The sequence below is a fragment of the Pinus tabuliformis genome, chromosome 4_1 (assembly GCF_031772625.1).
Source record: "Pinus tabuliformis cultivar Carrire ecotype Pingquan chromosome 4_1, CPIR1, whole genome shotgun sequence".
NCBI classification, from domain to species: Eukaryota; Viridiplantae; Streptophyta; class Pinopsida; order Pinales; family Pinaceae; genus Pinus; species Pinus tabuliformis.
The window spans coordinates 601,114,306-601,258,484 of record NC_142303.1 but is presented as its reverse complement, the minus strand read 5'-3'; the positions used below and the strand labels follow the sequence as shown (position 1 = coordinate 601,258,484).

At 37.9% G+C, this 144,179-nt stretch overlaps 1 protein-coding gene across 4 annotated transcripts; it reads left to right on the top strand.

Moving 5' to 3' along the window:
* The first annotated feature begins 58,770 nt into the window (after window positions 1-58,770).
* PPDK (pyruvate orthophosphate dikinase) lies at window positions 58,771-113,191 on the top strand. Of its 4 annotated transcripts, none has more exons than XM_089420129.1 (21): window positions 58,771-59,012; window positions 74,421-74,675; window positions 74,808-74,864; window positions 75,630-75,863; window positions 76,051-76,188; window positions 76,307-76,469; window positions 76,583-76,818; window positions 76,967-77,095; window positions 77,666-77,845; window positions 78,062-78,199; window positions 78,435-78,599; window positions 78,875-79,036; window positions 79,243-79,332; window positions 79,508-79,646; window positions 79,754-79,931; window positions 80,027-80,156; window positions 80,477-80,605; window positions 111,734-111,871; window positions 112,031-112,108; window positions 112,448-112,539; window positions 112,681-113,191. In XM_089420129.1, the coding sequence occupies exons 2-21, from the start codon at window positions 74,580-74,582 to the stop codon at window positions 112,721-112,723; spliced, it is 2,715 nt and encodes a 904-aa protein (XP_089276255.1). In that variant the 5' UTR covers window positions 58,771-59,012; window positions 74,421-74,579; the 3' UTR covers window positions 112,724-113,191. The 4 variants fall into 4 exon arrangements, with proteins under 4 accessions (XP_089276255.1, XP_089276254.1, XP_089276253.1 ...); XM_089420128.1 differs by having other exon boundaries at window positions 74,366-74,675; XM_089420127.1 differs by having other exon boundaries at window positions 74,363-74,675.
* The last annotated feature ends 30,988 nt before the right edge of the window (window positions 113,192-144,179 follow it).

Genomic DNA, 144,179 nt, shown 5'->3' with positions numbered 1-144,179 from the left:
CGTGAAGTTAAGCGCAAATTCCTTAGTTACCTGTGCATGTCCTCCTTGTAACTTTTTGCAAAAGTTCCAGCACCCAGCCTTTTTAAACGCTTTCTTCACCTCTTCATTTCTCAGCGTTATATCCAGGCCTTCAGGCTCAGTCCTTAGAGGTTTGCTGGATCTGTGCTCCTTTTTCTCCATTGATTCTTCCAAATCCTCGCAAGCAATAACTACCAGCTCCAGTTGGAATTGTATTTCAGCTTCTCTCTGAATTCAGCCTCGCTTGATTATCAGCCTCGCTTGAATTATCAGCCTCGCTTGAATTTTAAACTCTTCCGTTTAAAACCTTTCAAGATATAATCTTGCAGATTTTGTCATTCATGCAGGACTTACGGCCATCATTATGGTTTATGCACGGTAAAATTTCTTGGGAATAATAACTTGTGCATATCAACAGATCTAGTGGTGGTGATAGTGGCAATGAGTGGTAAAGAGAGGTACATGAGCTGACATGAGAGGACATGGCCTATGACTCACCTAACGGATTTGATATTTCGGGAAAGATTCGCTGTGAAAAGTACGAATCCATGATTTCGCAGCGCGGTCAGTTTAAATTTTGATGATGCGCTGCGAAACTGCCTAATCATGAAGCGCTGCGAAACTGCCTAGTTATGATTGCGCTGCGAAATCACGAAAAGGCACGGTGACTCATATAAGACAAGAGGTGACTAATCACGAAAAGGCACGGTGACTCATATCAGACAAGAGGTGACTATAGAGCAATGATGGGTAGAGGGGAACCAATGGGAGTTGAGTACAACTTGAGTTAAAGACTCTTTTAAAAACTCCAAATCCTATGGGAATAAAATTAAAAATGAAAGTTTGAAATTAAACTAACACAGACCTTCATCCTTGGGCTAGGATAGAAAATTACATGTATCAATTTTTAGTTCTAAGTGATAACAACTTCTACAGGTGCGCTCATCGTGGCCTACTGACCTGTAGAAATTACAGAACAACTGTTGGGAGCTCTGTGTATACTTCTGTATAGATGGTGGTTATCTGTAGGATGCTTCCCTCCTATCTGAAAAATCACGCACCATAATGCAGGTGCCACGGTTGGTCCCACTTGGGCCTCTGGTTTCGATGGAATTGGTCCTCCTACCGCCAAATAGTTCACAAATACTGGACAATGGTCCTTATCATGTCCATGTCCTTTGCACTTTACGCACCATACCTCCTTGCGCGCTTTTGGGCGAACCGTCCTGTCTTGTTTCAAACTCTGCATCTCAAGGCAGAGGTTTTTCAACTGCGCATGGATTTGTTGGACTCCCAGGTTAGGATCCTGTATTGGGGTCTTGTGCAGTCTCATTGCGATTTCCAAGGCCTCGGCTTGAGTGGATAGCTTCTGCTGTGACAACGCATTCCTTAGATGCGGCATTAGCGACGTTACAAACCATGCACAGTTTTGCCCATCCGTTAAGGTGATATTGGCTTCACAAATCATACACTTCAGTCTCTGATCTATCTCCCAGGGGGTCTCGCCTGGAAGCATTGTGATTTCCTTAAATCCAATAATAAATTGTGTCTCTGATTTTGGCATGCTAAATTCCCTGTTTAGCGCAACTTGGATATCTGCGATCCTTGCGTTTGGATTGTCATTGGAATGCTTAATGTACCACGTCAGTGCGCGATCCTACAAGACGCTGACCATCGTTGCTTTCTTTATATTGTCATTCGCGACTCCCTGCGCTTCCCATACAGCCTTTACCACGAACGAAAACTAGTCCGGATCTTCGTTCCCTACTACTTTGAACACCGATAACTTTATCGCGCTCGCCATATTGAACTGTGGTGGTGGCGAAGGTGGTGTGGGCAAAGATGGGGGTGAATATGGTGAATCTGGTGGTGGTGTAAGCGGGGGTGGTATGCGCAGAATTCGTTGCCTTATCAGACTGATCGCACTTCTTGGTGAAACTTTCGCGAGCTCTTCATCGCTTTCTCGCAGAGGTGAAATCAAGGGACTTGTTTCTAATTCTGTGATACCTTCGTTTCTGTAGATCCTCCCACTTCGGGTAGCCCCAAACATCAATTTATTCGCATAACCCTCTTTTCACGCAGTAGCATTTTAATCCAAGTATTCAAAGATTTAACGTACTTACCTCGCGGTCCTTTGAGGGAGCGTCGTTATAGCTGACTGAAGTATCTACCACGAACTCAGTGATAAACCCTCCTATAATTTGATCAAGCTAATGGTCCACAGTGCGTGAGATCTTATCTTCTGATGCTTCCAATTCGCGCACCAACTCCGGAGTCCACACAATGGGTTTGTCAAGCCTACACCTTCCTTGACTGTCTTCTAGCCTCACGATCCACTCATACAACTCAGAGGGGAAGGATGCAAAGAAAATTTCATGGATTTTCGTATATAAGTAGCAATCTAACCACTCTTCCTTTGATAACCGTGGCTTCCTATTTTCCTGCGCCGCAAACTCGTGAATCTTTCCGTCCAACCACTCTTCAATTTCTTTCTTTGTCGGATTCCAGTGACACAAAATCAGACATCTCTTATGCAGATCCCAGTCCCGGCAACAGAACCATTTGTTGGCTTATTGGGGCATGACCCAAGTTCACAGTTAATTTGGCCAAACAAATCCTAGTACTACTGGCCCTTTCGGCAACAGTCTGCGGAGCGCGGACTAAGGTCTCACTCGAAATAGTATGGGAGGGTGCTAGAACCAAGTATCCCCACCCTAGAGATGTTTGATGAGTTCAAGTGGTCCGCGGTTCGACCCCATGCGCATGGCGCTACGCGCACTTTCTCGTACCTCGTAGCCTGATATACTGCCTTCGTGTAGCCCTACTTGGGGGCCAAACGCTTTTATTACCCAAGATCTTACTGGTATTTCAATGCTAGTTGATTATTTTAGCCTACTTGCGTGCTTTAAATTATACTTAACAACATAAACCATTCACACAGGTGCGCGCAGTAAATAAATAGTGTATTTGCAATTTATATCAAACATGCATTAACCCAAGAACAAATACACAAATTGATAACAAACTTCTCTTTATTAATTCCTTCCTTGGTTACAAACTCAGCTTCGCCCTACGCACTCAGCTGCAGGGGTCCGCGCACTCAACTGCAGACTACTAGGCCTCTGCGCACTCAACTGCAGAGCCTTCTCCTACTCTACGACCCAAAGACACACTTTTCCCTCGCAACTCAATCCCTTAGACTTCTTCTTCTTCTCTTCTTAGAGCCTCACTTTATTTATACAATCCCATGGTCCATGGACCATGGGTAGGTCTATCCATTCGACATTACATTACAAAACTAGGGCGGACAACCCTGTGACTCTATCATACATTTCGCGCTCCGCGCCTGCAATTCATGGAGTATTTTCAACAATATTGGGTCAAAACTTGGTCTTTGAGCCCCAAAACACTCCTTGGGTGGGATTCCATGCCCAACATTGATTATGATGTAGGTGTTCTACCACATGAATCTTGAGGGTCATTGTTGGGAAAATGAATGGGAAATAGGATGAGTTGAGATGTGCTCCCCTATATCACCTATTGCTCGACATGGGGTTGTAGATGTTCATTTCCCCCATGAGATTTGGGTTGAGATGAGCTCCCCGCTATGTTTTTGGGTTGATATATGCTCCCCTATGTTGTTCTGGGTTGAGACTAAGCTCCTCGATGTGGCTTCAGGTTGAGATGTGCTCCCTAATATTGTTTCAGATTGATATGTGCTCGTAGACGTGTTAGAGGGTGGTAGCTTATGCTCCCATCCGATGTCAAAATATTCTTCTTTTAGATTCAAGAATGTTCAACATATAAGAAGGGAAAATAAATAGATAAGCAGGAATAATCTAGAGATGAGTAGTGATGGGATTTGATGACAAGATACTTGAGATTGGATATGATTCGATGACAAGATTCCTGCGATGACTACATGATGTAGTTGGAATTTATTTCTAGATGAGGGAGTGTTAATTTGGTAGCTCAATAAAAAAATTCCAGCCATGGGACGAGATTCCTCTTTTTGAGAGGACCAATTTTTACTATTGAAGCGCTCAATTTGGATAAGGGAAAGTGTAATTTTGAATTAAAATCCCACACATGCATATTTGATCAGGTTGGCCTCAAAGCAAATTGGACACCCTTGGAAGGCAATAAATACAATTTGCCTCAACCTCATTTGGGTATCATCATGAGACATTATCTATTATCTTTCTTGGTTTTGGCTCACACAGGCCTAAGGCACATCTGTGGTGAATTGGTTCAAACAAAGGAGAAATTATAGGGTCTGAAGCTTGCCAGTGTTTCTAGGATTTTGAGTCACAATCAAAAGCTTACCAAAGGACAATCTCAACTGCAGTCACTGGATTTTTAGGATCAAGGGAGTGACTGGAAGCTTTGAGTTTCTCACAAACCTCTTCCTCCCTATGGATGGAACCTAAACTTTAATTTTTCAGTTGACTAAAGTTTTCGATTGTTGACTGCAGACAGTGACTGTTCATCATAGACTTCAGAATCATGATTTTAAGTATGAGAATTGTTGGGTTCATTTCATGGATATTGTTTAGCTGATTTTTCTAGATAGGTTTATAGTTGAAGATATAGATCATTGTACTCTTTTTTGCTGAACCATTCAATGACAATCTAATAAGAAGAAGAATTTGAAAGGGTTTTCCCTGGTCCTCGACCAATCCTGGTGTCTCTATGTGTGAATGATTTTCTTCTATTGTTCCTTTATGTTCCACCGCATTGATGATGATATTGTTCTTTCTATATAGTTGCATATGTTGTTGAATAATAGTGTGAATATGAATAATGTTATGATGTTATGGGGTGAATTTAATGTCTAAATGAAGATATGTAATTATCAAAGAAAAGAACAATATAGCCCTAAGAAATTTTAACAGGCTTGGTTAGATTCAAGAGAAAGATATATGTGTATGATAGTAGTGAATTGAAGAAGATTATTTTGATAGAGTTTCGTGTCAAGCCATATTCAGGCCATCCAGGATACCAGAAGACTTTGAAAATTATTAAGAAGTTCTACTATTGACCTGATTTGAATAAAGAGGTGTCTAAGTTTGTTGCTAAGTGCTTGGACTATTAATAGTTGAAAGTTGAATACAAGCATCTAGTTGGTCTACTACAGCCTATTCAGATTCCGGAATGGAAATGGGAGGTTATTTCCATGGATTTGATTATGGGATTTCCAAGGACATCAAGGCAACATGACTTCATCATGATTGTGGTTGACAGGTTGAGCTGTTTCTGGGCTTATTCCTTTTCTTCAAATGAAATAACAATTGTTGTTTCTTGGCTTATTCCTTTTCTTCAAAAATCTGCATTTTTTGAAAGGCCTCTTTGGGTTTGATATTCTTTTGGGTTTGTATTTGCCATACCTTTTGGATTTCTTCTTTGCTTGGTACTCTTCATATAACAGCGTTAAGTTTTCGTTTTCAAATCAACTTGTTTTCCCAAATCATTTAGAACATCCTCTGCATGAGAGCACCAAGTAGTCAAGTAGTTTCCTACCTGATAGACCTGATCCATATCATTTGGGTCTTGAGAATTATGTTCTAACAAGGGAGCACAATCTGCTCTTGTAGGAGGCTGTCTAGTCTGAGATGAAGAAACACATAAATTTGTTTTGGGTGGCCATTTCCCGCCTCTAACAAATCTTTTGTTAGCAAACTGATATTCTTCTATAGGTGGAAAAGTATTTACATGAGTCCTAAACATTTTATTGACTGCAAAAAAAGGGTTTTTCTTCAGGAATATACAACTGATTTTCAGACGGGGGTGTACTAGTGGAAGTAGAATTTTACGGCAAGTCAAAAGAATCTTCATAGCAAATGTCTTTAAATACTGCGCCGTTCTTTGTATACACTGGGATACTCTGGTAACCTGAACCTTTCTGCACTCTCCTCTGATCTCCCAATCTGCAAAACTTTCAAAAATTTCATACTGATTGTGTAACAATTGGGATAGGACAATGTTCCTTTAAAAGTTGGCGCTTGAGTGAAGACCCGTGGAGAGAGGTCATGTGGAGACTCGCGCATGGTCGCCTGAGGGTTGGATATCTGTTTTAGATTTTTTGTCTGGAAAGCAACAATTTTAATCAGAAGTAAGTCCTGCATGCACTAAGCTTCATCATTTATATTCAGTCTCTATATTTCTGTATGTGTTGAGCCTTTGAATGGTCAGAGTCAAATTTTTTGGTACTTGACAGATTCCTTAACAAGAGATATGAATAAGATGTATATAACTTGTAAATATTCAGTTTTTGAAATTCCAGGCAAAGGCCCTGAAGATGATAGTTTTGCTACCTTTGTAGATAGATTTAGAATCCTGGAAAGTCATGCAAATTGGGTAACACATGAAATCAAGAAAGTGGTCGGTTTGAGACTGAGAAGAAATATGTAGATCCGAAAATGTCAGGCATGACAATCAAATAACGTGGGCATCTCACTAGGCTTAGATGAAAATTTGCTAAAAATATTTCCTCTACCAAATATGAAGGTAAAACTCTTCTTTAAGAGTTTATGTGATTTATGGTCTAGTGTTTATACAAAAGAAATGATCTGGACACTCAGGATTTTGAATTATTACCAGATCATAGGAGGTGTTGATTTTGTCCTCAGTCTGTTTACAGGTGCTAAATCTGTTGAAACTTCTGTAAGAATATATACATCAAAAATTTCATCATCTGACTCTACAACGGACCAGTCATCTTGAAACTCTTCAATATCTACACAAGCTTTGAGTTTACTAGATGATTTATGGGGGCACTTTCTAGCAAAGTGTCCTTCCTTTTTACAAATGAAACAACAATTGTTGTTTCTGGGCTTATTCCTTTTCTTCAAAAATCTATATTTTCTGAAAGGCCTCTTTGGGTTTGATATTCTTTTGGGTTTGTATTTTCCATACCTTTTGGATTTATTCTTTGCTTTAAAAGGTGTCCATGGCCATACTGATCTACAGACATCAGAACTTGGAGTGATATCGTGTGCTTTCTTCTGCCAACATAGATATTTTACCTTTTCTGAAACTCTGAACAGAAGATCAACCCAAAATTTCTAACGTGGATAACCATCCAAAAAAATTGACTCTGACCATTCAAAGGCTCAACACATACAGAAATATAGAGACTAAATATAAATGATGAAGCTTAGTGCATGCAAGACTTACTTATGATTAAAATTGTTGCTTTCCAGACAACAAATCTGAAACAGATATTCAACCCTCAGGTGACCATGCGTGAGTCTCCACACGACCTCTCTCCACGGGTCTTCACTCAAGCACCTTACAACTCAAACCTCTTTTGGATTACAGGAACTGTCCTCAGACAGGCGACCCAGTAGGCTTCAATATTAATAAAAGCATAATAGTAATACACACAGCTTATTACAACAGAGTGTCTCAGATTGAATGATCACAAAAGAGAAAATGACTCGAATGACGAGAATGATCACAATGGTCTGCAGACTCTTTCTTATATAGATTCTCTAAGCATCTAATCCTATCTAAGCAATGACGTCAAAAAGAAATCATTGAGGGTCCTGTCGGTATCTTTCTCCATCGACAGTGTCTACTCAACTTTTTCTTGTACAAAGGAATCTTGTCACAACATGTGATCACTATTATCACATTGCTGACAAGGGTTCTACCAAGGGCCCATTGGGCTTCTAGTCTCCCATAGATTTTCTTCAGATGATCTGGGATATGGTTCATACTCATCTATTATCTGGTGGTGGTGTCTTTTCATCAGTCGGTCATATTGTTCATCTATTCCTTCATTTGGATCTTGCGCATCTGTCATTTCATCTTTTTCTTTCAGCTGCATTATTGTTGTCCGGCGAGATGCTGCTGACGATGATTCTCCTTGGCTGATATTCGTTTTGATTTTATGGAGGCCCAGTTGTTGTGAGGTATACATCAATTCTTGCTTTTGTTCTTGCTTTTCCCATTTATTCAAAAAAGGAAGAGCACTTACTTCAATATCAAGAAACGAATCTTTAAAGGCGTTCCAGGTTGCAGGCGCTCTCTGTACTGCCAGCTCGATGCCATCTAAATATTCCCACTTAAAGATCTGGAACATGTTAGTGGAGCTTTCAATAGCGTGCTGAATCCATAATCGACAATTTTCATTCAAAATATCTCTATGCTGCCATCCAAGTTCAAAGATTATTGATGTACATATCCTTTTTGAAATCATTAAACTGACAAGATGGACGACATTATTATTCCAATTCGGAGATAAGACTGAAATGGTTACTAGTGCCTTCTGATTAATTATGAACTTCAGGGCTTTAGGCTGTCCTTGTAATCCATCTAGTTTATTTAAAATTTGCAACTTTTCTGTCAGTCTTAGATTTCCAAATTCATGGAACCATTCAGCATGCTGTTTAATTAATTCTTGGTTGTTACCGGTTTCAAAACTGCCAATCCTTTCATGACTAAAAACTTGGGCAAATGGATTTGGCTCTATATTATCTCTGATCCTTAAACTGTGAAAATCCCAGGGATAAGCAAATGTCTTTAAATACTGTGCTGTTCTTTGTATACACTGGGATACTCTGGTAACCTGAACCTTTCTGCACTCTCCTCCTCTGATCTCCCAATCTGCAAAACTTTCAAAAATTTCATACTGAGGGAATGTATCAGTAAGATGATAATTCTCATCAATTCTCTGGAGGAAAGAAGCTTCGAGCTCCTCAAAAATATCTGGGATTTTTAATGTCACCAAATATTTTATCATTTCTTCTGTCATGGGAATTTCTTCTAAATCTAAAATCTTAGCACCTGTAAACAGACTGAGGGCAAAATCAACACCTCCTATGATCTGGTAATAATTCAAAATCCTGAGTGTCCAGATCATTTCTTTTGTATAAACACTAGACCATAAATCACATAAACTCTTAAAGAAGAGTTTTACCTTCATATTTGGTAGAGGAAAGATTTTTACCAAATTTTCATCTAAGCCTAGTGAGATGCCCACATTCTTTGATTGCCATGCCTGACATTTTCTGATCCACATATTTCTTCTGAGTCTAAAACCGACCACTTTCTTGATTTCATCTGTTACCCAATTTGCATGACTTTCCAGGATTCTAAATCTATCTACAAAGGTAGCAAAACTATCATCTTCAGGGCCTTTGCTTGGAATTTCAAAAACTGAATATTTACAAGCTAAATACATCTTATTCATACCTCTTGTTAAGGAATCTGTCAAGAAATTTGAATTGCCTAGAATCCACTCTACCTCAAATTCAAACTGCTGAAACCAAATTTGCCAGGCTAGAATTCTGCCTTTTGCAATTTGCCTTGAAATCTTAGCAGACAGAAAATATTTAAAATTTCTAGAGTCTATTCTGATTAAAAACTTTACTGGGGTGAGATATACCTCAAAACGATGAATTCCATTAAAAATAGCTAACGTCTCCTTTTCAGCTATGAAGTAATTCTTTTGACTTGCCCTAAATTCCCCAGAAGCATATCCACATAAATTTTCTTCGACTTCTCCCTTGTTATTCTTCCTCTGCTTTAGAAATATAGCTGCCCAAAATTCAAGTGAAGCATCAGTTTGTAAAATAAGTAAACCATTACCTGGAGGTTGAAGCTTGGGTAAGTGCTGGCACTCTTCTTTAAGCTTCTTTACTGCTGTAATAGCTTCTTCAGACCAACCTTGGTTGATATGTATTCTGATTGGGGTTGTTTTCTCTGACAAATTCGGGATGTATTTGTGGAGATAATTTAGCACTCCAAGAAATCTTTCAATTGTCTTTTTGTCCTTCAATTCATCAGGAAATTGTGTTAATTTTGTTAGCACATGGGGCTGCATTTGAATAGCACCATTAGCAACATTAATCCCCAAAAAATCAATGCTATCCTGAAATAAGGACATCTTTCTTTCTGACAGAACAATTCCATGCTTTTTAACCTCTTCAAGAAAAATCTCTAAATGCTTTAAATGAGTCTGTACATCAGGACTATGTATCAAAATATCATCTATATAGGTGACTATAAAATCATATTTAGCAAAAATATAATCCATCCTTCTTTGAAAAAAGGCTGGAGCGTTCTTCAGACCGAACGGAACAACTTTCCATTGATAGAATCCTGCTGGGCATATGAAAGCTATTTTGTGTCTGTCTTCTGGCTGGATCTGGATTTGATAGTACCCAGACTTCATGTCAAATTTGCTAAACACCTTACTGTGCTGAATCTTTTGCATAATCACTTCGGGTCTTGGCAATGGATAATTAAAATTCTGAGTGATGGCATTAAGAGGTTTATAATTAATAACCATTCTTGGCTTACCTCTTACGATCTCAGAATGATTTCTTACTAGAAATGCAGAACATGCATAGTGAGATTCACTCGGCTCTATCAGCTGCATTTTTAGTAATTCTTGAATCTGATTCTTTATCTCTTGTTCATCAGCTGGTGTACATGGAATCAGCTTTCCCTTTACTCCATTGTCATGTAAGGTGACTATTTCCTGCATCGGACTTTCAGTTTCCCAAAATTGCTGTGGATTGTCCGAGCAACTCTTTAGAAGTCTCTGGTAGATATCTTTTTGCTCTGTAGGCCAATTAGTGTCGATGCATGCTAACCGTTTTGCTTTATTTTCTGCTCCGGCTTCATAAATTTGTAGGACTTCCTGCCAGTCATCTGAATCTTTTACCGACTTTCTAGTTCCTACTCTTTTTTGACTATTCTCATGCCTAGCTTCAGAGTTTGCAATACTCAATCTAGGTATTGATATAGCCTTTTTTTTTAAATTTATTATCAGCTTGTCCTGGTTGATAGTCACTGGTAGCACAAAGTTTATGAATGGCATTCCTAACATCAAGCTTGCTGAAGGGTCGTAATGCTGAATTGCTGAGATTTTAATAACACTCCCCCCAACTTTTAAAGGAACATTGTCTACATAATGTGTGAGCTGAACAGATCCTCCAATTGTTTCTGACACCAGTATATTTTTTAACGGTTTCCACAAGGGTTTGAACAGAGATGGCCTAGCTAGATTGTTAGAACCTCTAGTATCTACAAATGCATCTATAGAAATCCATTCGCCTTTGACTTGCACTTGTACTGGAATATAAATCAGGCTATCTGTTTTAACAATCTTTTTTAACAAATTATTCTGTTCTTCTTTAGTACCCTCTAGTTGTGGCATACTGGTTGATGGCGTTATTTTCTTTTCATACGGACAGAAAGAATTAAATTGAGATACAGGCACTGCAGGTTGCTTACCTTTATCTCTGCTGACTGATGCTATGCTCTCTGATTCATCATCTGAATCATCTTCTGTCTCGCTTGTCGATTCAAGATTTGAAGAACTCTCTATATCACTGTAATGCTGTTCACTAGAATATTCTGAACAAGATGTACATACATTCATCTTTTGTACATTATCACTTTCATCTTCAACATCTGAAACTTCTGTAAGAATATATACATCAGAAATTTCATCATCTGACTCTACAACAGACCAGTCATCTTGAAACTCTTCAATATCTACACAAGCTTTGAGTTTACTAGATGATTTATGGGGGCACTTTCTAGCAAAGTGTCCTTCCTTTTTACAAATGAAACAACAATTGTTGTTTATGGGCTTATTCCTTTTCTTCAAAAACCTGTATTTTCTAAAAGGCCTCTTTGGGTTTGATATTATTTTGGGTTTTTATTTGCCATACCTTTTGGATTTCTTCTTTGCTTTAAAAGGTGTCCATGGAAATACTGATCTACAGACATCAGAACTTGGAGTGATATCGTGTGCTTTCTTCTGCCAACATAGATATTTTACCTTTTCTGAAACTCTGAAAAAAAGATCAACCCAATAGATTTGATCTAGACTTTTTAACTGAACTTCTAGATCTTTCATTATTAGATCTCCCAAATTGCCTGGTAATTTTGATAAAAATGCAATTTTTTGAGCGAGGTCATTAAAAAGATTAGCTTTAAAGACTTTAGCCATAAAATCTTTACCAAACTGATCTAAATACTTTAGATCTTTTAATTCCATACGACTAAGGTCAGTTAAAAGCTGCTTTCTCTCATCTGCTGGTTCTGGCACAAATCGGGTCTTTAGCAAAATTTCTAACGTGGACAAACCAACTTCCATGACTGCTCTTCTCTCGGTTTCTGATCCTCCCATCCACCAATCAAAAACAATTCCTGCCATCCTTTTTTCAGCTAGAATCATAATAGATATATTATCTAATTTTGTAGTGACCTGCATCTGGTACAAGGCTCCTATCCAAATTCTGATAGACTCTCCTGGATTAGATGAGCTATCTAGGTCTAGAATATAACCGCTAGAGTTTGTAGCAAACAGGTCTTCTTCGACTCTAGGATATTTTGTAGTTTCTTTCAGAATATGAGCTTTATTCTGATTATGGATGGATGACATAATAAAAGATGGGAATTTTGTTGCAGCTTGTTCTAATGTCATGACTTCCTTTTTAGACTCAAAGGGTTTGTCTATTTTGTATGTCTTTGAAGATTTTGTGTCACTGGTTAGTTTACCAGTGCCTATGGAAGTTCCTTCTCCGGCACTAGATTGAGCTGCTTCTTTTTGATCTTCTTCATCTTCCTCTAAATCCCAATAGTTTGGAGCGGACATATCTACATGAAACTTTGGGATTTTCTTGGCCTTCTTTTTCTGTTTCCTTCTTCTCCTTTCTTCCTTTTCTGCTTGTTTCTCTTCATATAACAACTTTAAGTTTTCATTTATCAAATCAGCTTGTTTTCCCAAATCATTTAGAACATCCTCTGCATGAGAGCACCAAGTAGTCAAGTAGTTTCCTACCTGATAGACCTGATCCATATCATTTGGGTCTTGAGAATTATGTTCTAACAAGGGAGCACAATCTGCTCTTGTAGGAGGCTGTCTAGTCTGAGATGAAGAAACACAGAACTTGGTTTTGGGTGGCCATTTCCCGCCTCTAACAAATCTTTTGTTAGCAAACTGATATTCTTCTATAGGTGGAAAAGTATTTACATGAGTCCTAAACATTTTATTGACTGCAAAAAAGGGTTTTTCTTCAGGAATATACAACTGATTTTCAGACCGGGGTGTACTAGTGGAAGTAGAAGGCTGTTCTTCTGGTATAGTGAGCTGTCTATAAAAAGACCTTCTTCCACTTTGGATTGAATTTTCGACTGGTAATACATGTTTCTCTGGCAAGACTATGGGCTGTGGAATTCTAGGATGGTCTGGATTGGGTATGATTTTTACACCACCATCCATAAGAGCCATTCTCTTAATTCTTTTATTTGCATTATCTGAAGCCAAAGACTTATACTGGATATACCAGTCATTGGGTAAGGATTCCTTTTCATAATGCACACCTTCAATTTGAGCATTTCCTATCCCAACTGTTACACAATCTTTCAACACCGGTTGTTTTAACTTTGGATGAACTGTATTAGTTAGCTGAAAGGAAGTCTAGATTATGACAGACAAAAATTCGTTGTCATCTACCATAGATAACCCTTGTACTCCTATCAAGGCTTTCCAACAGTCTTTAAGATGAGAATCTGTTAGCCTGATAGCATAATCAGGAAAAATTGTCCCATGCTGACAACCAGATGATAAGTTTCCCAAAATGGTTCCTATTCTAGCATGATCATATTCATTATGCCTTGTGTCAAATAACTCTGCTATGCAAGGAGTATTCAAACCGTGTCTGAATAGAGGAGCTAGACCAATTCTAATTGCTCCAAAATGTAAGTAATAAAACCTTCCTTCCTTAGCATATTTTTTGAACTTTCTTATCTCATCTTCAGAAAATAAATTTAGCCCAACTATCTGTACAAATGGACCTTTAATTCTGAGTTTGATCTCTACTTCTTTAAAATAATTTTAATTATAGTTTTTCTACCTTTGTAGATAGATTTAGAATCCTGGAAAGTCATGCAAATTGGGTAACAGATGAAATCAAGAAAGTGGTCGGTTTGAGACTCAGAAGAAATATGTGGATCAGAAAATGTCAGGCATGGCAATCAAAGAACGTGGGCATCTCACTAGGCTTAGATGAAAATTTGGTAAAAATATTTCCTCTACCAAATATGAAGGTAAGACTCTTCTTAAGAGTTTATGTGATTTATGGTCTAGTGTTTATACAAAAGAAATGATCTGGAGACTCAGGATTTTGAATTATTACCAGATCATAGGAGGTGTTGATTTTGCCCTCAGTCTGTTTACAGGTGCTAAGATTTTAGATTTAGAAGAAATTCCCATGACAGAAGAAATGATAAAATATTTGGTGGAAATCCTTGATAGGAGTACAAGGGTTATCTATGGTAGATGACAGCTAATTTTTGTCTGTCATAGTCCAGAATTCCTTTCAGCTAACTAACATAGTTCATCCAAAGTTAAAACAGCCGGTGTTGAAAGATTGTGTAACAGTTGGGATAGGAAATGCTCAAATTGAAGGTGTGCATTATGAAAAGGAATCCTTACCCAATGACTGGTATATCCAGTATAAGTCTTTGGCTTCAGATAATGCAAATAAACGAATTAAGAGAATGGCTCTTATGGATGGTGGTGTAAAAATCATACCCAATCCAGACCATCCTAGAATTCCACAGCCCATAGTCTTGCCAGAGAAACATGTATTACCAGTCGAAAATTCAATCCAAAGTGGAAGAAGGTCTTTTTATAGACAGCTCACTATACCAGAAGAACAACCTTCTACTTCCACTAGTACACCCCGGTCTGAAAATCAGTTGTATATTCCTGAAGAAAAACCCTTTTTTGCAGTCAATAAAATGTTTAGGACTCATGTAAATTCTTTTCCACCTATAGAAGAATATCAATTTTCTAACAAAATATTTTTTAGAGGTGGGAAATGGCCACCCAAAACAAATTTTTGTGTTTCTTCATCTCAGACTAGACAACCTCCTACAAGAGTAGATTGTGCTCCCTTGTTAGAACATAATTCTCAAGACCCAAATGATATGGATCAGGTCTATCAGGTAGGAAACTACTTGACTACTTGGTGCTCTCATGCAAAGGATGTTCTAAATGATTTGGGAAAACAAGCTGATTTGATAAATGAAAACTTAAAGCTGTTATATGAAGAGCAACAAGCATAAAAGGAAGAAAGGAGAAGAAGGAAACAGAAAAAGAAGGCCAAGAAAATCCCAAAGTTTCATGTAGATATGTCTGCTCCAAACTATTGGGATTTAGAGGAAGATGAAGAAGATCAAAAAGAAGCAGCTCAATCTAGTGCCGGAGAAGGAACTTCCATAGGCACTGGTAAACTAACCAGTGACACAAAATCTTCAAAGACATACAAAATAGACAAACCCTTTGAGTCTAAAAAGGAAGTCATGACATTAGAACAAGCTGCAACAAAATTCCCATCTTTTATTATGCCGTCCATCCATAATCAGAATAAAGCTCATATTCTGAAAGAAACTACAAAATATCCTAGAGTCGAAGAAGACCTGTTTGCTACAAACTCTAGCGGTTATATTCTAGACCTAGATAGCTCATCTAATCCAGGAGAGTCTATCAGAATTTGGATAGGAGCCTTGTACCAGATGCAGGTCACTACAAAATTAGATAATATATCTATTATGATTCTAGCTGAAAAAAGGATGGCAGGAATTGTTTTTGATTGGTGGATGGGAGGATCAGAAACCGAGAGAAGAGCAGTCATGGAAGCTGGTTTGTCCACGTTAGAAATTTTGCTAAAGACCCAATTTGTGCCAGAACCAGCAGATGAGAGAAAGCAGCTTTTAACTGACCTTAGCCGTATGGAATTAAAAGATCTAAAGTATTTAGATCAGTTTGGTAAAGATTTTATGGCTAAAGTCTTTAAAGCTAATCTTTTTAATGACCTCGCTCAAAAAATTGCATTTTTATCAAAATTACCAGGCAATTTGGGAGATCTAATAATGAAAGATCTAGAAGTTCAGTTAAAAAGTCTAGATCAAATCTATTGGGTTGATCTTCTGTTCAGAGTTTCAGAAAAGGTAAAATATCTATGTTGGCAGAAGAAAGCACACGACATCACTCCAAGTTCCGATGTCTATAGATCAGTATTTCCATGGACACCTTTTAAAGCAAAGAAGAAATCCAAAAGGTATGGCAAATACAAACCCAAAAGAATATCAAACCCAAAGAGGCCTTTTAGAAAATATAGATTTTTGAAGAAAAGGAATAAGCCCAGAAACAACAATTGTTGTTTCATTTGTAAAAAGGAAGGACACTTTGCTAGAAAGTGCCCCCAGAAATCATCTAGTAAACTCAAAGCTTGTGTAGATATTGAAGAGTTTCAAGATGACTGGTCTGTTGTAGAGTCAGATGATGAAATTTCTGATGTATATATTCTTACAGAAGTTTCAGATGTTGAAGATGAAAGTGATAATGTACAAAAGATGAATGTATGTACATCTTGTTCAGAATATTCTAGTGAACAACATTATAGTGATATAGAGAGTTCTTCAAATCTTGAATCGACAAGCGAGACAGAAGATGATTCAGATGATGAATTAGAGAGCATAGCATCAGTCAACAGAGATAAAGGTAAGCAACCTGCAGTGCCTGTATCTCAATTTAATTCTTTCTATCCGTATGAAAAGAAAATAATGCCATCAACCAGTATGCCACAACTAGAGGGTACTAAAGAAGAACATAATACTTTGTTAAAAAAGATTGTTAAAACAGATAGCCTGATTTATATTCCAGTACAAGTGCAAGTCAAAGGCGAATGGATTTCTGTAGATGCATTTGTAGATACTGGAGGTTCTAACAATCTGGCTAGGCCATCTCTGTTCAAACCCTTGTGGAAACCGTTAAAAAATATACTGGTGTCAGAAACAATTGGAGGATCTGTTCAGCTCACACATTATGTAGACAATGTTCCTTTAAAAGTTGGGGGGAGTATTATTAAAATCTCAGCAATTCAGCATTACGACCCTTCAGCAAGCTTGATGTTAGGCATGCCATTCATAAACTCTGTGCTACCAGTGACTATCAGCCAGGACAAGCTGATAATAAATTTAAAGAAAAAGGCTATATCAGTACCTAGATTGAGTATTGCAAATTCTGAAGCTAGGCATGAGAATAGTCAAAAAAGAGTAGGAACTAGAAAGCCGGTAAAAGATTCAGATGACTGGCAGGAAGTCCTACAAATTTATGAAGCCAGAGCAGAAAATAAAACAAAACGGTTAGCATGCATCAACACTAATTGGCCTACAGAGCAGAAAGATATCTACCAGAGACTTCTAAAGAGTTGCTCGGACAATCCACAACAATTTTGGGAAACTGAAAGTCCGATGCAGGAAATAGTCACCTTACATGACAATGGAGTAAAGGGAAAGCTGATTCCATGTACACCAGCTGATGAACAAGAGATAAAGAATCAGATTCAAGAATTACTAAAAATGCAGTTGATAGAGCCGAGTGAATCTCACTATGCATGTTCTGCATTTCTAGTAAGAAATCATTCTGAGATCGTGAGAGGTAAGCCAAGAATGGTTATTAATTATAAACCTCTTAATGCCATTTCTCATAATTTTAATTATCCATTGCCAAGACCCGAAGTGATTATGCAAAAGATTCAACACAGTAAGGTGTTTAGAAAATTTGACATGAAGTCTGGGTACTATCAAATCCAGATCCAGCCAGAAGACAGACACAAAACAACTTTCATATGCCCAACAGGATTCTATCAATGGAAAGTTGTTCCGTTCGGTCTGAAGAACGCTCCAGCCTTTTTTCAAAGAAGGATGGATTATATTTTTGCTAAATATGATTTTATAGTCACCTATATAGATGATATTTTGATACATAGTCCTGATGTACAGACTCATTTAAAGCATTTAGATATTTTTCTTGAAGAGGTTAAAAAGCATGGAATTGTTCTGTCAGAAAGAAAGATGTCCTTATTTCAGGATAGCATTGATTTTTTGGGGATTAATGTTGTTAATAGTGCTATTCAAATGCAGCCTCACGTGCTAACAAAATTAACACAATTTCCTGATGAATTGAAGGACAAAAAGACAATTGAAAGATTTCTTGGAGTGCTAAATTATCTCCACAAATACATCCCGAATTTGTCAGAGAAAACAGCCCCAATCAGAAGACACATCAACCAAGGTTGGTCTGAAGAAGCTACTGCAGCAGTAAAGAAGCTTAAAGAAGAGTGCCAACACTTACCCAAGCTTCAACCTCCAGGTGATGGTTTACTTATTTTACAAACTGATGCTTCACTTGAATTTTGGGCAGCTGTACTTCTAGAGCAAAGGAAGAATAACGAGGGAGAAGTCGAAGAAAATTTGTGTGGATATGCTTCTGGGGAATTTACGGCAAGTCAAAAGAATTACTTCATAGCTGAAAAGGAGACGTTAGCTATTTTTAATGGAATTCAGCGTTTTGAGGTATATCTCACCCCAGTAAAGTTTTTAATCAGAACAGACTCCAGAAATTTTAAATATTTTCTGTCTGCTAAGATTTCAAGGCAAATTGCAAAAGGCAGAATTCTAGCCTGGCAAATTTGGTTTCAGCAGTTTGAATTTGAGGTAGAGTGGATTCCAGGCAATTCAAATTTCTTGACAGATTCCTTAACAAGAGATATGAATAAGATGTATATAACTTGTAAATATTCAGTTTTTGAAATTCCAGGCAAAGGCCCTGAAGATGATAGTTTTGCTACCTTTGTAGATAGATTTAGAATCCTAGAAAGTCATGCAAATTGGGTAACAGATGAAATCAAGAAAGTGGTCGGTTTGAGACTGAGAAGAAATATGTGGATCAAAAAATGTCAGGCATGGCAATCAAAGAACGTGGACATCTCACTAGGCTTAGATGAAAATTTGGTAAAAATCTTTCCTCTACCAAATATGGAGGTAAAACTCTTCTTTAAGAGTTTTACTCCAGAGAATTGATGAGAATTATCATCTTATTGATACATTCCCTCAGTATGAAATTTTTGAAAGTTTTGCAGATTGGGAGATCAGAGGAGGAGAGTGCAGAAAGGTTCAGGTTACCAGAGTATCCCAGTGTATACAAAGAACGACACAGTATTTAAAGACATTTGCTTATCCCTGGGATTTTCACAGTTTAAGGATCAGAGATAATATAGAGCCAAATCCATTTGCCCAAGTTTTTAGTCATGAAAGGATTGGCAGTTTTGAAACTGGTAACAACCAAGAATTAATTAAACAGCATGTTGAATGGTTCCATGAATTTGGAAATCTAAGACTGACAGAAAAGTTGCAAATTTTAAATAAACTAGATGGATTACAAGGACAGCCTAAAGCCCTGAAGTTCATAATTAATCAGAAGGCACTAGTAACCATTTCAGTCTTATCTCCGAATTGGAATAATAATGTCGTCCATCTTGTCAGTTTAATGATTTCAAAAAGGATATGTACATCAATAATCTTTGAACTTGGATGGCAGCATAAAGATATTTTGAATGAAAATTGTCGATTATGGATTCAGCACGCTATTGAAAGCTCCACTAACATGTTCCAGATCTTTAAGTGGGAATATTTAGATGGCATCGAGCTGGCAGTACAGAGAGCGCCTGCAACCCGGAACGCCTTTAAAGATTCGTTTCTTGATATTGAAGTAAGTGCTCTTCCTTTTTTGAATAAATGGGAAAAGCAAGAACAAAAGAAAGAATTGATGTATACCTCACAACAACCGGGCCTCCATAAAATCAAAACGAATATCAGCCAAGGAGAATCATCGTCAGCAACATCTCGCCGGACAACAATAATGCAGCCGAAAGAAAAAGATGAAATGACAGATGCGCAAGATCCAAATGAAGGAATAGATGAACAATATGACCGACTGATGAAAAGACACCACCGCCAGATAATAGATGAGTACGAACCATCTCCCAGATCATCTAAAGAAGACCTATGGGAGACTAGAAGCCCAATGGGCCCTTGGTAGAACCCTTGTCAGCAATGTGATAATACTGATCACATGTTGTGACAAGATTCCTTTGTAAAAGAAAAAGTTGAGTAGACACCGTCGGTGGAAAAAGATACCGACAGGACCCTCAATGATTTCTTTTTGACGTCATTGCTTAGATAGGATTAGATGCTTAGAGAGTCTATATAAGAAAGAGTCTGCAGACCATTGTGATCATTCTGGTCATTCGAGTCATTTGCTCTTTTGTGATCATTCAGTCTGAGACACTCTGTTGTAATAAGCTTTGTGTATTACTATTCTGCTTTTATTAATATTGAAGCCTACTGGGCCGCCTGTCTAAGGACAGTTCCTGTAATCCGAAAGAGGTTTGAGCTGTAAGGCGCTTGAGTGAAGACCCGTGGAGAGAGGTCGTGTGGAGACTCGCGCATGGTCGCCTGAGGGTTGGATATCTGTTTCAGATTTGTTGTCTGGAAACAACAATTTTAATCAGAAGTAAGTCCTGCATGCACTAAGCTTCATCATTTATATTCAGTCTCTATATTTCTGTATGTGTTGAGCCTTTGAATGGTCAGAGTCAATTTTTTGGTATCAGAGCCAAAAATTGAGATAGCATTTCAATTAGTGAAGTGGCTCATATATTTATTAAGGAAATAGTGAGGTTGCATGGAGTTCCCAAGAGGATTATATCATATAGAGATGCCAAGTTCACTTCTGACTTTTTGAAGGAACTGTTTGTAGGCTTGGGGACATAACTAGCCTTTAGTACAACTTATCATCCGTAGACAGAGAGAATCAAAAGGATCCTTGAGGATATATGTCATGTATCAACAAAGGAAGTGGGAGGAGTATCTTCCACCAATGGAGTTTTCTTATAATAATGGGTATCAAGAATCCTTGAAGATGAGTCCATTTGAGGCTCTCTATGGGAGGAGTTATAATACTCATATCAGTTGGTGTGATTAAATGAGCAGGGTGTTGATTGGACCTGATATGTTGAAAGAGATGGAGCAATAGATTTAGGTTATCAACAAGAATTTGAAGGAATCTAAGCATAGGCAGAAGAGCTATGTGGCTCAACATAGAGTATTCAAGGAGTTTCAAGCTAGAGAGCATGTGTACTTTCCTATCAAGCCCAATAAGAGATCCTTGAATATTGGATCATGTGCCAAGTTGGCACCTCATTATTGTGAACCCTTTGAAATACTTGAAAGGATTGGACCAGTGGAATATAGTCTTGCTATGCTTCCATCAGTGAAAATCCATGACATTTTTCATGTTTCTCTGCTTAAAAGATATGTATGAGATAAGCAATATGTTTGCAATGTTTTTAGCAGTTTTATCTTGTCATAAGAGTCATAGAACACTGAGGACAATTTTCCCCCAAGGGGAAGGGGTTTGTAACAACACCGAGTTAACCTTCCATGTAAATAAATAATGTATGGACATTATAAAAACAAAAATCAAACCATGGTTATGGGACATGCATTCCAAGATGAATGAGGGGAAAACATTACATTGGGATCCACTTATGGTTAATTATTTATTGGCTATGGAAATTAGCATTGGCCAAAGGAAAAAGGCAATAAATGACAAATTAATTATTACAGGCGAGGAAGGACATGAGGCAAAAATGCAAAAGAAATAAAGGAAAATGAAAGGAATTCCACTTCAATAGGCGGGGAAGAGGAAGAGACAAGAAAATGATAAAAAATAGTAAGAGAATATACACACAAGGGAAAAATGAAGAAAAATAAAAAGAAAATAAAAATAACTTGGAGAGAGAACATTCTAGCATTATTTTTGGGAAAAGAGAGGAAGAGAGGAGATATGCTACATCACAGGGGCACAAGTAAGACAAGGAGCATAGGCAAGACAGAAGAAAGAGATAAGCAAGGAGCGCAAGAGAAATTCATGTGGCAACCAAGAAGAAGGTGTGAACAACAACTAGCAAGGGAAAAAGAGGACAAAGAAAAGAGCGTCCAACAGGAGGATTTTTTTGGGTAATAGTGTGCATGTATGATTGGTTTGTTGGTTATTTTGTTGTCATTGGCATGGAGATTTGCCTAGATTGACAGTTATGCACAAACTCGCCTTATGCCATTTCTTGGATATCCATGATGAAGTGGGTTCCTTGTTTAGTTGAGCTTTGGATGTCAGTAGATTTTGGATCCTAGTTGAGGTGGTCTCAGGAAAATCCCAAGAGTTGAAGGTGGAGATGGTTTCCGCAGGGTAATACTTTGACAGGTCGGTGGAGACAGGAAAATTCCTCTGGGTATGGTGAAGAAATTTTGAGGCATCCAAGGTTGTATTAGTTTGGTGATTTTTTGACCTTGCTTTAGGTGAAATCACTATGGTATGAGGGTGGAGGTGGTTTTCCTATGGATTCCCTATTTGGTTATGTTTTGGTTTATCCCATGTAATCTCAAATTTAGACGAAATATGGAACGGGGCTGATTGGGTTGGAAGAAAGATTTGGTTCAACCCAATCTATGGTCAGGTGGTACATGGAAGTCCCTGACTTGGTTGGTACTATGCATATGTTAATATGTGTTATTCTTTAATGAGATCAATGAGCACAAGTTTTGGTTTAATGTGTTGATTATGTGGCTGGTTTGTCATGGCTTCATTTTTTGTTAAGTTGATGTTGTGTACATGGTATATTTCTTTTTATTTGAAGTGCTCTTGTTATTGATCTTGCTCATGGTTGACAGGCTCTTGGATGTTTTATATGTATTTATGAGATAACCTTTAGTTTATTGAAGCTATCATGAGAGGGCAGTAAGCCTCCATGATGAATCTCTGAAAAAACTAATGAAACAATGAACAAACTATGAGCCCAAACCTACAAGCACCTTGGTCACAACATGTTTGTAAAAATGAATAACTTGTAATGAGAAAGCTTGAACAATAGCAGAGCATATAAATAGAGCATGAAGTCTCAAGAACCTTTTTGATAGAGTTTTGTATATATTTGGGCAGTTGGCTTGAAGGTTGACCTTAAAGTTATGGAATAGAGTCTGTGGACGCACTGTTTGAACTGGGAAATTTCAGCTACAACCGCACCCAGGAAGGCTTATTTGTGTGGCTAGCCATACTAATAGGCCTATATCCATGTGGATGGAGTGTAAGATAAGACAGAGAGTGCAACGATTTAAGGGGAATGGCCACCTAGGAAAAGTAGGTTGATATCAGTGTGATCATTTATCCCTGGGTGTTTTGTAGTGAGGTTGACGAGTCAGACCCCAGTTCTGTAATTGCATATTGGAAGTTGGGTCATGCATAATAACTCTCGACTTATGTTTACCCTGGTAAGCAAGTAAAAGTGGGTAATTTTGGGGTGAGGTGTTACAAAAACATTCACTAGAAGTTTTTTTGGCAAAAGGACTTCAAAAATTTCTATGGAGCAATGGATAAATAGAGTATGGAAGCCATTTCATGTATAAGCTTCTAGCTTTCACGTTTTGACCAAAATTTGGTTAACTTTTACGTTTTGTATCATTGTAACATGTGGTAAATATTTTGAACACTCATTGGTTATGGTGTTTATTCTTTTTTACTTTAAAGTACTGGTCTCCCTACTTCAACCTATGAAGAGAGATGAACTTGATTCAAGTAATGTGGCTTAAGTTCATGGAATTGACTTTGTAACTCTGGTCATCAATTTTTTTGAAAGAAATGAGGGATAATTTAGGATCCTTTTTTATAAATAAATGATAGTTTTCAAGCAAAGCCCCTCAAGGGTGATGGCCTAGATTTTGGTTTATATGGTCTTGAAATATTTGATACCAAAACTGTTTGACACGGAGACATGGTAGTAGAAGTATACATAGACACTATATTATGTGAGGGCCATGTTTAAATGCATTCAATATCATATTTTTCGATTTAGAGCCAAGAAATGTGTCCACAAGTTATCTACATGCATGTAGAGGAAAAAAATTGCATTACCATCAATCACTTTAGAGGTGAAAGACACTACTAAATAAAATCCGATGAAGGGAAAGACCATGTTAGAAGAGGAGAGAGTTTGTTTAAAAAAGGAACAATTACAGTGATGGAATAAGCCCTAACATAAAGCACTCTACAATGATGAAAACAACCTTGACATAGTTAGGGAGAAGAAGATGTTGAAGGCTTGCTTTGGGTAAATTACAACAAACCCAATGGTTGCATTCATGAGCTCAAAGAAAGATGAAAGATGAAAAATAGAGGTCACTCTCAAGGTCTTCATGAACCAGGTAAGTCTAATATTTCATCCTTGCCTTGATATATTTGAGAAGTATTTATTTTAATATTTCCAAAGAATATTGGTTATACCTAGAGGATATCCACTATCTATCATCTATTTATGTGTCCAAAGGAGGAGGTAAATATAAAAAATGGGCTTGAATCAGTTAAACCCTCTAAGGAAGTTAAAAGAAAACATAAACATCTTCAAAAGCCCCTTAGACCTTGGCTCTATGAAATCCCCCTATCCTACCCATTGTTCTGTTACATCATCGTTGAAGGGCTTCACGAGTATTAGAAAGTAACAATATCATCTCAAACTTAGGAACAAAGCTACATGATTAGATGAGATCGAAATAGAGAGTGGTCTTGTCTATGGTGTGAGAAGATAAGGAATGACTATCAATATGGGAAGAAATTCCTTTCCCATTCTCAAGATAAAGCATGCAAATAAATTCATAAGGTGAAGCAACAAACCCACAACAAACCATAGTTAAGGGCCACAGAGCATGGCAAACCCTGACATTGTTAAACAATGACCATGTTTTCTTTAAATTATTGGGAAGTTGGGAAATGCCCATGGATAAACAACAATCCATAAACTTGACATTTTTTAATTCAATATATGAAGGGGATGGAAGGATCTTTCCATAATCATTAAAGAGTTGAAATTCTTGTATATCGGTGTTGAAAGGAGATCTAGAGGATTGATCATAGAGTAGAAAAATAGATATTTTACACTCATAATTTGTGTTTCCGTTGTCTTTGATCTAGATTATATTATATGATTTGTGATCTATCATGATGCTTTCAAAATGGAAAAAAGGGAGGAATCAACTCACAAGACCATTTTTATCAACGGGTCCCACTTTGGTGATTTGGGGTTTAAAACCTTTTGGAGATAGTTTGAGGAATTTAAAGAAGTTTTTTGCAATCCAAAAACTCTCTCTTATGTAGTACCCCCTGGATTTATTATACACTCATAAATATTTTCAATGGCATAAGAACGACTTCAAATGAATTCTATATGCAAAAGTTATGCCACCAAGAAGTTGACCTTCCTATTTTGTCCACCGCAATTCGAGACGATGTGATGCCAGCCTCATTACTCATGGAAAAGGGGCTAGCCATGTGACCATGATGAATAATACTATAAAAGATACATATTTTAACTCATATTGAGGGTTGAATGAGTCAAATTTAACCCCCAATTAGCTATTGGGATGTGTCATAACCAAGCCACTAGGAGGAAAAGGGGTTTGATTCTATTCTAGTGCATTTTGTTCCATATTTGAGAAGAGTAGTTGAGAGTGGATAAAGAGAGGGGAAAATAGAGAGGGTTTGTGTTCTGTAGCAACCTTCGTGCCATGATTTCACCTTTTTTTATTTGCACCATTTCCATTCAAAGAAAGATAGACCAAAGCGACCTCACCTTCCAGCTAGGTATTCTCTTGAAAGTGTTTCCCATATCATATCTTGGTGTTATTATTTATGAGGGCTTGCTTTTACCTGTTCTCTTTTTTTTTTTCATTTTTATATATTTGCATACTTAAGCAGAAAAGCAGTAACTTGAATAAATATAGAAATCTAAGAAATAAAAATTAACCCTCCTAGTATAGATTTTGGATTCAATAAAATTTTATCAGATATGTTGTGAGAAACTATCCAGTGAAATATCCATGGCGGTTTACAAATTAGTCTTAAGGATAGAAGTTTAACTATTTTCTTTGGAGATGAGGAAATCTTACTATGTGTTTGACATTTATGGGCCTTGTGAGAATACAATTCACTATATTATCAAAATACTTTTTGAAATATGAAAAAATTGTTAGGTGTGTGCTATATTGTTTGCACAACTTATATGCACCACAAACAAAGGGGATTCAAGGGGTTCAACAACACCCCCCCCCCCCCCCCCCCCCCCCCCCCCCCCCCCCCTTTTTGGGGGTATGCAAGGGGCTGGGAGCCTCTTTGCACAGGGTTTGGGGTAGCACCCTGAGAAATTTTTGTTGGACAATTATTTTGCGTCCATTTTTTGTAGTTTTTTCTATGGTTTTGTTGAAAGCAATTTTTTGGTGTGTGGTGGTTTTGCCCATGGTTTTGTAGTTTTAGATTATGGAACTAAGGTTCAATTAGTAGTTCATATACCACAATATTTATATTGTAGTGTAATATACTATGCACAAAATATAATGAAAAAAATGCGTTTTTTTTCCCGAGTTTGGGTTTCCAAGATAAAATCTCTATGTAAATGCATGTGTTTATTATTGTATGTTTTATGTTTATTAAGAATCTATTTGTAATAGTTAATTATACAAGGTTAAAACCTACAAAAATGATAATTGGGTGTGATCGAATTGCATTTTCCAAAAAGTTGATACTTGAGGGAGAGTAGCAATGATTGATGCTTTAGAAAATTTCTTCATTCATGAGATAGAGGAGGCATGTCTAGTAGATGTGTAACCAATATTTCCAGCATGGAGAAATAATTAAAAAACCACAAACTCGGTATCTCAAAAGGTCATATAGATTATGAGTATTAGAAGTTGTAGTGATGAATGAGTTGAGAATAAGATCATTGGTTGAAATAGGAGGTGAATCCAACCATCCCCTGATCCTTTTTCTAATTGATAAAGACAAAAGGAAACCCCTAAGTCCCTCTAAATTCAACCGCCATGGCTAGAGGATGAGGAGGTTAACGAATTATTGAAAAAAAATGGAATTTTTTTGATGATTCACTAAGGGAAACATCATGCTATCACCGACTAAGGGAAACATCATAAGGCTTAACCGATGGGGGTAGGCGTTAAGACCCAGCCCTCGGCCCTATGTGGCCTTGATTTTCGGATTAAGGGGTCCGAGGATAAATTAACTATCCAACAAAATGCACTAGCGGGTAACGAAATTGTCGATTCGTTAGCAATTTTCAGGGTGTATTTGTAGAACCGATAGATAGAAGGGCAAATTTGTAGGATGGTTAATAGTGAAATTCATGAGAGAGCTTGGAAGCTCATAACTTTTTGAGTTTTTATCCAAATTGAGCTAAGAAAAAGGCTACTTATGGGTTTTTGGATGTTCTGAATCCATTGGTAACCTCTAATTTCCAATTTGAACACATTTTCTGAGTCTTTTTTCCAGTTTGAGACAAAAGGTGTATGGATCAATCAGGGTTTGGAAGCAGTTCTGGGAGGTATTTGGGTATGGAGAAGACCTTATAGGGGTATTCTCACTTCTAGAAGGCTACTGTAGCAGCTGTAACCAACATAGTTCAACTCAGGTTCAACTTCTCTTAACATGAAGTTTTGATTATGTGCTTCAATGTGGAATTGAAGGGTTCACATGATGTTTTTATCTCATTTCAGTTGAAGTATGTCATCTTTGTAGGAGATGTTTTGGAGTGCTACTATTTGTGAGAGTTCTTTGTAGGAGAACATTACCTTGTAGGGGTAATAACCACATATTTACCTACAACAAACTTTTATGTACTTCATTTGATACTGAATATATGAGTGGTCTAGTCATGTTGACAGGCCCAAAGATGTAGCCTAGGAGGGGTGAACTCCATAAAAAATACTTTGTCTTGCTCTTAATTATGCCTGCATGGATTATGTGTTTTTATGTTCATTATGTTAAGTTACATATGAATATTAATTCATGACTTGAAGAGATATTGGAAACTTGTTTGTTTCAAGACCTATTTTTAATCTTGCAAAGCGTCGACATAATCCTAATTTTTGTTTTACTTGATTTTGGAAAAGAGGAAGAAATCATCTAATCCAATTTCAAATCATTCCATCTCCTCCCTATGATGATTTTCCATCTAGGGGGAATCAAGGATCATAGCCATATGAGGACATCCCAAATTAGCCAAAAAGTCATCCGCTTTGTTACCATTCCTTCGAACGTGTGATGAAATAATATAGTCAAAGCAAGGAATGAGCTCGCTAATTTCCTGAATCAAGCGAGCCGACCTCCATATCTGGCTAAATTTCTCCCAGTTGGTGCCATGATTCAACTTTTGATCATTTCAATAAAAGGTTGGAGTCACCTTCAACCACCAACCTTCTATACCCTTCTCGTTTCACAATGAGAAGCCCATGTTTTACTGCATTGACATTTGCCTCATTGTTGCTTGCAAAGCAGCAATCAACTGCATAGAGGTAATAAACTAGGCATTGGGAGTCCGTGAATAGCTCTTTGAAAATAGCATCTCGAGGGTTTCCTTTAGAGGCCCCATCAAAATTGAGCTTAAGAAAACCGACAGGAGGGGATGAAAAAATGGAAGGAGAGGATCTAGGGGAAACCAAGAGCTTCCAAGAGGATGGGGCAAGCATTTGCGGGGAGATATTCAAGGTAGAGGGGATCCTTGCTTCATGAGGCGTTATCTGCCAATCATCTAGATGCCACTTCTTGGCTAATATAGTTTCTCTTATGTTTTGGAGGACCCTTTCCCATATCGCTTCCTGGGAGAGTTTCTGCTCTCTAAAGATCCTTCTATTGTTTTCTTTCCATATTGCCAATTTATTTTTTTTGTTTACAAAAAAAATGTATTACTTTTGAAATTGAAGATACATTATTGATAGATTAATTATCAAAATAAACTAGTCTCAATCTGTTACAAGGGAAATAAAATCTGTTGGACGATACAAAAAGGGATATAATTTCAATAAAAAATGTCTGCAATCGATCACAACAAAACTACTAGATAAAAATAATAATTACAAAACAACATAGTCCAGAATTTGAAGATGTCAGAGAAGTAGGATCCCTTGCACTTGTGCCAACTAGTGCAAAGGGTTTGAGCTCACATTGGAAGTGACTCTCCAAGTGGGCCAAGAAAGCATCCAATCTCTTAAGAAATACCTTTGATAATGCTGCACTCTCTAGATATCATTTAGGGAGGAAAATATATCATTCATGTCTTTATGTTTCTCCTTCGGAACTCAGCCTAAGAGTGTATTCATCTGCTAATGTAAGGTGATGGAATACATGTATTGGTTCCTTCTTCCCATGGTATGACCAGGATTAGGAATCCAATTAAATATCTCCTCCATAATTTCTGTATCTAAGTAGGCATGACAATCATTAGTAGCATAGGCCTCTAGCTGATGAATCTCCTCTTGAATGTTAGGGTAAATCGTTTAGTGATAAATGGTAGTCACTTCTTGGACCATGGTTTGAGCATGTCACTAGTCTTGCTGGCCATGCTCGCCAACCCCTTTGGGGCTGTGCATCCTTTGACGAGGCATTGTAGTCAAGGAGAAAGGATATTAGACACAGAACAAAGGCCACAATCAACTCCCCTAGAAAGAGAATTTGCCAACTAATGTCCCCTCAAATGAAAACCAACAACAGAAAAAAACAATAGAGGTCCCAAAAACACCCCAAGGCAACAAAAAACCAAAATGTGGTCGATGAAAAAAAAGAGCCCAAATTGAACTCCAAATAACTAGGAATCCTCAAGGAGAATGTCATAGAACAAAGTTGAACCAAGGAGCAAGACAACAATGAAATTAAACCAAAAAACTCCCACTGGGAAAGGGACAAGACCAGAGTCAGAAAACAAATCATGAACCACTGACAATTCTACAGCTCTGAGACCAAACTGACATGGGATGCAATAAGAGAATTATAGGAAGGAAACCAAAGAATAACCAACCACAGACGAATATAAGGTAATGAAATTCAAATAGTATCCAGGGAACCATTACCCATAAAACACTACACAAAAATGCCTAGGTCAAGATAGGCCATAATGTTAATAGTTGAGTGAAGGTACCAATTAGCTCCATTATACCATGTTGATGTCCCCATGGTATCCCACCTCAAAACACTCTAAAAAAATTAGGACCTGGTGCAACATCCCCTCCCACTCCCACGAATGGACAACATATGCACTTAAAAACTAGAAGCAGGTGATATTGGATGCCTGTATGGGTCACTGCCTTTTTTGCACCATAGGAATGCGACTCCCATCCTATGAAAGGCTGAGCATCACTCCATCTTACAAGAAAAAAACCCCAAATTCAAGCTTCACTATGAAAAACATGAGGAAGTTTAATCCCACTAGCAGCAAGGGTGCACTCCAAACCAAGAATAATTACCATTCTCCGAGCAATACTAATGCAAGCTAAGGGTCCTTTGGAGCATAATCCATTACGCCAAGGGAAATAAAGTTTCACATACAACTTGCATGGGAGGTACTGGCCATGCGACCCCCCTCTTAATTGCAGTGGGAGGCGGCAGGGTGGCGGGCACCCCTCCCAATCTTCGTTAACATTTATCCTTAAGTGTAATAAGACTTAAGTGTGTATAACAATAATTCATGTTGAATTTGTGTGAGAAAAATAATAATTCCCTTTGAGATAATTTTAAGTAATGACATTATATAGATATTTGAATGAAGATTATATTATCTCAAAATTGCAACATACATCAGATAAATATATCACTATTAATGCAAAAAATAGTCTCAATCTGTCACTAGGGAAACCGTATATGTTGACCATTAATTGAAGTTCAAGTAATCTAAAGTAAAAAAAAAAAATACTTAGAAATTGCTAAAACTACCATATGCCGAACTATAAAAGGAAATAGAACAATGGCCTAATGGCATGACATGATAACAAGAGTCTGAAGAGGTGATTGAAACTGGGTCCTACGCAATAGTATTGGTTGGAGTAGGAGGTTTTATGTCACATTGAAGGTGGATTTCTAGATGAGCTAGTTGGGCATCCAAACTAGCCAGAAAATAGAGTTGGTATCATTGCACCTGTTTGATTTCATTCAAAGAGGAGATGATATCATTGATGTCTTCATGCTTTTATGTGAAGACCCTTCCCAGAAGAGTTTTCATTGCTAATGGATTAGGGTAATGGAGTTCAAGCACTAGCTTTGTCTTCCCCTGGTATTACCAAGGTTAGGAACCCAATTAGCTACCTAATCTAGGATTTCTGAATTTGAATAAGCTTGATGATCATTGGTTGTGAGGGCTTCAGGTTGATGGATTTCTTCACGAATTTAAGGGGTGTGACATAATGGAAGATGGCTACGACTTCTTGGGCATGGACATGATCTCGAGGCTTGCCCTGCGGGCCTCTGCCCCCAACCTGTAGGTGGCTACACATTCGATGTTGGAGAAAAATTCACTAGAATGAAAGTATCAAGGCTAGATAGCTAAACCCCAGTAGCTCAGAACTCAGGGAAATAAGGTTGATAAAACTCACAAGACACAAAACCAAGGGAGTCTATGAAATTAGAGTGGGGGAGGCCAATAAATAGAGAAGAATAAATTAATCAAACTGACAAATGAAATTATTTTGTTAGGGCCTGGAATATGCGAGTAGAAATCGAATTCTAGCGATAACTCGACCCAAATGGACTAGAAACCAAACCAACCAACATCCACCAGTGAGAGACAAAACCAAATAATACGATTAATGAACCATGAGTTTTCCAGTCCATCGAACCTAGACCAGCGAAGTTGCAGACTTTGAAGGATGGAGAACATCACAAGTTGCTATAGCCACCAACATTGAAGTAGGCAACGATGTCCCAAAATTTGAAACCTCTTTGTTAAAGACCGATTCTTGATCATTGCTTGACTGCCACAATCTATGATGTGGATCTCTAAGCCCAAAAACTAGTATACCAAGCATGTAAACACAGGTTCATTTTGGTCCGTTACACAAGGCCAACATCCATGCTCGGTGAAAATCCCACTAATTATGCCATGAATATGAGAATTTACCATCACACATGAACCTTCATTTGTCAACCACCCAAGGGAATTGTCCCACCCACGACTAGGGAAAGGTCTAGTGGTACTTTAAAATCTAGGGAGTAAGCTCTTCTTGCACAGAGCAAATTTATGAAGGAGGGATTGATGTTGGAATAAGCATAGTGTATGTGGTTCACATGTGTGTTGCATGGGGAGGGTTAGCCACACCATCCCCTTTTTAAACACTATGGGAGACGACTGGGTGATGAGCTCCCCCAATCTCCAATGTCTCATTGAACAACACCCCGATCAAGAATATTTATATATTAATTTAAATAAAATAATATACTTTAATTTTTTCATATCTTACTTAAATATTTAATTTTTTTTGTAAGCTTGGTAGTACCTTTCCATTAATTTTAAAAAATATAGCAGGTTGCATCGATATGTCTGAGAGTTAGGTGGCCTCAACCTGCCCAGAGGGAAGCCAAGTCTATTGACCACCTAACCGCAAAATATGCCATCCAAAAACAAAAAATAATAAGTCTAACCAAGCACGATATGTAAGTCTGAGTGTCTTTGTTCTTCCTATTTTCTAAATATCTATAAACACAACTACTAATAAGCCTAGAAATTTGACATTGTATCATGCAAAACTATAAGCAAAGATGCATTGTCGCTACTCATCATCAATTGAATCCACCGGTGCAGGATCCTTCACAATGGAACTTGGAAGCTCCTTGTAGGGTATATAGGGGATATGATGCTCTATTCGACGAAGCCAACCTTTTTGCTGGTGTAATCGAAACTGTATTTTTTGAAATTATTTGGTGTAATCCATGAGGGGCCAAATGCTTATCAGGACGAAACTGGTCTAAAAGTTTCACCATAATGCTCTTCAGCATCCAAAAAAAAAAATGGATTGTCTGCTTGTATTGAGATGATCTACCACGAGTGTGGCTTGAGTCTGGCATCACAGTTTGCCACTCGTCCATATCAAGTTCAAAATACTCCTCGGTCTGTTGAATCTTAGCCTCCCAATCTACAATAAGTTGCTTGACCAGGTTGGAGCTGCTAGCATGATATGCTTGAGCCACTTCCTGAATTTCACGAGAGGTCACCATGCATCCTCAACCCAACCCCCTGGAAGGATTGGGTTGACTACTCTGAGAAGGGGAGGCCTTCCTCTGCTTCCCATGGCCATGGCCCCCACAGCCATGCTTACCTTTACCAGCAGCCCATACCATGATTTTACTGCTACCTGACAAAGACCACCCTGTGTCTAACTCTGAAGGTCGACCCAAACAGGGTCACAACTTGGTTGCCTGACACTACCACGGGTTGCTCCAACGCTACAAACATGTTAAGGCAATTTCAAATGAAACCAACCAAGTAAGGAACCCACTCCAAATATTATTGTCAATTGGTTGCCAACACAGTTTAATGGTTCCACTTTTGCTATTTTTCTACCTTTGGTCACTGATGGGCTTGAACTGACTAACAACACCATCCACATTCAAGATCCCTGAATTATCTAGGCGTGTCCCATAATTTGTCGATTCCACCAGTAGAACATTACACAAAGAAAACAAGATTAATTTGGGCCAATAGATACCCTGAGCTCGCAACCCACAAAACCCCTTCCATTAAGACTCCATATAAAGAACCTAGGTTGCAGAAACCAAACCCGCTTTCCCATAAGCAAGCCTATGATGACAGGAATTAAGCCAAGAGCAACCCCGAGACCAGGACTGTCCCACAACCAAACAAGAGCGCCAAACCCGACATACCCTATCCAGCAGGTCCAGAATGACCCTAAAATGGTCCAACAAGGCTCTCCTAACCTCGACTCTATAACAACACAGGTCATGGCAGAGGCTACATACAACCAAGGCTCGAATTCGAGCTCGCCCAAAGCCTAAATACCTTGGAACTAAACAAAATTTACCACAGACCCAAACCCTTTCCGGTTCATTTTTACCTGAGCAGGGAATACCACCACATACAAAACCTTCTACCAACCAAACGCTGTAGGAGCCCATGCAGGACAACCAAATCCCATACACTACTAACATTGAAACATACAAAACTAAAGACTCAACCCAAACTAGAAACCATTTGAGGCCATGCTCTAGGAAATTCCAATTCCAGGCCCACCAAACCACAAACCCATGCAACTCATAGTTTGAAGGGCAAATATATTGATCCATACATGCAGAGGAAGCTAAATTAATGGTGGAAACATACCAGTGATAGAAGGAAAGACCTAGAGTAGACGACGACCATAAGCTGCCCAGAAAAACCAACTCAAACCAAATCCATAGAAGCCTAAGGTCACAGACAAACTTACCCAACAAGCTAGAGGGAAACCTCGCCTTAATGTTTGTCATAATAATGATACCACCCTCAAGGATGGTCATTAAACTAGGCATGCACACCGCCACCTCTCCAAGTGCAACATGCATACAAAGAGTGACCGAAAAATTCTGGTAAATACACATTAAACAATAAGCCAAAACAAAGTCAATAAAATCAACTCACACCCCAATTAAGAAATTACTTAAATATTTAATTATAAATTATATTTATTTTATAATTTTAAAAAATAAAAGGGCATGGACATTTGTTAATGCCTTGGGCTATGATTGCACTGGCCTTTTCTTGAAGAAACATCTTATATTTGTTTCACAATATTTATCACCTTTGGGTTTATTTGTTGCTTTCCATTTTTTGTCTTAGAGATCCTAGTTTTTGAACCCTTTTTCTCTACATGGCTTGCCTTTACACAAACTCTACTTCTAAACATTATATTTCATAACCTAACCTAATTCTAAAGTCCATCGAAAATCATCAGATTTCAGAGATTAGGTCGAAACTTTAAAAACTTACATAGAGCTCTCACATTGAATAATTATAAAAAAAATGTTGAAAGAATATATATTCCTTAAAATCCTTGGTATTCATGGGGAGTTTTGTTAGTGTGATCCATATAAAATATAATATCTTAATTATATAAGTTCAAGAATTTAAGGTTAATTTCTTATGAATACGGAATTTTGATAATGTCATCCATATATAATATAATTAAGTTCGAGGTCAAATTTTTATGAATATAGGTTTTAATGAAAACACAATATTAATATATTTGGCAAAATATTTATGTTATTAGTAAAAATTTAATTCATAAAATATTTGGCTAAATTTAATTTGGATAGAAATCGGGTAGAATCGTAATAATATATAAGAATTATCTCGCAAAAAAAATCAAAATATCACATTAATAGTGAAGAGATCAAATTATTAATAAATAAAAAATTAAGTTAAAAAAATATTTTTCAGGACGAAAAAGCATAATTGTATTTATATAAGAAATATAAACATAGCATATATGGACAATGACATGAGAGGATATATGTCTCATATAGATCAATCTAAGCAAAATGATGGCGAGATCTTGCTGCAAAAACCAAACAAAAAGCCATACAATTGGCCATCATCAAAGCCTTCCAGAGAAAAAAACATGCTGACAACCATGAGAGTATATATGGCTAATATAAATCTATCTAAGAAAAATGATGGCAAGGTCTTGCCGCAGAACCAAAAAAAAGGCCATACAATCGGCCACCATCAAAGCCTTCCAGAGAGCAAACATACTGACAACCATCAAGCCTGGAGAACCTGCGGCCACTGGAAAAAGAAACAGCATCATATAGGGAACTGAGAAACAACATTATATAGAAATCTAAGACCATCAACATCTGGAGAGACAACAGAACTGAAGGGAAACAAAACCAAAAGGTAAATGAGAAGACCAGAACCGATGCAAAGGAAAGGTTAAAAGTCGGGAGGAAAGAAGTCCTGTATGGAGAAGATTTTCCCTTCATGAGCAACCTGCAAAAACCATAAACCTGGAACCGCCTGAAGGCCCTTTTTTGATAAAACATCTGCCTGCTGATTTAGAGCCCTGTTGATGTGATGAATAGAGGCTCCCTCTGATCTATTCCATAAGAATTTGATCCTGTCTAACCACCCTACAAGCTGAGGCTTAAGAATGTTATTCTTACCAAGCACATAATCCACCATAACCTTCGAATCTCCAAAGATGGAGACATCCTGTAGATTAAGAAAGAGACAGAAATTTAGAAGGCCAGCAAGGGCCATCGCCTCAGCTTTGCTGTTGGATCCCCTCCCCCCATTCCAGTGAATGAGAAATTGGCTATTTTCATTTGCCCAGATGATAACCCCACAGCCACAATAACCTTTTTGTTCAGCTCCATCGAAAAAAGCCCTTGGCATAGATGACAACTTCTGTGGGATCTCATTATCATTCTGATTCAGCTGCTTGGAAGGTCTCTGCGGGAAAGTTTCATAGATGGAAATAGTGATGGGGTAAATTTCCAGAAAAGAGGATGTATTGTTATTGAAAATAAAACTATTGCGCCACTTCTAGATACTCCAAAAAGTGATAATGAAAACTGATCTCCATGACTCCTTTTGATTACTGCACCATAAAAATGCTTCCGAAATAGAGGCGTGGGACATATGCTGGATTCCATAGCAGTCCTCCAAAGATTTCCAAAGTTGCTGGGATTTCTTGCAATTTAGAAAAAGGTGGAAGTTGTTTTCCTCTGCTGACCTGCAAATAGGGCAAACACCAGGACCCTGCCATCCTCGTTTCCTTAAGTTTTCCCAGGAAAGATTTCTATTGTGGAAAGACAACCATGAGAAAAGAATCATTTTTGTAGGGCAGCCAGATTTCCAAAAGATGTGCGGGAATGAAGGCCTGAGTTGAGACTGCTTTAGGCCGATCAAGTCTTGATAAACATCTTTTACATGAATGGATGACATCCCTTTCGAGTTTCTCCACATGAGGCAGTCTTGTTCCGCCGAGCGAAAGATTCCACAATTTCTGAGACGAGTTCTGATATGATCCCATTGGATAGCAATATCAACCGGCATCCCCAGACTTTCTGCTTCCTTCCATAGAGGGATCGGACCCTGCCAACCTGCGATTAGGCTGTCCCAATAAAACAAACCTTTCCTGTGAAGAAAAATCAATAATGGATCAGGTACATTGATCACCTCAGCGCCACTCATAAATTGATCTCTCCCAATGAGAATCCTTTTTCCGGATTGGAATCGCCAGGTTAAATTTTTCAGGAAAAATCTTCCGATCTTTCGGAGGCTTAACCAAATTGGAGACCCTATTGAAGATCCGATCCTTTCTTTTCTGAGCCAGAATGACAGATCCTTCATGCCCAAGTATTTCTTCCGAATTATGTTGCTCCAAGGGCCATTTTCAAAAATGCCTCTCCACAGGGTTTTACAAAGCAAAGCCCTTCCGAAATTTCTCAAGTCTAAAAGCCCCCAACCTCCCCTGCTCTTCGGCATAGAGATATTGGACAATTTTGAGAGATGATATTTCTTTTTTCTCGCTTGTCCGCCTCAAATAAAATTTGCAGTAAGCTTATTCATTAACTGAATTATGCTCGCTGGGAGGAAATATAAATGAGCCCAATATACTGCAAGTTGGTTTAACACCGATTGAGCGAGGATCACTCTTCCTGCAAGCGAAAGACATCTATACTCCCAAGCCGATATCCTCTTGTAGTATCTATCTATGATCCACAGCCAATCCGCCTTTTTGTAACCAGATGCTTTTAACTGAAAGCCCAAATATTTAATTCCGAGACTGATAATTTGAGCCTTAATTCCAAAGAGAGCCGAAAACCAATCAACCTCGACCTGGCATATATCATTGTGATAGATGACTGACTTAGCATTATTTATCTGAAGACCTGTTGCCCTTTGAAAATATTTAAGAATTTCATAGAAACATAACCATGTGAGTCTGCACAGGATTCCAAACATTATAATATCATCAACAAATAGATTATGAGAGATCGAAATGCTCCTGCAAATTTTTAGCGGATGACACCTGTTTTCCTTTACGACCTTGTTGATATGGAGGCTGAGAGAATTCATCGCCAGTATGAATAATAGCGGGGATAAGGGACAGCCTTGACGGAGTCCTCTGGAGGCAGGGAAAAAGGAAGATGGGATCCCATTTATGATCACCGCATAATTCACCTTCTTGACGCATGCCATGATCTAGTTTGTCATGCTAGCTCTTAAGCCAACCTTTGCAATTAAACACCTTATGAATCCCCAGTCGAGGCAGTCGTACGCCTTGCAAAGGTCGATCTTGAGAATGATTTCATCCCTTTTTTTGGAGTGAATAGCAAAAAGAACTTCCTGTGTACTTGCCACCGCGTCCAAAATGTTTCTCCCTTGAAGAAAACCGTGCTGATCTTTAGCTAAGAATTTAGACAAAGTTTCTTTTATCCTTTCTGCTATAACTTTGCAATAATTTTGTAAGAAATATTACACAGAGAGATCGGGCGGAATTCCATGGACGACTCCGCCTTTTCTTTCTTCGGAATGAGCGCGATATTAGTGGAAGCAGTCTTTGGATTGATACTTCCCGAAATCCTGGAACCTTTTATCATTCTTAACAGATCATCTTTAATGAGATCGAAGAAGTGAATGAGGAACTCTATTGTCCAGTCGTCCGGCCCTGGACATTTATCTCTTTTAAAAGATTTCATAGTTCTTAGCAATTCCTCCCAGAGACGGGCTGAAAGATTTTACCATTTGTATCCTCATCGAACATCTGAGGAAAAACTTCAATGCCCCATAGAATGTCCTAGAACCTGCAGTCTTCAGATCTTTGGTACTATTTTTCAAAAAATTTTACTGCCTCATTTGATATTTCCTGTTGAGAATATAGGAAACGACCTCTTCCATCTCTTATCTTCCATATGGAATTTTTTTCACGCCTGGCATTTGCAAAATCGTGAAAAAAATTTGTGTTCTTATCCCCTTCTTTTAACCATATCGCCCTACTTTTCAATCTCCAAAAAGATTCCTCTTGTTCTAAGATTTTAATTTTCTTCTTTTGTACCTCCTTTATAAGACACCTCATTTTGAAGGATAGTTGATGAGCAACCATCGCTTCCGAGGCATTGTCCAAAGCCTTCTGTATTTTCCTAAGGTATTTTCTGTTGGATTGCCTTTTCTCATATTGCCACTCTTTCACCACCTTACACATATGAACCATTTTGTCTCTGAATGTCATCAAAAACGAAGAAGGATTATTGGATGCCATCTCATTCCATGTTTTTTTATAAGGTCGTTAAAAACCGGATCCTCCAGGAATGAGTTGTTAAATTTGAATGAATATCCTTTTCTGAAACTCCTTTCCTTCCAGCCTAATTAGATCGGTCTATGATCTGAAATGAAGACATTCTCAATTGATGAGAATGACATGCCCATACTGTCAATCAAACTAGCATGAAGAATAAACCTATCCAGCCTTTTTGCAATATAAGCTTTCTCGATTCTGCCATTTTCCCTGTCGGGAGCATTTGAGGAGGGAGAATGTCAACAAAATTCCTCCTCAGCAATTCATTTTTAATTCTTTCAACAAGAGGGTCCTTCTTCTTGTTGGTGCCCCAGATCTCGTCCATATTTAAAGTGACATTTAAATCCCCTACAATCAATAAATTTTCCACATCAAGAATTTCAGAGTAAAAAGATTCTCCCAGAATAGCAATCTATTCTTGTAGGGAGCATATATATTCAAGATATTATTGGAAATTTATGCCCTCTCATTTGCGTCGAGATCAGGGTCCTTGCCAAACAACTATATGTTTTTTTCTTGATCTAGATTGGATCCCATAAGACCACTAGCTCCCCCGAAAGGCCGATTGCTTCCATAGCAGAGATGTGCTAGGAAGGAAACATCTTCCTAAAGTAAGAGATTGCAACAGAAGAGGCATGCATAGTTTCCTGTACTAAAATAATTTTGGGGCTTACTGAGTAAAAGAGGTTCTTTAAGGCCAAAAACTTTGGACCTGCCCCCAAACCCCTTATGTTCATGGAGATGATGAAATTCATTTTGGAGATTTTCCGGCCATGCTTGCTCTAAGAGGCCTATCTTCTGTCATGTCTATGATTGGGACATCTATAAGAGATAAATTTCGGACTCCTCTGCCCGCGCCCTCTCCTCTCCCCCTGAAGTGCCTGCTTCCCCCTTTTGTTTTCCTCCTCACCGTGATATTTCTAGCAGACTTTGGACTAATTTGAGGGGAATTTTGGGCAGAGGTTTATGAATTGTGAGCGCCCTGAGCTGTAAAGATTTTTTACTTAGCAAGAAATCCAAGTCACTGCCTATAGAATTTGTGGGCGAGGATGTAGGAGAGTTTGCTGGGGTAGCAGTTATCAAAATCTCTTTCCCTCTTTCAATTGAAGAGCTGATTTTAATTGGAGATGGTGTTGAGGAATAGATGGTTTGGATTTCCTTACTGAGCTTTTTAAAGGGATGCGGAGTTGGAAGAGGATTTGGGACCTCGTGATCCGAGGCCGGCTCCAGAGGGGGCATGGAGGGAGATATGGGCGGAATAAGAGCCTCGTGGTCCGAGGCAGGCTCCAAAGGGGGCATAGAGGGGGATATAGGCTCCACAGGAATGTGAGTATCAATCGGATGTGGAGAACGCTGTTGGTCTTTAGAAAAAAACTCCCGGTGAGCTTCTGACCCTGAGAGAGACTGATTCTTTGAGGATGTGGATCGCTCTGAATCCTGGCATGATGATTTAACTTTGAAGGGCTTTGCTGCAAAACGATGATGACCATGATGCTTTCGGTTATTAGTAAGGCGTCTTGAACAGTTCTTTATTAGATGCCCAGTGCAGTGGCATGCTGAGCATCTAAAGGGAATCCCCCAGAAGTCGAGCCTTTGCCGGATTTTTAAATCCCTCCAGTGAATGTCTATATGGGCCGGGAATCCTCCTCTGAAAGGTTTGTCTATCAAAATCCAAGCTACTCGTTTGTCTTTCTCTCCTAAAACCCAAGGATCCACATATACACATCTTCCAATGGCATTCCCGATTTCAGCTAAAGTTTCCTTTGACCATAACTCTAATGGCAAACCGGGAAGTTTGACCCAAATCAAATTATTGGATGGGATATTCTTTAATGGATTATAGCCCATATACCATCTATGTAATGCCAGAAAACTTCTTTTATAAACCCACTGTTGTTTTAGAATGATTTCCAGGTCATTGGAACTCAGAAAGTGAAAGCAGTACCATTCTTTCAGTAATCTGGCGACAATTGGAACATATCCAATTAGCGGCTTCCATTGCTGCTCGAGCCAGCATCTCATCTTTGAGTCATCTAGTTCCGGGAAATGCCATCTCCCGACCAAGGCATTAGCTTGGAGACTTTCAATGAATAATTTCATTTTGTATTTAATTGGGAAAAAATTCAAAAAAATATAATAAACTTTTATAAATTAATGTACATTTATTTTAATACGGAGAAAATGCTTGTATTTTAAGAGATTTTATTTTATTGTTAAATCACAATAACTAAAGTGGTAATTTAGTTTAATTTTCTATTCAGTTAGTTTTATTCTCCAAAGACATGTTAGTCCACGTAACAAAAATTTGAACAAATTGAAAATTAGGATAAGTAATCTTGTGTTTTGTCCATATTTAGTGATTCACCTAAAAAATTGATTCCTTTTAACACTTAGTAGATTCAAAATTAAAATAACAAATTATTTTAATTTATATTTTGATTATTTTTTAAAATTAAGTAAATATTATATTTTATTAGATATCATTTTGGGATTTCTCATGATTTTTGAATAGTCCACTTAGCACTCATTGCATTGGGGTAGCACACTAAGTGGGCTTGATGGTGGGGAAAACTCCACAGTTAAGCGTGCTTGAGCCAGAGGCAATCTGGGATCGGTGACCTCCCGGAAGTGATGATTGATGCTATGTGATTCATTTCACTAGTTTCAATCCCACTTCTTCACCCCTGTGAGCATCACCTGATACAATGAGTGCTAAGTGAACTATTCAAAAATCATGAGAAATTAGTCAATTACGACTACCTCTCATCGAACTAATCATACGTGAATGACTTACTTAACACAACTGAATCCCAAAATAATATCTAATATAATACACTACGTAAAAACCTCATACTTAAATTAAATTTTATTATTATTTAATTTAATGTTTTATTTTAAGAATACTACATTTTTAACCAAAAACTTTCTATTTCGACTTTTGATAAAAATAACTTCTTTAACTTTGTAATATAAAAACATAAAAATAATTGAACGGACAAAATGAAATTTGAGGCTCTCTTTAAAATCGTGGAAACACCGAAGAACCATAAGGGAAAAAAGGGAGAAGTTTCTTCATGTAATGCTTCTCTTATTTTGTGAAACCATAATCAACTCACCTCACCTCACCTCAGTGATGACTAATATCCAGAGTTTTCATAATATTGTCAAGCTTGTACAAGTATACAATGCGAACTTGAGTTTGCAAGGATTTATTTGTTTGCAAGGATTTGTTTATTTGAAAGTTTATTCAGTATTTTTGTCTTGTCAATATAGTCTAATCCTGTTTTTAAATTTAAATTTAATAATTATTCAATAAATTGAAATACTAATTGATATATTTAGATATTAATTAAATAATTAATAGTCTAACCTTGTTTTTAAATTTAAATTTAATAATTATTCAATATATTTAGATATTAATTAAATAATTAATATATTAATTTATTAACAATATATATTTATATATTAATTAAATAATTAATACATTAATTTATTGACTTGTAAATTAAGTAGAATAGTTATTTAATATATAATTAATGTTTAACATTTAATATATAACATATATATATTTTTTGATTTTATAAATTTTGAGAATTACATAAATTAAATGATTAATAAATTAAATGAGAGATATACTTTGATGACAATATAAATTTAAATATTAATGACACTTTAATAATATGATATTGATTATGTTACTTTATTAATAATTTTAATATTATTATTTATATTAATATAATAATTAAATATTTTTTATTCAATTCGAATATTAATCGCACATTAATTAATTAATAATAATAAAATTTTAATTATAAATTAATCAATACATTAACATATGTTAACTATGGTTGATTATTGTTAACATGGTCAGCTATAGTTAACATGGATATCATAATCAACAATGGTCAACATGATTATCACGGTGAACAATGCCTCGAGAATCATAGTATATCAATAAGTGACATATAGTGAACTGTAGCGAAGTATATTGACGATAGTGGGTGGCCATTGTTAACTATGGAGGCTTATAGTGGATGGCTAGGGTTAACAATAGTCAAACTATGGTCAACCATTGTCAACCGTAAATGACTATTTAGCATGGTTTTCCTTCGTCAACCATGGACAATCATGTTCCACCAGAAGAAGCATAGGTCAAGCATGGTCATATTTGGACAGTGATAGTCATCATAATAAATTATTCTTAAAAGCCATGGTAACTCATGCTCAATGGTAATAAGGGTTTAATATTAATCCTAGGGCCTATAATATTAATCAGAGGATCTTCAATATTAATCATAAGGTTTGTAATATTAATCTTAAGATTTATGATATCCATCTTAAAATTTATTTTCGAAAAGTGTATAATATTAATCTTAGTTAATAATATTAATAATCTTAATTAGTGTTAATCTTAATTTATAATATTAATAATAAGATTTATAATATTTATTTTAAATGAAATATTAATTAATTAATATATCAATAATGTAGCTATTTAATACATAATACATAATTAATATTTAATATAATAATTAAATATATTTTAATGAATTTAAATATTAATGACACATTAATTATATTATATAGTACCGAAACATTAATATAATAATAATAAAAGTTATTATAGAGTTAAAAACATTAATAGAGTGGATAAGTTATTAACAATTTTAATAAATTATTTATAATTTTGATATTATTAAAATTATTGAGACATTAATATAATAATAATAAAATTACTAAAATATTTAATATATTTAATAGAATATTAATAACACATTAAAAATATATTAATCTACATATTTATAAAGTTTTGATTATAAATTTATTTATACATTAATACATGTTAATTATAGTTGATTATTGGTCAATCATGGTCTAACATCACATTGTGACAAAGATTTTCTGAATATGAAAATCAACTATGGTCTAATGTCACATTGTGATAAATATTGTGTCGATATGAAAATCAATCATGGTCAAGCATGGTTAAGCATGGTCCAACATCGCATTGTGACAAAGATTGTCTCAATACGAAAATAAACAATATTATATGAAAATGAACCATATCTAAGGGTTCATATTTCTAGGGTGTAATATTATTCATAGGGTTTATAATATTAATCCTAGGTTTTAGTATAATTTTTTTGGGTTTATAATCATCGTTAGCCATGATCAACCATGGTCCAACGTCACAATGTGAGAAAGATTGTCTCAATATGAAAATCAACCATGGTCAACTATGGTCAACTATTGTCCAATGTCACATTGTGACAAAGATTGTCTCAATACGAAAATAAACCATGGGCAACCATGGTCCAATGTCACATTATGACAAAGATTGTCTCAATATGAAAATGAACCATGGTAAACCATGCTTAACCATGTTTATTTTAGGGTTTATAATATTTATCTCAGGGTTTATATACCTTGGGTTTATAATATTAATTCCTTGGTTTTAATATTATTTCATTGGGTTTATAATCCCTTGGGTTTATTAATCTAAGGTTCATATTCCTAGGGTATAATATTATTCATAGGGTTTATAATATTATTCCTCAAGTTTAATATAAATCCCTTGGGTTTATAATTATGGTCAACCATGGTTCAATATCACATTGTAACAAATATTGTCTCAATATGAAAATCAGTCATGGTCAACCATCATATTGTGACAAAGATTGTCTCAATATAAAAATCAACCATGGTTATTTTAGGGTTTATAGTATTTATCTTAGGGTTTATATACGTTGGGTCTATAATATTAATCCCTTGGGTTTGATATTATTCACTTGGATTTATAGTCCCTTTAGTATTAATCCCTTGGGTTTATTATTCCCTTGGATTTATTAATCTAAGGGTTCATATTGCTAGGGTATAATATTATTCATAGGGTTTATAATATTAATCCTAGGTTTTTATAAAAACCATTGGGTTTATAATCATGGTCAACCATGGTCCAACCCAATGTCACATTATGACAAAAATTGTCTCAATACAAAAATCAACCTTGGTCAACCATGATCCAATGTTGTATTGTGACAAATATTGTCTCAATATGAAAATCAACCATGGTCAGTAATGGTGCAATGTCACATTGTGACAAAGATTATTTTAATATGAAAATGAACAATGATAAACCATGTTCAGCCATTGTTTATTTTAAGGTTTATACTAATTATCTTGGGTTTATATACCTTGGGTTTATAATATTAATTCATTGGGTTTATAATCCCTTGGGTTTATAATATGAATCCCTTGGGTTTATTAATCTAAGGTTCATATTCCTAGGGTATAATATTATCCATAGGGTTTATAATATTATTCATTGGCTTTAATATAAATCCATTGGGTTTATAATTAAGGTCAACCATCGTCAACCATAGTACAACGTCACGTTGTGAAAAATATTGTCTCAATATGAAAATCAGCCATGGTCAACCATCATCAACTATGGTCGAACATCACATTGTGACAAAGATTGCCTCAATATCAAAATCAACAATGGTCAACCATGGTTATTTAGGGTTTATGATATTAATCCCTTGGTACTTGGTTTTATAATCCCTGGGGGTTTTAGTATTATTCCCTTGGGTTTATTATTCCTTTTCATTTATTAATCTAAGGGTTCATATTCCTTGGGTATAATATTATTCATATGGTTTATAATATTAAGCCTAGGTTTTTATTAGGTTTATAATCATGCTCAACCATGGTCCAACCCAATGTCAAATTGTGACAAAGATTGTCTCAATACAAAAATCAACTTTGGTCAACCATGGTCCAACGTCACATTGTGACGAATATTGTCTCAACATGAAAATCAACCATGGTCAACCATGGTCCAACGTCGCATTGTGACAAAGATGATCTCAATATGAAAATAAACCATGGTAAACCATGCTTATTTAAGGGTATATAATCTTTATCTTAGGGTTTATATTATTAATTCCTTGGTTTTAATATTATTCCGTTAAGTTTAAATCCCTTGGATTTTTAGCATTAATCCCCTGGGTTTATAATAGAAATCCCTTTAGTTTATTAATCTAAGGTTCATATTCCTAGTGTATAATATTATTCATAGGGTTAATTATTAATTAATATCAATAACAATTACTAATTTAAATAAATAAATTAATTCATTTAATTATGGAATAATATTTAATTACTGAATATTATTTAAATATTTAATAATGATTTAATATATATATTTTAATTTCATTAATTATTTTTTAAAATTTTAATTATTATTTTTTATTATTAAATAATTAAAATTTCTGTATTCAAGATTGTGTGATCGATAATGAATTAAGCAAAGTCTTTCGATAGAAATCACATAAGAGAAATTTTTTGCCGACGCATTTCGAAGCAACAAATATGGTTCACCATCAGGACCAGATGAAGAGGCAGACCATGGCAAAGGCTTAAATAGAGAGCAATGTAGAGACCAAAATTTCAAGTAACGACTATACTTGAACATTAATATTTAAATTATTGAAATATTTTTATTAATATATAAAAAGCAAATGTTATTAAGTAACGACTATATTAAACGACTAGTTTTTGAAAAATAATATTTAAATTATGATATTAGTTTATTAATTTATTAAAATCAAATATTAATAAGTAATGGCTATAATAAACGACTAGTTTTTGAAAAATAACATTTAAATTAATTTATTAAAATCAAATATTAATAAAAATAATAAAAACTAACAAGAATAAAAAAATCAAAGTCAAACTCCAAACAAGGAGGGAAGTAAAAAATTATAAAAATGAGTCAAGACCCTAATCGAGACAAAATCATTTAATAAATAAAAATAATTAATGGAAATAAAATAAACTAAATTAAAAATAATTAATGGAAAATAAATAAAATAAAACAAAAATATACACAAGTAAAAAGGAATAGATATATATATATATATATATATATATATATATATATATATATATATTCAAATAAAAGTAATCAATAAATAAAAGAGGGTCAATAATAAAATATGGTGTCGGGCCCATTAAACGAATAACAAAAATACTAAAAGGATTTAAGAACCAATAGGATGATAAAACACTTAAGAAAACACGAAGGGTCAAGAAAATAAACTCTAATGAAGAATAAATCAACAACAGATACTATAAAAAGGACACCAATACCCTACATAGATAAACAAACAAACAAAATATATCCCAAAAAGAAACCTAAAAATCTAGGAGGACATGATAGGGACCCAACTTCTACTAATATTCCAACCATCGTCTCTATTCAAATTATTGTGTCTTTTTTCAATTTCTAAGGCCTCCCTCAATTTACGACGATGGAAATGACTAAACCTAGTAATGACTTGGGCCTCCTCAATGCATATGTGATGCTTAGATTTATCTGCATGCTTTTCCAAAGCAGAGAAGTGGGTCTTGCCATTCTTTATGTCAACTGCATGCTCATTAATCCTTTGATTAACCGAGCGACCAGTCTCGCCAATGTAGGGAGTCCCACAAGAGCATCAGATAACGTAAACACCCTTCATATTCTTGGGGTTCACTGGGTCTTTTACAGATCTAAGGGAGCTCCAAATGGTATTTAAAGGCCTAAAGTTTGAAGCCACCTTATGCTTCCTTAGGATCCTCACAATCTTGTCAGTGATCCTTTGGATAAAAGGAAGATGAACACCATAAAATCAATCCTTGGTATCTGTCTTAGCACTATGACCTTTTTCAGCTTTCAGGAAAGGCTTAGTATATTGGTGTCTACTATGCCCATTATTAAAGAAAACACTTAGGAGATGTGTTTTCTATTCATTGAGATGGTTGCCATCAGAAACTCTTAAAGATATGGTCGCTAAGGTGTTGAGAACACCAAACTTTTGAGCTGGGAAATGATGAGATTAACATGAAGATATTGTTTCGTATGAGTTTTCTTACGAAAAACCTAATGATAAAAAGAGTCATCATCATTCCTTGAGAGGAGGATGTCAAGGAAGGGAAGACTACCATTACTTTCAAATTCCATGGTGAACTTTATGGAACTAGATTGATTGTTAAGATGGAGGAAAAACAGTTCCAACTCTTCCTTACCATGGGACCAGATGACACAAGCGTCATCCACAAACCTCTTACACATCTTAAGCAGAATACGAGAAGAAGCTAATTTAGTCGTTACTTAATAATATTTGTTTTTAATATATTAATAAATTAATATCATAATTTAAATATTATTGTTCAAATATAGTCTTTACTTGAAATTTTGGTCTCTACATTGCTCTTTATTTAAGCCTTTGCCATGGTTTGCCTCTTCATCTGGTCCTGATGATGAACCACACTTGTTGGTTCGAAACGCGTTGGCCAAAAATTTCTCTTATGTGGTTTCTACCGAAAGACTTTGCTTAATTAAATATTATTAGTAACAAAATATTGTTACTACTATTATTTAATTTTTTAATATTTAATTTTATTGATTTTTTTTTTTTTAGGGGTGGTTCATGGATACTGAATGATCATTACATCCATGGGAAAATCCAGGTAGATCAACCCGAAGGGATCTACCCGACGGCCAAACTAGCAAGGCCTAACCCCAAGGGTGTCGAAGAGATTTGACCCCGTGATCTCCCGATAAGTGAAGTACTTAACAACATGAACTCGACCAACTGAGCTATCCCTTGGGGCCTATTTAATATTTAATTACTTATTACTATTTAATTATTTAATAGTAACATTAATTGATAATAGTAGTAATATCTCACTCTCAAGGATTTCAATCGTTATAATTATCTAATGAAGTGCATGTTGTGTTTGTGTACTTTGATTGGAGACACCATGTAGTTAGTTGTTCGACTTAGTTTAGTAGTTCAGAGCATTCACAACTCAGCTACAAGGAGAAAATTGCCTAGTGAGATAATAAAAAATCAAGCCGTAGTGGCCTTTCTAAAAGCATTCAAGCAAATAGAAACTCATGTAATAAGAAGACAAGGGCTACATAGTATCTAGTACCTGCTTAGCTTAACTATATTTTAATTAAACTAAAAAATAATAAAGATACATATTTCATCTTAAAAATAAAACAACTAATAAAATATGGTATTGTTTAGTGTCATCATAGAAAATTAAGAAATATGATTAATTAAAACTGTTTATATTAACACATATACACTTTAATATATATGTTTATATTTTTATCTATATTTATGTGTTTTATTTTTTAGTAATATATATAATTTATTAAAATAAGTTTTTAATATAATAATAAGTTATCTTAAATTGAAAATATGGAGAAAAACTATAATTTATGAAAATTGAAATAATAGGAAAATGAAAAAAAATCAAAATAAAAAATTAAATAAAAAGGAAATAAATTTAAAAACAAAAAATTGATAACTAAGAGAAATAGAAGTTACTAAAGAGTCCACAATAAGACCTCAAACAATCACTTTACAAATATTTTTTTTAAATAATGATAAAAAATAACAAAAATGATTCCTAATGTTAAACTATTGATAAGAAACATAATTTTTTGGTCAAAGACAAACTAATATGCAAGTCAAAACAAAAATGAATGTGTATACCATGCCTCCGACATGTATAATAAAAAGATCACAAACATGTAGTTAGCTAGTTTGTTATAATTGGTAAACATGGATGGATGGTTAGAATACCAAAGATCCTTGTAAGTCATTTTCTTTCCTCTGTTGGGTAATAACTAACAATAAACTTAATAATAATAGCTATTTAGTAAGAATAATAATTATTTTAAAATGATTATAATAATCTTTATTCATTGGTGGGAAAACTTATCATAACTAAGTTGTCAAACCAACACTTAGGATAACCGTCTCTAGTCGCTAACTGTGAATGCAAAATGACTTCTCACCGTTATTCAAGGAAAACCACACCACTAGGAATAACCCATCGATGATCCGTAAGGAAGCATGCTTTCAGTCTTGCCAAGTGCAGCTGGGTCTTGGGTCATTAACTTGTTTCCTTACATCTAAGGTAAACGAGCTCTTACCCAAGCATAAGCAGTTTTAGGGCATACTACAGGCCCTAATTATAATAATCCTTAATTAACATTTTTTTAATATATATATATATATATTATTAATTAAAAATTATTATAATCATTTTAAAATAATTATTGTTATTAAGATTATTATTATTTAATATCGAGTTGTCTTTAGTGAGGCTTTTTGGAAGCTTTTCCGATGTGTTTTTCCGATCTAATTTCTCTAAAATCCAGTCAGAATTTATTGAATTCACAAGCTTGATGGGTAAACCCTACACAATCGAAGTGCTCCAGAGTTTTTTTAGGGTGTTGAATCCATATATATAGTCAAAAAACCAGTTTAAATAACACAAATCAAGATTTCACCCAAATTTTTCTGCCGGATTCTAGCGCGAGAAAGTTCAAAAAGTCACACTAAAGACAACTCCATTTAATATTACTACTATTATTAATTAATATTATACAGTTTAAATAATATTAAATAATAATTAATAATTTTAATAATAATAATAATAATATTGTTATTATATATTTACTAATGGTAGATACAAATGAAGCTTTCACTATATCAACCATATTTGTAACGACCCTTTTATTATTAGCATGCATATGATAGCTACATATGCATGCATTGCATGCACTGCACTAGTATACATACCAACTAATATTGGAAAATATCTAAATTAGATTAATAAATCAATTATTGAAATAAATTCCTAACTTACTATAATATAATAAAACTATCAAGTGAGACCTTTGATACATACCGCTCGTATACACATATCTATATATGATTAAAGGAAATAATAAAATATAAATTGAGTTTATTTGATTTATGATTTAATTAAGTAAATAAAATACTTATTTAAATATTTAATAAAGTCAATTATTAAAAACTAAGAATAAAACCATGAATATATTCATAAAACATTATATTAATTAAAAAGCATAATATAAAACTTACGAAATTAAAAGAACAATAATAAAAGTGGCAAGTACAAAAGCTATGAGTCACGTAAGGTATAAATACACTTTAAACGCAAGGGAGACAGAGAGTCTAAGGCATTATAGGTGGCCAGTAGTAAGGAGAAGCCGAGAAGATAGTGTGCAGGGGCCGTGGAGAGATGGGGATTGTCAAATGAAGCATATAAGGGAGTCAAGGAGACCATAACAAGGGGGAAAGTATTTACAGAGAGGAGGAATTTTTTATTTTTTTTACAAGTTCGGTTGCTATGTATTAATCTGAAAAAAGAGGGGGGTAGCTTGCCGTACATAAAGTGCTTCTTGAGCATTGCGGATCCAAGGAATTACAAAATAGTTTTTTTCCTTGATCCTGATCCTAGTGCTTCTAGCTATGAGACATCTTTTACTACTATAGATTCTTACAAACTGAAAACACCAAAACTTACAACTGCAACACATAGCTAATCAATTTCTATGTGACTAATCTTTCGCGCTGTAGAGTCTTCCGGGTTTGGGTCTGTCTCGTTCGGTTCTGCGCTGGAGGAGGATGAAGCTTCTTTGAATTTTTTTTTCCATCATATACCTGAGGACTGTGATTGATTCTTCGGCATGGGCGCATCTGTTGCTAAGATTGCTGAACTGCTCGTGCAATGAGTGAACTCTATGAAGGAATAAGTTCATCTCGGCTCGATATTTTTCATAAAGGATTCTGCACTGCTCATCAAGCTTTGCTTCCAGATTCCGGATTTGGTCTGCGTGCCTAGCCTCCATGCTGAGAACATGATCTTCTAGGGTCCTTTGCTGCGCGTGCACTTCCTCAAATTCTGCCTGCAGATCACGGCAGTGGAAACACTGTTCAGCTCGCTCCATAGGTATTGAAGGACGCCTATTTGCTGTTATCACCTCTCTGATATAATAGCACTGGTATTGATTCTTGTCGCTGGTGGCTTCCGCTGAATCCCCAGAGGTCTGAAGACCAACGCCTCTGGCATAATAGACTGAAGCAGCTTGAACGGAAACGACTCTAAGGGGGAGTATACTATCACAGAAGGCCTCTCCAGAATGGAGGATACAGAGACTGAAGCTAGATATAAATAGTGCATCTATGCGGTTGGGGCGGAAGCCATCCCGAATGCTGTTTCCAAAATTGGTCCACACAGCCCAAAGCAAATCTGGGTTGGCACATGTGCTCTGTCTGGCGGGACGATTTCTTCCTGCAGTTCGACTGATTCCCACACTTTGGGTAGATTTCTCAATCCAAATTCTGAGCAAATTCCCATCGACCATACCTGCTCTGTCCATTGGTCTGATTGTTTGCCAGTATTCGTAGGTGCTATCAGCTGCGGTACAGTTAGGTTTGACTGTATGCATGTGATTAATGGGAGCGGATGGAAGGTGGAGGTGTCGTTGCAGTACAAGTTGCCCTTGATGCGTTCACAAGCCTTGTTGGCAAACATGTCAGCATCCTTATTCAGCCCGCGGAGGATATGGTAGTAACGGACTTCTTGCATGGAGTCGTGGAGGATTTGATTCCTGTAATTGATCTGTTGCAGGAGGATGTTCGGGGTACTTTTCCGCTGAGCCATGAACCTGATGATGATTGCAGAATCCCCGAAGACTACTGCTGTTCTTATCCCGATCTTGATCAGCTGGAGGAGCCCTTGGTACAAAGCCAATCCTTCTGCCCTGTTATTAGACAATTCTCCCAATCCCCATTCAAAGTGAAGAATTTTTTCACCATTCGCGTTGCAGATTAGGCCCCCTGCCCCTGCTTGACCGGGATTAGATTTAGAAGCACCATCAAAGAACAACAGAAACTTGTTACAGTTTCTCAGCCAAGTTGCGAACTCCTCCTCCTTTAATCTCAGCTTCCATGTCCTGTTGGTCTCTTTCACATGCGCCCTCCTTTGGCTTATCTCCTGAACACTAGTTGTGTTATCTTGTACCTGGCTAAGTAGATTTCTCTCTTCGACACTGCAATTGGTGACCTCTATCTTGCCTTTGGTATGGGCGATGATTGTTTCAACCGCTAAGATCCTCGCTTTATGGCACATAACTCTGATGTTGCAATTTTTCCCTTGAAAGATCTTACCGTTACGGGCTAACCAAATTCGCCAAAGGAGGGTGACTGCCATGGTGTTCCAAATCCGTTGGGTTAATTTACTTTGTTTTCCTTTCCAAGGACAGTTCTTCTTCCAACTAACAAGAGTGTCTGCAATAGATGCCTTTGGCTCCCATGGAGCATTCCCGAGAGAGGCCATCATCTTCCAGCATTCCTCAGCTACAGGGCAGTCTATGAACAGGTGTTGAAGTGTCTCTTCTGATCTGCAGCAATTAGGACAACGAGAGGGTCCTATTATACCTCTTTTCATTAAATTTTCTGCGGTTAGAACCTTTCCTTTTAAAAGGAGCCAAATAAAGAATTTGATTTTGGGAGGAGCTTCTGCTTTCCAGGCTAGCTTCCAATGGCTCCAGATGTCCTGAGGGAAGATGCTATTGCATAAGCAATGGTACCCAGCCTTGGTCGTGTATTGAGTTCCTGTAGGATCCCAACGATAACCATCTTGCTTGCCTTTTTGCGTTGGGGCTTTGCTATGCAGGTGGTTCTTGAGAGCAATAAAGCTGGTCTCAAGCTCTCTGGGATATTCCGGAAATTCCCAACCTATCCAAGTTTGAGTGGAGTTATCCCATTGTGATATTTGGGACAGGTATTCAATTTCTTTTCTGCTGAGCCAGTTTATTGCAGGAGTTGCCTCCGAATGTGATCCGATTGGGTGCTGTCCGAGAATTCTATCAGTGGAGAAATTGACACTGTTCCCTCCTCCAGGGACCTTTGAAATGTTTTGAGCCATGAAGGGTATGGCTTTCTTGCAGAGTTGCCATATTTTTGTGCTACCTCTGTTGGGAATGTTGGTATACAAAAGCTGCTGCCTCGTGCTGTTCAAATATTTAGCCTCTAAGACCTTCTTCCACCAAGCTGTGGGACCAGTGATCATTCTCCAAATTATTTTAGCTCCTAGAGCTAAGTTCAGGATTTTTGGAGACCTTATTCCTAGCCCGCTTTTTTCCTGTGATTGGATGACCTTCTTCCAACTGACAAGGTTGAACTTTCTTTTTTCCGTTTTGCCTCCCTGCCAGAGGAAATACCTGAGATTTTTTTCCATTTTCTGATGAAAGGATGCAGGTGCTTGACATAAGGAGAGACGGTAAATAGGCAGAGAGGTCAAGCCTGACTTCAGGAGGACAAGTCTTCCTGCTGGGTTCAGCCACATGGTGCCCCATTGTTGAATTTTTCTCTTAATTTTGTCGAGGACTTCATTCCAGATGTCAGATTTCAGAGGTCCCAAACTTACTGGCATTCCCAAGTAAGTGAAGTGACTCCAGTTGAGCTTGTAGGAGACTCCCAGAATGCTAGCAATGCTATGGATGGTATGGCTGGGAGTGTTCCAACCATAGATACAACTTTTTAATTGATTAACTTTTCCTCCTGAATAATCCATAAATTGATCTAAGATCTTCTTGAATCTCCTTGCAATGGTGGTGGACGCTCCTCCAATCAGGAGGGTATCATCTGCAAATTGGGAGTGGTTAATATTCTTTGTGCCTTGCTCATATTTGATACCAGTGATGAGGCCTATTCGTCGATTAAAGTCCGGGGATTGGCTGAGGGACTCGGCCATGAGGATAAACAAATAGGGGGACAGAGGACATCCTTGCCTAAGGCCTCGAGAGGATTTGAAGGCAGCACACGGTCTTCCGTTAATCAAAGGGGATATCCAAGGTTCCGAAATACAAGCTTTGATCATTGAGATAAAGGAGGGGTCAAAGCCCATTCTATGGAGGACAGCGAAAAGAAAGGAATGCCGAACCCTGTCAAAGGCATTGGCAAGGTCCAGCTTGAGGACAAATCCTTTCTCCTTTCTACTAAGACTGGAGTGTATGGCTTCTTGAACAAGCAGGATAGAGTCGGAGATGTGCCTATTCGGGAGAAATCCCCCTTGGTTTTCGGAGATCAGAGAAGAGAGATGAGGTTTGAGCCTGGAAGACAGAATTTTAGTGATGATTTTGTAAGATGAGTTACATAAAGAAATGGGCCGAAATCTTGAAAAGGAAGAGGGTCTGTTTTCTTTTGGGATTAAGGCAAGATGGGTTGAGTTGGTGAATCCCCCCATTTTGCCTTTCTTGAGAACCCAACGTATCATCTTTAAAAGATCTTTCTTGATCATTTGCCAATATTCTCTATAAAAACTGATTGGAAACCCATCAGGTCCAGGGGCCTTGTCTGGGTGCAGACTCCAAATTGCATTTTGTACTTCTTCCTCTTCGACTTCCTTCTTGAGTCTGTTGTTCATATCCTGAGTGACTTCCTTGTTTATGTGCTGTAAAAAATTTGAGTAATCCTCTTCACTTTTGTCCTCAGTCAAAAGATTTTTGAAGTGATTTGTGGCTGCTTCTTTTATCGCTTCCTGAGTGTGATAGCTGTTCCCCTCATTATCTTTTATTGCATTCACAGTGTTTTGGACCTTTCGAACTGTTGCCTGCTTATGAAAATATGAGGTGTTTTTATCTCCCTCCTGCAGCCAAAGCTGCCTTGACTTCAGCCTCCATTTTATTTCTTCATCCTTTGTAACTTGCTGCAGCTGAGAATATAGATTTGTTTCCCTTTCTTTGGCTTGTTGGGACAACCCAGTGGCTTCTATGTATTGCTGCACATCCTCTAAATCATGTTTGATTTTTTTCTTGCTCAACTCGGGCTCTTGGTAATTGCATTTCGCCCATTCTTTTAGGGCCTGTCTAGTTTTCCTTATTTTTGTTTCCCATATGAAGGTTGGGGAGCCCTCCACATGTTGGGACCAAGCCTGCCAAACCACTTCCTTAGCTGCTGAGATTCGATTCCAGATGGGGCAATATTTGAAGGGAATAGGGCCAAGCTGGCAGTGACTTTGCAGGGTAAGCGTGATTGGATAATGGTCAGAGGCGGAGGCGTTGAGGATATTCGACTGGCCAGTAGTGAAAGTAGATAAGTAAGCAATACTTATGAGAAATCTATCAAGACGTTCCATAATATTGCTAATTCCTATTCACCTATTGCTCCATGTGTACCTTCGGTTCTTAGGCCTGATATCAACCAGATCTTGTTCCTGCATTATGTTTTCAAGTCGACTCTTGAAAGGGTCGAGATTGAAATTTCCCCCTCTTTTTTCATTGGAATGCAATACCAAGTTTAGATCCCCGGCAAGAATGAGATTGTTGTCCTGCTCTTTTTCTATGTCTGCTGCGAGAGTGTCCCAGCACTCTTCTTTCTCTCTATAATGATTCGGGGCGTATATATTGTAAATCTTTACTGTTGTTCCATCTGTCTTGTTCTCTAGATTAACACGGATCCAATGCTGATGTATCCTGGAAGAGTGGCAGTTCCATTTGTTGCAGTCCCACATAGTTAAGATGCCACCTGAGGCTCCTCTTGCTTCACTTGCACACCCACTATATCGCTTTTGCTGGCTTATGAACTTATTAATTTCAGTTTGGTCCTGTTTTGTTTCTTGAATGAGAACTATTTCAGGATTTTCACTTTGGATTAGGTCCTTGAGGGCAACTGTCTTGGAGGGGTGCCCTAGTCCCCGACTATTCCAGGAGAGAAATTTCATCATGATTTACTGCCATGGAGAGGTGCTCGCCTCTCTTTACCTTTGTTATTATTTTCTTTGTCCGAGAGCCCAAGAATAAAGGTTTCTATAGGAGTCTGGGATCCCATGGCAATGTCTTTCTGGGTGCTTTCTTCTCTGTGCTGCTTGGCCGATTTCCTGCCCGGCCCATGCTTTTTGGGGATATCACTGGGAGCTCCATGCTCCTTTGAGGTGCTTCTAGTAACCCGAGCAGAGGGGGTATCAGGGGAGGGCTGAGAGAGATGGGGCGGGGAGGGGTGAAGGGGAGGATCCGAGAGGGGGATTTCGGGATCAGGACCTTCCTCAGATAGGGAAGCAAAGGGATTAGAAGATGGAGGAATGGGAGGATCGGAGGTCCGGAGGGGAGATGAGGGGTGAGGAGAGGGGGATTGATGGGAAGAAGAGGTGGGATGAGAGGGGAGAGATTGATCAAGGGGAGGGGGTTGCTGGGATGGACCAGGGGCATCAGAATCCAAAGGTTTGGAGGGGAGGGATGATTTTTTCCTTTTAACAGTTTCCCATTGTCCTTCTTGCTCTTCAGATTCTACATTTACTAATTTAGGGCATCTATTAGCAAAATGTCCATATTCGTGACATACCTTGCATTTGAAGGGGATCTGTTCGTAGTCCAGCTGCTGAATATGGCACCAGTCATCCACTTTTAGTTTGATTGCTTCCGGCAGTCCGCGGCCCAAATCGACCTCAACACAGATCCGCGCACAGGCTTGCATGTTGTCTTTGGGTTCACTGCGATCTATGTATTTTCCCACCGCGTTTCCTATTGCTTTAACCGAGTCATCCCCCCAGCAATGAAGAGGAAGATGGGGCAATCTGACCCAGACAGGGACTGCATTCGGAATGTCAAGCTCAGGATCGAAATCCGGGGTCCATTTGTTAAGATAGAGGCCCCTAGAATCCATAAAATAGGGCCCGTTTCTGAAAATAAGATCTTTATCTTCCTTGGATTCAAAGTGGAAGGTGAAGTATCCTCTGCCACAAAATCTTATTGATATTTTGCCTTGAATCTTGTCCGTCCAGTTTCGCTCGACCCATCGTTGCACTGTTTTTGGAGAAGGCCATAGTCCTGTAAATTGCCCGATTAACCCTTTCTCAGCAAGGGAAAGGGCAGCCATGCGAGTGATAGTCAGAGGTAGTAGAACTTCTTGTAAAACATCTAGCTTCTTGACAAACTTGGATGCTGCAGGCCTAGGTCTCTGTGGAGGGAGAGATTTGACCAAGGATGAGAAAGCCCGTTGCAGCTCCGGATCGCCTCCAGGCGGATCTGGAGGGTCCATGGCGCGGGGTCTTCAGGTGGCAGTCGGCTCGGCAGCGTTCGGCTCGCGCGCGCTCGATTGTGTAAAAGCAGAGAGGAGGAATTTTACAGAATGAATTGAGCTTTCATTGTTCTTGAAATTTTGGGCACGAGAGCCAAAGTACCTCGAATTTGAAGTAATTTGAGGTTGAGCACTGAGATTGTGCCCAGTTTGGCAAGGAGGTTTTGATCGTTTGGTAACGGGAGCAGGAGCCCCGACAAATCAGACACATCTTCGACAACAAAAACGTCAAATAAATACTCAACAATTAAATTGATAAATTCTGACATTTTAAATAGTTAAAATTTTTAATCAAAATATTAATATTTTTAATGTGATTGTGTTGATTTCAATATTTAAATTATAACATAGTGCTCTCCCACAAAATCATAAAATTTCCAAAATAAATTTTAGTTAAATTAAATAAAACCCATAAATATCATTAAATTTAGAAAATCAAAAGTAAGTCTAAAAGTCAAAGCCAATTAATATAAATAATATTAAACAAAACAAATACGTCACTATCCAACAGACGCCTGTCACATCTAAAGAATATTCTAAAACAGTGTTACAGCCACGTCATATCATGAATCGTCCCATCCCTACTGCCAACCCAGCCGGAATCTGACGTGGTGGGTCTAGAGAATCTGACGTAGTAGGGTCTAGAAACCGTTTTGGCAAGTGAGGAGCCACTCTCGGCCACTAATGCACCACACAAATTTTCGATGCAGAATTATTGGTTGATTAATATCGTTGGGAACCATAGAACCGATAATGTACTATAATTGAATTATCCTGTACGACAGAACAGAAAAGCTTGCCGCGGTCCGAAAATACTTTCATATTTTCGTGGCCTTAGTCGCTCTGGAAACTAATTTGCTACGAGATAATCTTCAAGAAATCGATTGAACATATCAAATTCCTTAAATTTGCTCCTGAAATGTGTTGCGATCGATGATTTGAAGCGGTTGTTCTGACAGTGACCAGTCGGAGCGCTTCGAAGAATTAAAGGTATGGACAATTTAAATATTTTCTAGCAGAACGATCTTTTGTTTGGTCATTTCTGTTCTTTCTGCTCCAATTTTGTCTTGTGAGAAAAAAATCTGCTGTAGGAATGGTCATTTGCTGATTCTTGCATTTGTGTGAGCTTATGAGATTTTTTTTTTTAAAAACTGATGGCGATTTGATATAGAGAATGATCTGTGAGCTGAAAATTTTGAGTGAGCGCTGGAAATTCTGTTTGATATTCCCGAGAGAGGGGCGCCGGATTTTTTAAATGCTTGAGTACTTTATCTTGAGCACTAAGCATTCTTCAGTTGTGTTTCTGGATATAGTCTTTCACGTATGTGTGAAAATTGGAATAATTTTCAATGAATTGATTGTGTTTATAAGTGTACCGTGCTTGATCGTTTTTTTTAATGTTTTGATTTTCCAATGGGATGGCTTACATAATCAAAGGATGACGGTGAAATTCTGGGAAAATTAAATTGCTAGCTTTGTTGCTACCTTTTGTTCTGGAATTACAGATGCTGACTGGCAGTGTTTGAATTACATAATGGAAACTCTTCACATTAGCTGCAGCTCTTATTATAGCGCTGCTATACCCATCGAGTCTTTGTCATTTTTCCCATCTCTTTGGTGCCTGCATTCAATGCATTGAACATTCTGCAGGAGTAACAGGGACATTAAGTGTACAAGAGCATAGAGAATAAAAACAGAGCTTGAGCCAAGGGGGTTAGTTAAACTGGTTGTCACTAGTGTGGTTGGGCATTTGGCTAGTTACATGCTAGCAGGTACCTCATTTGAATCCCCTGGGTCTTGCCTACACTGATGGGTTTACCAGGGATGGTAGCTACAAATGTGGCGAAGCGTACCTTGGGGTTCCTGTAAAGTTTTTCTTGGAAAAAAATAAAAACAAAAACAGAACTTCTAGCAGGGGTTCCTGTGAAGTTTTCCTTGGAAAAAATAAAAACGAAAACAGAGCTTCTAGCAGGGCTAGTATAACATCGATAATTAGAAATGATAGTGAATAAAGTGCAGTTTCTGTTCCTGGTCTGTCTTTTGCTGTGGGTTCATTATCACGAAGTCTGCATACACTGGTTCACCTAATAACCGTAGGCAAACCAATCCTAGTCACTATTAGGAAGCCTTTTTGTTCAGATTGGTGCTTTTTCAGTCTAAGGGTTATGTCCCTAAAAGGTGGATACTGCTATCTACTCAACAAATTTGCACAAATTCCAAGAAGATCAGCACACAAAGACCCACTCCTTAGCTGCTCGTAAACAGTCAAGAGCAAGGATAAGATTTAATGATAATTTAAAGTGGTTGAGATCAGATCTGCAAAGGTATTTGTAATAGGAGACTAGTGAAGAAGAGTGGATTGAATGTGCGCTGTAAGTGACGTTAAATCAAAATAAATATATGTTAAACCAACCACAACACTGTAACAAATTTAACCAATGAACATCCAATAGATTCAAGAAATAAACATAATTAGATCAAATCACATGTAACCCAAGAGATTGATTGCATCATAGTGGGTGACAGGTGATAGGCTGCCATAGGTCGCCTCGCATGCAATGGTAGTACCGTAGTAGTGATGTGAAGTCTGGAAGATGAAGAATCAAGACTTATGCTCTGCTACAAATTGCATTGGGATGAATGCTGTCTTTTTCTTCATTTGTTGGCTATCTTTTGCGGGGACATAATTAACTAAAACAGCCAACTATCACCACCTTGACCATGATGACAAGGAAAACTTAGGCTTTCATTCCTAAGCCAATCATTGACAAGGGTGAAAAATCTTTGAAATTTGAAACCAAGAAGAGTTAAGGTTTAGGGTCAGGAGGCTTAGGATTCTATCATTGTAATGAAGCTTGAGAAGCAGAATGTCTTCTGAGATAGCATCTCTTCTTTCCTGCATTTTGTAGTGACCTGCAGGTAGCTTAGGGAGAGGATCCAACGGAGACCCTATAAGCATAGTGACTGAAACACTAACAAATTGAAAGATCTATCTTGGGAGAGATATTCTCTAGTGAGACTGTGAAAAAATTCCCTTCGAAAACCACGTAGTACGAGCCATCTAGAGAAACAAAACAATGGCACTGGGGTAGAGCAATTTCTATCATATGGAGCCTACAAAATACCCATATAAACTCAGTGGATTCTGTATTGCCAAACACCCATTAATCATAGCTGCGAACTTTTCACACTTGTGAACCCAGAGGGATAATGTCTCCCATGGTGGATTTTTAATGCCAGTTCCATTGAAGCGACCTCCTGTACACCATAATCTAAATGCCTCCTGTGCAGACATAAGAAATGTTGGTTGCAAAACCTCCTCCCCATGAGGGAGAGAGGTCCTGCTCCACTCACCATTTGCTCCACAATTGCAGACAGACCTTCACTACAGGATTTAGTATTGGCTAACACCATCACCTTTGTCTCACACTATATGATCAAGCAATAGTGAATAGGCATGGAGTAGGTGGATTGTACCCATAATTTGCAGATGTGATGTCATAATGATACGAAGGATTTCTGCCGGAGGGTCCTGATAATTTGTTGCACCATGCCATCAATATAATATGATACCGCATTTTCAAAACAGCCTTGTTAGCCCAAAAACCTGGCCATAATGAAAGTGTCCAACTGGTTTGAATTCCCATGACACTTGTAATTATGGTACGGGGGGAGTAATTAGAGTGCATATTGATCAAAAGCTCCCCTTGTTTAAATCTTGCACCGCAATTTGCTTGTTTATTGGCTTCAAAATTGTTGTTTCTAAGGACATGGAAGATGGGATAGTCTTCTAATTGGGATAATAAACTAAATATTCTTTGAAGAAGAATGGTGAGTCTGGTGTCTCCAGGACTGGAACCAAACTTCAGATGATAAATTAAAATATAGGAATGACCTACAACAAGTATTGGGCATACATTTAGTGAGGAGGCTTGAAGGAGACCTTGATACAAACCATAGGCATCTACTTGGTCATTAGAGGCTGCTCCAAGTCCCCATGGACAAGAAATTTCTAATTTTGCTCCGAGGCAATAGATTACCGCATTCCTGTTACCCCTAGGTAAAGAGAGAAGTTGATTGTTTCCTGTTATACAATATACTAAACTGAAACTGTAAAATTTGTAGAAACTAAATGTAGACTAGCAATGTTCATCATTCATTAAAGACAAATAACACATGAATAGTCTAAGTGAGTATAAGTTTAATATACTAACCAATTCTATAATTTATTTATTTAGACACTTGAATAGAGGGGTTACTATGTTAATTTACTTGCTGTCTTGCTAAGTAACCGGATTCGTTCTATAGGGCCCGCGAATCCGAATCCGTCGTGTCCGACATGATTCTCTCGAAATTCGTGTCCAAAAAACATGACACGTCGAATCCCCCCAGCATGTCACGATTTTGGAAATCGTGTCCTGTTTTCTAGCGTGTCATGATTTTGGAAATCGTGTCCTGTTTTCTAGGACTCGTTAGGTGGCAAAAGTGACCTGCGCGGGTATGAAAACGCCGCATTTGGTCATTACAGCCACGCATATTTTCATTTGGCAAGCGTTTTGGCAACTTAATGATCAAGTCTAGGCCCTAGTATTGATATGCTATTCATGGTAATGTTAAATTCTTAAAGTAAAAGTGACATTCTCCTTAATCTTCATTTTCATCCTTTTACTTAAATTAAGGAGAATGTCACTTTTACTTAAATTTTTAACATTACCATGAAATGACTCAGGATGTTTGAGAGTGGTTCCAGCTTCATTGGATTTCATATGGAGAAAGTAACATTTTAGATTTCATTCAAAATCCAGCAGACTTATCAGTTTTTCAGGATTTTAGGATTGCAATATTTCCGTTGAATTTTATCATGTATTAGGGTATGGAACTCGTATTTAATCAAGAGCACCAAACCAGGAGCTTCTAAAAATGTTGTTCCCGCTCTCGTTTTCGCTCCTGCTCCCCACTTTCGCTCCCGCTCCCAAGTAACACTATTCCTGATGATATGGGTCTGGACATCAGTGTTGAGTTGGCATTGGCCAACATGGATCTCAATTATCCAGTGCTAGAGCCTGTTAGATTTGATGACTTAGAGGGGTCATCCTCCACACCAGCAGATGCAGAGGTGACTATGGATACAGGGGAGGAGGAGGATGCAGAGGAGAGCAGTGGGGACCGTGATGATGAGGACATTGATGCTGATTGATGCCTTGAGGCTTGTATACCTGTAGTTGTTTTATATTTTCTATTTCTATTTGCCATTGGCATTGCACCAGCACTACCTATGTAACACATTTTGATTTGATGACTTAATGAGAAAACTATAGTTATCAGTGTGTTTATCTTACTATCTTGTAGTTGTAAGTTGTCTTTCAGTTATGAATTATGAAACATGATTTATGTGACCAGTACCACTGACATGTATTTGAATTTTGTATGTACTATGCATGCTAATAGCTATAGATGAAGATCTATGTTTGAAATCAATAAATTTGTATCATTAATTAAAATTTGTATAAGAAATATCTAATTTTTAATATATATATATATATATATATATATATTTTTTAATAAAATAATATATAACGAATCCTATGTGTCTTGTTCCGGGGGGTCAACGTGTCCGAATCCGACACCACGAATCCCGAATCCTACGAATCCTGAATCTCCGTGTCAGGTGACTTAGCTGTCTTGTGACTGCAGATTGGAAAATCTGTAGAAAACTGCAAAAAAAAGCAGCAATAACCCCTTAAAAATGCCACCCAATAGTGCCCAAGCACTCTAGACTGAATATCTAAGGGTGGGGAAATTAGAAGATTGGATGTAGATGATTTAAATCACTCCTAAACCCCAAACCTACAACATAAATAAATTTCTAGCAAGCTAGAAATTCAGTTGCAGAGGTCTTGGGGTCAAATCAAACCCCACTGGATGAAAACCCAGAAATAATTTCCATCTAAAATATAAAACATATTAACTAGGAAAATCAAATGGGAACTAATTACAAAGTTATCATGACAGAACTTACATGAAACGAGCCTTGTACCTTGAATTTTCCACAAAATCTGAATATGATATTGCTGTAATTTACTGCAGATCTGCAAGACGTAACTCAATATACCTGTGAAGGTAATGTGTATGAAAAAGCAAATCAAAGTATATTGATCCCTTGGTTTGGATCTAATTTTATAGCTCAAAATCCCAAGGGTTACTAGCTAAATTATGATAAAACTTTAAAAGCAAGCTAGTAAAATAAACTATTTTTTTTTTTTGGATTTTAAAATAAACTTTAGTTGTTGGGAAATGGCTTACCTTGGTCACAACTTTACCTTTAAGATGGTTGGGTTGTGAATCACATTCACCTTTAAGTTGGTCATGTACTTTGTACAGTGAAGTGGCTTGGACTCGAAGAGAGTGTGTCATCCCTACCTATGTCTAAGATCTTTCACAACGTTTTGGATCCAACTAGGAATGACCTCTAGTGAGACATCTCCAATATTTGGGTCGACTATGTGGTAAGAGAGATCTTCACTCATTTGAAGCTATCCCTTATAAGGATTGGTTCAACCTTCAGTTTTAACTCGCTTTAACCTACAATAAGAGGAATGAAGATGACTAAACCTTGTCCATCTCTTCATGTGGCTGTTTGGCCCCTCAATGGATTGTCCCTACAATGCTTGTGTAATCCTTACTAGTTGTTTGTTATCTTATGAACCCCTCTACAACATGTACCAAGAAAAAATGAAATTAGAAAAACTAACCCAGACAATAGAGACAAAGTGCTTGCAAAATAAAGGTTCTATTATGACATGTATTGATCTCACAATTCAACAACTTAAAAGAGAATAGAGGATAGTCTTTTATAATTTACTTTGTAACGGTTAGATAAAGGCTAGTTTAATCTCTCTCTTTAAAAATAATATTTTACCTGTCATCCACATGTTGGAGACTAAGTAAATTACATCAAAATAAATTTTCAATACATGAATTTGTCCATTAGGAATTCAACTTGGCTCAAATGTCCCTTGGGAGTCCAACGTTCCACTTGCGTTGACCCTATAAAGACAAAAGGTAGGAATAGTAGTCAAAAGATGCTTAATGTTCCACTTGGATGACCCAATGACTAGCTTGCTTAACTCAACTTGCTTGCTTGGAGTGATTTTGGTCCATGAAGAAATCGACCTGTTCTTGGTAGTTCCATTTGGTTCTTTGGAGGAGAATTTGACTTTGCAATGATTACTTTCTTGTCCACTTGAGATGTAATGGCTTGCCTGACCCTCAAACGGTTAGATGACCCCTAACATTCCTCCTTGTTTGACTTTAACGACTAGTTAGAGGGTTGGTATGTTGGCTAGATCTTCAACAAACTTGAGAATTTGAGGATTCCGTCACCTAGGTTTTTTTTGGCTAATTTTTTACATAACTTTTGGCGTCAAGTTTTCCCCTTCATGCTAGGTGTCTTGACCCCACATGGCATCTAGTGAAGGCATCATTATGTAACAAATGAAGATCTCCAACGCCTTAAGGAAAATGAAAAATCTGCCACTTGGGGTTTGTCTGACAAATTGTGTAGACTACTTTGACGTGTTGTATGTCAAATTCCATCAAAATCTGCACTTGTAATGCCATCTAGAAACCCACCAACTACTAGACCACCTTCGACTACCATTTTCTTGATGATGCCTTAACATTTTGGATAAATTTCAACATGGCATGTCATCTAGACATTTTATTGAGCATTTTGAGACTAAGTTGACCTTTTGGCTTCTAGCACCACATGCATTGGGAAACATGTACTACCTCAAGAAGTGTGAACATGTTGAAAAATTGTGATTCTGGCATGTTGAAAATTGTTTGATGAATATATCATGGCCAAAAAATTCATACAAAATCAATGACACAACCATGTGGGAATAACATAAGTGCACATGGGACATGGGCTAGACTAGCCCTACAATGTGTGATCACCCCTACGAAATTGATGTCTCCACTAAACCATGAGTCCTAGCGAGGACCATCCAAATCCCCTTGATCCTATACAAGGTAAAAAGGACTAGGCACTGAGCCCCAAGGGACTGGCCATGGCCAACCATAACAATCCTAGGACACCATATAGGGCCTCCACATGAGTTACAAGGCTTTTGACTAACATTTTTTGTTCTTGCAACAGTGCTGCGAAAATGAAAAGGTACATATGTATCCCTGCTGAAATGAGGGGTAATAAGCCCCAGTGTTCGCAACCATTCTACTCCAAGAGTGACATCACATCCTCTTATTTCAATAGAAAACCTATTGGATTTGAGCAACTAGTCCCCCATTTGGGTTTCATATTCTCACATTTACCACCACATTTCTGCATGCCTATATTAGATATTATAATAGAAATGTGCCCCACATGGACATAACATTGGGTTTCAACTTTCTTTTACTGCACATTGATGAATAAAATTATGGGTGTTGCCATTGTTGATTATGATAATTACCTTTTGGTGCTATATGGGCATAAATTTAGGGTTCCTCACAAAGAGGCTCTTTGGTGTTTTCTTCATGAGAAAGATCTATATTGTTTTAGTGATATCGCTTTGTAGTTGATTCCTCTAAAATTTCCTAGGACATGTCGAAGTGGGCCATATCTATGAAAAATAATTTTTGTTGGAACCTCAAGGGCTAAAGCCTAGAAAGTAGATGGAGTGGTCATAGGCACAAGAGGGTGACACGATTGGGGATCAAAAGTGAGTCACTTGGTTTGGTCACTGACCACTACTTGTGCTTCTTGAGTTCACTAACAGGCCTTCAACCAAGTAGTGTGGTGACCTATCTAGACTTACGCTTGGATCTCCTCCTTTATACAATTGATAAAACATTCTTTGATAAAGGTATGAATCATACAATTTGTGTGGATTTCCAATTGCTTAAAGCAAGCAATAAAGTATCCAATTTTGCTCGTTTGGCACAACTTTGTTAGCCATAACAAAAAATAGTATATGTTTCAAAGCGAGCATATATGGTGTTTACAAATGGGGTTTAGGAATTGTACTCTCCATAGGCCTTCTTATGCCATTTCCATACCAATTCTCTTGATCCAAGTATAATACCCCCACCAAGAGTTTAAATAGGTCATCATCAATACCTTGGAGGGAAAATTAGTGTTCCATTTGGGTAACCCATCTTGTTGAGTTGGAACCATTGAATTTGTTTAGATCTACTTTAGGTAATCTGTGCCACATATGGTGTTGAAGTCTTGAAAGGATGGCCTTATGTAATGCCTGCTTCCTGTGGTTGATATATCGTTGGCTTGTTGTGCCAATAGATCTTGCCAAAGATTCATTCATGGTAGCATTTTGGTTGCAATCCTAGAGGATTTTGATACCACTTGTAGGGTACTTAAACAAAAAAAATAGTAAATCATGAGAAATATCAGATGAAATATAAATTATAGAAAGTAAAATAAGAGAAACAAGAGTATTGAACCTATAGAATATAAACACCTATATTGATTATCCCACAAGGGAGTAATGTTCATGGGCCTCTTTGAGGGGTCAACATCCAAATGAGCAGAGCTTCAATACAACAAAAATACTTGACAAAACATTACATAACCTTCTACGGTCTACCTCTATAAATAGTTCCTTACTAGAAAAACCCTAACCACTTGTGGTCCTATCATTAATTAGTATTGTAATCCCTCTTTTCAATAGGGGTACCCATAGTAAAATTTTTGGTGAGAAGAAAAATTTGTGGCATGGTATAACCCTTTTTCATTATTTGGTTGCATTATGATATTTGGTTTGTTTTACATTTCCCAAGGCAATTCATGTTCTTCAAGGCACTTCACATATTTCGAGGCATTGGTCACACCCCCCAAGGAAATTTTGGGGCTATTTACGGCCACTTGGACTTCTCTTGGTTGTGCCATGTGGAAGGGTATGAAAGGCTCTCATCATTGGTCCTGTTTACTATAGGCACCAACCTAAGGCCTTCATACACAAAGTACTTTTGACTTCACCTGCATGCTTCATACTTCATGCATTTTGCAACATCATCATACCCTTAGCTTTCATGCTCTAGCACCTTTCCTTACTTCATACCCTAGATATACCTTCAAACCTAGTTAGATTTAGCCTTCATGATTGAGCGAACCTCATAGTATCATTGCTCGAAATATTCCTTAGCTTTCATGCTCTAGCACCTTTCCTTACTTCATACCCTAGATATAGCTTCAAACCTAGTCAAATTTAGCCTTCATGATTGAGCGAACCTCATAGTATCATTCCTCGAAATATAATGCCAGACCAGTGCACTTCACAATATCACAACCCCAAGACAACATGTTGAAATTTCTAAGTTTGACACGTTAGAAACCCTTCATGTACTTTACTGATTTATTCCTACCTACTTGTTCTGTTTATTAACAAGTTATTTACCATGTAAATACTGGAAATAAATACAAGTACATGCTCAACACATTACAGATCATCAACTGAAGGAAATAGAAACAAGCACACAAGTGACACTGTTGTTTATGGACTAATGTCCTTGGAAAAACCCAATGCGGGAAAACCGGGGAAGCTATCTGAGGGTTTGATTTATTAAGCAATTTCAGAATACAATTTGGGTGCCAAATCCGGCTCACCCAACAAAGAAAAATCTCGGCAGTAGTACCTATCTACTAAGAAGCAGATATTTCGGCTGAAACCCCGGATAAACAGTCCGATAGTTCCACAACTCCAATCTGCCCCACGAAACCCCAACATTAGCCTCTAAGGACTGCGTCAACCTCTCTCTGGCCCAACATTAGCCCAACGTCACTCTAGCTTGGCCTGCATAAGGCTCTGGAGGCACTGTGTCAACCCTCTGGCCCTCTGCGTCACCCACTTTGGCCCTCTGAGGCACTACGCAGATCTTGGCTGGCTCTGCGTGAACCCCGGCTGGCTCTGCGTGAACCCCGACTGGCTCTGCATCTCTCTCTCCGGCTATTGCGCTAATCCTCCAGGTGCTATCTCTGCCTCTCTACTTTTGTATTCACTGCCCCTCAGCTGCAACTTTGATCACTCTCTCAACTTTCTCAGCAAACCCAGCCCTAGAAAGTCGAAATCTTGATCTCTTGATGTGTTCTCCAAGTGACCCTCAAGCCTCCTCTTATACTTTTATCGTTGACAAATCAACGACCGATATTAAGTCCCTAATCAACGGCTAAGATTAGATCTGGCTTGATCCATGACTTTTGGACCATTCTAACATAGTTTTATATTAATTCACATTAATATTTTAATTTCCCTAAGTTTAGACTTAGGGATTCCATTAAAAATATTAATTATTTTAATATCTCCCAAACTGTCTAGAATTTGCCCAAACCCTTTTTGGGCATTGGAGATCTCATGTGTCTTAGCCTCTCCACCAATTTTCGTGGCTAGAGCACATCCAATGCTACCCCAAATCAACACTCCCTCTTAGCGAGGATTGTGCTCTAGCAATACTCCTCACTGAGTATCACCCTGATCATTTGGCATCGGTCCCTGTGCTGATGCTAGGCCTGTTGCCCATCATCTGCACTGCTGCATCCTATACTGCTACCCATGGCCCTGCCACTGCCACTGCTGCATCCGTATTGCAACTCCCTCTGCATCCGTGTTGCTGCCCATGGCCCTGCCACTGCCACTGCTGCATTTGCACTGCAACCCCTCTCATCATGCTGCATCATTCTGCCCATAGCACTACCACTGTTAACTGCTGCATTGCAACTCAGTTTCTGAGAAGTAAGTAACTGATCTCCCAACTCTGACATCTTCGTCAGGCTAGAAACACTCCTGATGTTGAAGCTCCCTCTGTCACTGACAAGTGCTCCCTCTCTGACCTCTGCGCTGTTGTAACAACTCTAGCATCTCACATTGTTGCACACCTCTCTTTGCCATCCTGCAATGGCGCAACACTCCCGTACCTCTCGCACTATTGCAGCCTGCTAGCCTCGCGTTGTCCTGGGAATCATGTACTGTAGCTCCCTGTGTCGCTACATCTACATCTGTCTCTACTGACATCGCCAATACTGCTACTCCTCTTCGGGGCTTCCGTAGCAAGGTCTAATCCAAGAGGCTGGGTACCTCGAGGATCCTGCCCCTCATCGCCTGTAGTCCTCCTGACTACAGCTCGATGTCTCCCCACTTCTTTTGAAGTGGCACATGAGCACTCATGGCACAATCGTCGTCTGTCCCCACTTCCTTCTCTGCCCTTGCTGGCGCTACCTTGGTCTCGGAGGCCTCTCCCTTACTCGTCTTCCATGGACACTAGGTCGCATAATGACCCAGCTCCCCACAGTGGAAGCATTTGACCTTGGAGAGGTCCTTCTTCTTTCGTTTCTCCTGCTTTCCCTCAGATGCTAGGGCAACATCCTCCTCCTCCTCCTCCTTGATTCTTATCCCCTTGCCGCTGCTTTCTGCCTTGCTGAACCTTTTGATCTCTTATTGGTTAAGAGTAGCCCACATTTCCTCCCAATCTGGAAGGGTCACCCTGCCTAGTATGCTCTGGACAAACACCTCCCAGTCTTTTGAGATTGCGTTCAGGGCTGTTCTCACCAGGAATTCTGGATCTGGTGTTGCCCCTATGGAAGTCAGTTGATCCCGGATCTCCTTCAATCGACCGAGGAATGGGTTGATCTGTTCTCCCTTTTGCATCTGGTATGATCACAGTTGATTTTCTAGTAGCATCTTCCTTTGCACAAAAGTATGCTGATACAAGTTGGTCAGGGCCTCCCACATCTCCTGTGTCGTGTTCTTCTCAGCGATATGTGGTACTATATGATCCTTGACCCTGTTAAGGATGATACTCTTAGCCCTCGCCATTGAATCCTCGTACCTATCGTTATCAGCCGGGTCAACTGGGATAACTATTGTCCTCAAGGAGAAGTGCTTGACACGATTTTTGTCTAGTACAGATAAGATTCTGGCCTTCTAGACTATGAAGTTTGAGGCTCCGTCCAGTCTATCCTGGTCTCTTACTCCGTGTAGTGCCATTTCGCTGCTCCTTTACTTCCCTCCTGGAAGTTCTCGGTATGAATCCTCTGAGCCTCAATTTCCCTCCTGGAAACCCTTCTACCAATGTTGAGATGCCCCTCTACAATTGTTTGTGCAACTGCAACACTGATTTGGATTCCTTGGCTAGAAATCCACCTTAGCAGCAACTCCCTCTACCTTGGCCTTGCCCTGTTAGGTATTGTTCTGAGTACAGTACCCCACCAACTCCACTCTGCAACTTACCCACAGCCTTCTAAACCCCGACAAACTGAAGGTTAGAGCTCCTAGGCTCTGTGCAATCCCAGCACCGGCAAATCAACCTCCTCAGCCAACTGCGTCAGCCCTCCTGGCCTCTGTGTGGCTTTGTGTGAGCCTGCCTTTGCCTCCCTCAGCCTCTGCGCTGCCTCTCCCTGGCTTAATCTTGATGATGTAGGCACTGCGTGACCCCTTCCTTGCTGCTACTCTGCTAGGAACAACTTCTGTCACTCGGGACAACTGTTTTCTGCTACTGCTGCTTTGTTCCGCTGGTGTCCTTAGTTCTCCTGTGATCTGCAACCACGCTCTGATACCATGTTGGAATTTCTGAGTTTGCCACGTTAGAAACCCCTTCATGTACTTTATTGATTTATTCCTACCTACTTGTTCTTTTAATTAACAAGTTATTTACCATGTAAATACTGGAAATAAATACAAGTACATGCTTAACACATTACAGTTCATTAACTGAATGAAATAGAAACAAGCACACAAGTGACGCCGTTGTTTTTGGACTAATGTCCCCGGAAAAACCCAATGCGGGAAAACTAGTGCAGCTATCTGAGGGTTTGATTTATTAAGCAGTTTCAAAAGACAATCTAGGTGCCAAATCCGGCTCACCCAACAGAGAAAAATCTCGGCAGTAGTACCTCTGTACTCGGAAGCAGATATTCTGGCTATAACCCCGGATAAACACTTCGGTAGCTCCACAGCTCCAATCTGCCCCACGAAACCCTAACGTCAGCCTCTCTCTAGCCCAGTGTTAGCCCAACATCACTCTGGCTTGGCCTGCGTCTGCCTCTGGAGGCACTGCATCAACCCTCTAGCTCTTTGTGTCACCCACACTGGCCCTTTGAGGCACTGCACAGCTCTTGGATGCCTCTGCATGAGCCCCAACTGGCTCTGCGTGAACCCTTGGCTGCTTCTGCACCCCTCTCTCCGGCTACTGCGCTGATCCTCTCGGTGCTATCTCTGCCTCTCTGCTTCTGTATTCACTGCCCCTTAATTGCAACTCTGATCACTCTCTCAAACTTTTCAACAAATCCAACCCCAAAAAGTCGAAATCTTGATCTCTTGGTGTGTTCTCCAAGTGACCTTGAAGCCTCCTCTTATACTTTTCTCGTTGACAAATCAACGGCTGAGATTAAGTCCCTAATCAATGGATAAGATTAGATTTGGCTTGATCCATGACTTTTGGACCATTCTAACACAGTTTTATATTAATTCACATTAATACTTTAATTTCCCTAAGTTTAGACTTAGGGACTCCATTAAAAATATTAATTATTTTAATATCTCCCAAACTGTCTAGAATCTGCCCAAACTCTTTCTGGGTATTGGAGATCTCATGTGCCTTAGCCTCTCCAGCAATTTTTGTGACTAGAGCACATCCGATGCTACCCCAAATCAACACAACACACTTCACAACATCATAGACCTAGTCCTTCATAGTTTACCCTTAACACTCCAAGAAAACTCGTTAGACTCCTCTTTCTGCTTGCACACGTTTAAACCCCAAGAATGCTACTTAGCTCCTCTTGTGCACCTTAGATCTCTTTTGCGCACTTGTATTTGATCTTCTTGATTGGATACATTTAAAATGCACTGATCTATCCTTTATTTATAGTGTTTATGTGTTAACTTATGGCGCTAACTTGTAAAAATTGGCTGATCTGACCTATACTTTCTGGGTGGGCTGACTTGACAATTCTTTTCATATTTCCTCATTCCTATGGAGTTAGAGGGAGTGCCATATACTATTGGAAAGGTATCAGAATAAGTTTTTCAACCATATATCCTATGCTCCCATTTGAGCTAGGTATTTAGAGTAAAAAGTCCTTCAAAGATAGGGTATCCAATTTGGGCATTAAAAGTCCAAAAACAATATCTCCAACAATCTCCATCTTGCAATTTTTATCTTGGACATCTGTAGTTTCCCTTTGTATTTGAGATCAATGACCACAATATTTCCAACGCTCATTGGCTGAGAGATTACTCATCCTTAGGTACTGGTCTCTCCCCTACAATCATTATTCTAGATAACCAACCTATGGAGGGTCATTCTTCTTGATATCCTCTCATCCTTATTATTCCCTTGACTCTATTGCCTTGCATATTGGCACTGAACTTCTCATGCTCCATCACCATTATTTCCTTTTGTCTTAAAACCCAACTTGATCATTGGGGTTACTTGTGATATCACCCTGCTCCTTATTACTTATGCGCTAGTGATTTTAAGGGAGTCACCTTGGAGGAGAGCTGACATAAAGAGGAAAGGTAGGTTGCTAAGGTGACAGTGGGTGATTTATCAAGGTTCCATCTGGATTGTATAGTGTGGGTTGGAGCTTTTACCATTCTAATGTACAATTTGAGGGGTAACATATCTAATCTTGCCACTTGATTCCTCTTGACTCCATAGCTCTAATTGGATATTGACACTGATCTTCATATTCCTCCATAACTTGTTTCAAAGAACCCTATAAACTCCAAAAAACTGTTTTACTAAGGCTATTGTCAACATCACCTTGTGCTTATTTGATCAAGCCTTGGTGGTCCTAGTAGGGAACCCCCTCTTGAGTCAGAGGAAAGCCATCGTAAAGTGAGAGGACAGGTTGCTGAGGTGATAGTGGGTGACCTTTCCTAAAAGGTTCCTGTTGGATGGCCCCTTTTTCCTTCTTCCTGTGCTTCTTTAGCCACAAAAGTCATTGGAAAAATTCCCATTCTCTGGCTGTTAGGCGATTAGTCCCAATTGCCTATTAACATATTATTCATCAGTCTATGAAATACTGCAAATATTTATCCTTAATTCTGTATCAGATCTGAAGGATATTCAGAAAAAAGGAAGTGCTTAAATTTTCAAAGGATATCAGTGAAATAATGGGAAAATTAAATTTGGAAGTTTGTCGTTATGACTTCATAGCTATTTAGTATGGTTCAATTTTAAATATTTTGGAGATCCTTGATATTACTTGATTACAGAAACTGCATTACTAATAGACACTCTTCACCGTTCTTTCCATGATCAAAAACATTTATGTCCACTGTAGTATGTATAACAATTTCCTTGTTTATTGCTAAAAATTGCAGCAGAAACAACGGGAAGTTGGTTAAAGTTTAAACTCTGAAAATGGTGTTCGTCATGAAGGGAATTCAGGGACAAGCAAATATCATATCAGACATTCTCAAGGATACCTGTGCAGATTCTTGTGTTGGATCTCTGGCTTGGACCAATCAGAAAGTATCCACTGTTAGATTGAGAAAATCGAGCTTATGGGGAACACTAGAGCCATTGAAAGCAAACTGTATGCATTTAAAAGGAAGGAAATACTCTGGCTTGGCTGTAATGCCTGGTGTTTGTCGTTGCCAAGCAGTCGCAACTCCTAATACAAAGACCAAACAGGTAAATTCTGTGAACTGGACATATTAAGCTTTTGGAAGATAGGTCATGATTGGACTTGGAATCATCAGTGTCATTTTGGTGGGATTTTTTGAATAAACTGAATGTTCTTCCTATGGTTCTGTCAACCTACAGAGGGTATTCACATTTGGGAAGAATCGGAGTGAGGGTAACAAGAATATGAAGTCCTTGGTGAGTTTTGTTCATTCTGCCCATGTTTTTTTATGGAAACAATGTCTATAGTAACTTATAGTTCTCTTTTCACTAAGTTACTGTGTTACGATGGGTGTATCTATGCTGTCAAAATCACATTACACTTAAACCACATTACACTTAATACAAGCTGACTAAACCACACATCCCTAGGCTGAAAAACTCTCATTTTTATCTTTAATTTTTAATTTTTTAAACAAACTTGGTGTGATCATGGCTTCTCCAATCCAATAGCAATTGATCCTTGTCATATGGTAATTATTCTCATTATTCCTCGAACACTTGTGATCCCAAATGAAACCTATTAATTTTCCTATATGGGCTACATCATTTATGTTTTAATATTATGGATAGAAATTGTTGAGTTTTAAATGATTTGGTATCATTTAATTTTGATTTTGAGCTGGCCAAGCTCAGAGCTTGAAGGTCACTCCATACAAGGAAACCACATTCTCACCATGGTTTGGAAGGATCACACTGCCTGTTTCTGCTTTTGAAGTTATGGTAATCACAATTTGTATGTTCACAATTTTTGATCCAAATAAAACAGGACACTCACCACACCACATGCCCTTAAAACCTCACAAACCTCTGCTTTCTTGCTCACAAACCTCTGCTTGCTTTGAAAGAAAGGCTGGTTACTGTATACGTATATTAATGATATTTACATTTTGAAAGTTAAAATTGATTAGATATTACATTTAGATTGTAGAATTAAATTCCTTGCCTATGTTCTTCTGACAGTTGGGAGGAAAAGGTGCAAATCTGGCAGAAATGGCCAGCATTGGCCTTTCTGTACCTCCAGGCCTCACAATCTCAACAGAGGCATGCCAAGAATATCTAGAGACTGGAAATAAGCTTCCAGAAGGTCTATGGGAAGAGGTATTAGAGGGTCTCAAGACAGTGGAAAATGATATGAATGCTACTCTTGGTGATCCATTTAAGTCTCTACTGCTGTCTGTCCGGTCTGGAGCTGCGGTAAAGGAGCATTTCTATTTTTTGAATCTTGTTGTTGGAGTTCATAGGATAAACAGGAAATTTTTCCTTTTCCAGAACGATGTGATTTAGAGGTAGATAGATAAGAACTTCATGAGTAAAGAGGTAGTTTTATTTGTAGGCTATCCTCCTTTGTCATTGCAAATATGTTGTGTCCTTTTGTGTATAGATTTCAATGCCTGGTATGATGGATACTGTGTTGAACTTGGGCCTTAATGATGAAGTTGTCATTGGTTTGGCTGCCAAAAGTGGGGAACGCTTTGCTTATGATTCATATAGGCGTTTTTTAGACATGTTTGGTGGTGTGGTAAGTTGTGCCTTATTAAGACTTTTCAATTTTTTCCCAGAAAAGAGTAACTTGCAATTAATTATAAGCAGCACATGGCCCTGTTTTCTTTCTTATTGAAGAAATTTCCTCTATGAAGGTTATGGGCATCTCACATTCCTTGTTTGAGCAAGAACTTCAAAGTTTAAAGGCTGCAAAGGGAGTGACACTTGATACAGACTTAACTGCCGATGATCTGAAACAGCTGGTAGTTAAGTATAAGGACGTTTACGTACAGGCCACGGGTAAACAATTTCCTGCAGGTATAGTGAAAAACTGAAGTTCTTCCTTGGTTGTCATGAAGTGGGGTGAAGTTGTTTTCCCATACATGAAAATATTTTGGGAGAGCTATAAATTGTAAATGATGCCGATGCAGATCCAAAGGAACAGCTATATTTGTCAGTTCTGGCTGTTTTTAATTCGTGGAATAGCTCACGTGCCATCAAGTACAGAAACATAAATCAAATAACAGGTTTAAAGGGAACTGCAGTTAACGTGCAATCCATGGTTTTTGGAAATATGGGTTCAAATTCAGGTACAGGCGTCTTATTCACCAGGAATCCCAGCACTGGTGAGAAGAAACTTTATGGGGAGTTCCTTATCAATGCTCAAGTGTGTACTATACCACTCTGCCATTTACTTCTCTAGGACTTACTGCACCCCTTCTGGTTGGCATCTAAATCTATTTATAAAATGTTTCATTCCTTCTGGTTTTCTGGCTATCCTTTTGCTTAATTTATATTTATCTACAATGGATTAGGGAGAGGATGTGGTTGCTGGCATTCGTACACCAGAGGATTTGGACACAATGAGGCAGTGCATGCCAGAAGCCTACAATGAGCTTGTGGAGAATTGCAAGATCCTAGAAAAACACTACAAGGATATGATGGTAAGTGCTAGTTTTTCTTTTGGGAAGATCTAACAGTGGCAATACCGGCATAAAAAATAAAGCATAACAAACTTCCCAGATCTCCTTGCAAATCAGTTTTGCATTGTCTAGACAAATGCTTACATTTGTTCCTTTAATGACGAGAAAGGACATATGATGAGACCAGAAATTGTCTCTTCTGATTGCTTGAATTCAAAATTATGTTCTCAAGAAATTGGAAGTGTTGACTGAACCTATTTTTCTTTATTATATTCGAAGGGCACATTATCTTGTAATTTAGCAAAAACACGGACATAAAGTATACTGCAAAAGACTAGTAAGCAAGGATTAGTAATACAGATACGATCAAGAAATGGAATAGTGATAACTGTTAGGAAAATTCATTTTCTTGTCTTGTTTATGTGGTTTAGATCAGCCATTAGAATTTCTTAGCTAATAATTGAGTTTCTTCTCATATTATATGGATACATCGTTTCTTTATTGTAATTTTCTCTGTTTGTATATGCCTTGAAGTTATTTAGAATGGCATCTAGAAACACAGGTTCTGACATGGTTCTGGCATCCTTGAAGGATATAGAATTTACTGTACAAGAGAACAGATTGTGGATGCTGCAATGTCGATCTGGAAAGCGCACAGGTACAGGTGCTGTCAAGATTGCCGTTGACATGGTAAAGGAAGGGCTTGTTGGCAGTCGCTCTGCAATCAAAATGGTTGAGCCAAGACACTTGGACCAGCTTCTGCATCCTCAGGTTGGTGATTTGAAAAGTATCCTTTACCTTTGGTCCATTGGGGTTAGGATGTTTATGACCATATGCTGGTATTACCTTTTGTTGAGATTCCATGTAGGTGCTGTGTTTGAAGAACTACCTTATACCTTTTGAGTTGAATGAAATGAATAGTGTGTGCCTTATCCTTACAATGATATCCACTAGCCTTATATATGTGGTTGATATTTCTCTAATCAGTTCAATGATCCATCTCGCTACAAAGATAGTGTGATTGCGACTGGTCTACCTGCTTCACCTGGAGCAGCAATTGGACAGATTGTATTCAATGCAGAAGATGCAGAAGCTTGGCATGCACAGGAAAAAGCAGTGATCCTGGTAAGCTTATATGATAGACATGTCTTTCCATTGAACTTAAAGGAGCCTAAAAATATATTATTCTTGCTAGAAACTGCATCAGCATTGATGTATTGACTACAATGTTTTGACATGCCCTCTTTAGGGGTTGAACTTTACAAACTAAAGTCACATGCAGTTGTCATGGCCACTAATAGCCCTTAGGTATAACATTGATCTCAGAGAAAGGGTACTAAGTTGTTTATTTTGGCTGAAGGTACGGAATGAGACCAGTCCAGAGGATGTAGGTGGTATGCATGCTGCCACAGGCATACTGACTTCCAGGGGAGGCATGACCTCACATGCTGCCGTTGTTGCCCGTGGGTGGGGAAAATGTTGCATTTCAGGCTGCTCTGACATACGTGTTAATGAAAATGAGAAGGTCAGATACATTCTTTTGCAACTTATATTAAAATACTCAATCTAGCCCACTTCAGTAATTTCGGCATGTTAAGTCTCTATCACCACTTAGCATATATTCACTGATATAATTTTCTGCCCTAAATTTGGATACCATTACTCTAACATTAAAATTTTGTTTGCCTACAAATCTATATGGTTGACAGTTGCAAAATTGGAATACCAAGCCTCAATCAACAATTGTGACTGCTCAGGTGAAAGGATACGTTGCTAATGATGTACCTCTATTATTTGCAGACTCTGACAGTTGGAAAGCATGTACTAAGGGAGGGTGATTGGATATCCATCAATGGAACAACTGGAGAGGTCATATTGGGTAAACAGCCTTTATCTCCTCCGGCAATCAGCGGTGATCTGGGGACATTCATGACCTGGGTCGATGAACAAAGACAACTCAAGGTAGTTCAAGTTATTACACTGATCAAATGCTCAATGATTATTTTCTATAACTAAACATTTTGTAAACTTTGTAGAGGTTATGAGAAGAATGTATCACTATAGATGAAAGATGGTTGACCTTATGTAAGTTTCCTCCTCTTAGTTCTGTATTGTGTCATGAATTTGAATTCTATGCTGATACCGGATATTGGTCATTTTAATTTCAGGTTATGGCTAATGCAGACACACCAGATGATGCTCTAACAGCAAGAAAGAATGGTGCCCAAGGCATTGGCCTTTGCAGGACAGAACACATGGTAAGATAAAACAAGAGCCACCAAAGTTTTTCTTGGTTTAACAAGAAACTATGTTTCTGGAGTTTAAATTAGGCATTCCATGCCTAATGGAATAGTCTGTCTATACAATAAACTAGATTTGCATTGGCATTCGTTGCAAAGACCATGTTTTGACAAATTAATTTGTTTTGCACAGTTCTTTGCATCAGAAAGTAGGATTAAGGCTGTCAGGGAGATGATTATGGCTGTCACGTCTGAACAACGGCAAGCAGCACTCGACAAGCTTCTACCTTATCAGCGATCTGATTTTGAAGGAATATTTCGGGCAATGGATGGTATGCTCTTCTTTTCTTGCATCTTATTTTATTGCTTGGACTCTTCTCATGTTGAAGTGATAATATTTTGTTTTAGCCCGTTTTCATCAATCATTTCACATTTACAGGCCTTCCTGTCACCATACGCCTTTTGGATCCACCTTTGCATGAGTTCCTTCCAGAGGGTGATATCAATGAAATAGTTTCTAAGTTAGCTTCAGAAACTGGTATAACTGAAGATGAAGTTTTTTCTCGCGTGGAAAAGCTTTCTGAAGTCAACCCAATGCTTGGTTTTCGTGGCTGCAGGTGTGTTGCCAGGCCTTGGTTCTCAAATGCTTGTTTGATAAATGATTAAATAGCATATATACATGGTACTCTTTATAATTTTCTACTCTTTGCAGGCTTGGAATATCATACCCAGAACTAACAGAAATGCAAGTCACTGCTATTTTTCAAGCTGCCATCACAATGATCAACCAAGGTGTGAAAGTGCTACCAGAAATCATGGTTCCTCTTATTGGAACACCCCAGGCATGAAACTTAACTTCATATGTCGATCTTGCCATCTATTTTAGTTGTTGACAAACTACATTTTATATTCGAATATGGTTACAAATAATATCCTTTGAATTCATACTTTTCATATATATATTGAAATCACCGTACTACTCATAATGCCAACAATGTCACGCATTCTAGTTAACCACCTTTTAGGATCTTTGATCAGAAATAAAATCAATGAGATAAGACGGTAATTTTTTTTGTAAATTTGGCTGTTCACTTTGTTTGTTTGTCTTGGTTTCAAGACTGGTAGTTAACTAATGTAACATCCAATATCATTTCATGAGCAGGAGCTGGGACATCAAGTGGGCATCATAAATAAGGTTGCTGAGCGCATATTTTCGGAGACAAGTGCTTGTATGAAATATAAAGTTGGAACTATGATTGAAATTCCGCGAGCAGCATTGGTTGCAGACGAAGTAAGGAAACCAAAATCACCGGACAATCAACTTTTGTGAAAATTTCCAGAAATCCTTGATCACTTTAAGTCTTTCTTCGAAATGCTATGCGTATTCTTTTGATTTCCATTCAACAACTATGTTCCTTGAAAAAATTATCAACATCCACAATTTTTTTAGTTGAAAATAGCTTTCGCATCATTTAAATTTGGTAACAGATCGCAATGTTATTCTTCATACAAAACTAAATATACGGACAAATACCAAGTCTCCGAGGATTAAAAGATATGCCATATGCCACTTTTGGAGGATTGAATGCAAATGGCCCTAATAAAATTTACAAACCGGCACACTAAAAAATAATAGTAATTGCAATTAAAGGCTCAGCACATGGAGATCGGTAATCCGATAGTTAATCTTGATCGTCGTCATCATAGGGGCGTCGGTAATAGGGGCATCGTAAAGTGTTGTGTGTGCATTAATCAAAACAAACTCTTTATGACCACCGTCGCTGGAATCTGGCAAAATAAATCTACTACATTCTGATCGCTCCAGCAGGAAGCATGTCCCTTTGAGGTCACAGATTGATTCAGAGTTCCCAGAAACCACCAGGGCAGGCAGAAACTGTGAGCGGATAGCATTTCTGGGATGGAACTACGATGCAGTGCACAATTTCGTTTTAAAATGTGCCAAAAAAATGCAACGGGAAATGATGCGTTTTGGATGAAGTCTATCCCACACCCATCTCAGGCATCACTTTCATTCTTCTCCTCCATATACCCAGATTTTCAGAATGCAATATTATCAGTGAGATATTTGTGAGAGTGACGGTGCGCCGATAAAGTGGGCCTCACCTCGACACCTTTCATGTAATCTATGCCTAGAATGACTTCTATTTATATCAAAGTCACCAGACTTGGAAACGGCAAAAAATTGGTGAAGCAAAAGAGCGAAGAGTTTGAAATAGGAAAAATTGGCAAATATAAAAAGTAAAGATATACACATATTTTGAAAAAAAAAAAAAAAAACCATTTTTGATTGATATTCAAAAAAGCCATGTCCATAAAATGACAAATGTAAATAATGTCAGTAGATGTCCAAATTTGCACAGATGAATATGGGTTTAGAATCTAGATTGTGAACCAAAAACTGGAAGCATCTGCTTATAAAAATTAAATAGGTATAGTAAAAATACTAAGTAGAGTCTCCCATGTGTTTGGCTGCTTGACTGTTAGGGCTCTCCAACTGCAGCACATCATCCTTGCAGAGTTTGGAGCTCAGCCCTTTCGGCTTGAGATGGTCTTCAGATTGGTTTCATTCTTGCATCGTGTCTAGGGCTTGGCAGACTCGATAAAGAGTAGGGACCGTTATCCTTACTTGGCATATTGCTCTTCTGAGACTATTGCCCGTTCTACTCCCTCAGGCCGAGCCAGATGTTGGTTTATAGGAGTTTCAAACCTCTTAGAGTCAGTGGGAATTCAGTTGGATCATCTCCCTCCTTTCCGATATTCCTTAGATGCTCCTGGTCACCTTTTACCTACTAGACAGGAGCTAAACAAGATCATCAGGGAGGACATCTACAGGCAGTTCGTCCAGGTCACCTAGGTCAATCCTCCAGGAGGGTTGCGCCCAAAGATGGCTTTCTACGCTGAGCACTTCTTGGAGTTGAGAGATGGGCTCATTGTTCGACCCCAGTATACGTTTCACCACTGGATGCATGCTCTTCGCATTCCTCTAGGCCAGTTCAGAGTAGGTTCTCATAGACTTCGGGTAGAGACAGACCACCAGGTGGATAGACTAGACAAACTCTGCCAGGTATGTCATTTACAGGAAGCGGAGACTAAGGTGCACTTCATCCTTGGTTGCCCTGTCTACTACGAGATCAGAGGAAGGCTTCATTGCTTGTTCAGAGATTCTCGGATCTTCGCCGACTTTTTCAAGTACCCCGATCAGAAATTTTTGGCCCTATATATGCAAGAGGCTCTTAGGTTCTGAGCGCATATTCTTTAGCCTCCCATCAGACCAGACCCCACACAAAGGATCACGACATTTTTCAGGGTACTACCTTCAAACAAGGGCACCAAGAGATCGATTGATACCAGTACGTATCCAGACTCCAGATCAATGAGGATCCGTGGAACCTCACCTTGCCACACAAGATCTCAGCAGCGGTTCCGTCTCAAATCCATTCCTGGGAGACAAACTAGGTCCTCCAACATTCAGCAGCGTGTGAACCCCCCAAGATACGATTTAGTGGACAGTCTGCACTTGCCATTGGCTCTTCATCGGGCCAATAGACTTTGTTGAGTTTCTTTAGTGTTATTCATTCAGCCTCATATGTTAGGAGAGATGGGTTTGATCCTTAGACCTATTTGCTCCTGGATCTTCTCCGCTAGGGTCAGATGTTGATTTACTTCATGCATTGTATCTTTTATAGGAGACCGTTTGGTTTTCCTGTTTTGTATATACATCAGTGTACTCAACAGTCCCTTTGACCTACTTTGTGGTCATTAGTTGGACATAAATATAATTATCTTATCTTATCTTATCTATCACTGCAGCAACTGATTTATTTCATCTACTTATTATTCTCAGTAAGTTATTTATGAAATTCCTTCAGCAAATATTAAAATAAATTCTACTGCAGTTATCACACAATTGCCCAGAGAAAAATACATGCACAAGAATCGATCACATTGACACAGTTATTTTTGGGACAATTGTCCTCGGAAAAACACAATGCGGGAAAACGGTGCAGCAGATGAGATCTTTATTAATCTTCAGCAGCAATTGCTTTTACAAGGAATGATTTTACAGAGAAACTGAAAGAAAACACCTGAGACTTTCCCTCTGAGACTATTTGACACTTTGGAGATCCTGCTCCCACTTCTGCATCACCCCTGTGTCACTCTGATTGACCCAACGTGGCTTTGAGTGGCTCTGCTTCCCTCTGCATCAATTTGCATAGGTCCTGCGTCTCTCCTTTGGACTATGTCTCTCTTTCTGCACTGTCTTCCATTGACCGTGCGTCACCTCCTCCTCGATCACTGCCTGCTGCCAAAGCCCTCCTCTTCCTCCACCCTGCAACTCCCTTTGAAATCGATCTCGTCTTCCTTGAGAATCAAATTTCCTTGAGAGACTGAGTATCCGGCGGTGTGTTTCCAAATGACCCTTAAGTCTTCTCTTATACTTTTCCTGTTGATGAATCAACGACCGAGATTAAGTCTCTAATCAATGACTAAGATTAAAACAGACTTGATCCTCGTCTCTTAGAAGCTTCTCATCCTTATCTTTATTAATACCATTAATATTTTTATTTTCTTAAGTTTAGACTTAGGAACCCATTAAAAAATATTAATTATTTTAATAACTCCTCATCTGGATGGAATTTTTCAAAACGATTTCTGGGTCTTGGTGATCTCATGTGCATTAGCCTCTCCTCCAAATTTCAAGGATAGAACACATTTGATGCTACCAAAACTAAACATCCAAGTCCTGAAGGTTAAAAAGAGGATTGTCCTCTGATTGAAGCCAAGTCGTTGTGGGATCCCGATCTACTTCTATCTCTGCGTCTTCCATGTTCAAGGCAATAGTTGAATGAAGCATGGCTAGAGGTATTGATTTCGGTCAAGCCCGGTAAATCCTTCCTTCCCGCAGATTGAACCTCTTATTGAACCGTCCCTCCAAAGCTAGATGCCATTGAAAGCTATGGCCCCAACAATATAACGTATGCAATAATATCCTAGTAGGATGAGGGATGCATTGAAATGTGAATTAAATTTTGATGTTTCAAATTTTAAATCAATCCTTCAAATTCAAATGATTAAGCCTTGGATAGACTGATTTAAGTCTCATGTTTCTCTATGTCTCACCAACTAAATGATTGTTGTAAAGCTGAATATTGTAATGGACAAAAAGAATGTCATTAATCAATTGCATTCTTGGGATGCTTTTTTCTCAAACATGCTCTAGTTGTGCTTGCAATTTGATGCACCGCAGTTCTTATTTAAGATTCTAATAGCAAATCTCTCAAGATTTGGCATATCATTGCCAAAGTTTTGCCACCAAAGTGCTAGTAAGTGGCAAGGGTTCAAGAGTCAAGATCAAAGACGATAAAAGGTTAAAAGAATCAAGATAATAAAATTTAGTAAAACATTAAACATAAACAAGCAAAATAAGGAAAATTTAAAGAATTTTGATTAAATATTCAAGGGTACTGTTACCCGCCAAAATGGGTAACCCCATAGGACAAAACTTTTCTCTTGCATTTGATAGCGAGTGGGCCAGCGTGACAGCCAACAGCCCCTAACAACCACCATTAGCTGATGATATGCCATATATCTCCGCCACTTGCATTAGCCATTTGCTTCTCACCCATCTGACAGTGGCACTTGGACGAAGGTGAGCTTCCACTCAAAGGGTACTTTGATCATTTTGCAAATGGTTGCTTATACTTGTTTGTTTTTGGGCATTTTGGTATGGATTATGGTATGATCTAGAAGATTGACAAACTCTGACTATGATCTTGTTCTCTCATTTTACTTGGGGGATTAATCTTTAGACTCTGATCCTAGTCCAATGGGACATCCCTTAAGGCCCTTTGGGTATAGGAGGGGCACTACTTGGGAAGCCCTGATTGAGTCAATGTAGTTCCATCTTCCCATATATCATACTTAACGTCTTCTATCTTACATTACAAGCCCATATCTCACCTCCATTCTTCCAGTTCAAATTGTCATCGGTTCTTTGGGATTTGACACTCATATGTCCACATACTTGGGTAAGGCCTAGAAGCTTAGCCCTAGGAGGTTGATGCAGCTAAAAGAAATAGAAAGAGCATATCATGGCCACAACAAAATTAAAGAAAAAAATCAAAATGCAAGAGATGGCCAGGGACATAAGATTGACACATGGGCAAAAGTGTAGCATGAGCTCTACCTCACTCATATGGCCTTCACCTGGTGCCTGAACACTTATTGATCCATTATATCAGAGAAAGGAATCCTTGCATGTCCTAACCCCGATGAGCGATAAACTGACTCATCTTAAAGGGGCAATACAACTGCTACATCACTTAAAACAAGCTCTAACCCTTGAGCTATAAGCAATATTACAAAGAAAAATCAAGAAGTAAAAGGCGCACAAGAGGGGTGGAAAACAAAGGTTGAGATGGTAACTCATGTCTTCGAATGGTCCCTCCTCACATCCATACACTCAAGATGTGGACACACCAATTAGCTGGTCCCTTCGGCCATGGCACTTGGCCATGAAGTCTTATCCCCTTCATTACCATCATTAATATTCACTAACACTTATCAATTGAAGGGTGGACCAGGGAAATGTCACTTCCCCTTAGGGGCTAGAAGCACCTAATAGGGTTGTCCTTTAGCCACCCCTACCTAGGGAGAAAACATCTTTACGAGATGAAGATCCTGATTTTGGAAGAATGTCATTGTTTGAAGTATTAAATTGCCCTTAACATTCAAATTTGGTTCACTTAGATGTACTAATGATTTGTCCCCTATGACTAGTTTCTTTTACTAGAATCCATGTTGCTCTTGTTAAGTGGTTCAACGACCTAGGTCTTGGGCACCTTCTCCATAGGTACCCAAGCCTTCCAGAGAAGTATATTGGCACATGCCGCAAATAAGTGAAGCATTGAGACTCTTGGGCCTCCTAGCAGCGACATTGGATGACACACGTCCTAAAGTAACTCTAGCACCTAGGACCTTAGATGACTTTGCATCAGATTTGACGATTCTTCAGGATGACACATCTAATTAGGGCATATTTCACAAAGTTAATGGGTTGGCTTGTAGCCCAAGCATGTTTTAGCCTCAAGTTGTTATAGGGGCTTTCATTAGGCTAATTAGTCCTACTCCTCATATAAATAGAGGAGAGGCTCACTCTGTTAGATCGGTATCACTTGTGACACATTTCGACCTTCTTCGAGAATTTAAGCCTTCTTGAATTCTTGTGGAGATGTGACTCTATGGTGTATTTTGGCATTTTGGAGCTATCTCTTGGTCTTGGAGATGTTACTTTGGATCAAAGGATTGTTCATGCATTTTATCTTCTAAGTAAGCCTTGTATTTAATAAATTTATTCTTGTGTCTAATGTAATAGAATGATTTGTTATCTAGGGTTTTTCTATTGCACTAGTTATTGCTGAAATCTAGATAATGACATTGTATGCATTACTCATGTATGGAATGTGCATGGAAATCCCCTTGGTGTACCTTTAAACTAGCTCTCCCAAGTCACCTTGATCCCTCACAAAAGAAATAGTTAGGGCTTTGAGCTAGGGCTCTAAAATTTCTTACTCCTTACCAAGCCTTAGCTAATTTTTCACCCCCATAGACTCCATCAGCCCAAGGATTAGGCACTGGCTTTGTTATTTGGTTGATCACACACAAATATTACCCTAAATATCATTTTTTCGCTCTCTTTATCTCCTTTTCGACACTCTTAAGGTCAAGCTGCTATCTAGGGCTAGGGCATGAGTTGACCTAGAGTGGGAATTTTGGCTCGTGGAAGGATTCAAAATTGGAAGGAGCCTTGATTGCGTCAAAATCAACTCCCTTTAGTGGCCAATCTATCCATATTAAGGCTGCATTCTTTTCCCTAGGTAGATTTTGTGCTAAGAAACCCTAGCTTCCCCTAGGCTTCAACTTGGGGGCTTGTTGAGGGTTTCTTGCTCCATTTGATTGCTAATATTCATTGTTAGGAAACCTTTTCTTGGACGCTTGATTGTAGGTTGATCTAGTTGGATTGCTATTTCTCAAGCCCTAGATCATTTGTGCCCTAAATAGACCTTATCAGAGGATGTGAATTGCTTTTTCTAGATTATTAAACATTGTCCTTAAGAAGAGTTTTCCTCTATAAGCCTTTCTTGCCACCTTGATCCTTGAATTTGATATATCCATAGGTGGCCTATATAAAGGGAAGCCTCCCAGTGGTGAAAGTCCACAAAGAGTAGGAGGTAATGGTTGTGGCGACAATGAGCAACACCTCACTTTTGTCTCTTAGTCTAGTTTTTGCCTTGTAGGTTACCCTTTACAACACCTGATAAATTTTGAGGCAACAGGTACTTTGAAACATCTTAGTCTTGTTATCACAAAATCTAGCACCTTAGTGCAAAGCCATCACAAGGTGCTAAGACTAGTGGTACATCAAAAGTGTTAACATTATCACCTTCACAACAAAACTTCCCTCATTTTAGTGAAGGACAAATCCAACACGAGGGAGGATTCCATAGTAGCCTCTAGGGTTTCTAAGGCAAGATGCAATCAAGTCTAAGGACACCTATATAGCTACTTAATTCACCACCAACGGAATGTGGTTATTGAAATAATTTCTAGAATTGAATAGATGTGGATCTGGCATTGTCTAGAAGGCTTATCATGTCAATACTTAATGCAAGGTGATCCCTAAACACTTCAATTCAAGGAAATACTAATAGTTATTGCACAACTTGCATAAAAGATAATAAATTACAATAGCGATACAAATTATGTCAGCAATAAATTCAACTCTTGAGACAAGTAATAAACAATTAAAATTAGGGCTTGAATGATGTATAAAATTAATGTTTACACAACTAACAAATTCTGAAAATTTTAATACATATAACAACCAAGAAACCCTAGATGTCCCACCCTATTTGCGATGTAAATGAAGTCAGCAAGCTAATTAATGATGTTAAAATGAATTTTCAAGTAAAATACATGCATAAATGCCAAACACATCTTGATCTTTTAGGGTTGACAATGAATATATTGCTGTTATAAAACCCTAGTTTTACCTTAAAACATAAAATAACAAACCAATTTAGAGTAATTGTTATTTATGGATTGTTACCGTGTATATAGATTGAGTAGTGTCCAACGTTTTGTGTGGACACTCCACCCATCCTTAGGGACCAACGAAGCAAAGTGATTAGAAAAGAGTGAGCCTATAGGACTATGAAGGTGCAAAGAAAGAGAGATGATAAACCAATTTAGAGTTAATGATTGATTAAAAGGGAGAAGACTAGCGCCTACTATCTTTTTTTGGGCAATGGATTCAAATAAGGATTCTCTTGAAAAGATGTAAGTAGATCTAGGGTAATATCTAGCTTTGTCCACTAAAAACCCTAAAAAATCACTTAGTGCCTTACTAATAACTTCAAAAGGATTCAACGGAAGGTACTCCACTAGTAACCTTCCAAAAGTTTTGAAAATAAGGGCCTGTTCAAGAAGAGACCAAGGGAATGCACCACCACAACTAGAGAAGTACAATCACCCTTATATTCATTCATAAATAAAACCTCAAGGTAAAGTGAGACCACTTGCCCAATAAATCTTTCATTCTTTAAAACCTTATGAATGAATATCCATAAAGTAGTAATTCCGTCCACAAAATATCATCATGGAGAAGTCCCCCTAACTATCCATCCATAGTGATTTAAGAGAGGAGAAGACTAGTAGAGAAGTAGTAATATTTCTCCACAAGATGCAATGATTTACAAATGAGAAGTGATTCTCTTATTTATATTAGAGGTCAAGCACTCTTCTCGTCTAGTAAAAGCCCTAGTAACATAAAATAATATCTTCATCTTTTACAAACCCTAGAGATAAGCCAACAAAACATAAAATAACCATGATACAAGAGTGGATAGGTCTCAAGACCCCCAATGATGCCTCAATAATGAAGTAATGTGCTCATAAGATAGGACATCAATCATAAATGGATGCTCCATCTCATACGTTTGGCATGTGTGGCCTCATAAAGTGGACAGTTCATGTTGGTTTGGGTTAGCATCGGATGTGATCTGGCCATGACAATTGGTGGAGAGGCTAAAGCACATGAAATCTCCAAGACCCAGAAATGGTTTGGGCAGATTCTAACCAGTTTGGGAGATATTAAAATAATTAATATTTTTAATGGAGTTCTTAAGTCTAAACTTAGGAAAAATAAAATATTAATGGGTATTAATATAAAACTAGGTTAGAAGGTTCCAAAAGACATGGATCAAGCCAAATCTAATATTAGCCATTGATTGGAGATGTAATCTCGGTCGTTGAAGGACCAATAGGAAAAGTATAAGAGGAGGCTTGAGGGTTAGTAGGAGAAAACACCAGAGTGATCAGTGATTTGATTTACTAGAGCGGGGTTTGCTAAGTAAAGTCGAATCAGTGATTGGCAGTGAGGGGCAGTGAGTACTGGACAAAGAGGCAGACGCAGAAGCCAGAGCAGGCCACGCAAAGCCTAATAGAGACAACGCAGAGGCTAGAGGACCTGTATCATCCACGCAGAGGGCAGCAGGAGTGACGCAGAGGGTCCTAGAGGTTGCGCAGTGCCTCAAAGGGCTGACGCAGAGGGTTTTGAGGTTGACGTAGAGGCCAGGAGGGCTGACACAGAGCTTCAGTGTTGCTGGAGAGGGTTTCGCGGGGCAGGTTTTCTGAATATCTGCTTCCGAATAGAGAGGTATTACTGTTGGTTATTTTTCTCTATCGGGTGAGCTAGTTTGGCATCTAGTTGTACTCAAGGATATACTACATAATAATAAACCCTTAGAATTGTTGCATCGATTTTCCTGCATTGGGTTTTTCTGGGGACAAGTTTTCCAAAGAATAACAGTGTCACTTGTGTGTTTGTTTTCTTTCAGATATTAATCTGTAGATGGTTGAGATTGTAGTGTGTTTATTTCGTTATTTATATGTTTTAAATAACTTGTTCGTAATTAACAAGTAGAAGAAATAAACTAGAAGAATACAGATTAAATTTCTAATGGATAAACTTAGAAATTTCGACATGGTATCAGAGCGTGGTTTCAGATCACAGGAGAGTTGAAGGCATCAGCTGAAGCAGAGCATTTGTAGTAGAAACAGCTGTCCCGAGTGACAGAAGTTGTTCCTTGCAGAAAGCGACAGAAGAAGGGTTGACGCATAGGAACTGCGTCATCAGTCCAGGCCAGAGAGAGGCCAACGCAGAGGCTGAGGAGGGCAGAAAAGGGCTCATGTAGAGACCAGGAGGGTTGACACAGTTGGGGGAGGGAACATTTTTGCCAGTGTCGGGATTGTGCAGAGCCTAGAGGCTCAGTCCTTCAGTTGCTGAGGCATAGGAAGCTGTGGGCAGTTTGCGGGAGTGAAGTTGGTGGGGTACTGTGGGCAGAACAATACCTAACAGGGAAAAGCCAAGGTAGAGGGAGTCGCTACCGAGGCGGATTTCTAGCCAAGAAATCTGGATCAGTGTTGCAGGTGCACAGAAGATCGAAGAGGTATGACTTGACGATTGGCAGGAGGATTCCTAGGAGGAGAATCGAGACTCAGAGGGAGTCTAGCAGAGAACTTCCAAGCGGGAATTAGAGAGACTCAGCAGGAGTCAGAAGGAGAACTTCCAGAGGGAAGTAGAGAGACTTGAAGGAGTCGATAAGAAGAGTAGAGAGATGGCCATGAATGGGGTGAGGGATCAGGATAGGCTGGACGGGGCATTCAACTTTGTAGTCTGGAAGGCTAAGATCCTGTCCATTCTAGATAGACATCACATCAAGGCCTTTGCCTTGAGAACAGTGGCGATCCCAGTTGACCCGACTGATAATGAAAAGTACAAGGAGGCAATGACCAAGGTGAAATGCATCATCTTTGATGGGGTCAAGGATCACGTGGTCCAACATATTGCTGAGAAGGAGACGTCAAAGGAAATGTGGGCCACCTTGAAGAAATTGTACTAGCATACTTCCGTGTAGAGGAAGATGTTACTTGAGAATCAGCTGCGGTCATACCAGATGCAAAAGGGGGAGAAGATAGATCACTTCCTTGGTCCATTGAAGGACATCCGGGGCCAACTGACTTCCATAGGGGCCACGCCGGATGAGGAGATGTTGGTGAGGACTGCTCTAAATGCAGTCTCTGAGGAGTGGGAGACATTTGTCCAGAGCATTCTGGGCAGGGTAGATTTTCCAGATTGGGAAGAATTGTGGGCGGCTCTTTGCCAAGAAGCGGTTAGATGACTGAGCAAGACAGGAAGTAGCAGCAAAGGAGTCTGGATCAAGAAGGAAGAGGAAGAGGATGCAGCTCTGGCATCTGTGGGAAAGCAGGAGAAGAGGAAGAAAAAGGACCTCTCCAAGGTCAAGTGCTTCAATTGTGGGGAACTGGGTCATTATGCGAACCAGTGTTCGAGGAAGAAGAACAAGGGAGAGGCGTCTGACTCTAAGGCAACGCCAACGAAGGTGGAAAAGGAGGTAGAGGAGGATGACGATTGTGCCATGAGTGCTCTTGTACCTATAGAGAAGAGGTGGGGAGACATCGAGATGTAGTCAGGAAGACTACAGGCGATGACAGATAGGATCCTTGAGGTACCCAACCTCTTGGATTATACCTTGCTATGGGAGCCCTGAAGAGAGAGTAGCATGACTGGTGGATGTCAGTAGAAACAGATGTAGATGAAGCGGCAGAGAGTGCTACAGTGTAGGAGTCCCTAGGCAGTGCAAGGCTAGCAGGCTGCAGCAGTGCGAGAGGCACAGAGGAGGTTGTAATAGTCAACGATGGCACAAAGAGGTTGGCAGCGGTGCGAGATGCAAGGAGTTGTTGCAGCAGCGCAGAGGCCGTAGAGGGAGCACTTGATAGCGGCTGAGGGAGCTTCAACATTGGGAGTGTTTCTAGCCTGACAGGGATATTAGTAATTGGGTGGATCAATTATGTACTTCTCAGTAACTGAGTTATAGTGCAGTAGCCATGAAAATTGGTGGAAAGGCTAAAGCACATGAGATCTCCAAGACCTAGAAATGGTTTGGGCATATTCTAACCGGTTTGGGAGATATTAAAATAATTAATAGTTTTAATGGAGTTCCTAAGTCTAAACCTAAGAAAAATAAAATATTAATGGGTATTAATACAAAACTGGGTTAGAAGGTTCCAAAAGACACGGATCAAGCCAAATCTAATCTTAGCCATTGATTGGAGATGTAATCTCGGTTGTTGAAGGATCAATAGGAAAAGTATAAGAGGAGGCTTGAGGGTTAGTTGGAGAAAAGACCAGAGTGATCAGTCACTCGATTTACTAGAGCGGGGTTTGCTAAGTAAAGTCGAATTAGTGATCAGCAGCGAGGGGCAGTGAGTACTGGACAGAGAGGCAGAGATAGTGCCGAGAGACCAGCATAGAGGCAGAGAGATAGATGCAGAAGCCAGAGCAGGCCAAACAGAGCCCAGCAGAGACAACGCAGAGACCAGAGGGCCTGCGTCATCCACGCAGAGGGTAGCAGGAGTGACACAGAGGGTCCCAGAGGCTGTGCAGTGCCTCAGAGGGCTGACGCAGAGGCTAGGAGGGCTGACACAGTGCTTTAGTGTTGTTGGAGAGGGTTTCGTGGGGCAGGTTTTCTGAATACTTGCTTCCGAATAGAGAGGTATTATTGCCAGTTATTTTTCTCTGTCGGGTGAGCCAGTTTGGCACCCAGTTGTACTCAAGGATATACTGCATAATAATAAACTCTCAGATTTGTTGCATCGGTTTTCCCGCACTGGGTTTTTCCAGGGACGAGTTGTCCAAAAATAACGGTGTCACTTGTGTGTTTGTTTTATTTCAGCTATTGATTTGTAGATGGTTGAGATTTATTGTGTTTATTTCGTTATTTATATGTTTTAAATAACCTGTTCGTTATTCACAAGTAGAAGAAACAAACCAGAAGAATACATATTAAATTTCTAATGGATAGACTTAGAAATTTCAACAGTTCACTCAACAATGAAGTGTAGGGGATACAAAGATGAACGTTCCCTCCAAAAGGTGCAATGTTTCATCATCCAAGTGTCACATCATCTCCAAAGGTACCACGTCCTCTCCAAGTGGGGTAAAATCATATGTCCATGTGTGTCATGTTCTCAAAAGGGATTGTTACCCATGATCACTGATGGGTAACCCATAGAGGAATTTTTCTTCTATGAGTGTGGGAGAGCCAACTTTTCAACCTTTGAGTGCCAGCCACTAGCCTCGCATGCCCACACAATGGCCTCACAAGTTCTTTATACTTACATAGTGGTCCACTAGTCCACCGGCGAGAAATTATTCATCCAATGAAGGAAAGTTGACATTTAGATGGTACATGGGCCATTGTTTTATATTAAATACTTACATTTAATGTCATAGACATCTAAGTATGAATCCTGGGACAAAGTCCAAATATTGATTACGATGCTTTAGTGTTATTTTTTTTGCATTGTTTACCTTGAGGGTTATCTTCTGCTTCCATTCTTTTGCAACGTACACCAAAGCCTTTCTTTCACTGCACAGGAGGGACACAAATAAGAGGCACTGGTTGATGTTGTGTGTCCATGGTAATCCATACTTAACACCTTCCATCTTCCCCATGTATACACATCCCATATTTGGGTTGATTGCTCGCTGTCATTTTGGTTCCTCATCCTTTGAGTAGGGGCCTAGAAATTCTTCCCTAAGAGGTCAATGTAGTAGAAGAAAAGAAAAAGAATGATCCAAATGTTAAAATGTGAAATAGTGGCAGGGATAAAAGACAACTTGTGGACAAAATCCTAGCCTGAGCTCTATCCCCCTCATTAGCACTCATCGAGTTCCTAGCTAAATCATGATCTATCTAAATTAAAGGAACTCAGAATATCTCCAACCCCGATGAACAAGGAAATGCTTTATCTTTAAGGGGTCAATAATGATTGTCATGAATCAATGACAACTTAAAATCCAAGCTTATATGTAAATTAATGGTGAAAAAGGCACACACAAGGGGTGGTAAAAATAGGTCGAGGAAAACTCAAGGCCCCACGATTGCTCCCTCTTCCCATTATAACACTCAAGGATGTTGTGAACTTGATAGCCTAGTACATGACAATGGCTTCCTCCATGAAGACCCCACACCATGTCATTGATTACTTGCACTCACTGATTGATGGTAGACCCAGGAACTGCTCATCCCCTTGAGATGGAAGCACCCTACAAAAGCATCTGATGGCTCATCATAAAAAAAATAGCAACTTATATACTATGTAAGCCATGAAGCATGACCTGTATAAAACCCGTGAGTACATGCAGGTCTTGATAGGTCTTATAGCGAGACGGGTCACTTGCATAGAACCTATGGTTCTTACCCGTACTCGTGAAGATCTACATTAAACTCGTCTACCTGCATTCAACTCACGTTGAACCCGATAAGATCCACATAAGACTCATGAAGACCCTCAAAATTCATTTTTTTTTTTGTTTTTTTGGAGACCCTCGAAATTGATCATATTTTAAGTTTTTTTATGTATTCTGTCGAGTCTTATACAGGTCATTCACGAGTCTTATACGGGTCAACGAGTTAATATCCAAATGAGTCTTATACGAGTACGAGTCGTGCAACACTGATTGTAAGCTAGTGTGAGATAGGAGGGTTAGATCTAATGTGAAGTACTTAATATTGATGATCCATCTACCTCCCTCACTCCCATGGACCTAGGATGCTAGTAGCTACATAAATTCCTTAGGACATTGACTACATAAAGATAGGCATCCAACCCATGATGATGCAACATGTACCCTTATGATGTCATGCACCTTACCTTGGACATTGAGGCTTGTTTGATGATGTTTCACCTTGGAGTTGCTAGCATAGCCCTTTAAAGGTGCTGTCACACATTCAAGATGCAGGAAATTATACATTGGAGAGATGATGTCACTCCTAGCCCTAGTGCTCCACACGTGGGAGCTTCTCTCACACATATGGGGGGCTTCTTTCATCATTCTCCTCTTGAGGGCTACTTCATGTCTATTGGATGAGGAGGCATGAACCTTTTCTTAGAGGCATGACCTTTTTCTTAGAGACATGATGCTTGGGGTTGTCCCAGCCTGTGTCCCCGCATTCGCCGATTTTCTAGCCAAAAATTCGAAATTCGCCGAATTTGAAAGAGGGCCGAATTAATTGGGAATAAATTCGCTAAACTCAAAATCAAATTTCGTTTCTCGGGGAATTTGGAGTCGGTGGGTGATGAAATTTAGCCGTGGCATTGAATTTGACAAAGGGGCGTGATTATTTTTAGTTTCCCGTGGTTTTATCAGATAACCATGGATTGTTTCCTTTGGAAATTCGCATTTTTCACTTTGCATAAATGATTTTGATGTCGTAAATTTTATTTCGATTCTATAACTCAAATTCCATCTGAATCCTTTATTTCAATGGCATTTTAGAATATGGGCATATTTTCTGAGGATCTATATTATGTATTTTGGTAATTTGAATGCATTGTGAACTATGAATGACGTCCAATGACAGGAATTCTGACATTCATAGTGGATCTGAAGAAAGGGGGTTGAATTTACAAGTTACGCTGCCACAACCACTATGAATAAATTCGTAATAATCATATATGTAAATAGCCCATGCACAACTCACCCTTGAAATAGTGATTTGCCAAGAGTGATTTGAACCTGAACTTTTATGTGATCTATGTGGTTTTATATTTAAGTGATGAAATTCAGCTGCGCGATGAATATACTTAAAATAAATTTGGTTACAGACTTACAGAGTTTGGTTACATAGGTTGTCAAACTCCAATTCGAATTTGAACTAGGTGACATAGGTCCCAACCCCTCATGATGATTACATCACACTTTTTCTCTTTTTTACTCATGCTTGGGGGTTAACTTGACATGTATTTATTCTATTTGAGGCTAGTTTGAGGGTTGGCCTATGACCATAGAGCATGAATTGTTATTATTTTATGTTGTTTAGGGATTTTAGCCTAATTTGGACCTAAGCATTTGGCTACCCTTAGCCTATATAAATAAGGGAAGTGCTTAGGCTATTTCGATCATCACTCATCATTGCATATATTGTCTTCTACTATGGCTCTTCTTTACTTGTGTACTATGGACAGGGGAAGGATGTCAAACTTTTCTAGGGTATATGACATTGGATGATGGTTTTCTATTCTATGATGAATAATGCAAGGGTTTTCATGATGGTTATGCAGTAAGAATAGTTTTTTTTTTTCTATTTTCTTATGCATACATCTAGAATGTGAATTTTTTGCTTCATAACATTTAGGTATGTTAGTTTTTGGTAGCATTGGAAGTGCTCTAGCCTTGAGAATTGGTGGAGAGTCTAAGGCACATGAGTTCTAAAGAACCCAGAAACCGTTTGGTGAAATTCCACCCAGATTGTATTTTATTAGAATAATTAATATTTTAATGGGGTTCCTAAGTCTAAATTTAGGAAAATTAATATATTAACGGGTATTAATGAAAATATGGGTGAGGATGATCTAGAAGGTGGATCAAGTCATGTTTTAATCTTGACCGTTGAAGACTCAATTGGAAAAGCATAAAATGGAGGCTTGGGGTTCATTTGAAAACACACACAGAAAGAGAGAGAATTGATCTAGAGTTCGATTTCTGGGGCTAGGAAGCTGAGAAATTCGAACTAAGTGATCATTCTATAGCAGAGGGGCAGTGAGAATCCGGGAGGACTTTCCAGAGAATATAGACAGAGAGGCGGAGAGAGCAAGCAGAGAAGAAAATTTGTTTGTCATGTGGAAGCCGGAACTGTCAAAACAACAAAGAAAGTTGACGCAGAGGGCAGAAGTCGAAACTGCTAGGAACGGCTGGAACTGTCGAGAACTGCCGAAACATCTGGGAAAGCTGACACAGAGGGCAGACGCCGGAACTACCAGGAACAACCGAAACTACCTAGAACTGCCGAAATATCCGAGAAAGTTGACGCAGAGGGCAGAAGAGGTGACGCAAAAATAGTCGGGGTTAGCTAATCTTGTGCCGGATCAGCTGGAATTCTGTCGGGTGAAGTGAGGTAAAACTCACTCAGATTTTCTGCCAGTATTTTCTCTGCAAAGGATTGCTAGATGAGCAACCTAGATATGTATTTAAATTTTTCTCCTGCATAATAATAAACCCTCATAACTGTTGCACTGGTTTTCCCGCATTGGGTTTTTTGGGGACTATTGTGTCCAAAATTAAGTGTGTCCTATGTATCTTGTTATTTTCTCTGTTTTTTGTTTCATGAGATCAAATATTTAATAAGTGTAGGTTGTAGAAGTAATTTACTTCAGTATTAAGAAGAATAACTTGGCTAATGTACATTAAAAATCAAGCAGGTGAAGTAGATTCAAATTTGTTGCAGTAGGGGTTCCTAGAGTCTAGGAATTTTCACATGGTATTAGAGCATTGATTTTGAAACAAGAAGAGCAGATCAAGTACTAAGCAGTGAGGCTGAAAGCTGCACTTGGCAGCAATTTGAATCCCCTTGAAGGGATTGCGCAGTCCTTGCCGGGAAGCAAATCTGTGGAAATCTCTCTTTGAGTAGACGACAAAGAGGTACGATTTCTATTTCATGAGTTTGTAGAGGCAGAGGGAGTGACGCAGAGCCTCAGTGCAGTGCTTGAAGGGCGCAGTTTCTGCTAGGGCAGAAATCCATCAGAAAAGAGTGAAGACACATAGAAGGGGAATTTTCTCCTCAGAGGACTTCCAGCCAAGGAGTCTAAATCTTCACTTGCTGAACAACAGTGGAGAGGGGCAGATCTACAAGCTCCAGTAGGGAGTGCATAGGCCGTTCTAGTGTTGTGCAGAGGAGAAAGGAGGTCATTTGACATTTGGTAGAGATGGCAGCTGCATCTCCAGGAGGGAAGTGGGGAGATTTAGAGCTGTAGTTCGAAAGAGCTACAGATGGGAAAGATCCTTGAGGAGTCCACCTCTTGGATCAATTCCTTGCTACGGGACCCCAAGATTCAGCAATAGCGAGATGGACTTAGTGTCAGATGATGCAGTGGAGTGTTTGGAGGATAGATGCAGTAGTTGGGGACCAGAGACTGATGAACGCAAAGCAAGGTTGGAAACAGTGCAGTTGGCATAGTGCAGGAGTCGGTAGCAACGCAGAAGATTCAGAGGGTTAGAATCAATAGTAGTCAGATTCCAAAATTCATTGTATTATGTTGAAAACAGTTAAGTTCAGTTCATTTTGGATGTTTTTCAGTTGCTTCTCTCAACAACTGAGTTGCAGTGTTAGCACTAGCAGTGCTAGCAGCATAGAAAATGCAACATTTGAGAAGGAGCTGTAGTACAGATGTAGCAATGGCAGTGTCATGGGTAGCAGTACAATAGTAGCAGAAGCACAACATTGGTGGCATCGATAGTGCGGAAAGGGAGATGCTTCAGAAGCAGAGCAACATGCAGTTGGGCATTGTTGCTAGAGCACTTTCCTCGTTAAGAGGGAGTGTTAGTTTTTGGTAGCATTGGAAGCATTCTAGCCTTGAAAATTGGCAGAGAGGCTAAGGCACATGAGTTCTAAAGAACCTAGAAACCGTTTGGTGAAATTCCACTCGGATTGTATTTTATTAAAATAATTAATATTTTTAATGGGGTTCTTAAGTCTAAACTTAGGGAAATTGAAATATTAATGGGTATTAATGAAAATATGATTGAGAATGATTTAGAAGGCAGATCAAGCTATGTTTTAATCTTAGCTGTTGATTAGAGACTTAATCTTGGCCATCGAAGACTCAACAGGAAAAGTATAAAATGGAGGCTTGGGGTTCATTTCGAAACACAAAGAGAGAGAATTGATCTAGAGTTCGATTTCTGGGGCTAGGAAGCTAAGAAATTCGAACTAAGTAATCATTTTGCAGCATAGGGGCAATGAGAATCCGGGAGAAGGACTTTCTGGAGAATACAAACAGAGAGGCAGAGAGAGCCAGCAGAGAAAAAAAGCTGCCTATCACGTAGAAGCTAGAATTGTCGGGAACAGTCGGAACTACTGGGAACTGTCGGAATAGTTGGGAAAGCTGATGTAGAGGGCAGAAGCCGGAAGTGCCGGGAATAGCCAGGAAAGCTGACGTAGAGGGAAAAAGCCAGAACTGCCGGGAATAACCAACACTGCCGAGAACTACCGAAACAGCTAAGAAAGTTGATGCAGAGGGCAGAAGAGGTGACGTCAAAATAGCCAGGGTTAGCCAGTCTTGTGCCAGATCAGCGATAATTCTGCCAAGTGAAGTGAGGTAAAACTCACTCATATTTTCCGCCAGTGTTTTCTCTGTGAAGGATTGCTAGATGAACACCCTAGATAAGTATTTAGATTTTTTTCCTACATAATAATAAATGTTGATTTGGGGTAGCATCGAATGTGCTCTAGCCACGAAAATTGGTGGAGAGGCTAAAGCACATGAGATCTCCAAGACCCAGAAATGGTTTGGGCAGAATCTAACCAGTTTGGGAGATATTAAAATAATTAATATTTTTAATGGAGTTCCTAAGTCTAAACTTAGGAAAAATAAAATATTAATGGGTATTAATATAAAACTGGGTTAGAAGGGTTCAAAAGTCATGGATCAATCCAAATCTAATCTTAGCCCTTGATTATAGATTTAATGTCGACCATTGATGGACCAACGAGAAAAGTATAAGAGGAGGCTTGAGGGTCAGTTGGAGGACACAGGAAGAGAGATCAAGAACTCGATTTTTTGGGGCAGGGTTTGTTGAGGAAATTGAGTGAAGTGATTTGAGTTGCAGCTGAGGGGCAGTGAATACATAGCAGAGAGGCAGAGTTAGTAATGGGAGGATCAACGCAGAAGGCGGGAGAGGTTGACGCAGAGCCAACTAGAGGCCACACAGAGGTAGCCAGAGGCAACCAGGAGCTGCGTAGAGCTAGAGAGGGCCAGCGTGTGAGACACAAAGGCTCTAGAGGCTGATGCAGAGCCCTGAGAGGCTGACGCTGGGCCAGAGAGGCTGACGCAGGCCCTAGAGGCAGTGCTGGGAGATTTTCGTGGGACAGATTGGAGCTGGAGAGCTAGATAGGGTGACGCAGAGTAGCAGAAGTTGTATTGTTGTTGTGGGATAGTTCATCCGGTGATTTAGCTGGAATATCTATCTCTGACTGAGAGGTACTACTACTGAGGGCATTCTCTGTTGGGTGAGCCATTTCTGGCACCCAGGTTATATTATGAAATTGCATAATAATAAAACCCTCTGTATAGCTGCACCGGTTTTCCCACATTGGGTTTTTCCGGGGACATTAGTCCAAAAACAATGGTGTCAATTGTGTGCTTGTTTTCAGTTGATGATCTGTATGTGTTGATATTGTGCTTGTATTTATTTTCAGTATTTACATGGTAAACAACTTGTTAAGTAATTGAACAAATAGGAAGAAATAAATCAGATAGCACAGGAATAATTTCTAATGGGTTAAACTTAGAAATTCCAACATGGTATCAGAGCGTGGTTGCAGATCACAGGATAACTGAAGGCATCAACTAGCAGAGCAGTAGTAGCAGATTCAACTGTCCCGAGTGACAAAGCTGATCCGTGCAGAAGGCGACAGAGGAAGGAGTGACGCAGAGAGATTGTGTCATCATTCTGGGCCAGAGAAAGGCAGCGCAGAGGCTAATGGGAGGCAGTGTCAGGCTCACGTAGAGGCTAGGAGGGCTCACGTAGTTGGCTGGGGAGATGATTTGCCAGGATTGCGTAGAGCCAAGTGGCTCAATCCTTCAGTCACTGGGGTATAGGAGGCTATGGGTAATTTGCAGAGCGAAGCTGGTGGGGTACTGTGGTTAGAACAATACCTAACAGGGAAAGATCAAGTTGGAGGGAGTTGCTGCCGAGGTGGACTTTTAGCCAAGGAATCCAGATCAGTAGACTATCGAAGTGGGGCAACTTGACGTTGGCAGAGGGATTTCCAGAAGGGAAATCGAGACTCAGAGGGAGTTGAACCGAGAACTTCTAGACGGGAAGTTGAGAGACTCAGCAGGAGTCAAATAGGGGACTTCCAGGAGGGAAGTAAAGAGACTCGAAAGAGTCAAAAGAGGAGCAGCGAAATGGCAGTGAATGGGCTGAGAGATCAAGATACACTGGACGGAGCTTCCAACTTCGTAGTCTGAAAGGCCAGGATCTTGTCCATTCTAGATAGGTATCGCATCAAGCACTTCGCCTTGTAAACGATAGTGATCCCAGTTGACCCGGCTGAAAATGAGAAGTACGAAGAAGCAATGGCCAGGGCTAAGTGCATCATCCTTGACCACATATTGCCGAGAAGGGTACGGCAAATGAGATGTGGGATGCCCTGAAGAAGTTGTATCAGCATACTTTCGTGCAGAGGAAGATGCTTCTAGAAAATCAGTTGCGATCATACCAGATGCAAAGGGGAGAGCAGATAGATATCTTCCTCGAGCGATTGATAGAGATCCGGGACCAACTGACTTCCATAGGGGCCACGCCAGATGAGGAGATGTTGGTGAGGACCGCATTGAACGTAGTCTTAGAGGACTGGGAGGTATTTGTCCAGAGCTTACTGGGCAGGTCGAACCTTCCGAATTGGGAGGAACTGTGGGCAGCTCTTCGTCAAGAAGAGATCAGATGGCTGACCAAGGCAGGGAGTAGCGGTAAAGAGGTCAGAATCAAGAAGGAGGATGAGGAGGATGCTGCTCTAGCATCTGCGGGAAAGAAGGAGAAACGAAAGAAGGATCTCTCCAAGGTCAAGCGCTTTCATTGTGGGGAACTGGGTCACTATGCGAATTAGTGTCCAAGGAAGAAGGGCAAGGGAGAGGCTTCTGAGACCAAGGCAACGCCAGTGAGGGTGGAGAAAGAAGTGGAGACAGAAGACGACTGTGCCATGAGTGCTCATACGCCACTTGAGAGGAAGTGGGGAGACATCGAGCTGTAGTCAGATGGACTACAGACGATGAGGGGCAGGAACCTCGAGGTACCCAACCTCTTGGATTATACTTGGCTACGGGAGCCCCGAAGAGGAGTAGCAGGACTGGCGGATGTCGGTAGAGACGATGTGGATGGAGCAACAAAGAGTGTTGTAGTGCAAGAGTCCTGGGACAACGTGAGGCATCAACGCGAGATGCATGGAGTTGTTGCAATAGCACAGAGGTTAGTAGAGGGAGCACTTGTTAGCGACAAAGGGAGCTTCAACATCAGGAGTGTTTCTAGCCTGACAGAGATGTCAAAATTGGGAGGATCAGTTACTTACTTCTCATTAACAGTTGCAGTGCAATGGTTAGCAGTGGTAGTGCTATGGGCAGCATGATGCAACATGATGAGAGGGGATGCAATGTAGATGCAGTAGTGGCAGTGGCAGAGCCATGGGTAGTAGCATGGATGCAGAGGGAGCTGCCGTACAGATGCAACAATGGCAGTGGCAGGGCCATGGGTAGCAGTACAGGATGCAACAGTGCAGAGGATGTTGGGCGGGGAGGCCTAGCATCAGCACAGGGACCGATGCTAGATGATCAGGGTGATACTCAATGAGGAGTATTACTAGAGAACAGTCCTCGCTAAGAGGGAGTGTTGATTTTGGGTAGCATCAGATGTGCTCTAGCCACGAAAATTGGTGGAGAGGCTAAAGCACATGAGATCTCCAAGACCCATAAATGGTTTGGGCAGAATCTAACCGGTTTGGGAGATATTAAAATAATTAATATTTTTAATGGAGTTCCTAAGTCTAAACTTAGGAAAAATAAAATATTAATGGGTATTAATATAAAATTGGGTTAGAAGGGTCCAAAAGTCATGGATCAAGCCAAATCTAATCATAACCGTTGATTAGAGAATTACTCTCGGCCATTGATGGACCAATAAGAAAAGTATAAGAGGAGGCTTGAGGGTCAGTTGGAGGACACAAGAAGAGAGATCAAGAACTCGATTTTCTGGGACAGCGTTTGCTGAGGAAATTGAGTGAAGTGATCTGAGTTGCAGCTGAGGGGTAGTGAATACATAGTAGAGAGGCAGAATTAGTACAGGGAGGATCAACGCAAAATTCGGGAGAGGTTGACGCAGAGCCAGCTAGAGGCCATGCAGAGGCAACCAGGTGCTGCGCAGAGCTAGAGAGGGCCAGCGTGTGAGACACAAAGGTTGATGCAGAGCCCGGAGAGGCTGACGCTAGGCCAGAGAGGTTGACGCAGGCCCTAGAGGCAGCGCTGGGAGATTTTTGTGGGACAGATTGGAGTTGGAGAGCTGGATAGGGTGATGTAGAGCAGCAAAAGCTATATTGTTACTGTGGGATGGTTCATCCAGTGACTTAGCCGGAATATCTGTCTCCAACTGAGAGGTACTACTATCGAGGGAATTCTTTGTTGGGTGAGCCATTTCCGGCACCCAAGTTGTATTCTGAAACTGCATAATAATAAAACCCTCTGAATAGCTGCACCAGTTTTCCCGCATTGGGTTTTTCGGGGGGACATTAGTCCAAAAACAACGGTGTCACTTGTGTGCTTGTTTTCAGTTGATGATCTGTATGTGTTGATATTGTGCTTGTATTTATTTTGAGTATTTACATGGTAAATAACTTGTTAAGTAATTGGACAAGTAGGAAGAAATAAATCAGATAGCACAGGAAGAATTTCTAACGAGTTAAACTTAGAAATTTCAACAATAAACCCTCAAAAATGCTGCACCGGTTTTCTCGCATTGGGTTTTTCCGGGGACTATTGTGTCCAAAAATAAGTATGTCCTATGTATCTTGTTCTTTGCTTTGTTTTCTGTTTCATGAGATCAAATATTTAATAAGTGTAGGTTGCAAAAGTAATTTACTTTAGTATTGAGAAGAATAACCTGGTTAATGTATATTAAAAATCAAGTAGGTGAAGTAGATTCAGATTTGCTGCAGTAGGGGTTTTTAGAGTCTAGGAATTTTCACAAGGTATTCATGATGATTATGAAGTAAGAATAGCTTTCTTTCTATTTTGTTACGCATACATATAGAATGTGAATGTTTTGCTTCATAATATTTGGGTATTCTTATTGAAAACTATTGGTGTACCCTTTTCCAAGTCTACGTTTGATTAACATCTAAACCCTAATTGGTCTCCTTCATGGAGGAGTAAGATGCCTAGGTTGATTTAAGGTGCAAGTCAAGAGTATTTCTAGTGCTCTAGGATTATTACTTGTGGGCCCTAGAAATAAGTGATTTACTTCATTGGCTCGTATGCCCTAATGCTAGAAGGCAACAATGTAGGGTTTGTATGGTTTTCTTGAAGGTGGTCGTCATTTTTCTTTTATCTTTAATTTCTTATGGTAAATTTAGGTTAAGTTACTGAAAAACCTTTTATCATAGCCTTATAAAGCATATACTTGATATTTATATGGTTGAAAAGTGTTATATCATCATTTTATTACATATCTTGTGAAATTTACATCATTTTTATTCCTATTTTAGGGTTGGCTACTGATGTCAACCTTTGTGAGGCTATAGAACCCTTTCTAACTACAAAAAATGTCATAAGTTGACCTAGATTTATATCCAAAGCATCCCTTTCAGGACTAAGTGTCTTTGGCACTGATTTTGGGGCTGTTATAAGCTAGTTGCATTCACTGTGATTTTTCTAGATTTTAAACCCCAGTTTATGATACCCATAGAATTCCTTAGCGATTCTTGCTTCTAGGATTTTCTTGTGGTGAATTGGTTGAATTAACTTATCTCAACACTAACAAGACCCTTCTTAGCCAAAACTTGAGGATTATTATCCATATCCACTCAAGCCTTAATTCACTGAGCCTATTCTAAGTGGATATCTCATTGTAAGCCTCTTACAGGGCAATTAGCTTGGGTTACTTGATCTCGAGTTCTTACAGGGAAGCCTCCCATGTAAGGAGAATTTCTGACCCTGATCACCTAAATGAAGAAATTGAACCCTTAACCTCTGTCTTCAAAAACCTAGGATACAAAGGGTTCAGTATTAAGAAAGCTATAAGAAGAGCTCAGGATAAGGTCCTCTCTAAGGGTCCTCCTGAAAACAGGAAAGAAAATTGTGGGAAAGTATACCTTCCATTCATCCAAGGGATTACGGATAAGATTGCAAAATTTTGAAGAAAGAATAACATAAACACTCAATTTACAACATGTGGAACAATAAGGCAAATGATGAGGTCAGTCAAGGATAACATAGATCATCAACAACTCAAGGGTGTGTACAAGATTGATTGCTCTTGTGGCAAGAGTTATATTGGGGAAACAAGACAGTCTCTGAAAATAAGACTTAAAGAGCATGGAGCTGATATAAATAATGGGAGATCCCTTACATCAGCCCTTGCGGAACACTCATCCAAAACCAAACATCATGTATGTTTAGAAGACGCTAAAATAATTGCAAGAGAGGATCATTATAAAAAGAGAAAATTCAGAGAGGCCATCGAAATTATGAAATTTCCTCAGAACCTCAATAGGGACAATGGGAGTGAGATTAGTGGAAACTGGCTTCCCCTGATTAGGCAAATAAATCCCTCCAAACCTTTAGAAGCATAATATCATAGGTTCCCCAAAATTGATAAAATTAATAAAATTAATAAATTAACTAATTTAATTTTAATTAAATTAAATTAATCAATTAAATTTGTTAAATTAATTTTAATTAAATTAATAAAATTAGTTAATTTGATTAACTAAATTAATTTGATTTAATTAAATTAATGTTAATTAAAAATTAATTAAAATTAATCAATTAATTAAAACTGAAAATTAATTAATAATAAACAAAATTAACATTTGAATCAAAGAGATTTAGAATAGTTGGTGAGGGAGTGCACTGTTAAGGCGCTCCATAAGTAAAAGGTCACCGGTTCTAGTCTCGCCGATTCCAAAAATCCAACATGGTTTCCGCTGGTGCGATCCCCAGGTGACTTTGACAGCTTAGACGCCCCTGAGTCATGGCCTCTCAGCCACAGGGTAAGAGTGATTTTCAGGATTCACCCACTTATCAATAAAAAAAAAAACAAAATTAACATTTGATAAAAGAAAATTATAAAATTATTAAAATTGTAAATTACTTAATTAATTGATTAATTAATCAAATAAATTAAAATAATTTACTTATTCATCAATTAGACAATTAGGGTTAAATAAAATTAACATTGGGAGATAAATTGGAAAATAGAAATAATAAATTAAAAAAGAAATTATGAAACAAATGAATTAAATTAATTAATTAATTAATCAATTAAATTTAAATTAATTAATTGAATCAATTGAATCAATTAAATAATTAAATAATGTTTCTTTATTAGATACTTAAGATTAATTAACTAAAATAAAAATAAAAATAATTTTAAAGAGAGAATTATAAATTAATTAATCAATCAAACTCATTTATGAATTAATTATATTAATTAAAATATGGGCGCATAGCGCACGTGGTCGGGGCTGTCGGCTATCTCGCTCCCCACCCGTGTTCGATCCTTGTTGCTTGCTCGCGCTGCCCGACAGCCTATTCAATCTATTCCGCTTCTGTATAGCCTATTTAGTCCATCCCGCATATGTACATAATGTAAAAAATAATGTGAATATTATGACACTGGCCTATATATAGCTTCTAAAGGGGACTTGCCACCCCCATTTCCTTAACAAATAAAAATAAGAAAATTAATTCAAACAATAAAAACTAACCTATAATCAATGGAATAAATAGGATTAATAATCTACATCTCTATTAATTAAATACTTAAGGTTCATGGCTTAATCAAGTAATTAAGTAATTTAGTAATAAATAAAATTAATTTTAATTAAGATAAAATAAAATAAAACTAATTATAAAAATAATAAAATTACATTACATTATAAAAATAAACTTACAATTATTATTTATTAAGGATTATGAATTAATTTATTTATTTATCTAACATATAATGGAAAATCAAATAATTGAAACAATTAAAGCTAGAACACCCAAAATTAAAATAATAAAATTAAAATTATTATATTAAAATAAAAAATAAAAAGAATTCATATATATAAGGGTCGGCATCTATAAAAATTTATCAATTTCTAAGTTTATATATACTCTGGTTGGAAGATTCTTCTCTCAAGGAACTATCATTCATATTCTATCAAATTTAGCCCTGATGATGGACCCCCTTTGGGGTTCGAAATGTCGACAGAATGAACATAATACTGTGGATAATCTGAATCATGCTACTCCAAAGTATGGGAATAGTTTTTAAGTTGATAGTGGTAGCTTTCTCAAAGGTTATACATCTAGGATTTTTCCTAGATACACTTTGTCGTAGGCCTATTATCTTCAGTTATAATAGTGCCAAAATCCTCCAAAGTGGTGGAATGACCTCCAAAAGAAGTAGGACATCTTCCAAAAAAGGTTTGTATGTGGCCTTCAAAAGGTGTAAGCATAATGTTGCACAAAGCGGGGATGTTTTTGGGAAGCAAAGCGTCATTTTCCAAAAATTGTTCGTAGCAAAGCATCTTGAAAGCATCTAATATATGTGTGTGTGTGTGTGTGTGTGTGTGCGCGCATTTATATTAAAAAATAACAATACAAAATACCAAATTAGTTGTAGAAAATATAAGAACGTGCATATTTGTAAATAAATCAAGATAGATATGGCATCCATTGTACATTAATAATTAATTATTCGAGCATCAATAATCTAGAATATAGATTCCTCTCCCCTTGTCTAGCCTTTGCTTCTATTTTGATTCTCTAGGGATATTACTCAACATTTCCCAATTTTGATCAAACGACCTAACCCAAGCCTTATAATATGGTAGGGAAAGCTTAACATGCATGATCAATGATTTTGACTTGAGTGAAGGGTACATTTTTACTAAGGCCATGACATAGGAGCTCAACAATCAACACCACCAACATTGAGGCACATATAGGGCTTAGTGCTCTTGATTAAATGCCAATCACATACCCCCATACATGATATAATCTAATGAAATGCCACAATTCCATTGATCTTGAAATCCTAAAAATTGTTAAGTCTACTAAATTTTCACTGGGATATGAAATTCTATTTTTTCCATATGAAGTCTGATGAGGTTGGAACCACTCTCAAACATCCTATTTCATTTCATGGTAATGTTAAAAGTTTAAGTAAAAGGATGAAAATGAAAGATAAAGGAGAATGCCACTTTTACTTTAAGAATTTAACATTACCATTAAGGATCATCTAGGGAGCATCAAGGGGGCACCTTGGGAGTGTTCGGGAATCATAGTTCCTCATATTAGAGTTCAAAAATTCCGAAACAAAAATCCCAGCAGAACCGTGTGAGCGGTTTTTACAACCTTGGCAGAATCGCGCTTCTGGCCTGCAGAATCGGGCTGGAATTGTAGTTTGGAATTGTCACGGTTCCAAAAGCTCAAGAACCACGAAAAAAGGGCAGAACCGATGTTCGTAGCAGCACCTTGGGAGTGTTTAGGAAGCATATTCGAAAATTCCAAAAAAAAAGCTTAGTGGAAACGTGCGAGTAGTTTTTGGAACTGTGGTGGAACCATGGTTTGGTCCTGCAGAACCATGGTTCGGAACAGTCATAGTTCCAAAATCCCAAGAACTGTGAAAAAAGGGCTGAAAGGCACCTTGGAAGTGTTCAGGAAGCATAGTTCCTCACATAACAGTTCAAAAATTCCAAAAAAAGCCTTGCGGAATCGTGTAAGTGGTTTTTGGAACCATGGCGAAATCGTAGTTTAGACCTACAAAACCGCGTTCTGAATTGTCACAGTTCCAAAAGCCTAGGAACCGTGAAAAAAGGGTGGAACCGTAGTTCTTCCCAAGGATCTCCGATGGATCCGTCCCTGAAGCGAATCTACCTCCTGAACTTGGGGGGCGGGGGACGGTTCTTGCAACATTGGTATCACCCCTTCAGACATGGGAGGGATAGCACCACCTTGGAAGCCCTCAACGTTGGAGAAGAAATTGACACTATGGCCATTTGGAGACCCATGAGACCACCTTTGTGCCCCAAGATGAAATTTGGGGTCCACAAAGGGATATTGACAAAGATTTGAGGGCCAACCCTTACAGGATGATTTTAGAAGACTTCTACACCTACATTGGCACCAAGTAGCCACAACACATTGCTCATTTAGCCCTACACATGGATGAAATCAGCCTTACAACTCACACATGTGGGAAACTATTTATGTTTTGTGTCTTGGCTAGTGGGTTGGCTTGTAACCCACCTCATCATTGTGATTTTACTTGTTGATTAGGGGCTTTTAGGCTTAATTGTATCTATTCCTCCTCATATATATAGAGGAGAGGACACTTTGTTATTCATCATCACATGGACTTGGATTATTTTGGCCTCTTAAGAATTTTGACCTCTTTGTCTTGTGGAGGAAGTTGGATCTATGAATGCATTTTGATATTTGGAGCTATTGTCTTGGATGAATGGATAGAATTTCATGCATTTTATCTTGTTAGTGAACATTTTGTTGGATAAATCTTTTCTTTATGTATAATGTATGGAATATCTTGAATCTAGGGTTTTCTATTGTTCCCTAATTTATTGAAAAATTATTTGATAGAATCTAGATATCATTGTTGCATACATTACTCATGAATAACATGTGAATGATAATCCTAGTGGTGAACTTTGATTAGCTCTCCCATAAAACCTGTCGATTCATTACATAGGTAATCACTAGGGATTTTAATGCTAGGGCATCAATTATCCTTCCTCCTTAGCAAATTTTAGCTATCCAATCAACTAATAAAATCCATCCTCCCAAGGAGTAAGGCATTGAACTACCTTGTTGTTGATTAAATTCACTTTTCATCCATAAATTCTCTCTTTTTCTCTTGACCTAATTCGGCCCCTCTAAGGCCAAGTGTCCAAGCTAGGGCTTGGTGCGAATTTCTAAGAAGGAAGTATTTTCATAATAAAAGAGCCTAAATATCAAGAGGATAGTATTTTCCACATAATCTCTCCTTTTGGTGGGCACCCACTTCAATCTTGTCCATAAATTCCTTTGCCCTAGTTGTTTTCCCTAGGGAAACCCTAGTTTAGATTTAGCTTCAACTTGGGGTCTTCTTGTGGGTTTCATGTGCCTTGACCTTGCAGATATATATAATTGGAAACCCTTTCTCTTCACCTTGACTTTTTCCCACACCAACCCTCCACCTATTAATCAAGCCCTAGGTCTTGTGTGCATAAAATTGGCATATCTAAGGAAAGCAAATTGCCCTAACTCTTTGATAAGAGCCTTGTACATAAGTTGTGTCTTTCCTTTAGAAGCCCTTAGGTCACCTCATACCTCAAACATAGAATACCTATTAGGTGACCATACCATACCGAAACTCCTCCCATTGGTGAAAGTCCATAAAGAGCAGGGAGTTTTCGTTGTGGTGATAGAGGGCGATTACTCCATTATTGCCTCTTGGTCTAGTAATAGCCTTGTAAGGTACCCCTCTCCAAGGCTTGCTAGATTTTGCGGCAACAAGTCCAAGAACAAAGTTTGTTCAACTTGACAACAAAGGTGTCCTAGTGAAGCCAAAAACTGCGTTGATACCAATCATTAAACTTGGAGAGCACCCTGCAACAAATGGAGAATAATCTGCAACACAGATATTCAACATAAACATTAAAGTATAAAAATATTACAACAACTACAAAGAAGCACACACAACAACAAATACATTTTTCTTAGTAAGGTCATAAATAGAAACAATGCTTCCTCTAATACAGTGGTGAAAAGTTTACTACTAAAAATTCAATTAAGAGATTTCTTTGCACATCCCATACCAAAATGAAGACCACTAATTACATTCATGATATAAGTAGCAATACCCTAACATTGGATTGAATTGTAACTTACAACTATATTTTCATTATTTTATTTTATTTTAAGACATATTGATTAATATCATATAAAATCAACAACCCTACAACCATATTTAATGTGTATTTTAAATATATCATTGGATCAAAACATGGTAACTAATATCACTTAAGATCAACATCCTTACCATATTTAACGTGCATAATAAATATATTATTGGATCTTAAGCACGTAAGTACATGCTACCACCACCTCTTGTAGTAACCTAAGAGACTCCTTCTTTCTAGTTGATTATTGGTTGACTACATATAATTTCATAACTTGTATCACCAAATAACTGTTTGAATCTCTAACAACTATAATTTGTAGGGCACCACCTTTGTTTCAATTTCTTATGGTCTATACTTACAATGCTGCCTTTCTCCATATCTGTTTCCATTGTATAGAGAAAAACTCTTTTTTCAATGTTTTAGAGTTCTGGATCACTTGATTACTATTTTCTTCAGCTTTGCATATGGGTTCTGATAAGTTCCATGTGGATCGTCCATGATGATATTATATCCTTGTGTCATGATTTCCGAATACATACAGTTCAATTCCTTCTGGCTCACTATTGTTTGCATACCTGTATATCGGTTTGCAGATAGCTCAGAATGCGGATTTCTTCTCCTTTGGGACGAATGACCTGACACAGATGACATTTGGATACAGCAGAGATGATGTAAGCAAGTTTTTGCCAGCATACTTATCTCAAGGCATTCTTCAGAATGACCCCTTTGAGGTGAGACATCGATCCATTTATTGTTCAGTTGTTATAAATAAGCCTGCCTCATTGTTTTCAGTTTCTGCTATTAATGTACCATATATGAAGCAACTGATCCCTCAGCCAAATTCAGTCAAATGAATTTGATGTGTTTTTTCTTCTTCTTTTGGATGTCAGGTCCTTGATCAAAGGGGTGTTGGCCAGTTGATCAAGATTGCCACTGAAAGAGGCCGTAAAGCTAAACCTGATTTAAAGGTGGGAGCTTGTTGGATACCCACTGCAAACATACGCAATTGTTATATCAACATCTTGTTATATATCTTGCTCAGAGTAGATTAAAGCTGACCTTAAAATTAAAGCTATGGCTGTGAATCCAGTATAAGACAAGCCATTTACCCATAGATAAATTAGTATCAGGAAAGCTTCCACGCATTTTCTCAAAATGAATGAAACCCTAGTAGATTAGCCTTAGTCTGCACTGAACCATTCAGTCAAGAGTGATCAACTAAAAAGATTGCTTTCTGCATGTGAAGCTTTTGTGACGATGCATCGATATGTTGCAATCATCCATGATTTTTTTTAATTGCACTACAGGTCGGAATATGTGGAGAGCATGGTGGAGAACCATCCTCTGTAGCATTCTTTGCAGAAGCTGGATTAGACTATGTTTCTTGTTCGCCTTTCAGGTTTTTCCCTCACCACTAAACATCTTGAAACTACAATGAAATTATGTTTAACAAGGATAACGATGCCTTGATTTCCATCATTCACTCCTACAGCATCAGGTGGTATACATTGCAAGTGTCTAACAAAATCTTGGTTGGCAGGGTTCCCATTGCAAGATTGGCTGCAGCTCAGGCTGCTTGCTGAAAATCTGTTCTGTTTGAAGCGTGAGATTGGTCGTGGTAGGTGGTAACCTTTAAATAATGTGATATCGATCTTATGATCTCCTGCAAACACTAGAACAAGTGTAAATAATTTAATGTTGCCGTCGTTCATCGTTTATTTATGGAGATATAGGAGATATCTGAGTTGTGCCTTCCTTGTCCAGCAAATGGAAATCTTGTTGAGCCTGATACTTAACTGAGCATATAACGCGGGCATATCAATCATATGACCCCATTCTCTTTATATTGCTACCTCATTAGCTTCTTTTTAGGCTTGAAGTCCTGTTTCTAACAGTAACATGACAGTACTAATAGTCCTCTTAAAGTCTCAGTAATAGCTGGGCTGGTCGATGTTAAAGATTTATTATATCCCAGCCTGAAAGCATGTCATGTGGAATGTATACAAAGGTGTGGCCTATTTGGAAATGTATATTTTAGAGATTCAAAATTATTTCAAAGTGCTTGGAAGTTGAAAATTAGTCATCGTGGTTTTAATCTGATTAATTTTATTTTTATTTTTATTTTGAATTTTTGCTGGGAATATGAATAAGTTAAATTTATTTTAATAGAGAATAATAATCATTATCATTAATAAATAATAAATAAGACATTAGCTTATTTAAAAATATTTATACTTAAAATAGTTTAATTTATATTTTAAATAATATCATATTTAAAATTATATATACGAGGGAATTAGAAAAAAAATTAAATAGGAGGTCTTGGATAAAAGGTGATATAGTGAATATGATGAAATGCAATCTTACCAAATTATATATATATATATATATATATATAATTATTATAAACATATATATATATATATATATATATATATATAATTATTATAAACATATATATATATATATCATTATTATAAACATACATACCAAATATTTTTTTTTAAATTTCTTGCTTTGCATGTACAAAGGTATTCTATATAGATAGAGTTTCTATGTTAAGCTTAATTGTATTTTAATTTAATATTTGTTTTAAAATATTGAAGTTGAAGATGGTGGAATGGGTTTTTTTTTCTTTTTTCAAGAATAGATTTCTTAATTTCTTTAGGAATGAAGCTTTAGTGCTAGAGTAAGTTCATGAAAACCTGTTATGAAACTAGCTCATAAAAAGATAGAAAAGATAGATCAACGCCTTAGAAATAAGCCTCTTCGAGGGGGCAACCTCCTTTACATTACGCAAATGAAAAATTCTTAAAAGATTCAAATGACAAAACCTCCTTTCTATATATAGGAGTTTACGGGGTCACAATATAACCAAGCTGACCTAACAATAATAATATAAAGACACAAAAATAACAATAAAGGGATTCTATGGGGCACAATAATAACAATATGGGGACAATAGGGGCACAATAATAACAATAATGGATATAATGACAATAGTAATGGGGGAATCACTAATATTATAGGGACCTAACATGCCCCTTTTTTTCAAAAAAGTGTTGTCCTCAACGCTTAAGTAGTTCTGGATGCTTCTGTATAAAATTCTCATCCTCCCATGTGGAATCTTTAACGGGTAAGTTCTTCCACTTGATGAGATACTCTGAAATTGATCTATTTCGTAGTTGTTGAGTTCTTGTTTCTTTGACTGCTTCAGGTTCCAATATGATTTTTCCTTCCTCATCAAGTTCTGGCAATATTGTCTGAACTGGAAGCTTGTCACTGATAACCTTCTTTAGGTATGAAACATGGAAAACTGGGTGCACTCGAGAAGCTGCGAGAAGCTCCAATTTGTATGCCATAGTACCTATCTTTTGCAACACCTTGTACAGACCATAATACTTTGGTAATAATTTGTTATCCTTCTTAGCTTGCTTGAGGGACATTTGTTTATATGGTTGTAGCCGTAGGAATACCCAATCACCTACATCAAAACTTCTTTCGCTGCGATGTTGATCTGCCTGCTATTTCATTCTATTTTGTGCCAAGGTGAGGTTATCCTTTAAGAGTTGGAGAACTTGTTGCTGGTGCTCGATGTGATCTTCCACTGTTTGAATCTTAGATTTTTCTCTTAAATATGATGTGATGGATGGTGGATGATATCCATAAAGTGCCATAAATGGGGTCATTTTTGTTGCAGTATGGAAGGAAGTGTTATACCACCATTCAGCTAGAGGCAACCATTTGACCCATTGTGTCTGTTTATCAGATACAAAGCAACGAAGATATCCTTCCAAACATTTGTTTACTATCTCAGTTTGCCCATCAGATTGAGGATGATAAGATGAGCTATGAGCTAACTGAGTACCAAGACAAGAAAATAATTCTGTCCAAAAATTTCCAGTGAAAATGGGATCTCTGTCACTTACAATAATCTTTGGGTTTCCATGTAGCTTTTGAATTGTTTCCATAAATGCAGTAGAAACAATACTCGCTTTAAATGGATGAGATAATGCACAAAAGTGTGCATACTTGGTAAGTCTGTCCACTACCACCATGATAACACTCTTTCCTTCGGACTTGGGTAAACTTGTGATAAAATCCATTGAAACCTCCTCCCAACGTTAGCTTGGAATGGATAAAGGTTGTAATAGTTTTGGAGTCTTAATTGTTTCAATTTTATTTTGTTGGAAAACCAAACATTCTGCCACAAACTTTTGAATATCCGATTTAAGGCCATCCCAAAAAAATCCTTCTTAACCCTGTGGTAAGTTTTTAGAAATCTTGAGTGCCCTCCTAAGGGAGAGGTGTGCAATTCCCTAATAATATTTTGTTTGAGTTGGGAATTTTTACATAGGTATACCCGATTCTCGTACCATAACGAATCATTTTTCCAGATAAATGTATCCGATGCACTAGGATCTTGTTGTATCTTTTGAATGAGTGCCCACACTTCCTCATCATTATTCCATTCATCCCTTGCTTCGTTTATCCAATCTGGTTGGATAATAGAAATAGCGCAAAGAAATGCTTCCACATCCTCATCCTTTCTTGAGAGTGCATCTGCCACAACATTTTGCTTCCTTTTTTGTAGATGATTTCAAAGTTGTAACCCAACATCTTTATGACCCATTTTTGCTGCTCTTCTGAAGATAATCTTTGTTCTAAAAAGTATTTAAGACTATCATGATCTTTTTTTACTTTGAAGTGTCTTCCCATTAGGTAGGGTCGCCATTTCTTAAGTGCATATAGTATTGCCAACATTTCCTTCTCATAAATAGCTTTGTGTAAATACTTTCCTTTGATTGGACGACTTTCGAAAGCAATGGGTCTTTCTTCTTGCATTAAAACATCACCGATTCCATTTCCCGAGGCATCACATTCTACAATAAAGGTTTTTGTGAAGTCCGGTGTAGCTAATACTGGTGCTTGGCACATTGCCTCTTTAAGATGTTCAAAGGCCTTCGTTGCTTTTGGAGTCCATGAAAATGCATCTTTCTTCAATAATGTTGTTAGAGGTGGTGCTATTCTCCCATAATTCTTAACAAACTTGCGATAATACTCTGTCAAGCCAAGAAATCCTCGTAGATGCTTTATGGATGTGGGGATTTTCCATTCCTTAATGGTTTTAATTTTGCTAGGGTCTACCTTAACACCTTCATGAGATACAATATGACCCAGATATTCCACCTCTTGTCTTCCAAAGAAACATTTGGAGATTTTTGCATATAATTGTTTCTCCTCCAATAGTTTGAGCACCATGTCAGCATGTTGCACATGATCCTTCCAAGACTTGTTGTAGATTAGTATATCATAAAAAAATACTAACACAAATTTTCTAAGGAAGGGTTTGAAAATGGAATTCACCAAACCTTGAAATGTAGAAGGTGCATTAGTGAGGCCAAAAGGCATGACCAAAAATTCATAATGACCCTCATGAGTTTTAAATGTTGTTTTTGGAATGTCTTTAGTCTTCATTCTGATTTGATGATATCCTGAATGAAGATCCAACTTGGTGAAGGAAATTGATCCATGCAATTCATCCAATAATTCATCAATGACAGGAATGAGAAATTTATCTTTAATAGTGAGCTTGTTGAGCTCCCTATAATCCGGACACATGCTCCATGATCCATCTTTCTTGTGAACTAATACTACTGGAGCAAAGAAGGAACTTTGACTAGGTTGAATTATACCAGCCTCTAGCATTTCTGCAACCATACGTTCAATTTCACTCTTTTGGGCATAGGGATATTTGTACTGTAGTGCCCCTCTCCAGTTGATTAACCTTGATATGACATGACATTAACAGTGATTTACCCTCAATGCTCACACATTATTCTTTGGGGACCACAAGTTGAGGATCCAAATACTTAACTCTACCATTAGTGGATGTGATGGATGTGTTTATTTCTTATTCAGTATTATGATGATGATATCTTTAATGTATATGTATTATTTCTACTGATGTTATGTTGATGATACCTATGATGGACGTGCTCCTTATATTGGCTACTTATATTAGTCCTAGTTCACGATGAACAATGATGTGGATGACTATGTCATGTTGATGATGATATTATGTCAATGACTAACACTATGAAACATTGTTACTAATTGTTATCGAGTATGATAGAAAACACCAGATGCACTTGCATGTGAAAAGTCGACAACATCTGGTTTGATGGAAATGAATATTTTGTCTTTAAAATTTTAAAGTCCAGTTTTAATCTTGCTATAAATTTTAATGACATGTTAGTGGTTGCAGGGACCGATTATCTGCTTGGTCGAATGACTCACACATGGGTGATGGGGTTGTACAATTGGATGAAACTACATGGGAGGGGTGGGGCAGTGTCCCTGATCTCACCCATTAGCACTCCCACCGTGACTTGGGCTGGAAAGGTTGAAACACCTTCACCTTGAAGATCACGATGTCATGAGGGCAGGTCCCAAAGTTGGGTCGCTCATGAGGATTTTACCGGGGGGGGGCGGCATCAAGGCAGATTCCTTGATCCCGACATCATTAGTCTCACTATAGCAGGCAACATAAGAGATTATAGTGGTCTCTGTTGCACCTATACTTCCCCTCGTAGCCACTGAATGCTTGAAGGGCAACTGGCCTGGCACCCTTGGAACTTCAAGGGAATTTCTTGAAGGGCACGACCAAATTGGCACCCTTGGCATCACAAATAAATTATTAGGTGTGGCACCCTTGGCATCACAAATAAATTGTTAGGCGTGGCATCCTTGGCATCACAAATAAATTGTTAGGCGTGGCACCCCTGGAACTTCAAAGGAAGTTCTTGAAGGGCACGACCAAACTTGGCACCCTTGGCATCACAAATAAATTGTTAGGTGTGGCACCCTTGGAACTTCAAGGGAAGTTCTTGAAGGGCACGACCAAACTTGGCGCCCTTGGAATCATTAAAAATAAATAAATTCATAAATATAAACAAGAAATGAAAACTAGGTAAATTTACATCAAGGGTAAATGATGTTAAAAACCGAGGTAATTAAATCAAGAATTAAACTTGGGTTAAGAGGATCATGGGAAGAAATAAAATATTTTATCTTAAAAACTCTACCCTCCCCATGTTGGAAAATATTAGGTAGATTATGTAGTTTAATTAGGTAAAAAGGAGAAAGAGGGACATAAATGTAAGGATAAAAGTTAATCCTAATTAAGAGAAGAGGAAGGTGAATTAAAATAAGATTAATAAATTAAATTTTAGAGAAATGTAGAGAACCTCCATGTGGCAAAAATCAACATAAGAATATCCATCTAAGAGATAAATTGAGTTAAATTAGGGAGTAGATAGGGGATCAAATCTTGACTTATTAATTGACTTTAGTAATGAACACAAATTAAGGAATAAAAAGGGGGGATTAAGAGGCATCTAGGAGGAGAAATAAGAATATTGTTGAGGTGAAGAAAATATTAGTTTTAAATTAAAATTTAAGTAGGAGACCCTTGATGAGAGAGTGACACATGGGTGGTTGAATAATCAAACTATTGAATTATAAAAAAATAATTAATTATGCATGACATGCCAAGTGTCACCTATGAGGACTCCTATAAAAGAAGGGGCAAACCATGGAAGAAGGGACTTTTGGGGATCCTATTGTTGGATGGATGAGACTGTGTTAGAGTAGTGACTACGAACAATAGTGAGTTTGGTGAGGTAGAGGACTTTAGAGAGGGGACTCTTGAGCCAAGGAGTGCTCTCCTCTACCAGCTATTATATTTCTCCATGGTACAACCCCATTGCAGCTCGGGGGTTCGCAGGGAAGAAGAGTACCCAAGGAGTAGGCTGAGAGGTTAACCGATGGGTCATTGCATTTGGATCAAGTACATCGTCATTCACACTCGGAGGTGACCGACAACAAAGGAAGACAAGTAACGACAAATCAAGTGGAATCTCATCTTCTGGTGAACGGTACATATGTGTTACAATATTCTTTTGCATGATTTCTTTATGGCTTTAGTTAAATATATGTAAATTGTATGATATGTTCAGTGAAATGACATTCAGGAATCTGTTAAATAATGCTGAATAAATTTGAATTCCCAATGTTTTTCTCTTCTGGTTGTATTTTATTGTGATAAAAAAAATAAAAAAAATACATATAGGGTTGGTTCCTACATGTACGGCATGATGTTGGGAGGAGCACTTCCTGGAATCAAATGAATAGCATGATCATGATCACGAATAGGTGGGAGACCTTTGGGAGTCTCAAATACCTTGGAATGAGTGTCCAATACTTTTTGGAGATCTGGAGAAATAGATGATTTTGATGTGGAAACCTCTAGCGAAAATAATTGTGCAATTACACCTCATTGTTCCTTATTTAGAAGCTTTGTCATACCGTTAGAACTAATTATCTTTCCCGGTTTCCCTGCAATACCCCTTAATTCAACTTCTTTTCCTTCCGCGGAAAATTTCATGAAAAGTTCTTGAAAATTAAAGCTATTGTACCCAAGGATTGTAGCCATTGGACTCCTAGTACAACATCAACACCACCCATTGGAATGGAAAGCATTGGGCTATTCAATACATATTCTCCCATGGATAACTTGATATTATGGCACTTTCCAGAGCAATTTATGATTCCTCCACTTGCAACCACCACTTGACACTCTGGTGCTGGATATAGGAAGCAATTCAATTCCTTTGCTATCTTACAATGAATAAAATTATGGGTACTTCCCGAATCAATCAACACTATTACCTTTTTCTTTTTGATATGTCCTTCTATCTTGATAGTTTGAGGAGTGGTAATTCCAGCCAATACATTACAAGATATGGTCAGATTCATTTCTTCTTTATCTAGGGTTTTTTCCTGGAGTATATCCTCTTCTTTTGACATTTCTTGTTCCTTTTCTTCCTCTTCTTCACAATTTATGTAGAATAATTTCTTCTCAGCACACTTATGACCTTTAGTGTATTTGCTATAACAATTGTAACAAAGTCCTTTTGCTCTTTTTTTCTTCCAATTGTTGTGGTGTCAACCTTGTAGGTTGTGGAAGGCTAGGGGCAGCAACACTTCCATTTTTATAGTTGTGAGTGGTAGGCTTCCTGCCATAATTTTGCTTTCCGTTTTTCTTGCTAACCTGAATGCCTTCTCTAATGAATCAGGTTCCCAAAAGCGAATCTCATGTTAGATATTAGCCTTTAAATTCCCTATGAACACATCAATCCTATGCTCCTCTGGAATATCTTTTACCCTTATGTTCAATTTTTGGAAGTCCTCAATGTGCTCCATCATTGAACCCTTTTGTTTGAGATTTATCAATTGGATAAAAAAAGTGTTGCTTTTTGTATCCTCATAATGTGCTATCATTTCTTTCGTAAAAATTGCCCAAGTGACAATTTTTTTATGAGAGAAAAGCTATCGATACCATACAAACTGATTTGGTTCCAAATATAAAGTTGCAATACATACCTTTTGTGTGTTTTGCACATTATGGAGATCGAAAAATTACTCCATCTGTAGTATCCATGTTCCGGGATCCTTGCCATCAAACTTCCTCATATCGATTTTTGGAACATGGTGGGTCTTCAATCCAACATTAGAGTCTATGAAATCATGATTAACATTTATTTTGTTCTCATCATGAGTTTTCTTTACTAGTCTTTCACCATTAGTGACCATTTCTTGTAGCAACTTATTCAAATTTATCTTTAATTCTTCCATCTTATCGTCCATACCATTCATCTTAGCGTCCATCCCATTCATCTTAGTGTCCATTGTAGCGTCCATGCCATCCATCTTAGCTTCCATGTCGTCCATCTTAGTTTCCATGATGTCCATCTTAGCTTCCAAGTCATTCATCTAAGCTTCTACACTTTTCTTTAAACCGTCCATCTTAGCTTCTACATCTTTCTTTAAACCACCCATCTTATTTTCTATTACCTTTTGTGCGAGTGAAATTTGTTGCACTTGGTTTCGTAATATTAATATATTATGTTGCATTTCTTCCTCTTCTTCATGAGTCATGCTAGAGCTTTTAGGTTGCTTACTAGGTGTTTCCATTTTCTTTCTTCGGGGCATCAATTACCGATAATAATGCTTCACTATGCCCCTTGAATTCCTTCAAACTAATTTTTCAAACCAAGCTTATGCAAAAATTTAAAAAATATACACATTTTTTCACTTGTAGGAGCTCGATATTGAATCTGATGTACCTTTGTAATTTTGGATCTCTCAGTTCTGAAATCATGACCTACAGTATCCCTCTGCGCCCTTTTTCCAATGCCACCAGTCTAATCAAAATTGGATTCTCCAAAGAAGAGTTATGCCAAATCTACCATGGTGACCTGATTATAGACTAGTTCCATAGAGAGAACTTGTACGACATGCCACGTGTCACTGTTTTGACCTTAGTATCTAAAACTGATATACAAAAAACTATAGGTCGTCCTCTTTCTGAAACTTCTTACGAGATTTCAATCTGATGCTCAAAACAAAAGTTATGACGATTTTCCCCATTTCATCTGTTTGGAATGTAATTCGGGAGTCTGCAAAAACGCCAACTTCCTCAGATCATATCTCCACAAATATAGTGAGAAAATATCTTAAATTTGGACCTGAAGTTCAGAGCTATTTCGGCTCAAATGGGTTTTTGTTTTTAGCTTCTGAAACATCACAGAAAAAAAGTTATAGAGAAAATGGCACGATGACCTATTTGGAGCAGCGAAACCCTAGAATCCAAAGCTCTGATACCAAATGTTATGAAACCAGCTCACGAAAAGATAGAAAAGATAGATCAATGCCTTAGAAATAAGCCTCTTCGAGGGGGAAACCTCCTTTACATTACACAAATGAACAATTCTTAGATGATTCAAATGACAAAACCCCCTTTCTATATATAGGAGTCTACGGGGTCACAATATAACCAAGCCGACCTAACAATAATAATATAAAGGCACAAAAATAACAATAGAGGGATTTTATGGGGCATAATAATAACAATATGGGGACAATAGGGGCACAATAATAACAATAAAGGATTCAACAATAATAGTAATGGGGGATCACTAATATTATAGGGACCTAACAAAACCAATATAACAATATTCATAGATACGAAACCATTATAAGTTTTAACCCTATACAAATAATACCTGCGAACAAACTCCTAAAAAATAACAAAAAATATACAATGACAATCACATAAAATATATACTAGGATTTTTCTTTGGAACCCAAAATGGAGAAAACCGGATTGATTTTTTATTATGTTCTAATGTTATATTATACACATGTCATAGCATTTATAAACCCCCAATCTATTAATCATGGATTAGAATATAACCATAGTTCCTTTAACTGGATCTACAAAACCATGGGAAAAACCACCATGTGCCTAAAAACTGCTAACAACGTCGTAAATTGTCGCAAGAAGACACAAAAATCTCCCAATTTTTATGGGGGTGTTGCCCGAAACCCTGTGTAGGGGGCTACCACCCCCTTGCAAACCCCTTGATGGGGGAGGGGAGTGTGCGTTGGGGCGATTAGTCTCCCCTATAGCCCCTTGAAAAGGGGGAGGCACCCTCACTATTACCACCCTATTACGTCCATCCCATACATATCGCGCGTGGCGATAGTCATGCAAAGAATATATAACATATACCCAACGATCATTACACCAATATTTATGAAGACATTATAACTTATTATATCACTAGTCCAAATTGAAATGTGTGTGAAGAAAATAACAACCATTTTATCTAACCATAAGAAATAGCCCCAATTAATTAATTAATTAATTAATTTAATTATAAATTATATTTTTCAATTATTTTTTATTAAATTAATTAAAAAAACTTTACTTTATCAATTTATAACATTGTTTAAAAAACTAAAAACATCTTTTTGGAATGAAAATAAACATGATCTTTTCCCTCATTTATTTATTTTTATCAATTTTATTAACTAATTATATATATATATATATATAAAATAACTTTTGGAAAGAAGAATTAAAAATAAACAATCACAATTAAAATTCAAAAAACTTATAGAGATAGAAAATATATTCAATAGATACTTTGTAGAGATGGTTGGTGACTGTATTTTTGGAAGTTGAAACTTTATTAAAAAAATTTGGGAATTATTATTCTGGTATATTCATTTAATGTTTTTAACTAAAATATATATCTTCATCAAGTCTTTAAAAGTGGTCTCTTAGTGAGAGCTGAGTCTCGGGCTAGAGGTGAGTTTATAGCTCTCAAATTTGGAGTGGACCTTTATAGTTTTCAAACTTTTATTTTATTTTATTTTTATTTTTTAAAATTAAAATCAGATATTTCATATTAATAAAAGGTTGTAACATAATTTACATGATGAATTTGCATAAAAATGATTTTTTTTTTTTTTTTTCCTATATTTTGATTAAAAAAAAGCTTCTAAGTGTGTCTCAGGCTACTAGTTGGGGGTAATTTTTGATATATACTTATTTTGAAATATTTTGCCATATATACTTGATAAAAGTGACTTAATATTTTGTAAACTTTAAAATACACCTATGTTTATAGATTAGAGAGATAGTCTTCCAATTGTTGCTACCTTGCCTCCTATTACCGCTTCCTTGTCTTCATTTGTTTCCAACAATTTTGCTTGATCATCCACTTGATTCAAATGTCTATGCTTCATATGCCATGTCTAGTTAAGCATTGGGTCTAATTACTAAAATAGCCATAGAGTTGGTTTCAACATACTTCTGAGTTGGAAGTCAGATCGAAGAATTGGAACAATTCATGAATTTTGTTCTCTAGAGTTGAAATGTGCTTAATCTGATGGAGAAGAATACCCATGATGATTTTTACCTTGAGATTGTAGTTTTTTTCTAAACTATTATATGATTAGAGAGTGATTGTAAGGAGTTACCCTGAACCTTGATGAAGTCCATGTACCTTTATATGACTCACCTATTCTCTGTGAGTTTGTTAAGCCCTATCTAAGGTCGATATTAACCCCAAAAACCCCTTGTTAGTCCCTAGATTTGGAGTAATTACATTTCTATTATTATACTTTTATGTAGGCTAGAACCTCTCATGGTCTCATTTTATTATAATTGTATTATTTCTCTCCTATATATATACTAAGGAGACATAGTCTTATAATCATCAAATATTGTCTTTTACATTGTATTCATTGTAAAAAGAGCTTCCCACCTCAAAGAGGACTGTAATTATTGATTTCTTATCATTTTTAAGGCATAAAAATCATAACATTTGGTATCAGAGCTCATGATCCTAGGGTTTTGTTACTTCAAATAGGTTATTGTGGAATTTTTGATAGAACTTTTTTTTTTTTGTTTTTTTGTTTTTTTTGGGAAGTTTCAGATGATGAAACTTGGAGAATATTGAGAATACATATTAGGCTATATTTGGTTCAAATTTAAATCTTTTTTCACTATATTTTCAAAGATATGTTCCAAAGAAGTTAGGGTTTTTGAATGCTTTTGAAAATTTGTCTCAAATAGGTCAGGTAAACATTTTCAATATATATATATATATATATATATATATATATATATATATATTACTGTGAGGTTTTTGAGCGTGAAACTTTTATCCTGTTGAAGTGAAATCACGATTAACATTTGGTTTGAATTTTATATCTTGGTTGGCTATAATTTTGGATATATGCTTTAGGGAAGTCCATGTTCTTGAATGCTCCTAAAATCCATTTCCAACATGTTAGTTTGACATTTGTGTAATAACCTTTTTTCTGTGATGTTTTATATAGTGAAACTTGGAACATATTAAGGATAAATCTCGGGCAACATTAGGTTCAATTTTCATAATTTGGTTCAATATAATTTAGGAGTTGTACTCTATGGAAGTTAGGGTTTGTGAATAATCCTGAAATAAATTTTAAAAAGGTCAACTTGGTGTTTTTGCTATATCTTCATGTCTGAGAATTTTCAGAATGTGATATATTGAAGGATTTTAGGAGACATAGAGAAGTACCTCATGTAAAAATTTCATTATTATGTTTGAAGAATTGTACACGTGGCGCACTATACAAGTTTTCTCATTGAAAGAGGCCAAAAATAAGTAAGTTTTGGTAAAGTTACCATAACTTTCACTTGGCATGTAAAATTCAATTCACGCCTACGGAATTGCAAAAAGATATATCTTAATAAATTTTTAGATCTAGAAGGGCTCAAATATCAGAAATATATCAATAAAACTTCAACCATTCTAATATTCTCCAAAGTAAGATGCATAACCTACTAGTGACATAGCAATTGATTAGAAAATCCCTTTTTTTCTTTGGAAGTTGTGATAAAGAGGAGCACTATTATTATTTTCCAACATTGATTTGGATTGGATCATGGTAATATTTGTTGTCCATATCAATGCTTTTAGAGTGGAAACTGTGGAGGAAGCATTTCACAAGGCCATTTTTACCAACGAAACCCAGTTTGGCAAATTTAGGTCTGAAACCTTCTCTAAGCATTTTGAGGCATCAAACGACATTTTTGGGGTTAAAACTTTGTCGCTTTAGTGTTGCACCTCTTTTTCACATTCTGCACACAAAGACCTTACCAACGACACAAGAATCACCTCAATTTTAGTACGTATGCAAAAGTTATGCCACTCCAAAGTTGACCTTCATGTTTTGACCACCATAATTTGAGAGGATACCATGTTAGCTCCCATAACCCATGGAAAAATGGCTAGCCACGTGATTATGATGAAAACTCTAGAAAAGCCCATATTGTAACTCTTGTTAAGAGTTGAGGGATTCCAACCTAACCACGAGTAGACTATCAACCTATGTTATAATTAGGCCACCAGGAGGAAAAGGGGTTCCATTCTTTTTGTGTGCACTTGTTCCAAAGACGAGTAGAGTAACTGAGAGGGATAGGGAGAGAAAAAAAAGAGAGGATTTATTTTACTATAGTAGCCCATGGGCCACAACCTTCTTTGTACTCGTAGCCATTTTTTATTCAGAGAAAGAGAGTAAATCGACCTCATCTTTCAGTTGGGTTTTCTCCTAAAAGGGTTTCCTATGATATATCTTGTGTCAAATGTGGTTTGTGAAGTTTTATTTCACTATTCTCTATGTTCTACATAAATTTTTATTTGCATGCATACATAATAAATAATAATCTATAGATCTAGAAATCTAAAGAGAAATAAACCCCACTAGTGTAGATTTCAGACTTTTAAGTATAATTTTATCAGATCTATTGTGATGAATTGTCTAGTGGAATATCCACAATAGTTTATAGATCATAAAGATATCAGAGCAAGTTTCTTTGGGTATATTATGGATATTTGCAGGAAATCCACATTGGTTAAGCCAAAATTGATAAAACACTAGTCGTGGTCAACAAATTTGAATAATCACCCTGATCCTCAAGAGGAGATGTTTTCACGGATGTAAGCACAAGTTGCAGATATAAGTTGTAGTGTGAATCTCCTCATTTTGGCCCTGAGCAATAAACTTGGGATATTCAAAGAAGATGGGTATTCTTACGTAGAGGGTCATTCATAAGGGAGACCACGAAAATGGAAAGAAACAAAGAATGAGTCAAAGAAAGGACCTGAAAGAGATCAACCTAGTTAGAGTGTCATGAACCATTCACAATTCCTATTTAAAATGGAATAAAAGGTTGATATCGATCTGTACCGAGGTGAGATCAATGCTTTGAAGCTAAATCTCCTATTGTAGCAATTAGAAGTTTATTTAAGTGTTCATCATTTAGAGGAAGAAAATAATAATTTATTTGCATGGTTGAAATTAGAGGGCCATGCCTTGACCAGGTGGGAAATACATGTAGAGACTTTGAGGTTGGAGGTATATCCCATAATGACTTAGTGGGAGGAATTTTAAACCCTCATAAAGTCACAATTGTACCCTATGAGGTATTTAGATGACTAGTGGGTCCGGTGGCACAAATTTACGTAGAAGTAGGGGCAGAGTGTACAAGAGAACACGACAAAGTTTAGAAAGATGGCCATAATGTTGTGTATCTCCCTAATGATCCAAAATTTCCTCCTCAAGTATCTGGGGGGTCTATACAACCATATACGAAAGAAAGTGATTTTATTTAAGCCTGAATTGGTGCATGAGGCTTGTGTACAAGCATAATACATGGAGAACATAAGCCGAAAGAAAGGGAAATCAAGTGGATCAAAGAAAAAGGAGCACTAGGATGCTTCTAAGGGGGGAAGAAGAATTGGAAAGGGGGAAAAGTTAAAAATACGACAACCACAACACACTAGTGTAAAGGTCCCAACAATAACTGCAACCATTGTAATATTGACAATCATATAGAGGAGAAGTGTTGGAAGTTGAATTCAAAGATTAACCAAAGAGAAAAAGAAAAAAATATAATAAGAAGAAGAATACCATGGTCATTGATTCGAGCAATCAGATTAAAAAACCTCAGATTTGGATGAGAAGATCATCTATACATCAGTGCAGAAGGAGGTGAATCTAAGTTGGCTTCAACAATAGGAAGAGAAAGAAATGACCAAACTCTTCCACATAAAGATACAAGTAAGGAAGATAAATATTGATGCTCTGTTTGACTCAAGATCGTAGTTGAATCTCATAGCAATAGAGCTGGTCAAAAACTTGGGATTGGAAGTTCATGATCATCCAATCTCATATCCATTCAGATGGGTAAATAAGGATGTCGAGTTAAAGGTAACAAAACAATGCAAAATTAGATTAGCTATCAATGTTTATTTTATTAATGAAGTAGAATTAGATGTAGTTCCCTTTGATGTATGTGGAGTGGTGTTTGGAAGTCCCTACATGTACATGCGAGATGCAATATCCATGTAGAGATATAACCAACACTGGCTCGTCAAGGATGGAAAATCATTCACCATCAACGAGCATAATGGAAAGTCAAAAATTTCACTGGTAATACCAAACAAACAAAGAAAGTAATTAGTTCTAGAAAGAAGTTTGTTTTATTATTTTGAAGAGAAAATCATTCTTTAGAGGATTCAGTAAGATCAAAGACATCCTTAGAGGGGTGCATTAAGAAATAGAAACAACAACTAGAAGAGATGCTGTAGGCATACAAGGATCCAACTATTGTCAAACTCCCCATTGCCAAACATTGGGTTGTACATGTAGACTGTTATAGAAGTAAGTGAGGTGAAGAAATAGTTGCAACAACTACTTGAACAGGGTGTAATTCATTTGACCAAGTACATCACCATGTGGATCAACCATCATCATTGTGCCAAATAAGGATGGGACTTGGTGAATTTGTATAGATTATAGGGTGTTGAAAACAATTACATCAAAAAATAGGTACCCCCTACCCAAAATAGATGATTTACCAGATTATTTGCAGTAAGCGAAATAATTCACAAAGTTGGTCTTAAAGTCTGGATATCACCATGTTCGAGTTAGAGAAGAAGATATTTGCAATATCGCCTTCAAAACCAGGTGAGGTTTGTATGAGTGGTTAGTCATTCCTTTTAGCTTATGTAATGCACCAAATACATTTATGAGGTCAATGAATGATATATAATTCCTTTTTATAGATTCATTTGTTATTTTCTATTTGGATGATATAATGGTATACAATACTACTTGGGAGGAACACATCTCAAATTTTAAACAGGTGCTAGACACATTAAATAAACAACAATTACTAGTAAATCTCAAGAAGTGTGAGTTTGCTAGACACATTAAATAAACAACAATATACTAGTAAATCTCAAGAAGTGTGAGTTTGCACAACAATCTTTGTTGTATCAGGAAGGCATGTATGCTACCATTTTGAAGTATTTCATAGGGAAGTTATTAACTACCCTACCTTTGGTTGGAGTGTCAGGTTAGTGGGTCAGGTTCAAACCTTGTTTCCTACATTATTTGGAACAATGTTTTGTTTTATTTAAAACATGTACAACCAATCTATTGTCGATACTTTCCGCCAATATGGTTCGAAACGATTCTGTCGGTTTCGAGTTGGAACTTTGTCAATACTTGCCGCCAATATGGTTCCAAAAGGTTCCACCAAGTAACCATGGCATATCTTGCCGCATCAAACAAACTATTCACAATAACATATTGGATGTCACTAGTTACAAAACTTGTCATTACATGTTAACAAAATATGGTTTTAATAAACTATATATATGGTTTTGTAAGCATATCACCATGTATTTTATAACGACCCCCACCAAATATTCAGTCATATGGTTTTTAAATAACCATATTTATAATGTTTTTATATAACCAATCTTAAACGAAATTGGCTGGATGTTCTTTTTTTGTAACCACATAATTTTATAGGCTTATTATTAAATAAGCGTGCACACACACACACACATATATTCCAATTGTTTTTATTTATTATTTTGAAATTTATTTTTAATGGTTTTTTTTTTTGTTTTTATATGATTTTCTTTTTTATCTAATATATGTTGGTTTTATTTTACATTTAGCATTATTATTTTTTTTCTTTTTGTGCAGGGTTAGGAGGCCAATGCTAGAGTTCCACGTGTCATAGGCCAACTAACCAATCAGTCGCCACATTAATCTAGTGGGTCCCACTTCCCTACGTAACTTACAAACTTCTAACAATAATAAGTTGGTCATACAGACTTAGATTGAGGTGTTGTTCACATCGTTGGGTTGATAATGATGAAAAATACAACCTAGTACCATTATTGTTGAGACTTAGGAACTTCGAAAATTGAGCCTTTCTAGATCCACCTGGATCATTCCTCCCCATTGAGGAGATTTTGGTCCTCCAAAAACATAAACATGATTGCAATCTCGATTTGCACAACGGATTCCTCTGATAGACCACCTTCCCTTTCCTTCACCTTCGTACTTCAGAACTTGAATGATGAAGTCGTCACATGTATCATAGGCAAACCCATAACTACTAATACATATTCAATTACAAGACCAATCATGACCCAAAAAAACCCCATACTTGCCAAGATTTTATAACGCACTCATGGTCAAGTTTACAACAAAGTCATAACAGAAACCATATCCCAAGCTATCAACTAAAAGGGCCAAAAATATCACCATGTTGCATTCTTAAGTGGTGGAAAACACTTAATCACTTTTATAATTATTTCACAACATGTGATTTACAAATGTGGTCATTCTCAACTACTTATAAATACCTATTTCTTACCCAACCAAGTTAATGGGTCTTCTTCCCATGACTGCTTCTGTTGTTGAAAAATTTCATCGACTGGTTCCTTCACAGGTGCTTTCTGGTCCTCCTTTGGTCACTACTTTGGATGGAGCTCCCAACGTGTGGCTCTATGATGTCCACCCTTGTTGCAATGGCTACAAAAAATCTTCTTCCTCCAAACTTTCCTGACCTTATTCCTACCCTAATGTGGAGAAGGTTCTTCATGTCTTGTCCTCTTATTCACTACCATTATTTTCCAACACTTGGCAACAACATGGTTATACAAGCCACAAAAAGTACATGGTTTTCTATGCCGTAAGTTTTGTTCACCATTACAATTTGCTTGTAATCAAAATGAACACTAGAATACTAAAACTTTTTATACCTTGCTTGGTTGTCTTTGGTGCAATCTTGGCATGAAGAATGTGCCTTAGCTCTTCTTTTGCAATGCTCACTTGTTAAAATTGGAAACTAGGGCCAAATTCCACTTTGGACAACTCATTTGATGGAGATGATTATTCCATTGAATTCCTATTTTTGAGAGGACCAAAATCAACCTAAAGATCATTAAATTTGGATAAGAAGAAATGTTTTTTTGAATTTATGCCCACACATGTGAAAATTGTCAAAGTTGACCACATCATCATGTAGGCTCATGAGCACAAGAGACATGTCACTTCACCCTCAATGACTTGTATAAATATGAGAGACCTCGAGTCTCATTTGATCTCACACATTATTCTCTCTCTTCATCTGATTGGTTTGTACAACTTATTGGGAATCTCTTTTCCTCACACATGTGGCAACAAAAGGATGAATAATAGGAAAATTACAAGGTCAAAATTTCAGAGTCTGTTTCATGTTTGACCAACGTTGACCATGGGTGTTTTGACCACATTTGACTGCGATTTTTAGGTCAAATTTTCATTTTTGGCAAGCCACAATTTATTGACACAAGAATCAAGATTTTTGTTGACTTTGACCATAGACCAATCACAGGGTTGACCGCAGGCCTAACCGCAAAGTTAATCGTAGAGTTGACCGTAGAGTTGACCAAGTTTGACCATTGTTTTCATTATTATTTTGGGCTGACTTTGTCCAACAAATAAGGTCGAGTTTGACTAGTGTTTTAAGTACTAATCGCAAGTGTGGGCACAAGAAATCTCCCTAGGTTTCTAACAAAACCTGGTAACAAGTAAATAATCAAACTAATTCCTTCCCTAAATCTATCTTTTCTTGAATCATAAGCTAACAAGATGAGAAAAGTAAATTCATACCTTCTTACGACATGCTTGATGAATATATTCCTTTGTGCTTCAGTGTAGCTCCTCCATGTGTGAATCCAAACTTGCACACATGGAAACAACAAAGGATCAAAGGCATATGCATCATAAATGTTTCAATAATTCAAACTAGTGAGCAAGGAGACTAGTAACAAACATCATTCCAATGGACAAATAGAAATAACATAAACCATTCATGAAATTCATCAATTAATCCATTAAATAATGTAGTGAGAAGAAACACTTGTTTGTATTAATTTCAAAAACATAAAAGAGGTACAAAACTTGTGCCTAGATGTTGTGAAGCTCCTCCCATTGATTGCAATCCTCTCCAAGAATAATAAACTCTCCAACCTAATTTATCCAGCATAAACGTGTCTCAGCAACCTCCCTCAACTCCCCCACATATGGCTTGATTAATAGGCCAAAAAGAAGTAGTTTGAGATCCTTAGTCCAAGGATGAGATTTACTAAAAGAGGGATGAGGGCTCCTTGAAGAATAGGGATTAGCTCCATAAAAATGAGTTTAGGCCTGAATAAACATGAGTTTGAGGCTTTATGTTGAGAATGATTCACCCAACAATGCTTCTAGATCTCACTTTTTATTGATTCATATGTGCACTTTTTAATGACAGACAGAGCGCACATCTGCGCAAGGATCAATGTCAGCAACTGCACATGCACAGAAACTGACTAGGAAATTGCGGAGGAGACTAAAAGTGGGTTTATGGACCATGTTTCCTAGAATTTTCACTTTATTCAAGGTATATAAGTTGTTGACTTGTAAGGTAGTGCTTCATGACACTTGGATGGATGGCGAGAGATCCAATTTGATGATGATTTTCCTAATCCGATGAAATGACGTGTAACGGATTTACCCCTAAATTGCAAATTCAGAAAAGTTTGACTCAAGTACTTTACCATATCAAGGATTGGATCAAAGATAATGGTTGGAAACTTGCAAAATCAATCAGGGATTACAATGCAATATAATAATCATCATTGAGGTAGGTATTCCCATACTTAGAACATGAATGTCTCAGAGAACAGTACAGAAATACATTTGAAGATCAATGTCAATAGATGACATAATATGGATGCAACCATCAATGGATCTATTTTTACAATCATGAATATTTAATAACTCCATGAATCCTGGATGGATGAAAATAGATCTAGGGTCTTGATCTCCATCTCTCGATCCATAGTACGAATCTAGCCATGTGAGTGAATGTCTTGAAGTCGAACATGGTAGAAACCACTTAATTACCGGTCAATGATGTGAACCATTAATAAGCGTGAGAGAAACCACCAATAATGACAATGGATCTCAAGTTACTTCTAGTACAATCCATGAAGTGTGAATAGATGATTTGATGTCGAACAATCATAAAATCATTCGATCAAAGTCCAATGATGAGAACCTATCATCGAAGGCGAGAAACCTGCCATTAAGGCATGCAGGCCTCAAGGTACTAAAGGTTTATTGATAAACTCCCTAGATAGTGAGCTGAAGTCGATAGGAAGTGAACCGTGGTAGGAGGGCCTACGATATGAAACTCATGTCAAGATTTGAAGAACAATAGTTTGGAGTAATCCAATACTGACTCAGGGATGGTCGACGGAATTGAAGGCTACAAATTGCAAGGTAATTTGAAGTGAGGTTAAGACTTGTCTTGAACATATTGGCGACATGACAAAATGACTTGGAAACATTTGAATCAATGATAATACCCAAAAATAATTGAATACTTTCAATGAGGTTCGATTAACTGTGAGACAAATGGATTGCCCAACTCGAATAGATATGTGATGAAGTATAGTGTTCAAGAGAAACATACTACCTAAAATAAAAGAAATGAACTTTTATTCTCAATTTTCCCCACCATTACTGGCAAGTAACTCTTTATTTTTGTTAATATTGAGGAGAATGACATATGTTGGTCCTTTAAGATCATCCTTTGAAGTATTTTAAACGAACCCTAAGAAGAGTTGGTTTGGTCTCTTCATGCTTAAAAGTCCTATACTGTTTAATTTTACAAGTCCAGTAAAGGGGTGACTCGATGTCCTTTTCATATTTAAAGAGTTTGAAAATACACAAAAATAAAACTCGTTCAGTTCTTTCAACATAAATTTTAACAAGCCTGAAGAAAGTGAAGCTCAATGTTTTTCAATTTTAGGGAGTCAAGAGAAAAACATAAGTAAACTCCACAATGTTCTTTTCTGTAAATTTAGTCCCTCAAGCCCAAAAAAGGGTAAAATATTGAAGGAGATAACTCTATTGACCATGATTAGTCAATGTATACCTTTTTTCGTAAATATTCTATTTTAGTCTATAAAAGGGGTAAACTTATATTGAATAGATGGTTGTTCATTTACTTTTACAAGTTCGAACAATCAAGTACTCGATGATCTTTCCATGTTTAAGGAGTCTGAAAAGGGTGTAAAGAGAACTCCATGTTTCACTTTTTTGTAAGTTTTCAACAAGTTTAAAAAAGTGAGACGACCTGAGTAGACTACTGGTTACTAATAGGTAGATGAAATGAAGGTTCATTTATGAGATCATGTAAAAGACTCGACATAATCAGGGGAGGATTTCTTTCATATTTTAACAAGCTTGACATAGGAAAAGAACTATGCTCATGGGGACCTGTTTCATTTGTTAACGAGGTTGACACAGTAAAAGAACCATCCTCATGGGAACCTAGTTTCATTTTTTAACGAGGTTGACACAGTAAAAGAACCATCCTCATGGAGACCTATTTCATTTTTTTAATGAGGTTCACATATTAAAAGAACTATCCTCAAGGGTGTTGTTTCATTGTTTAACGAGCTTGAAACATGAAAAGAACTATGCTCCATATAACCTGTTTCATTTTTTTAAGAGGTTGACATAGGAAAATAACCATCCTCAGGGAAAGTTGTTTCATTTTTTAATGAGGTTGACATATTAAAAGAACCATCCTCATGGAACCTCATTTCATTTTTTAATGAGATTGACACAAGAAAAGGAACTATGCTCATGAGGATCTGTTTCCTTTTTAAATGAGGTTGACACAGTAAAAGCACTATCCTCATAGGTTGTTTCATGTTTATGCGAGCTTGAAACATAGAAAACTATGCTCTTAAGAACCTGTTTCATTTTTTAACGAGTTTGACACAGTAAAAGAACTATCCTCATAGGAATTTGTTTCATTTTTTAACGAGGTTGACATAGGAAAAGAACAATCCTCATGGTCAATTGGATCATGGCTTCCATTTGGAAGAAACACATGCCAAGGGATTTTTATCGACCATGGATTCCAAGAGATCTTCATCAGAAAGAATATCTCTCTGGAAGGAATGCATGTTTAGAGAATCAGAAGGGGTAATAAAATCCATTTCAAGTTCCCCCATAAGGTTCCCTATGTCAATTATTGGATCTAATTCATAGGAAGTCGAGCAAATGGTGAGAGGCTCGCTTGCATCGGTAACTGAAAACATGGGATGGTTTACCACATAATTAACCCATGGTGGGGTAGGTACCACTTCCATATAAGGAACATTCAGTGGCATCGGATGACTGGTAGTCGAAGAAAGATCAACGTATGAAAGTTGATCAACCGTGTTAGGGTCCAACCCTAACCCCCTTATTTATGTAATAGGGTCGAGTCATAGTTATAGTTAGTTAAAGAGTCAATAAAGCCCATATTAATAATTGTAAGTGCTTGACCCCTATTTAAAGAAAGGACCACAATTAGTTGCAAATGTGCCATGGTATTAGATAGATGGTATTAATAAGAACCATGGTACTGACCCATGGTATTGCATGTATGAATCCTATATAAAGGATAGAGACTCCCATTGAGGAGTGTTCTGTCTTATTTTGTAATTGAGCCCAACTCTATTGGAGGTTGCCCCCTCGAAGAGGCAAGTGAACATTGCTTTCCCTTCTGAATAATAAAATACATGTTGTTATTTCTTATTGTTCTGTGTTCTAGGTATATTTCTTCACATACTTGGTATTCTGGTATCTTCTCGCAGGTCAAGAGCATAACAAGTGGTATTAGAGCACTTTTCAGGGCCGGTAGGATCTCCATTTTTAGCAGATTTTTTTTTGGCTAGAGACATGTTCCGGTGTCTTTAAACCATGGGATCTGTCATTGAGTGCATAAACCTGCGGATTTGGTGAGGCATGCACACAAGAAACACAAGAGGTGGTCACGCTTGTTGGACTCCCTTGTAAACCCTGTGGGTACCCCTTCGAGTAGTAGTACATTAGACAGAACTGTGTACGGAATGTCTTCCAAGTACCCTCTGGATATATTGGAAGCCCCCTAGGCTCTCTTGAAACCTTGCCATAGATAAACTGTCAGCCGTCTTGCTGCTACAGTACACTGAGAACAACACTCGGGGAGATTACTCGCACGTACGATAGGGTAGTTGGGTTGTACAACTAAGGGTACGGTTGATCCTCCTTGGTTAGTGCCCTGAAAGATTGGGCTGAGTACTATTGTCGGACCCTTATGTATATTGCGATCTATAGCACTTGACACTCCTTGAGATTATAGTTCCCTTGTTTCTCTCTAGATCACGCATCATCTTTGCCAGTTCAAATCTAGCAGGTTGGGTTATATCACAGCCACAACAATTAGTTCCACCATTCAGATCTCTCAGATCTGCCATTCAGATCTCTCAGATCCACCATTCAGATCTATCAGATCTACCAATTAGATCTATCAAATCTGCCATTCAAATCTAGCAGTTTGGCTTCTGTAGCAGTCGCAACAATCAGATCTGCCATTCAGATCTAGAAGTGGGGGTTCGATCACTACCACATTCCTACTCATACTCTGCAGTTGAGGGTTTCGCTGATAGATCTGACTATTTGTGTGGCTCCTATACTTGGGCGTGATTCTTGTAGGAAATTGGGCATAATTAACTTTTCTAGGAATTAACTTTTCCTGGGATGCTTATAGGAGACTTAGCCCATAAGAATCTGGTCGACGAGTTGAGCAAGGTGGTACCATTCACTTGTTAGCGTCAAAATTTTGAGTGGTCCCAAATTTCTTTCACAGTAACGACAAGTGCATCGGATCGGTGCATGGTACAAACTAGAGCTCAAGCTATGGCCAATGTGAAGATCAACACCCTTGAACAAAAGTTGGAGGCATTAACGAAGCAAATCCATACCTTAATTGACACAATCACAAAGGGAAAGTCGAGGGCACAATCGGAGGCATATGCTTTTAATGAAAACCTTGAGGGTGAGTCTAGCCATTCTCTTCACTTCTGTGGAAACCACCAACAGTCCCAACTTCGACCACCGAAGCTGGACATGTATAAATTTGATGGCTCTCATTCGGCCATATGGCTAGCACAAATGGAGCAATATTTCACATTGAATCACATCAGAGATGATGCAACTAAGCTAAGTGTGGGAAGCCTGTACTTGGACCAAGAAAGATGGTAATGGTGGCAGTGGCATCAATGCTATTATGCAATGCCACTGACTTGGCAGATATTCTCAAAAGCCATTTCTGATTGCTTTGACCATGAATCTAACTTTTTGGGTCGTCTTACTAAGCTTCAACAGACAGGCACAATGCAAGAATATATTAAATCCTTTGAAGCATTAACCTTCCGCACAAGAGGTCTAGCAGATGAATTCTACTCGGAATGTTTTATCAGTGGTCTCAAGGACGCCATACAAGCCCACGTACTACTACAACACCCAGTCTCATGCCTGGTAGCTTGCAAGATATCTCCTGAAGTAGAATGCATGTTAGCGACCTAGTTGACTCATCCAAATTTCATAGCCAAGGGATGCCCCACCTAGGCTTTGAGCACTACCCAAACACTTAAGGATCAAAAGGTGTCACCAGAGGAAATGGCGGAAAGAAGAAAGCAAGGATTGTGTTACTATTGTGATGAGAAATACTCCCTGGGGCATAAATTCAAGGAACCCAAATTCTTTCAAATTGATGCTACTGATCACAGTTCATTTGAGGAAGCCCCGCCAATTGAGCGACCAGAGGAGGAAGATGAGGACAACCAGTTGGATAATGAGCTACCAGCTACACTTGAAGAACTAGTTATCTCGCTTCATGCTTTGGCAGGAATTTCTTCTCCCCAAACTCTCAAAATCAAAGGTTTTATTAAGCATCACCCTGTAGTAGTCTTGATTGATAGTGGCAGTACGCATAACTTTATCCATCAAAGAGTCGCTGAAGCAGTGCATTGTTTTGTCAGAGCATTCTCTAATTTCCAGGTCTAAATTGCTGATGGGGGGACAATGAAATGTGAAGGCCACTATGAAAATGTCAAACTTCAAATGGGGGATTATCACCTAAAGACCCACATGTTTGCCATCAACATGGGTGGGTGTGACATTGTCTTGGTTGCTGAATGGCTCCGCACACTCAGCCCAATCACATTGGATTTCCAGGAGTTATATATGAGCTTCAAGCAGAATAACCACACACATACCCTCCACAGACTCTAGGCAGGTGCTCCTATCATCAGCTCACATAGGATGGAAAAATTATTAAAAAAGGGCCACCATGGAGTTATAGCCCAATTTAATGCCATCTAGGCCTTTGAACCTACTTCTCTTCATATTCACCTAGAGATGTAATAGGTCTTAAACAACCATCTGTAAGTCTTTGACAAGCCTCATGAGATTCCACCCTTGAGAGGGGAACATGATCATAGCATTACTTTGGTCCCAGGGACACAACCACCAAATGTGCGCACATATAGATATCCTTTCGCCCAAAAGAATGAAATTGAAAAAATCATCAAGGAACTCCTGGAAGCCGGTGTCATTCGTCCTAGCATTAGTCCTTATTCATCGCCTATGGTCATGGTGCTCAAGAAAGATGGGGAATGGCGTACGTGTCCAGACTTTAGGGCCCTCAACAAGCTGACGGTCAAAGATAAATTTCCCATCCCGGTTGTTGATGATTTGCTAGATGAACCAAATGGGGCTCAATTCTTTACTAAGCTCGACCTTTGCTCAGGCTATCACTAAATTCGCATGAAAGAAGTAGACATTCCAAAGACTGCTTTTCGAACTCATGAAGGCCATTATGAATTCCTGGTCATGCCATTTGGTCTCTGTAATGCCCCATCCACTTTTTAGAGCCTCATGAATCACCTGCTCAAACCATATCTCATAAAATTTGTCCTTGTTTTCTTTGATGACATCCTCATCTATAGCCTCACCCGGGAAAAACATCTTCAGCATGTAGATCTGCTCTTGCAACTGCTTCGGAAGCATAAATTATTTGTCAAATTGTTCAAGTGCTCTTTTGGCATGGAAGAAGTTAAGTATTTGGGCCACATTATGGGGCGTGAAGGTGTCAGGGTGGTTCCCAAAAAGATCCAGTCAATGCAGGATTGGCCTCAACCAAAGACCTTGAAGAGCTTGAGAGGATTTTTCGATCTCACCGCTACTATCACAAATTTGTCCACAATTATGGTCATATCGATAGACCCCTCACTCACCTGCTCAAGAAAAATTCATTCCTCTTGAATGATGAAGCGCAACAGGCATTTATAGCTCTCAAACATGCCATGTGTTCCACTCCTGTATTGGCACTACCCGACTTCACAAATCTTTTGTGATTGAATTTGATGCTTCAGGTACGGATATTGGGGCTGTATTAATGTAGGAAGGTCGACCCTTGGCATTCACTAGCCAACAACTAAGTGGGACAAATCTGGGACAATCTACTTATGAGAAGGAGATGATGGCCATCTTACATGCAGTGGATACCTGGCGACCATACTTATTGGGACGGATTTTCCAAATCCGCACAGACCATAAAAGCCTTAAATATTTTTTAGAGCAATGCCTATCCTCACCACAACAAAATAAATGGCTAGCCAAAATGTTGGGATATGATTATGAGATAGTTTACAAGAAAGGGCGAGAAAATGTCGTAGATAATGCTTTATCACGCCAATTTGAGGAGGAAAGCACCCTACTAGCAATCTCTCTTCCCATTCTAGAGTGGATTGAAGAGGCTAGCAAGGAATGGTTTTCACATCCTTTGCTCTCCCAACTCATTAATAAATTGCAGGTGGATCCAAATTCCGCAGGGGGCTACTCTTGGCAGGATGAGATTCTTCGCTACAAGGAAAGAGTATTGATATCGCCAACATCCACCCTCAAAAGTCGCATTTTGGCAGAGTTGCACTCATCTCCCACTGCAGGCCATTCAAGATTTCAAAAGACTTATTCTCGCACTCGACATTCATTCTTTTGGACAGGAATGAAAAAGGATATTCTTACTTTTGTAGCTGAGTGTGATGTGTGTCAGCGCTGTTGGGTTGTGTTATATTATTTCCATGACTAGCCCACGTAGTTAATGGGGGGTTAGAAGGGGGGCAGAGCCCCCCCTTCATTGTGTCGATTGCGTAGCGAGGGGAGTCACAAGGAGTTTGAAGGGTGCAAGTAACCCCACTTTATGGGGTCCAAGGCAGTGCCCCGGAAAATTTTGGTTTTGGACCCTATGTTAGGTTGGGCGCACCTAACCATGGTTTTGTGCATGATTTTCTCACATGGTTTTGGACGTAATGGTCTTTGGTCCATGGTATTGGATGCTTTGACATGTATAAATATGTATTGTAACATTGAAAGGAACATAATGAAAAATCAAGCTGGTAGTCCCAGTTTTGGGATCCAGGGGAAAATCTATGTGTATATGTGTTTTATGTGTTATGCTCTCGCATTGTTTATTTTCTGTGTTTTTAGAATTCGTATGTAGGTAATTTCTATATGGGGTTAAAACCTACATTTGGTATCAGAGTTGTTTTGGCTTCAAGGGGACTCCTTTATTGTTGAGGGGTTTCGCTCGGGCCTGTGGTAGACCCTGTTCAGTGGGAGATTTGCGAGATCGATTCTTGTGGTTAAAGAAGATGGCGAGCAGTGGAAAGATAGAGATCGAGAAGTTTAATGGTCAGAGTTTTGAGTTGTGGAAACTCAAGATGGAGGATCTGTTGGTGGATAAAGATCAGTGGATCGCGGTAGATCCGGGTACTAAACCAATAGGAGTGTCCGATGAACAATGGAAGAAGTTGGATCGGAAGGCAAAGAGCACAATACGATTGTGTGTCTCAGATTCAGTGTTGTTGAATGTATCAGGGGAATCTACGGTGAAGGCTTTGTGGGACAAGTTGGGGACTTTGTACCAATCTAAGTCTCTGGTGAATAAACCGTTCCTATGGAAAAAGATGTATAACCTAAGGATGAAAGATGGAGACTCGGTGACAGAGCATCTGAATGCGTTTAACACTGTAGTAAGTCAATTATCGTCTGTTGATATCAAAATTTCAAATGAAGATAAGTGCATTAGTTTGTTGTGTTCTCTACTAGATTCATGGGATAGTCTGGTTATTGCAATAGGTAGCAATGCAACTGCCTTGCAGTTTGATGAAATAGTCCCACCCTTGTTGATGGAGGAGATGAGGTGGAAAAATATGGAGAGATAGAATGGTGATGCCTTGTTTATACGAGGACAGTCCCATAACAGAAACAAAAATAAGTCATTGAGTGGGAGATCTAAATCTAAAGCAGGGAAAATTGTAAGAACCACCCTAAATTTACATGTATAATAAATGGGCGAATCCCCATGATACATAGGAAAAATGGAAGGCGATTTTATCACTAATATATATATATATATATATATATATATATATTTTGGCGAATCTCTCACTAGATTATATTATCTTGTAAAGTCATGGCGAATCTTTCACTGAATTATAAAATCTTGTAACATCTTGGAAAATCTTTCACTGAATAATAAAACATTGTGAAGTCTTGGCGAATGCTTTGTTAAAGTATGAAACCATATATGATAATAATAAAACATATTCATTAAACTGTAATATACTTACATACATTTTTGGAAAAAAGAAACATAATTTTCACTTCCTACAAACAATGTTGCAAGTTTTAGTGGCCATGTTTGTCATGGTAGGAGGGATTAATGTTTTCTCTACCACTTTTGCCAAGCTATCAAATTTCTTTCTTATTCCATAGACTCTAACTGTGACATTAAAAAAAAAAAAAACACATCAAGTTTGTTTACCCCAACATGCCAACAAGTAGCAAGCCCCAACTATATAATATAATGAAGTAGTAGGTATCCCAAAGGCCTAAAGGGGATCTAATGGAAATAAGTGACCATCGTCAGAAGCCTTCCAATCAATATATAAATATATAAATGTAGATTTATTATTATTTTAATTGGAAATCTTCAATTAAATAATAAAATTTAATTACGTCTCTCCCAATCTAAATTTTTTATTAGCATAATTCACTACCTTCATACCATTTTTAACATCGTTGTAACATGTGGATTAATTTCCTTTTTGGTGCACAATCTCTGCCTTTTAGGACAATATGGTGCACTGACCCAACCCCTACAGATCATTACGACAAACTAAGAATAGCAGAGAAGATGAAAGGTTGTACAAACCAACATATTTTTCAAACAACTAATCCAAGATCAATACCTTAACTTTTTCATGAAGATATCATATTGAAAATGTTTGAAAAATGGTGGGAAATCTGGGCAGCGACTATCTCTCTTCTACGAGGGTGATGCGAAAAGAGTTAAGATTTCATTTTGATTTTTTTTTGTTAAATCAGAAAAACCAATATTAATGGAGATATTGGTATTTTTTACTAAATTTTGTGAAGTGACTAAATGTAGATTCACTTTAAGATTTTTTTACAATATAATTTCCCAAGTCTATTTAATATCTTCATTATCATAAAAACCAACCTATATCCATCTTAACTCCACATCTACCACTCTTAGAGGGATGAAATCTATTTATCCCTCCTAGCACTTGGTAGACTCGGAATTAAGATGGATCTAAGCTGATAGAATTTCCCCTTTAAATAGTCTATGCTCACATGAATACCCTGGTATTACCATGGGTTATCATAAACTTGGATCTTAAAAATTATTATTAGTAATTTATAAAAATTAATAAAATTAATAATTGATTTTTTTTTTTTTAACCAAGTTAAAATGTTTAAGCGACATTAAATTACAAGATCCATTTTTACTCTTGATCTACCAAGCCCCGACATGGATCAAATATTTTTCACTCTATGTTAGTTTGCATATCATGATATTTGATCCAGAGTAAAGATGGATCTATGCTAGTTTAATTCCCCCCTTTAAATAGGTTACATTCCATGTGAATACCATGGGTCAATACCATGTGCCATATTTATTTTTATTAATACTAATATTAGGTTAATAATGTTTTTTGCATGGTATTAATAATAATTTGGTCCATGGTATTTGGCCCATAATATAACACATTTTTTGAGTGTTCGTTAATATAAAAAATGTTTTATTTATTTACCATACCTCTCATTTATTTATATTTTTACTAATTTACCATACCTTTTTTATAAATATGGTATTTGGCCCATAGGATTCAATTAAATAAACCTCCTTTTTTAGCCTTCTTAAATAGAAAGAGTGTTGTGGACTAAATATAGAAAAAGGCTTTATTTATTTATTGTACCTCTTTTATAAATATGGTATTTGGCCCATAGGATTCACTTAAATGAAACCTCATTTTTGAGCCTTCTTAAATAGAAAGAGGGTTATGAACTAAATATAAAAATAGGTTTTATTTACTTACCATACCTCTAGTTTATTTGTATTTTTATTTATTTACCATACTTTTGGAGTAAGTATAAAAATAGGTTTTATTTATTTACCATACCTCCACTGTATTTATATTTTTATTTATAAATATCATAAATACATTTTCTTGAAAATGAGGGCGAATGGAAGATTGTAACTCCTAATTTCAAGGGCTAAATTTACTTTTTTTACCCTCTCCCTTAAAATAAGGTGGGCTAACCTCCATACGTAATTTTTTTATAAGATAAATTTGAGGCGATTTGTAACAATGTACTATGATACAAAATATTCGCCCAATAAAAATATAAAACCCCTTAATTTAGCCCCAGGGCAAAAATTCGCCCCTAAAATTTTCCATGATCTAGAGGGAGATCTAAATCTCCAGGAAAACTTGTAAAGGTGGTGTGCTGGAAATGCGGAAAGGAAGGGCACTACAAAAGGGACTGTAAATCTAAAGCTCCTGATAAATGAAAGGGATCTGATGATGCTCCTTCTGCAGAGGCAAAAACCACCTCAGATGAAGGTGGGGATGTGTACTTGGCTTCTTCAAGTACACATCTAGATCATGAGGCATGGTTGATTGACTCAAGTGCATCCTTTCACTTCACTCCCCATAGAGAGTGGTTCTGTGAGTATGATAAATACGATGGTGGTGATTTCTTCTTAGGGGATGATAGGAGGTTGGAACCATTGGTTGCAGAAAAGTAAAGTTGAAGTTGCAAGGTGGAAGGATTAGAACACTTCCGGGTGTTTTGCATATTCCTTCATTAGCCAGAAATCTAATTTCTGTAAGCAAGTTGGATGATGCAGGTGTAAAAACAGTGTTCGAGAAGGATACCTGCAAGATGGTTCAGGGAGCACTGGTATTGATGCGGGGAGTTCAGATTGGAACTCTGTACAAGCTGCAAAGTAGCATGGTTGTTGATGAGTGCAACAGTTCTGTG

Bases quoted from the DNA above. Each gene is read 5' to 3' on its own strand.
- PPDK (XM_089420128.1), top strand. From the start codon at position 74,403: ATGGTGTTCGTCATGAAGGGAATTCAGGGACAAGCAAATATCATATCA. The intron at 75,864-76,050 runs GTAAAGGAGCAT...TTTTGTGTATAG, and splicing joins CTGTCCGGTCTGGAGCTGCG to ATTTCAATGCCTGGTATGAT. The intron at 79,037-79,242 runs GTAGTTCAAGTT...TTTTAATTTCAG, and splicing joins ATGAACAAAGACAACTCAAG to GTTATGGCTAATGCAGACAC.